This window comes from Trematomus bernacchii, unplaced genomic scaffold, assembly GCF_902827165.1.
Source record: "Trematomus bernacchii unplaced genomic scaffold, fTreBer1.1, whole genome shotgun sequence".
Classification (NCBI taxonomy): Eukaryota; Metazoa; Chordata; class Actinopteri; order Perciformes; family Nototheniidae; genus Trematomus; species Trematomus bernacchii.
The window spans coordinates 867,346-1,003,793 of record NW_022987542.1 but is presented as its reverse complement, the minus strand read 5'-3'; the positions used below and the strand labels follow the sequence as shown (position 1 = coordinate 1,003,793).

Sequence of the window (136,448 nt, the reverse complement as noted above, 5' to 3'; positions counted from 1 at the left end):
ATGACAGTTCTCAGTGTTCTTCATGATGGAAACTGTCTCTGTGATAATGACAGTTCTCCAGTGTTCCTTCATGATGGAAACTGTTCTCTCCAGTGATAATGGCAGTTCTCCAGTGTTCCTTCATGATGGAAACTGTTCTCTCCTGTGATAATGACAGTTCTCCAGTGTTCCTTCACGATGGAAACTGTTCTCTCCAGTGATAATGACAGTTCTCCAGTGTTCCTTCATGATGGAAACTGTTCTCTCCTGTGATAATGACAGTTCTCCAGTGTTCCTTCATGATGGAAACTGTTCTCTCCTGTGATAATGACAGTTCTCCAGTGTTCCTTCATGATGGAAACTGTTCTCTCCAGTGATAATGGCAGTTCTCCAGTGTTCCTTCATGATGGAAACTGTTCTCTCCTGTGATAATGACAGTTCTCCGATCTGCATGTGGTTGTGTGTGTGCATGTATATCCTCTGTGTTTGTGCATGTATATCCTCCCCTGTGTGTGTAATGTGTGTAAACACAACAGAGTGGGGAAAGAAATTTCCCTGTAAGGGATTAATAAAGTGTGTCTTCTTCTTCTTCTTCTTCTTAATGACAGTTCTCCAGTGTTCCTTCCTGATGGAAACTGTTCTCTCCAGTGATAATGACAGTTCTCCAGTGTTCCTTCCTGATGGAAACTGTTCTCTCCTGTGATAATGACAGTTCTCCAGTGTTCCTTCCTGATGGAAACTGTTCTTTCCTATGATAATGACAGTTCTCCAGTGTTCCTTCATGATGGAAACTGTTCTCTCCAGTGATAATGACAGTTCTCCAGTGTTCCTTCATGATGGAAACTGTTCTCTCCAGTGATAATGACAGTTCTCTAGTGTTCCTTCATGATGGAAACTGTTCTCTCCAGTGATAAGGACAGTTCTCGTGTTCCTTCATGATGGAAACTGTTTCTCTCCAGTGATAATGACAGTTCTCCAGTGTTCCTTCAGATGGAAACTGTTCTCTCCAGTGATAATGACAGTTCTCCAGTGTTCCTTCCTGATGGAAACTGTTCTCTCCAGTGATAATGACAGTTCTCCAGTGTTCCTTCATGATGGAAACTGTTCTCTCCAGTGATAATGACAGTTCTCCAGTGTTCCTTCATGATGGAAACTGTTCTCTCCAGTGATAATGACAGTTCTCCAGTGTTCCTTCATGATGGAAACTGTTCTCTCATCCTGATAATGACAGTTCTCCAGTGTTCCTTCATGATGGAAAACTGTTCTCCCTCAATCAGTGTTATATTTCCTGGAGTTATATCCAGTTTCCTTCATGATGGAAACTGTTCTCTCCAGTGATAATGACAGTTCTCCAGTGTTCCTTCATGATGGAAACGGTTCTCTCCTGTGATAATGACAGTTCCAGTGTTCCTTCATGATGGAAACTGTTCTCTCCTGTGATAATGACAGTTCTCCAGTGTTCCTTCATGATGGAAACTGTTCTCTCCAGTGATAATGACAGTTCTCCAGGTTCCTTCATGATGGAAAACTGTTCTCTCCTGTGATAATGACAGTTCTCCAGTGTTCCTTCATGATGGAAACTGTTCTCTCCAGTGATAATGACAGTTCTCCAGTGTTCCTCATGATGGAAACTGTTCTCTCCAGTGCTTAATGACAGTTCTCCAGTGTTCCTTCATGATGGAAATGTTCTCTCCTGTGATAATGACAGTTCCCCAGGTTCCTCCTGATGGAAACTGTTCTCTCTGTGATAATGGACAGTTCTCCAGGTTCCTTCATGATGGAAACTGTTCTCTCCTGTGGATAATGGCAGTTCTCCAGTGTTCCTTCATGATGGAAAACTGTTCTCTCCAGTGATAATGACAGTTCTCCAGTGTTCCTTTCCTGATGGAAACTGTTCTCTCCAGTGATAATGACAGTTCTCCAGTGTTCCTTCATGATGGAAAACTGTTCTTCCTGTGATAATGACAGTTCCTCAGTGTTCCTTCATGATGGAACTGTCTCTCCTGTGATAAAGACAGTTCTCCAGTGTTCCTTCATGATTGGAAACTGTTCTCTCCTGTGATATTGACAGTTCTCCAGGTTCCTTCATGATGGAAACTGTTCTCCTCCTGTGATATTGACAGTTCTCCAGTGTTCCTTCATGATGGAAACTGTTCTCTCCTGTGATAATGACAGTTCTCCAGTGTTCCTTCATGATGGAAACTGTTCTCTCCTGTGATAAATGACAGTTTCCAGGTTCCTTCATGATGGAAACTGTTCTCTCCAGTGATATTTGACAGTCTCCAGTGTCTTCCTGATGGAAACTGTCCTCTCCAGTGATAAGACAGTCTCCAGTGTTCCTTCCTGATGGAAACTGTTCTCTCCTGAGATAATGACAGTTCTCTAGTGTTCCTTCATGATGGAAACTGTTCTCTCCAGTGATAATGACAGTTCTCCAGTGTTCCTTCCTGATGGAAACTGTTCTCTCCTGTGATAATGACAGTTCTCCAGTGTTCCTTCCTGATGGAAACTGTTCTCTCCAGTGATAATGGCAGTTCTCTAGTGTTCCTTCCTGATGGAAACTGTTCTCTCCTGTGATAATGACAGTTCTCTAGTGTTCCTTCCTGATGGAAACTGTTCTCTCCTGTGATAATGGCAGTTCTCTAGTGTTCCTTCCTGATGGAAACTGTTCTCTCCTGTGATAATGACAGTTCTCTAGTGTTCCTTCCTGATGGAAACTGTTCTCTCCTGTGATAATGACAGTTCTCCAGTGTTCCTTCCTGATGGAAACTGTTCTCTCCAGTGATAATGACAGTTCTCCTCGGTGTGTTCCTCCGGCAGGTCGAGCCAGGTGTGTTCGCTGGACTCATGCAGCTCAGGTGTGCTCAGAGGACAGAAACTCGGGGGGGAAACCCTCGAGTCCCGACAGCATCAACTCCCCAGAACAGTGAGTGCAAAGAACATTCACTTCATAGCCTGGTGATGGAGGAAACACTCAGTCTACAATAACATACAATCAATATAAGTCATTTTATTTTCAGGATAAAGGTTATGCCAGGGTACGTGTTACACATTCAAGGAAATACGCTTTGAGGTTGCAAACTGGAAAACAACTATTTACGATTTAAATTTAAATATACAAATGAACCTAAAAAACGCATGACAATAAATACATGAAATGATACGATAAACTACAGTGTGCTTACAGCTTACCTCCGGGTCGGCCTGCAAAAATAGGTCATCCCTGCACCATTCTATTCTGAATGGATGTTAGACACATATCCTTTGCAGATGTTTAGTATTTTAGTGTGATTTGTAGTTTTAACAGTTGTGTGGTGTCTCCTGTCAGTGTGCAGCGGCGTCTCTCCGTTCAGCTGCCGATCCTCCATCTCTCCTACCTGCCGGGCGGCGTCAGCGCCAGCAGCTCCAGCACCTTCCAGCAGGACCACTTCCTGTTCCCCTGAAGACCACTTCCTGTTCTCCTGAAGACCCCTTCCTGTTCTCCTGAAGACCACTTCCTGTTCCCCTAAAGACCACTTCCTGTTCTCCTGAAGACCCCTTCCTGTTCTCCTGATGCCACAGCATTGTTCGACCAATCAGGTGGCAGCTGGGACTGACTGCTCCTGTTTCTATTTTTATATTTATCATATATGGAAATGCATATAGTATTTTATATATAGGATTAAAAACAATGATACATTGAAAGGCTTTGTATTTTACTCCATCAAAGTGAGTCTGATTGATAAGTTGGTTTGTAATAAACAATGAAACAGAAGACAGACGTTTATGAAGGTGAAAACACATCAACATTTCAAAAACACACACAAAATGTTTTTAAGGCAAAAGAGAAAACATGACATTTCAGAAAATAATATAATATTTAAACACTAAAACAGCATTTATTGTAGTTTCAGCTTCAAGGCCACTATAACAATGATTCCTGTTTAATGACCTGAGGAACAAATCCCCAGACAGACAACAAACAAACGGATGGACATTTTAAATCACGTGTGAAGTTGAGCTGCTCTCAGGATCAACATCTGGTCGATTCAGGGGATTTCTAGTATTATGAAATCCACGTCAACATGATCTTTGAGCCGCAGTCAGTCAACAAGCCGAGGCCGCAGCAGAACTCACCGCCAGAAATGTAAATGTGTCTTAAAAACTTTACATCAATTCATCCATTTAGTGCAAACTATTAAAAATGACTTACATAAAGTTGCATGTCGTCAGCATAAGGATTATGTGTGTACTTCTGAAGGACAAGATAACACTACAAAAAGCAGTTGTAATTATAAAAATGAATCGAGAGTGTTGCTGTTATTTTTGGTTATCCATTCACTTTAGAGGCATGTACGTTCTCTCCAAGAATTGAAGGAAACAGGGCGAGAGTGACTGATATACTACGGAGGCCCTGAAGGGACATTGTTGGGCCAACGGGTTAGTTCTCATTAAAGTTACCAGTGCCCAAAGGAGGAAGTGGGCCACCATTTAATTGCAGACTGTTCTGTTAAAGTGTGGAAATGACAGGAAATACATTGAGTTATATTTCAAAGTCAGGGCAGCAGAGCCTTTTGCACACCGCCTTAATGTTTACTTTCCTTAGATCTGCTAAAGAGCGAGCTCAGGCTGCTACAGTTAACCACACACACACCTGTTCACACACCTCTACACACCTCTACACACACCTCTACACGCATATAGCATAGGTCTCAGATATATACAAATATATAAAAAAACATGTCTATGAAGTGTTTTGCTCAAAATACCAAACAGATCATGCATTCTAGCCATGCCTCATCCCCCTCTATTTCAGCCCTGGATCTGGATCAGCTCCGTTGTTCCCCCGTTTTTAGAGATGTGGGTACGGAGGAAAAGAGAGGGGGTTTTATTTCCTGACACTTTGTGAGTCTCCTGACACACCGGGGACACACCGGGGACACACCGGGGACACACCGGGGACACATGTTGATGTAGAAAAGACATAAAAAAGTGCATTTTGCATAATAGGAGACCTTTTAAGGATCTGCAGCTAACGTCTTGTTGCCTGATAACACAGACACTCAGAGGTAATGGAGTCCTTGCCTCCATGGGTCAGTGCTGTTTTGGAAAAGAGAGACGTACACGATATTAAGCAGGTGGTCATAATGTTAGAACTGATCGGTGTATGTCCTTCACTTTGCACTAAACCTGCATGTACAGAATCCTCTCCAAGAAGAGTGGTGAAATCCTGGTTTTTACTGTCAGCAGTTTGGAAATAACTCGCCTCCATCCAAGTCAAATGTTGATGTTGGAGGAATATCAGCGGGACTTTCCAGAAAGCGTGATCAGAGCCGACAGGAGGAGAGGCAGGAGGAGAGGCAGGAGGAGAGGCAGGGGGAGAGGGAGGAGGAGAGGCAGGAGGAGAGGGAGGAGGAGAGGCAGGAGGAGAGGGAGGAGGAGAGGCAGGAGGGTATATAACCTCCTGAATGTGTCCTGAGATTATAATCCAACATGTCTTCCTGCATCACGCTCCTCTGCGCTCTGCTGCTGCTGCTGGGGCTTTCTGTGGAGGCTTCCTCTGGAGGGGGTGAGGTCTACTGTTACTACAAGATCTGAGTACTTATACTGTTACTACAAGATCTGAGTACTTCTACTGTCACTACAAGATCTGAGTACTTCTACTGTTACTAGAAGATCTGAGTACTTCTACTGTTACTAGAAGATCTGAGTACTTCTACTGTTACTCTAGAGATCTGAGTACTTCTACTGTTACTACAATATCTGAGTACTTACTACTGTTACCTACAAGATCGGATTACTTCTACTGTTACTCTAGAGATCTGAGTACTTCTACTGTTACTCTAGAGATCTGAGTACTTCTACTGTTACTCTAGAGATCTGAGTACTTCTACTGTTACTCTAGAGATCTGAGTACTTCTACTGTTACTCTAGAGATCTGAGTACTTCTACTGTTACTACAATATCTGAGTACTTATACTGTTACTACAAAATCGGATTACTTCTACTGTTACTCTAGAGATCTGAGTACTTCTACTGTTACTCTAGAGATCTGAGTACTTCTACTGTTACTCTAGAGATCTGAGTACTTCTACTGTTACTCTAGAGATCTGAGTACTTCTACTGTTACTCTACTACCAGATCTGAAATCTGAGTACATGCCATCTGAGTAGTTCTACTTTGAATCAAGTACAAGATCTGAGTACTTCTACTTTTACTCTAGTACCAGACCTGAGTACTTCTACTTTTACTCTAGTACCAGATCTGAGTACTTCTACTTTTACTCAAGAACAAGATCTGAGTACTTCTACCTGGATAAAGGTGTCTCTATTTTACTTGTATTTGACTTGCACTATTGTATCTGTGTTATTGTGTTGCTCTGTTGGAGGAGCCTGTGACCTCAGATCTTCATTGTCATATCTATACTAGAGATGGGTGAGTCCTGATTCATCCGGATCATTAACCCGGATCCTAGTAATGAGCTGGTCGTGACGAGTCTCCCCTCTCCATTAACCCGAGTCCTTTGAGTCCTACACCTGGTGACGTACACATTAAAACTATAAATTGCGTCACTCACTGATCTCATTATAACATGTAAAATCACATGACAACGTACCCCAGTCCATCTGCCTAGGCTTTAGCAAGTAGGATAGCTGCCAGAAGTGATCGTTTGGCTCAGGGGACGCGGATCAGTGAAACTTCCTGCAGACTCGTGCAGACTCAGAGCCGTAACCGTAGCAGATCTAGAGATCCAGAGATCCAGAGATCCAGAGATCCAGAGATCCAGAGATCCAGAGATCCAGGCAGACTCATCATGCACGAGTCAACAGGAGACTCAGATTCGCAAATCCTGACTCACTGAATCAAGGGAACTTCCTTCACTTCCTGCAGACTCGTGGGGACTCAGAGCCGTAACCGTATAGCAGATCCAGAGATCCAGACTCGTCATGCACGAGCATATCCGCGGGAAGTCATTTTACTTAGGGGGTGCGGCCAAAGTGGGGAGAGATTTCAACAGTAACATGAAGTTTTTCAAATGTACACCATTCGCCAACAGGGGGTGTTGCAGCTACTTCCCGCGGCTATGTGCACGAGTCAACAGCAGACTCAGATTCGCAAATCCTGACTCACTGTGCAAAACACAGCAGACTCGTGCGGACTCAGAGCCGTAACCGTATAGCAGCAGATCCAGAGATCCTGAGATCCAGACTCGTCGTCATGCACGAGTCAACAGCAGACTCAGATTCGCAAAATCGCAAAATAACCCTTTTTGTTTGTGATCAACATTTTTTTATTAAAGCAAAAGACACCACTTTACACAAATATAACACATACAAACACCAGTACTGCAATGATTAAGCAGTCCATGAGAAAAGAGGGGGGGTGGGCATATGATTAGATCTACATGACTCATGACTCGAAGGACTCGTATGATCCGGATCTCTTCAATGACTGACTCAGCAGACCGTACAAGGACTCGGATTTGCCATCTCATATCTGCACTGTAGCTATATGTACACATGACAATAAACGCCTTGAAACTTGAAACTCTAAAGAACGAGCTTTGTTTTAAAGATGAACGCTGATGTGTTTCAGGCGGCACGACCTCCCACAGCTACGACCTCTCGGGGTCAGAGCTCCGGCGCATCTACAACTCCCCGGTGTTCATGGCGGAGCGTCTGAAGAGGCCCCTGGACGGACAGTCTGTGCGGATCGGGCCCCTCAGCCACTCTGGAGTCAGGTCAGAACCCCTTCTTCACACCCCTCATTACAGACAGCAGACTGGTTATTTAATCCAAGGGAATCCACTCCTAACGAGTCGAGCTAGAGATGGAGATTATTAGCAGAGTGACATTTTAAAATACATGTTAAATGAGCAACAACAACACATTTGAACCTTTTATGATATGGTGATGATAACCCCCCCCCCCTGTTTTCAGTATTTCTTTTTCATTTAAACGTACTTTAATTTATGTTCTTTAATTTCTTTGATTTCTTTAATTTCTTTATTTAATTTCTTTATTTAATTTTATTTAATTTTATTTAATTTTATTTAATTTAATTTTTATTTTATTTTATTTATTTTATTTATTTTATTTATTTTATTTTATTTATTTTATTTATTTTATTTATTTTATTTATTTTATTTATTTTATTTATTACTTAACTTTATTTCATTTATAATGAACTGAACTTAACATAAGTGTTAGGGTTCATTTATGACTTTTTCTATTTTAATTTAATTACATTTAATGAATCTTAATTATTTTTCTCTTGCTGGCTGAGCTTGCCGCGCTGCGTGATGAATAATTAACATGAATGTATAATAATGGTCTCTCCTGTGTGTCTCAGAGTGACGCTGGCGGATGGCTCCCAGTGGCTCGTCCATAAGGGAGGAAACTACGGCGTCTCCTCCAACACCGTGGTGGTCGCCGCCCGGCACATGAGCCCCGCCTGGCAGGTACATTTTAGCCTTTGCAGACCATTTACATGCACTAACACCTATAGTATTTGTATTATCTTTTCAATTTACACACGGCATCTATTTCACGTCTGTCCTCCTGGAGAGGGATCCTCCTCTGTTGCTCCTCCAGGTTTCTGGAGTGTTTCCTTGTTCGATGTGAGGGTCAGAGGACAGAGGGGGTCGTACTGTCAGAGAGGGCAAAAGTACACAGATCCTTTACTCAAGTAAAAGTATAGATACTCGTGTTTAAAAATACTCTGGTAAAAGTAGAAGTACTGACTAAACTTCTTTACTCAAGTCAAAGTAAAGAGGGCTTTGAAATGTACTTCAGTAAAAAGTACCCATAACTAGCAGCTGTTTTAAAGAGTACCTGACCTCCCTTTATATTAATAGAACAATAATGTCATTGTTAGCTAATGAATGTTTCCATGCTGAACAACGGCAACATGACAACGTTTTCATTGGTCCCTCTTCTTTAGAGAAGACCAGGAAATGATGGATACACGGATCGTGTTCAAATCAATAGGCACGCAATGACTCTAAATAATAATGATCACGCCACCAAACACACATTCAAACTAAAGGAACCAGCCTGTTTGGGAAATGTGAGAAGTAGAAAGTACAGGTATTTGTGTTCAAAATGTAAGAAGTAGAAAGTACAGGTATTTGAGTTCAACATGTAAGAAGTAGAAAGTACAGGTATTTGGGTTCAACATGTGAGAAGTAGAAAGTACAGGTATTTGGGTTCAACATGTAAGAAGTAGAAAGTACAGGTATTTGGGTTCAACATGTAAGAAGTAGAAAGTACAGGTATTTGGGTTCAACATGTAAGAAGTAGAAAGTACAGGTATTTGTGTTCAAAGTGTAAGAAGTAGAAAGTACAGGTATTTGTGTTCAACATGTAAGAAGTAGAAAGTACAGGTATTTGTGTTCAAAATGTAAGAAGTAGAAAGTACAGGTATTTGGGTTCAACATGTAAGAAGTAGAAAGTACAGGTATTTGTGTTCAACATGTAAGAAGTAGAAAGTACAGGTATTTGTGTTCAACATGTAAGAAGTAGAAAGTACAGGTATTTGTGTTCAACATGTAAGATGTAGAAAGTACAGGTATTTGTGTTCAACATGTAAGAAGTAGAAAGTACAGGTATTTGGGTTCAACATGTAAGAAGTACAAAGTACAGGTATTTGTGTTCAAAGTGTAAGAAGTACAAAGTACAGGTATTTGTGTTCAACATGTAAGAAGTAGAAAGTTCAGGTATTTGGGTTCAACATGTAAGAAGTAGAAAGTACAGGTATTTGTGTTCAACATGTAAGAAGTAGAAAGTACAGGTATTTGGGTTCAACATGTAAGAAGTAGAAAGTACAGGTATTTGTGTTCAACATGTAAGAAGTAGAAAGTACAGGTATTTGTGTTCAACATGTAAGAAGTAGAAAGTACAGGTATTTGTGTTCAACATGTAAGAAGTAGAAAGTACAGGTATTTGTGTTCAACATGTAAGAAGTAGAAAGTACAGGTATTTGTGTTCAACATGTAAGAAGTAGAAAGTACAGGTATTTGTGTTCAACATGTAAGAAGTAGAAGTACAGGTATTTGTGTTCAAAATGTAAGAAGTAGAAAGTACAGGTATTTGGGTTCAACATGTAAGAAGTAGAAAGTACAGGTATTTGTGTTCAACATGTAAGAAGTAGAAAGTACAGGTATTTGGGTTCAACATGTAAGAAGTAGAAAGTACAGGTATTTGTGTTCAACATGTAAGAAGTAGAAAGTACAGGTATTTGTGTTCAACATGTAAGAAGTAGAAAGTACAGGTATTTGGGTTCAAAATGTAAGAAGTAGAAAGTACAGGTATTTGTGTTCAACATGTAAGAAGTCAAAGTAAAAAGTCGTCAGAAAAATAAGTCGTGGAGTAAAGTACTGATACCAGAAGCATGTACTTAAGTACAGTAACAAAGTATTTGTACTCCACTATTTCCCACCTCTGCGTATTGTCGTATTGATATTCTGTACAAACTTTAAAGGGGACCTATCATGCAAAATTCACTTTTTGATGTATTTATACATAACTACGTGTCCCCGGTGTGTCAGGGAACTCACGCAGCGTCAGAAAATAAAACCCTCTCTCTTTTCCTCCGTACCCAAATCTCTAAAAACGGGGGAACAACGGACCTGATCCAGATTTGCGTCCGATATGACGTAATATCTGAAATGTGGACCCACGGCCCTATCAGAAACGTTGCTATCAGAAACAATGCCCGACTGTTTTGGACGTAATATGGTCTATGTTTACATTAGTATCGCTAACACTCAGAGCTAACCTGTACTGGAGAGCATGTGTGTGAAGAAGCAGGAAATAAAAAGGAACTCACCTTGTGGTATAACCGGCAAGAGAGAAAGCCTTTGAGCTCCATACTGTTTCAGAAACAATCCTTGATAATCCATGATATGGCGTTTCATCACGGCAGTATCTGCCGGTAGAATCTCCCGCATGAGCAGGCATAAGCTCCGCCCCTCTTTTTTATCATTTATTTTTTTAAAGCTTTATACCCAAAATCAGCACTTTTGAAACAGGAAGTGAAATAGAGGGATATGAGGCATGGCTAGAATGATCTGTTTGGTATTTTCAGCAAAACACTTCATAGACATGTTTTTTATATATTTTTATATATCTGAGACCTATGCTATTGCCTAAACATAGCATGATAGGTGACCTTTACTGAGACAGATGTAACATTTGTGATATTGGGCTATATCAATAAACATTGATTGATTGACTGACTGATTGATTGATTGATTGATTGATTGATTGATTGAATACAGGACGGGAACACAATATGGCCTCTTTAAAGTATTTGCCTGTTTTTCCAGGTCGTTCGGACGCTGGATTTCCGGGGGACGAAGAAAGTCGCTGACTTCGTGGCGGTTGGCGGCACCGACTACAGCCTCTTCTTCGATAACTGTCACCTGGCATCTCGGAGGATGATGGGACAGTAATAAAGAGATCCATAATTTGTCACCCTGCCCTTGACTTCCATTATTTTATTTCACACCCACCTTGTTCTCATTTCTGCTTTGCTCTCGGCTCTTTAACGAGTGTTTTAAATGAACGGGTCTTTTGTGGCGATGCTTTTAGTGTTTGGTGTAAAGCTCTTTCAAGTTGCTGATACACACTTTAATAAACACGCCTCTGATGAACGGATAATTAAAGGGAGACTCCAAAAGGTTCTCATGTGATTGTTTTTCCACCAGGGGGCGACGTGTACTGCTAGATTTCAGAGTGCTGCTGCAAAGACTTTATGATCTAGAAGAAACTGGAGATGAATAGAGGCACTTCAGAATACTCTATCCCAAGAACATGTGGGTTTCATATTCATACAAACATATGAAATAAAAATAATAATGCCAATTGAAAAGATAAAAGAAAAATGTGCATTAAAAGATCCAATAAAATCAAAAATGTGTTTAAACATAAGAAATACAAATATAATTGTGCATTAAAAAGAGAAAATAAAAGTACAAATATTCATTTAAACAAATATACTTAGAAATTAAAGTAATGTGCATTAGGAAGATGAAATAGAATATTCGAACAAGTTTTTGAGACTCTTTGAAACTGCATTTCTTTGTAATCTGTGCAGTGACGTGTTCCTGATCTCTGCGGGAAACAACAGACAGTCTGTCCTGCAGAGACGTCGAGTGTGTGATGAGTGTGTGATGAGTGTGATGAGTGTGATGAGTGTGTGTTGAGTGTGTGATGAGTGTGTGATGAGTGATGAGTGTGTGAGTGTGTATTGAGTGTGTGATGAGTGTGTGATGAGTGTGTGAGTGTGTGTTGAGTGTGTGATGAGTGTGTGATGAGTGTGAGAGTGTGATGAGTGTGTGATGAGTGTGATGAGTGTGTGAGTGTGATGAGTGTGATGAGTGTGTGAGTGTGTATTGAGTGTGTGTGTGTGTGCTGCCGTGTGTTCGTGTGTGTTGAGTGTGTGATGAGTGTGTGAGTGTGTGTTGAGTGTGTTTTGCGTGTGTCTTGAGTTGTGCTTGTGTGTGCTGCGTGTGTGCGTGTGTGGGTTGCGTGTGTGCTGCGTGTGTGCTGCGTGGCGTGTGCTGCTGTGTGCTGCGTGTGCTGCGTGTGTGCGTGTGCTGTGTTGTTGCTGCGTGTGTGCGTGTGGTTGGCCGTGTGTGGCTTCGTGTGTGCTGCTTGTGCTGCGTGTGTGTTAAAGCGTGTTTGGCGGCTTGGTTGCGTGGTGTGATGAGTGTGTGAGGAGTGTGTGATGAGTGTGATGAGTGTGTGTTGAGTGTGTGAGGAGTGTGTGAGGGGTGTGATGAGTGTGTGATGAGTGTGTGATGTTCAGGAGCAGAGGATCATTATATCACACTGAGAGGTTTCTGTTTATTACGTAAACACGTTACATAATTCACCAGAGCTTTGTGACTGAAAGGTCCCCTAATAAACTCTCCTTCATCAATATATTATAGGTCTCAGAGAACCACGGCACTCTGGAGAAAAGTATAAGGTTGGAGAAGTCGTTATTTAATTTAATCTGGCTTCGTATGATTAAAAGCAACACGATCATCGACCCGACGCAGTCCCCCGTTGTTGTTGTTGTTGTTGTGAGCGCCGTTGGGGAGCAAATCAGCGATGTAAACGGTGACGTCATGACGCAGCAGCGGCAGCTGGGCGGTGTGAACAGAGCAGGAGCAGAAAAGGGAAACCGGAGCTGAACCAGAAAAGCTCTAGCTAGGAGCTAGAAAGGGAAAAGCGCTGGTGTGAAAGCCGCATGATTGGCTGAAACACCAAACAGATCATTGCAGCATTACCCATAATCCCCTCTGTTTCAGCCCTGTTTCCAAAGTGCTGATTCGCTGTCTGTTACTTTAGATGAAAATAAGGAGCCCCTCCCCACACCCCTCTGAGGGAGATTTGGTTACAAAGAACTCAATGGTGCTCTAGGAGGAGATTCAGGTGATAAGGTGGGGGGGGGGTTACCTTGGTTGCTGATTGGCTAATGGTTACACAAGACAACACATCGTTATGACATCATCAAGTGGCCAAAATCTGATCAGCTCATTTTCAGACAGGTTTTTATAGAAATGGATCAAAAAGAGAGAGAATCTTTGTTCCTGAAACTTTCAGAGTCTCTTTACACAGAGGGGACACATGTTGATGAAGAAGAGACATGAAGAAGAGGGGACACATGTTGATGAAGAAGAGACATGAAGAAGAGGGGACACATGTTGATGAAGAAGAGACATGAAGAAGAGGGGACACATGTTGATGAAGAAGAGACATGAAGAAGAGGGGACACATGTTGATGAAGAAGAGACATGAAGAAGAGGGGACACATGTTGATGAAGAAGAGACATGAAGAAGAGGGGACACATGTTGTTGAAGAAGAGACATGGAGAAGAGGGGACACATGTTGATGAAGAAGAGACATGAAGAAGAGGGGACACATGGTGATGAAGAAGAGACATGAAGAAGAGGGGACACATGTTGATGTAGAAGAGACATGAAGAAGAGGGGACACATGTTGATGTAGAAGAGACATGAAGAAGAGGGGACACATGGTGATGAAGAAGAGACATGAAGAAGAGGGGACACATGTTATGGAAGAAGAGACATGAAGAAGAGGGGACACATGTTGATGTAAGAGACATGAAGAAGAGGGGACACATGTTGATGTAGAAGAGACATGAAGAAGAGGGGACACATGTTGATGAAGAAGAGACATGAAGAAGAGGGGACACATGTTGATGAGAAGAGACATGAAGAAGAGGGGACACATGTTGATGAAGAGACATGAAGAAGAGGGGACACATGTTGATGTAGAAGAGACATGAAGAAGAGGGGACACATGTTGATGAAGAAGAGACATGAAGAAGAGGGGACACATGTTGATGTAGAAGAGACATGAAGAAGAGGGGACACATGTTGATGAAGAGACATGAAGAAGAGGGGACACATGTTGATGTAGAAGAGACATGAAGAAGAGGGGACACATGTTGATGTAGAAGAGACATGAAGAAGAGGGGACACATGTTGATGTAGAAGAGACATGAAGAAGAGGGGACACATGTTGATGAGAAGAGACATGAAGAAGAGGGGACACATGTTGATGTAGAAGAGACATGAAGAAGAGGGGACACATGTTGATGAGAAGAGACATGAAGAAGAGGGGACACATGTTGATGTAGAAGAGACATGAAGAAGAGGGGACACATGTTGATGTAGAAGAGAGACATGAAGAAGAGGGGACACATGTTGATGTAGAAGAGACATGAAGAAGAGGGACACATGTTGATGTAAAGAGACATGAAGAAGAGGGGACACATGTTGATGTAGAAGAGACATGAAGAAGAGGGGACACATGTTGATGTAGAAGAGACATGAAGAGAGGGGACACATGTTGATGTAGAAGAGACATGAAGAAGAGGGGACACATGTTGATGTAGAAGAGACATGAAGAAGAGGGGACACATGTTGATGAAGAAGAGACATGAAGAAGAGGGACACATGTTGATGTAGAAGAGACATGAAGAAGAGGGGACACATGTTGATGTAGAAGAGACATGAAGAAGAGGGGACACATGTTGATGTAGAAGAGACATGAAGAAGAGGGGACACATGTTGATGTAGAAGAGACATGAAGAAGAGGGGACACATGTTGATGTAGAAGAGACATGAAGAAGAGGGGACACATGTTGATGTAGAAGAGACATGAAGAAGAGGGGACACATGTTGATGTAGAAGAGACATGAAGAAGAGGGGACACATGTTGATGTAGAAGAGACATGAAGAAGAGGGGACACATGTTGATGTAGAAGAGACATGAAGAGAGGGGACACATGTTGATGTAGAAGAGACATGAAGAAGAGGGGACACATGTTGATGTAGAAGAGACATGAAGAAGAGGGGACACATGTTGATGTAGAAGAGACATGAAGAAGAGGGGACACATGTTGATGTAGAAGAGACATGAGAAGAGGGGACACATGCTGATGTAGAAGAGACATGAAGAAGAGGGGACATGTTGATGTAGAAGAGACATGAAGAAGAGGGGACACATGTTGATGTAGAAGAGACATGAAGAAGAGGGGACACATGTTGATGTAGAAGAGACATGAAGAAGAGGGACACATGTTGATGTAGAAGAGACATGAAGAAGAGGGGACACATGTTGATGTAGAAGAGACATGAAGAAGAGGGGACACATGTTGATGTAGAAGAGACATGAAGAAGAGGGGACACATGTTGATGTAGAAGAGACATGAAGAAGAGGGGACACATGTTGATGAAGAAGAGACATGAAGAAGAGGGGACACATGTTGATGTAGAAGAGACATGAAGAAGAGGGGACACATGTTGATGTAGAAGAGACATGAAGAAGAGGGGACACATGTTGATGTAGAAGAGACATGAAGAAGAGGGGACACATGTTGATGTAGAAGAGACATGAAGAAGAGGGGACACATGTTGATGTAGAAGAGACATGAAGAAGAGGGGACACATGTTGATGAAGAAGAGACATGAGGAAATAGATTTAGCATAATAGGTGACCTTTAAATAACCCACATAGAGACAAATGAAAGACAGTTCCTCTCTGATGAAATGTATTTTCTGTAAACATTTCATTTCTCTTTGGTTTTACTTTGCAGCCGTGTGGTGTCTCTCTGCTCTCAGCTCATGTTGTCTCTCTGAAGTTGTTCTGCTTGTCTTCTGATAGACTTTCCCACAAACACATTCACACTTCAAACGATATAATCTGTAATATGTAATAACAAGCACAGATCAGTTTGTTTCAGAAATAATCCTTTATGCACTTCACAGTCCAACCGTTTCTCCACAAAGCCTCAGTGATCAGGATTATCAAATGCAACACAAATAAAGAAGGAAGCAGCTTTCAGAGAAATACATATACTGAGAAAAGTGAATCATCTTTATGGCAAATCTTTCGGTCACTTTGTTTACCAGTGCATCTTTTCTGTTTTATATTTAATAGCTAAGGTTTTGTAGCCAGGAAGCCCATAAGGAAGTGCCACAAACTGCAGTTCATCTATTGGCCAGTAGGAGCAGGCTGCAGAAAGGAGCAGTTTCCATAGACCCCCATGTTAACATGCCCAACTTTACAGCAGAAATAAACACGTTTCTACCCCTGGATGCAATAAAACTTATTCTGGATATAGTTAGATTCCACCTTCATGATTATGGATTGGGGAGTGAATTGTTTTATAACGCACCCCTTTTAGTTATATTAGGTCTTAAAGTTGTTGCATACATTAGGGCGTGGTCACTTTGATGGACTGCTGCTTCTAGCTTTCTGTCCCTCTGCTAGCTCCGTTAGCTCTGTTAGCTCCAGGGTGCTACAGGGGCTCGGCTGCGAGGCTGATCCGGGGAACACAACTTGAACTCGGAAGTGTTTGTTGTGTTGGTGCCTGGTGGAGTATTCTTCACTTAAATATCGGACTTATCTTATCCCGCCTCGGCTCCGCCTCTTTGCCCTTATTTGGAGCAGGCGGGAGTTAGACTCTGACGTCACTGTGGCTTCTCAGCAACTATGCAGAAACCTATGGGTGACGTCACGGACCCTACGTCCATTTATACATACAGTCTATGGTAAAAACTTGACTCCACTGGTTTCAGTTTGGCCCTGCAGGGACATTATGACGTCCAGTATTTCAGATGAGTCGAGGTCTGAGTAAAGAGGAAATGAATTGCTCTCCTGCAGATTCTGAGGAAACCCCCACAGCAGGTGGAAGATTTCATTTATTTAAATTGTATTTATTTGTATTTTAAAACGAAGCAAATCCCTTATGAAATCAAACGCACTAGATTTATGTGCAGCAACATTATGAACTGCAGTATTTAAATTGTATTTTATTCAATTATATTTAATGTAATTTAGCTTTACTTGCTTTTTTAATTTTATTTATCTATTTAAATAGATATTTTTTTGCAGACATGGCACTTCTTTCAGCACATTAAACAAAATACAGAACCGTTTTTAAAGGAAACAAAAATCCCCATCTCCCCCACCCTACCCATTTTATTATAATTTATTTAATTTAATTCTAAAAGAACGGTGCATTGTTGTAGTATTCTATTAAAGAGGAAGTGCATTGTTCTCCTGCTGATTCTGGCGAAGCGCCACAGCAGGCGGGGGGGGGGTGGGGGCTGGTGTCCCCTCTTTGCATCCCATAATGAGCGAGGTCAGCCCGTGCGTCACAGTTTCTGCTCGGTGGGTCAGCAGGAACGCAGAGCGAGGACGAGGACGAGGGGGGGGACGTCACTCCTGCACACTGTGACCGTGAAAAACGCTCAAAACAAACTCAAGATTTTTCAGATATTTTTTATTTGCAAAATGTAAAAAACGATGAGTCCGTCTCTCGGGAAACACACGAGCCTGTTTCTCCTCCAACAGACTGACTTCTGCTTTCTATGTTGGAGCTTTTTGAAAGAGCTCTTGTTGTTGAAATGTGCCGTGGACGTAAAGCTGCCTTGTGTTTGTTTACTAAAACTATTACTAACTCCACATATTGACATGTACATGGACTTTGTTTTTGATTATACATGTTGCGTTGTTTGGAGGAGCTCAGGTCAGAAGAGTTTCATTGCCATTTCTAAACTGGAGCTTATGTTCATATGACAATAAAACCTTTGAATCTTTGAATAGAATATTCTCTGTTTGTGTTGCCCTGTTTACAGACTGCAGAGTTACCGCTTTGTTTTGATCTCTCTCTAAAAAGGTTAGAAAAGCGTCAAAATAACTCTAATTTCACAGGAAGACTAGGGCTAGAGGAATGGGAGAATCTGATTTGAGATATTTCCAAATCTCTGGAACAAACTCTCAGAAACCTGCCGTTCGGCTGAGACTCCGACTGCTTTGAAATCCAGGCTGAAGACTTTGCTTTTTGCTTTTAACTGAACTATTCACATCTCACATCTCACACTGCACTGTACCTTTCATGTATTCACGATTTAATGGTTTTATGCTCTTAATGTCTTTATATGTATGTATTTCAACAAGGACCATGCATACACATACATTCATCTCAGAAAAGAGAAGAGATGAATGATGCATTTGTCTTTCACTTTTCTAAAGCCCTTTGAATGCCTCGTGTTGAAAGGTGCTCTATAAATAAAGTGGCCTTGTGTGTCAGAGGGTCTGAAACAGCGGTCCGGTGACAGTTTGAAGCACCTGTGAGGTCTTTTTCAGATCCTGTTTTCTGCGTGGGTGTTTCCCCCCCAGCGTCTCCCTCTTCCTCTTTGCCTCGCCTCAGTGTTTCAGGATGAGAGGGAGCGTGGTGTCGCTGCGAGCCGCGGGCTTTCCCTCTCAGAGAAACCATCCTCTCCACTCTCACTTCCTGCCTCAGAGGTCTCTCAGGGTCTGGTAGCTTCTCTTCTTCTGAGATCTCAGCAGAGGCGTCTGGGTGTCCACGTCTCGACAGAAGACGCTCGTCCCCCCGCGGCGCAGACGAGCTTGAGTCCAGCCGTACAGAAGACAGTTGAGGAAACCCTGAGAGGGCGAGCTGAAGGCCTGAGGACGGAGGACACATTTCACACAAAGAGACACAAGAAGTCCACAAAGAAATGCCTAATATGAGTCTAGATGCCAGAACTTTGAACATATGTTGAGGACCCCAAAGTTATATGATAGAAATGTAGAGTAGGGTCTCCAGCACATAGAAACTGCCGGATGCTAAGCTGCAGATGTTGGGACATTTACATAATTAGCTTCATTATCATATGCTAAAAGAAATGGCTCGGCTGATTTGGACAATTTTGGAGGTCATTGAGGATGTCCCCCAAAAGAGACACAACACCAATAAAGACACACAATGAGCCCCAAAAGACACACAATGAGCCCCAAAAGACACACAGATAAATGTTTCCAGGTCTACAGAGTGCTGTTTTCCACTTTGACCCTGTGACCTCCGACTGACCTCAGAGATGTAGAGGACGACCCGGACGACCCCCTGACCGGCTGCAGGACTCACCATCCGGACACACACCAGACACACCGCTGAGGACACACACACACACACACACACACACACACACACACACACACACACACACACACACACACACACACACACACACACACACACACACACACACACACACACACACACACACACAACACACACACACACACACACACACACACACACACACACACACACACACACACACACACACACACACACACACACACACGGTCAGACCTGGCATATCTGTCTGATATCGAGTCAGAATATGTCTTTAAAGTTGATATAAGACCTAATAACTTAATAAGTTAATAAATGTTTGTGGTAATGTCACCAGCTAACTGTTCTGATTCTGGGTTTGTGTTTAAAGTTTCCAGTTTGATTTTGAAAGGTATTTTCCGTCTTGTCTGGTTTTACTTCCTGTGCCTGGTTGTCTCGTTGTGTTCACCTGTTCCCCCCCCCCCCCCCCCCAGCTGTGTGATTAGTCTCATGTGTATTTAGGTCTGTCTTCCCTTATATTCTGTGTTTATGCTACTGTGTTCTTCTTCTCCACTACAGTTCAGAGGTACATGGTGTACTTCTACTCCACTACATGTATGTAATACCTTTAGTTACTTCACAGATGTGGATGAATGATGTGAAATATAATCAAGTGTTAAATCAGACTTTAGTTCCACCTGGAGTAAATCCACAAGCTACCCTGCAGTATACAAAGTCATTCAAACTAGCTGCACCTTTACCAGCTTTGAGAACACTTTCATGATCAATCATTATAAAACATATCATATATATTATTCTGAAATGGACCAATCTGCACAATGACTACTTTTACTGTCGCTACTTTCACTATATTTTGATGAGAATACTTTTCTACTTTCACTTGAGGAACATTTTGAATGCAGGACTTTTACTGTAACAGAGTATTTCGTGCAGGAACGAGTCCTAAAACCAGGAAGTGAGTCAACATTTCACCACTTCCTGTTCCCTCGTCTCAAAGCCAATGGGATCTCTCCATAGGATTTAGGAAGATAGCTGTAAATAAGGTCTGTGGATGAGACGCATTGAAGAGACGGATCACGTTTTGTTCTAGGACATTAAATCCATCAGCAGTGACCCCACTGGTGATTTCTGAAGAGTTGACGTGTCTGAAAAACGATGGTTGTTACCAGTGACGTGCGGTGAGGTTCATGGCTGGTGAGGCACTGAGTCAGATTTACAAATATTATATATTGACCTTAATCGAAATATTCTGTTATTTTCAAAAGCTTTTTTAGTCTGATGCTTCGATTCATTTTAAACAGACCGTTCAACAAAAGGATACCCACAATCTAAATATTGGATTGTTCTCTCTTAGTAAGATCCCATTTTCATTACAAATGTGGTCTTACCTTGACTTGAAGATGAAGTCCATGCTATCCTTCTGGACAACAATCTCTATTACTGTTTTGTAAAAGTCCTCCTTATCTTCCTGTAGTTTCAAAAGTCTAGTTTGTTGTTACGTCTACCGTCTCTGCGTAGAATAACAGTAGCAACAAGAACCTGTGGGCTCACGTGCGCCCCCTTCAGTGCGGCAGAGGTTATGGCTGCCTCTCCTGGTGCTTTCTCAGTGCCGTTGAGACCAGCGAGCCTAAATATCATATATACGTGAAATAAGTTATTTAGAGACTATGGATGGCGAGGATAAATGTAATAAAGGGATCTACATACATTACATTGGTGACCTACAGTGAGATGGTAACAGGCATGCGCTTAGGGCCCGCTTTCCAGCCAGTTTCTGTGGGGTGACGCATTCTGAGGTGAGGCAGAGCTCATCTGTGCCTCACCTCACCCCACAGAAACTGGCTGGAGCGCGCTCACAAAATAAGTGGCCGCGCTACATTAGTGCCCGTGCTCCAGCAAGTTACTGTGGGCTTACGAGAGGCAGAGCACGCCCCTGCCTCACTTGTCATCGCTCCCGTAGCGGAGCTCGGCAAATTTGCTGATTTTGACTATAAAAAGCGATTAGAATCATACAGAAATCACACTTACACAAGATCAGTGGAGACATTTTATTATTATTACTATTTCGTTTTTCTTTAGTTGTTTTTGCGTTACATTGGAGTATGACAGGTGAGGCTCTGCCTCCCCTGCCTCCACTGACTGCACGTCGCTTGTTGTTACCAAGTGGCTGAATAGGACTACAGAAGTCGAGGTCGTTGTACGTCATTACGCTGAACACGTAAACACTCCTCTAAGTTAGTTTGCCCTGTTCTGCTTGAAAGCAAGTACCTGCCTCCTGCAAAGTGTTCAAACAAACGCTTCAACTCGTTCCATTTAGAATCTGTATGTTTGAATATGGATCTTAAGTTGGTGTGACGTTGCAGTCGTGCTGCTGGACTCGCCTGTAGTTCCTTTATAGCATAACGTTAGCATTTTGCTTCTGGACATTAGATTTATGATTAGAACATTATGAAAGTAGACATGTGGAGATTATCCGGCTGAACAAAACGTGCATTTATCAAACAGGTTCCTTTTCCACAGACCTTATTTTTCCAAAATCCTATGGAGAGATCCCGTTACTTTTTTGTCGAGGGAACCCTGACAGCTTACTTCAGGGTCGGCCTACAAAAATACGTCATCCCTGCACCGCTCTATTGGGAAAAGTATCTTTGGGCCCAGTGACGCCACGGACTGATACGGAGGTTGAGGTACCGCCGTTTGGCCACTAGGAATATTCTCCTCAGAGTCCAGAGCACTTCCTGGGGGTCTCACCTGGCCCCCAGCAGAGCAGGAACACCAGGGGGAACAGCAGCATGCGCCGCTCCATCAGGTGGACGCACGCCCTCTGCTGGTTACCTAGGTAACCTGCAGAGGTCACCACGCGCCGGTAGAGACGCCGGGACTTCGGCACCAGCACCTGCAGAGAGGAACGAGACGAGAGCTATTTCATGTGGAGACTAAACCTCTCTTAGTCCATCCTCAGAAAAATGGTTGGTCATGGAAACATTTATTAGTCTTTTTTAGTAGAATATCTGCTGGTTTCTTCTTCACTGGGAGGACTTGATGTCCTATAAATCACAACATGTATTAAAGGTCCCCTATTATACTGTTTCTCATCAATATATCACAGGTCTCAGATATATACAGAGCCTGTCTCTGATTGGCTGAAACACCAAACAGATCATTGCAGCATTAGCCATAATCCCCTCTGTTTCAGCCCTGTTTCCAAAGTGCTGATTCTCTGTCTGTTACTTTAGATGAAAATAAGGAGCCCCTCCCCACGCCCCTCTGAGAGAGATTTGGTTACAAAGAACTCAATGGTGCTCTAGGAGGAGATTCAGGTGATAAGGTGGGGGGGGGGGGGGGGGGTTACCTTGGTTGCTGATTGGCTAATGGTTACACAAGACAAAACATCGTTATGACATCATAAAGTGGCCAAAATCTGATCAGCTCATTTTCAGACAGGTTTTTAATAGAAATGGATCAAAAAGAGAGAGAATCTTTGTTCCTGAAACTTTCAGAGTCTCTTTACACAGAGGGGACACATGTTGATGAAGAAGAGACATGAAGAAGAGGGGACACATGTTGATGAAGAAGAGACATGAAGAAGAGGGGACACATGTTGATGAAGAAGAGACATGAAGAAGAGGGGACACATGTTGATGAAGAAGAGACATGAAGAAGAGGGACACATGTTGATGAAGAAGAGACATGAAGAAGAGGGGACAACATGTTGATGAAGATAGACATGAAAAGAGGGACATCATGTTGATGTAGAAGACATGAAGAGAGGGGACACATGTTTGATGAAGAAGAGACGTGAAGAAGAGGGGACACATGTTGATGTAGAAGAGACATGAAGAAGAGGGGACACATGTTGATGAAGAAGAGACATTGAAGAAGAGGGGACACATGTTGATGTAGAAGAGACATGAAGAAGAGGGGACACATGTTGATGAAAAGAAGAGGACATGAAGAAAGAGGGGACACATGTTGATGAAGAAGAGACATGAAGAAGAGGGGGACACATGTTGATGAAGAAGAGACGTGAAGAAGAGGGGGACACATGTTGATGAAGAAGAGACATGAAGAAGAGGGGACACATGTTGATGAAGAAGAGACATGAAGAAGAGGGGACACATGTTGATGAAGAAGAGACATGAAGAAGAGGGGACACATGTTAGATGAAGAAGAGACATGAAGAAGAGGGGACACATGTTGATGAAGAAGAGACATGAAGAAGAGGGGACACATGTTGATGAAGAAGAGACATGAAGAAGAGGGGACACATGTTGATGAAGAAGAGACATGAAGAAGAGGGGACACATGTTGATGAAGAAGAGACATGAAGAAGAGGGGACACATGTTGATGAAGAAGAGACATGAAGAAGAGGGGACACATGTTGATGAAGAAGAGGGGACACATGTTGATGAAGAAGAGACATGAAGAAGAGGGGACACATGTTGATGAAGAAGAGACATGAAGAAGAGGGGACACATGTTGATGAAGAAGAGACATGAAGAAGAGGGGACACATGTTAATGAAGAAGAGACATGAAGAAGAGGGGACACATGTTGATGAAGAAGAGACATGAAGAAGAGGGGACACGTGTTGATGAATAAGAGGAGACACATGTTGATGAAGAAGAAACATGAAGAAGAGGGGACACATGTTGATGAAGAAGAGACATGAAGAAGAGGGGACACATGTTGATGAAGAAGAGACATGAAGAAGAGGGGACACATGTTGATGAAGAAAGACATGAAGAAGAGGGGACACATGTTGATGAAGAAGAGACATGAAGAAGAGGGGACACATGTTGATGAAGAAGAGGGGACACATGTTGATGAAGAAGAGACATGAAGAAGAGGGGACACATGTTGATGAAGAAGAGACATGAAGAAGAGGGGACACATGTTGATGAAGAAGAGACATGAAGAAGAGGGGACACATGTTGATGAAGAAGAGACATGAAGAAGAGGGGGACACATGTTGATGAAGAAGAGACATGAAGAAGAGGGGAGACATGTTGATGTAGAAGAGACATGAAGAAGAGGGGACACATGTTGATGTAGAAGAGACGTGAAGAAGAGGGACACATGTTGATGTAGAAGAGACATGAAGAAGAGGGGACACATGTTGATGAAGAAGAGACATGAAGAAGAGGGGACACATGTTGATGTAGAAGAGACATGAAGAAGAGGGGACACATGTTGATGAAGAAGAGACATGAAGAAGAGGGGACACATGTTGATGTAGAAGAGACATGAAGAAGAGGGGACACGTGTTGATGAAGAAGAGACATGAAGAAGAGGGGACACATGTTGATGAAGAAGAGACATGAAGAGAGGGGACACATGTTGATGAAGAAGAGGGGACACATGTTGATGAAGATGAGACATGAAGAAGAGGGGACACATGTTGATGAAGAAGAGACATGAAGAAGAGGGGACACATGTTGATGAAGAAGAGACATGAAGAAGAGGGGACACATGTTGATGAAGAAGAGACATGAAGAAGAGGGGACACATGTTGATGTAGAAGAGACATGAAGAAGAGGGACACATGTTGATGAAGAAGAGACATGAAGAAGAGGGGACACATGTTGATGTAGAAGAGACATGAAGAAGAGGGGACACATGTTGATGAAGAAGAGACATGAAGAAGAGGGGACACATGTTGATGTAGAAGAGACATGAAGAAGAGGGGACACATGTTGATGAAGAAGAGACATGAAGAAGAGGGGACACATGTTGATGAAGAAGAGGGGACACATGTTGATGAAGAAGAGACATGAAGAAGAGGGGACACATGTTGATGTAGAAGAGACATGAAGAAGAGGGGACACATGTTGATGAAGAAGAGACATGAAGAAGAGGGGAGACATGTTGATGTAGAAGAGACATGAAGAAGAGGGGACACATGTTGATGTAGAAGAGACATGAAGAAGAGGGGACACATGTTGATGTAGAAGAGACATGAAGAAGAGGGGACACATGTTGATGAAGAAGAGACATGAAGAAGAGGGGACACATGTTGATGTAGAAGAGACATGAAGAAGAGGGGACACATGTTGATGTAGAAGAGACATGAAGAAGAGGGGACACATGTTGATGTAGAAGAGACATGAAGAAGAGGGGAGACATGTTGATGTAGAAGAGACATGAAGAAGAGGGGACACATGTTGATGAAGAAGAGACATGAAGAAGAGGGGACACATGTTGATGTAGAAGAGACATGAAGAAGAGGGGACACATGTTGATGTAGAAGAGACATGAAGAAGAGGGGACACATGTTGATGTAGAAGAGACATGAAGAAGAGGGGACACATGTTGATGAAGAAGAGACATGAAGAAGAGGGGACACATGTTGATGTAGAAGAGACATGAAGAAGAGGGGACACATGTTGATGTAGAAGAGACATGAAGAAGAGGGGACACATGTTGATGTAGAAGAGACATGAAGAAGAGGGGACACATGTTGATGTAGAAGAGACATGAAGAAGAGGGGACACATGTTGATGAAGAAGAGACATGAAGAAGAGGGGACACATGTTGATGTAGAAGAGACATGAAGAAGAGGGGACACATGTTGATGTAGAAGAGACATGAAGAAGAGGGGACACATGTTGATGTAGAAGAGACATGAAGAAGAGGGGACACATGTTGATGAAGAAGAGACATGAAGAAGAGGGGAGACATGTTGATGTAGAAGAGACATGAAGAAGAGGGGACACATGTTGATGTAGAAGAGACATGAAGAAGAGGGGACACATGTTGATGAAGAAGAGACATGAAGAAGAGGGGACACATGTTGATGTAGAAGAGACATGAAGAAGAGGGGACACATGTTGATGTAGAAGAGACATGAAGAAGAGGGGACACATGTTGATGAAGAAGAGACATGAAGAAGAGGGGACACATGTTGATGTAGAAGAGACATGAAGAAGAGGGGACACATGTTGATGAAGAAGAGACATGAAGAAGAGGGGACACATGTTGATGTAGAAGAGACATGAAGAAGAGGGGACACATGTTGATGAAGAAGAGACATGAAGAAGAGGGGACACATGTTGATGAAGAAGAGACATGAAGAAGAGGGGACACATGTTGATGAAGAAGAGGGGACACATGTTGATGAAGAACAGACATGAAGAAGAGGGGACACATGTTTGATGAAGAAGAGACATGAAGAAGAGGGGACACATGTTGATGAAGAAGAGACATGAAGAAGAGGGGGACACATGTTGATGTAGAAGAGACGTGAAGAAGAGGGGACACATGTTGATGTAGAAGAGACATGAAGAAGAGGGGACACATGTTGATGAAGAAGAGGGGACACATGTTGATGAAGAAGAGACATGAAGAAGAGGGGACACATGTTGATGTAGAAGAGACATGAAGAAGAGGGGACACATGTTGATGAAGAAGAGGGGACACATGTTGATGAAGAAGAGACATGAAGAAGAGGGGACACATGTTGATGTAGAAGAGACATGAAGAAGAGGGGACACATGTTGATGTAGAAGAGACATGAAGAAGAGGGGACACATGTTGATGAAGAAGAGACATGAAGAAGAGGGGAGACATGTTGATGTAGAAGAGACATGAAGAAGAGGGGACACATGTTGATGTAGAAGAGACATGAAGAAGAGGGGACACATGTTGATGAAGAAGAGACATGAAGAAGAGGGGACACATGTTGATGAAGAAGAGACATGAAGAAGAGGGGACGCATGTTGATGAAGAAGAGGGGACACATGTTGATGAAGAAGAGACATGAAGAAGAGGGGACACATGTTGATGTAGAAGAGACATGAAGAAGAGGGGACACATGTTGATGTAGAAGGACATGAAGAAGAGGGGACACATGTTTGATGTAGAAGAGACATGAAGAAGAGGGGGACACATGTTGATGAAGAAGAGACATGAAGAAGAGGGGAGACATGTTGATGTAGAAGAGACATGAAGAAGAGGGGACACATGTTGATGTAGAAGAGACATGAAGAAGAGGGGACACATGTTGATGAAGAAGAGACATGAAGAAGAGGGGACACATGTTGATGAAGAAGAGACATGAAGAAGAGGGGACACATGTTGATGTAGAAGAGACATGAAGAAGAGGGGGACACATGTTGATGAAGAAGAGACATGAAGAAAGAGGGGGACACATGTTGATGTAGAAAGAGACATGAAGACGAGGGGACACATGTTGATGAAGAAGAGGACATGAAGAAGAGGGGAGACATGTTTGATGTAGAAGAGACATGAAGAAGAGGGGACACATGTTGATGTAGAAGAGACATGAAGAAGAGGGGACACATGTTGATGTAGAAGAGACATGAAGAAGAGGGGACACATGTTGATGAAGAAGAGACATGAAGAAGAGGGGAGACATGTTGATGTAGAAGAGACATGAAGAAGAGGGGACACATGTTGATGTAGAAGAGAGACATGAAGAAGAGGGGACACATGTTGATGTAGAAGAGACATGAAGAAGAGGGGACACATGTTGATGAAGAAGAGACATGAAGAAGAGGGGACACATGTTGATGTAGAAGAGACATGAAGAAGAGGGGAACACATGTTGATGTAGAAGAGACATGAAGAAGAGGGGGACACATGTTGATGTAGAAGAGACATGAAGAAGAGGGGACACATGTTGATGAAGAAGAGACATGAAGAAGAGGGGACACATGTTGATGAAGAAGAGACATGAAGAAGAGGGGACAACATGTTGATGTAGAAGAGACATGAAGAAGAGGGGACACATGTTGATGAAGAAGAGACATGGAGAAGAGGGGACACATGTTGATGAAGAAGAGACATGAAGAAGAGGGGACACATGTTGATGAAGAAGAGACATGAAGAAGAGGGGACACATGTTGATGAAGAAGAGACATGAAGAAGAGGGGACACATGTTGATGAAGAAGAGGGGACACATGTTGATGAAGAAGAGACATGAAGAAGAGGGGACACATGTTGATGTAGAGGAGACATGAAGAAGAGGGGACACATGTTGATGAAGAAGAGACATGAAGAAGAGGGGGACACATGTTGATGAAGAAGAGACATGAAGAAGAGGGGGACACATGTTGATGAGAAGAGACATGAAGAAGAGGGGACACATGTTGATGTAGAGGAGACATGAAGAAGAGGGGACACATGTTGATGAAGTAGAGACATGAAGAAGAGGGGACACATGTTGATGAAGAAGAGACATGAAGAAGAGGGGACACATGTGATGAAGAAGAGACATGAAGAAGAGGGGACACATGTTGATGTAGAAGAGACATGAAGAAGAGGGGACACATGTTGATGAAGAAGAGACATGAAGAAGAGGGGACACATGTTGATGTAGAAGAGACATGAAGAAGAGGGGACACATGTTGATGAAGAAGAGACATGAAGAAGAGGGGACACATGTTGATGTAGAAGAGACATGAAGAAGAGGGGACACATGTTGATGAAGAAGAGACATGAAGAAGAGGGGAGACATGTTGATGTAGAAGAGACATGAAGAAGAGGGGACACATGTTGATGAAGAAGAGACATGAAGAAGAGGGGACACATGTTGATGTAGAAGAGACATGAAGAAGAGGGGACACATGTTGATGTAGAAGAGACATGAAGAAGAGGGGGACACATGTTGATGTAGAAGAGACATGAAGAAGAGGGGACACATGTTGATGAAGAAGAGACATGAAGAAGAGGGGACACATGTTGATGAAGAAGAGACATGAAGAAGTGGATTTTGCACAATAGGTGACCTTTAATAATATCAAGTACTCTGACTATTTTAAATAAATAATTGTGTTTTAAAGCTTAGCCCTCAGGTGCGTTCACTCACTATGATGCTGAGCAGGGTGAGGACGAAGGAGGCGAGGAAGAGCGCGCTGCGGTAGGTGTGCAGCAGACGGCAGGCTCTGATTGGCTGCTGCTCTGAGGTGACGAACAGCGCTCCGGTGTGCATCAGAAGACACCTGTACAGGTACGGGTCACAGCGAGGGTCAAATCCAGAGGTGGGAAGTAGTGGAGTACAAATACTTTGTTACTGTACTGAAGTACATTTTTTCTGGTCTCAGTACTTTACTCCACTACTTACTTTTTACTTTGACTTCTTACATTTTGAACCCAAATACCTGTACTTTCTACTTCTTACATGTTGAACCCAAATACCTGTACTTTCTACTTCTTACATGTTGAACACACATACCTGTACTTTCTACTTCTTACATGTTGAACCCAAATACCTGTACTTTCTACTTCTTACATGTTGAACACACATACCTGTACTTTCTACTTCTTACATGTTGAACACACATACCTGTACTTTCTACTTCTTACATGTTGAACACACATACCTGTACTTTCTACTTCTTACATGTTGAACCCAAATACCTGTACTTTCTACTTCTTACATGTTGAACACACATACCTGTACTTTTCCTACTTCTTACATGTTGAACACACATACCTGTTACTTTCTACTTCTTACATGTTGAACCCAAATCACCTGTACTTTCTACTTCTTACATGTTGAACCCAAATACCTGTACTTTCTACTTTCTCACATGTTGAACCCAATAACATGTACTTTCTACTTCTTACATGTTGAACACAAATACCTGTACTTTCTACTTCTTACATGTTGAACCCAAATACCTGTACTTTCTACTTCTTACATGTTGAACCCAAATACCTGTACTTTCTACCTTCTACATGTTGAACACAAATACCTGTACTTTCTACTTCTTACATGTTGTTGAACACAAATACCTGACTTTTCTACTTCTTACATGTTGACACACAAATACCTGTACTTTCTACTTCTTACATGTTGAACACAACTACCATTCAAAGCCACTACCTTCTTACTTTTACTTTGAGTTAAGAAGTTTAGTCAGCACTTCTACTTTTTACCAGAGTATTTTAAACACGAGTATCTGTACTTCTACTTGAGTAAAGGATGTGTGTACATTGTGCCCTCTCTGGTCAAATCAAACACACTGAACATTTTTAAAGAAAGCAAACTTCACACACTTTCTTAATAATCGTCTCTGACCTGTAGGGCTCGGTGAAGTTGGTTTCACATTGGCTGAGGGATCCTTTGTATGAACACAGGCGTCATCAGCAGCACAGGAGACAGCCTGAGAGACATTTAGATCACAGTCACCTATTAACGCACATTCATCTTTATGAAAGGGTCAGGGTTATAGGCATCACACCTCAGCTGTACTCACCCTGACAGCACCGCAGTGATCTTACCAGCAGTGCTCACTCTGTTGGAAAACTGCACAAAAAGACGGGAAAATTATTAATAGAAAATACTTTTAAATTCACAGAAGAATATTAGAACTGGGCAGAGTGTCTTTGCATTAAAGGAATATTTGTAAATGATTGGTAACATGCTTTCTTGGATTTCAGAAGCGTGTGTAAACATTATTTTCTAATATTTTCCATACATTTTATGGGACATTCGGATATTTCTCACATTCATTTCAGTTCTTTTTTCAGGCTACATATTTTGGGATATTTTTCACAGATTTTTTATATATATATTTTGATTTAACTCACAAATGTTTCCGTCTGCTTTCAGATATTTATTTTACATTTTTTATTTATATGTTTCGTATATTTCTCGCAATTATTTTCAAATGTTTCCCTCATAATACATTTTTTGGATGTCGAATTTAGCTTAAGCATTTCTCAACACGTAAAGAAATCTCACAAATATAAAAAAATAACCTGGAGATGTGTGGCTTCCGCTGGACAGGAAGTGAGGGTAACCCTGGTGATACAATGCAGTGTGTAGGAGGTGCTCTGTGCAGAGTGTACTTGCTATCCCACAGACTATTAAACACCTGAGCTCTGTAAAGTGCCCCGATAAACATTCATCTGTTTGTCATCTTGCAATCTACTTATTTATATAAATAGTTATCATCGCAATAAACCGTATTTAATTTAATTTCCTATTCTGTTCTTGTACATATCATATTCTATTGACATGTATATAGACTATTTCTTATTTTGTATTTTATTATATATGTTGCCTTGTTGGAGGAGCTCAGGTCAGAAGAATTTCATTGCCATTTCTAAAGTGTAGCTCATGAGCATCTGAGAATAAAACCTTTGAATCCTGAATGTTGTGCCGCCCTACCTGCACGTATCCGTCCCTGCAGCTGTCGTGCTGCTCTCTGATCCCTCGGTACAGGTTGAACACGTAGTTGAGCGTGTAGAAGAAGGACGCCATGTACAGAACCTGCCAGAACAACAACAGGGTGAAGTTGGTGGGTCAAAGCACGGCGCAGGTACACACACACACACACACACACACACACACACACACACACACACACACACACACACACACACACACACACACACACACACACACACACACACACACACACACACAACACACACACACACACACACACACACACACACACACACACACACACACACACAACACACACACACACACACACACACACACACACACACACACACACACACACACACACACACACACACACACACACACACACACACACACACAGAGATGAAGCACCCGCAGAACAACACATGTAGGTCAGGAATGCTGCTCTCCCCTTCCTGTCTCCGTTCAACAGACTCTGGACACTTACTCTCTAATAACTGTTTTAGTGAGAATTATAAATGTACAGTAGGGTCTCCAGCTCATAGAAACTGCCGGATGCTAACCTGCAGATGTTGGGACATTTACACAATTAGTACAAGTTGTGTTAATGAAAATAACGGCATTATAGCCTCTGTAAATGACCGTTTTGAGTGTTTGTCGGGGTTATTCAGGATGCTGAATCCATTTCTGACATTTCCAGGATCAAACATGACAGTTTTAACCAGAAAGAGATCATATCTGTTCTCTCAGTGGACTGATTCTGACTACCATGAGTGGAGTTGTGACCATTGGATATAGAGAGACCAAAATGAACATTATTACCTCTACTGTGGACACTTTATCTTCAAATAAATAAGCAATCTGTCCAATCCAAATTTAATTTTCCTCTTCATTTGTATTTGTTCCGTTCATGGTATACAAAACTTAATGTATAACAATTGTTAACAAAACATGTCTCTGTAAACACACCATTGACCGAAAAGGAGCAGGGAGAAGAAAATAATCTTATATGACCGGCCCCTTTCTAAAAATAAATACATCGAAATAGACGGTCTGTCCTTCATATTTCTTTTCTCAGCCAAACACAACAGCATCTCAGGATAATCAGAGAAACAGAAAACATACTTATTTCCCACTTGACAGTTAACGGAAACAAGAAACAAAACAACACAAAAACAACAACACCAAAACACCACATGTAGGAAAAGTCAAATGATCCAGAGTCCCCTAAAGCTTGGCCTCTTTCTGACAAAAAAAAACTGCCAATATCTGATCTTGAAAATGTCAGAAATGGATTCAATAACCTCCAAAAACTACTACAAAATGTTCCAAATCAGCCATTTTTCAACTATTGTCTCCATTAACGCTAATTAATGCAACTTATACTAATCGTTCAAATGTCCCAGCGTCTGCAGGTTAGCATCCGGCAGTTTCTATGAGCTGGAGACCCTACTTTACATGTATATCATAACACTTTTGGGGTCCTCAACATCTCAGGGTTCACAACAGGACTCTGTGAACTGAAGACAGACTAATATGCGGAAAGCAGCTAGAACATGGACATGGATTTGGACACGTTCGGAGTGGTTTTTGAGATGTTTGAGGGTGTTGAATCAACTTTCAGGATGAAATGTGAGAACTGCAGGTTTTGCTGATGAAGCAGAAAGTTTTGTTGGATTTTTAGTTGTTTTTCTACATCAGTTGAAGGAGGAAGTTGAGATTTTCCCCATGTGATGTGTTTCTGTAGTGGATGCACAGCCCGTGCCGCTTAGTGTTCCTTATTTCAGTTGTTTTTTGAGGAAACGTATAAAGGTTGAGAGAAAAAAGGAAACCCCACAATATCTGGAATAAATTCAGATATTTCACTGTTTGAGACTGAAACGAGACTGTGTGTGTGTGTGTGTGTGTGTGTGTGTGTGTGTGTGTGTGTGTGTGTGTGTGTGTGTGTGTGTGTGTGTGTGTGTGTGTGTAGTACCTGCGCCACAGTGTGCAGGTGGTAGCAGAGTGTGTGTGCGCTGTAGTTTCTGGAGTAGAGCGACGCACCGATGATCCAGCAGAGAGCGAGCAGCAGGTCGGAGACACTGAGCAGGAGGAGAGGCTGCAGCTGAGAAGTATTAAAGTACAAGTACACAAGTATTAGCAGCAAAATATACGTAAAGTGTCTCTACTTTAAAGAGTCCTCTCCTGCTGATGTTCAGGTGTATATCAGTATTTAGTGTCTCTACTTTAAAGAGTCCTCTCCTGCTGATGTTCAGGTGTATATCAGTATGTAGTGTCTCTACTTTAAAGAGTCCTCTGCTGCTGATGTTCAGGTGTATATCAGTATGTAGTGTCTCTACTTTAAAGAGTCCTCTCCTGCTGATGTTCAGGTGTATATCAGTATGTAGTATCTCTACTTTAAAGAGTCCTCTCCTGCTGATGTTCAGGTGTATATCAGTATGTAGTGTCTCTACTTTAAAGAGTCCTCTCCTGCTGATGTTCAGGTGTATATCAGTATGTAGTGTCTCTACTTTAAAGAGTCCTCTCCTGCTGATGTTCAGGTGTATATCAGTATGTAGTGTCTCTACTTTAAAGAGTCCTCTTCTGCTGATGTTCAGGTGTATATCAGTGTGTAGTGTCTCTACTTTAAAGAGTCCTCTCCTGCTGATGTTCAGGTGTATATCAGTATGTAGTGTCTCTACTTTAAAGAGTCCTCTGCTGCTGATGTTCAGGTGTATATCAGTATGTAGTGTCTCTACTTTAAAGAGTCCTCTCCTGCTGATGTTCAGGTGTATATCAGTATGTAGTGTCTCTACTTTAAAGAGTCCTCTCCTGCTGATGTTCAGGTGTATATCAGTATGTAGTGTCTCTACTTTAAAGAGTCCTCTCCTGCTGATGTTCAGGTGTATATCAGTATGTAGTGTCTCTACTTTAAAGAGTCCTCTCCTGCTGATGTTCAGGTGTATATCAGTATGTAGTGTCTCTACTTTAAAGAGTCCTCTCCTGCTGATGTTCAGGTGTATATCAGTATGTAGTGTCTCTACTTTAAAGAGTCCTCTCCTGCTGATGTTCAGGTGTATATCAGTGTGTAGTGTCTCTACTTTAAAGAGTCCTCTCCTGCTGATGTTCAGGTGTATATCAGTATGTAGTGTCTCTACTTTAAAGAGTCCTCTGCTGCTGATGTTCAGGTGTATATCAGTATGTAGTGTCTCTACTTTAAAGAGTCCTCTCCTGCTGATGTTCAGGTGTATATCAGTATGTAGTGTCTCTACTTTAAAGAGTCCTCTCCTGCTGATGTTCAGGTGTATATCAGTATGTAGTGTCTCTACTTTAAAGAGTCCTCTCCTGCTGATGTTCAGGTGTATATCAGTATGTAGTATCTCTACTTTAAAGAGTCCTCTCCTGCTGATGTTCAGGTGTATATCAGTATGTAGTGTCTCTACTTTAAAGAGTTCTCTCCTGCTGATGTTCAGGTGTATATCAGTATGTAGTGTCTCTACTTTAAAGAGTCCTCTCCTGCTGATGTTCAGGTGTATATCAGTATGTAGTGTCTCTACTTTAAAGAGTCCTCTCCTGCTGATGTTCAGGTGTATATCAGTATGCTAGTGTCTCTACTTTAAAGAGTCCTCTCCTGCTGATGTTCAGGTGTATATCAGTATAGTAGTGTCTCTACTTTAAAGAGTCCTCTCCTGCTGATGTTCAGGTGTATATCAGTATGTAGTGTCTCTACTTTAAAGAGTCCTCTCCTGCTGATGTTCAGGTGTATATCAGTATGTAGTGTCTCTACTTTAAAGAGTCCTCTCCTGCTGATGTTCAGGTGTATATCAGTATGCAGTGTCTCTACTTTAAAGAGTCCTCTCCTGATGATGTTCAGGTGTATATCAGTATATAGTGTCTCTACTTTAAAGAGTCCTCTCCTGCTGATGTTCAGGTGTATATCAGTATGTAGTGTCTCTACTTTAAAGAGTCCTCTCCTGCTGATGTTCAGGTGTATATCAGTATGTAGTGTCTCTATGCTTTAATGCTGCAGCACCTCCTTGTTAGAAATAAGAGTGAATGTGATTCTGACCTCGGTCCGGCGGCTGAGTCTCTCCAGCATCACAGAGACGATGATGGATCCTGAGCCCAGAACACTGCAGGTATAAACACACAGTCATCTTGATGATGAAGCTGAACAACTGTCTCTGTCTCTGTTGTTAGTCGTCTCATAACTGTAAGTGTGTCAGTATATCTGAAATGACTAGGTTAGCTACGTTAGCTAGCTAGCTTACAGCAGATCTGCAGTAACATCAGAAGGAGTCATGTGACCACATTGTTAAAATTAGAACATAAAACATTTCAGGTAAGTTTACAACAACAGAGACAGTTGTTCAGCTTTATGATCCTGAACGTCACCAAGCGCCCCATCCCAGGTGTGCGCGTCACTCTTTAGTGTCCCCTGGTCTCCCAGCTGTGTGCGTCACTCTTTAGTGTCCCCTGGTCTCCCAGCTGTGTGCGTCACTCTTTAGTGTCCCCTGGTCTCCCAGCTGTGTGCGTCACTCTTTAGTGTCCCCTGGTCTCCCAGCTGTGTGCGTCACTCTTTAGTGTCCCCCTGGTCTTCCCAGCTGTGTGCGTCACTCTTTAGTGTCCCCTGGTCTCCCAGCTGTGTGCGTCACTCTTTAGTGTCCCCTGGTCTCCAGCTGTGTGCGTCACTCTTTAGTGTCCCCTGGTCTCCCAGCTGTGTGCGTCACTCTTTAGTGTCCCCTGGTCTCCCAGCTGTGTGCGTCACTCTTTAGTGTCCCCTGGTCTCCCAGCTGTGTCCTCCTTATATCTCCTAATTGATTAATTGAACTTCACATGGAATTGAAATGGAAGACACGAGGAGAATGAAGTTCCCACCTGAGCAGAGCCACGGTGAGCTGGATCCAGCGCACCGCCTCGTACGCCTGCACACAGAAACACACGTCAACATGCAGCCAGAGAACAAAGCAGAAAGTCAAATATGAGGAAGTTTAGTTCAATTACGTCTTTTTACTACAAGGAAAACACTCTTTTATCAGTTCCTCTGCAGCAGGTTTACCATCAAGGTTGTTTTTTATAGAAGTGATGTGAAAGTTAACAATGATCCATTTCCAAAAACACAATTAAATAAATACAATATTCTGTATGAGCACTTCCGCTTTGAGGTGTTTCAAGTACATGTTGTATTTACTTTCCCACTCACTACATTACATTATTACATTTAAATTCAAACAATAAGATTAACTGGGTAAATAGTTTTACATTTTGTAAAATAAGCTTTATTACATTTCAGAAACTGCTATTATACCATTTTTCAGATATTTCTCACATGTTTAGTAGATTTTAGTTCGGCATTATTTTGACTTTCACAGATTTGATGAAGATTTTTTAGATTGATTTATTTCTTCGCACATTTTTCAGGTTCCTTTTGGATATTCTTTGATATCTTTCACTTCATTTCTTCACAGATTTGTTATATATTTTAAATGTTTTAATGTTTTAACATATTTTTTAAAGGGAGCTTTTGGATATTTATTTTACATATTTCTATTTATATTCAATTATTTGAAAAAGTGGTACCGAAGTAATACTTACACTATCCTTCAAAATATATATGAATGCTGATAATTTAGCAAAAAAGCTAAATATCTCATTTCTATTTCTTCCACCACAGACTTTAAAGTTCAATAATAAATACTCCTGACTCAGAAATGTGTTCTAGCTCTTCCTATGAGTTTAAATACTGTTCAGTAAACATCAGCATTAATCCTGATGGCTCACCTGGGTCCAGTCCTGAGCGGCCGTGGTGTTTTCCAGGCTGCTGCTTGAGAAGTCTTCCCGCAGCCTCTCTGGAGACGACATCTGAAGCTGTCAGAAGCATTTAAAGATATTGAAATGTTGATGTGAGAGAGCAGCCCTGAGACTGAGAAACAGAGAGCGGGCTGCCTTTATACTCTAGCTCCTGGAGGGGGCGGGGCTTATCCACACAGACTCCTCCCACTTCAACACAGAGGACACGAGACATATTTACTTACTCTAAGCGGTTGACCAATCACAACAAAGCCGGCCAGCTAACCAATCAGAGCAGACTGGGCTCTGGTTTCAGACAGAGGGTGAAAAGAGGTGCTGCAGTAGAGACACGACATACTGATATACACCTGAACATCAGCAGGAGAGGACTCTTTAAAGTAGAGACACTACATACTGATATACACCTGAACAGCAGCAGGAGAGGACTCTTTAAAGTAGAGACACTACATACTGATATACACCTGAACATCAGCAGGAGAGGACTCTTTAAAGTAGAGACACTACATACTGATATACACCTGAACATCAGCAGGAGAGGACTCTTTAAAGTAGAGACACTACATACTGATATACACTGAACATCAGCAGGAGAGGACTCTTTAAAGTAGAGACACTACATACTGATATACACCTGAACATCAGCAGGAGAGGACTCTTTAAAGTAGAGACACTACATACTGATATACACCTGAACATCAGCGAGGAGAGGACTCTTAAAGTAGAGACACTACATACTGATATACACCTGAACATCCAGCAGGAGAGGACTCTTTAAAGTAGAGACACTACATACTGATATACACCTGAACATCAGCAGGAGAGGACTCTTTAAAGTAGAGACACTACATAGGAGAGGACTCTTTAAGAATATTGAACCTGAAACATCAGCAGGAGAGGACTCTTTAAAGTAGAGACCTACATACTGATATACACCTGAACATCAGCAGGAGAGGACTCTTTAAAGTAAAAACACTACATACTGATATACACCTGAACATCAGCAGGAGAGGACTCTTTAAAGTAGAGACACTACATACTGATATACACCTGAACATCAGCAGGAGAGGACTCTTTAAAGTAGAGCACTACATACTGATATACACCTGAACATCAGCAGGAGAGGACTCTTTAAAGTAGAGACACTACATACTGATATACACCTGAACATCAGCAGGAGAGGACTCTTTAAAGTAGAGACACTACATACTGATATACACCTGAACATCAGCAGGAGAGGACTCTTTAAAGTAGAGAAACTACATACTGATATACACCTGAACATCAGCAGGAGAGGACTCTTTAAAGTAGAGACACTACATACTGATATACACCTGAACATCAGCAGGAGAGGACTCTTTAAAGTAGAGAAACTACATATTGATATACACCTGAACATCAGCAGGAGAGGACTCTTTAAAGTAGAGACACTACACACTGATATACACCTGAACATCAGCAGGAGAGGACTCTTTAAAGTAGAGATACACCTGAACATCAGCAGGATAAGGCGGCTTCAAGTCCTTTCTACATTTGTAGTAACTACAAACAATTCTCAAACTAATAACTTGCTAAATGAAGCTGCATTATTAAAATGTAAAGAAATAGAGAAACAAAGTTCTCTTGCAGAACTGAGAAAGCTAGGTTCAGAATCCTGTCTGCTGGCGCCCCCTGCTGCTCTGGATGAGAAACTATTAAATAATATCAAGAGCGTCACAGAAATAAAACCCAGGAACCTGAGGCTGGGTTTTATATCTTATCACGATAAACTAAAGCTACTCATTATTATGATTATTTTGAATTGGTCGTTTTGCCTTTTTAATTAAAAAGCAATTCAGTTTTACAAACACAAATAACACCAAATACTAACATTTTATAAACAGGAATATATTATTAAGTATCATTCTTTTTATTTTACAACAATTAAATCAATCGTCTAATTGTTTCTGATCGTCTTTGAACGTACAAATATTCTGTATTCAAATGTGTCAAGAAAATCTCTGTTAAAAAGTGAAAGGTAAATAAATGTATGGATGAACTGCAGAGGTGTGAAGTAACTAAGTACATTTACTCAAGTACTGTACTTAAATACAATTTTAAGGTACATGCTTGAGTATTTCCATTTTATGCTACTGTGTACTTTTACTCCACTACAGTTCAGAGGTACATGGTGTACTTTTACTCCACTACATGTATCTAATACCTTTAGTAACTTCACAGATGTGGATGAATGATGTGAAATATAACCAAGTGTTAAATCAGACTTTAGTTCCACCTGGAGTAAATCCACAAGCTACCCTGCAGTATACAAAGTCATTCAAACTAGCTGCACCTTTACCAGCTTTGAGAACACTTTCATGATCAATCATTATAAAACATATCATATATATTATTCTGAAATGGACCAATCTGCACAATGACTACTTTTACTGTCGCTACTTTTCACTATATTTTGATGAGAATACTTTTATACTTTTACTTGAGGAACATTTTGAATGCAGTACTTTTACTGTAACAGAGTATTCCTACACTCTAGTACTTCTACTTTTACTCAAGTACAAGATCTGAGTACTTCTAGTTTTACTCAAGCACAAGATCTGAGTACTTCTACTTTTACTCAAATACAAGATCTGAGTACTTCTACTTTTACTCAAGTACAAGATCAGAGTACTTCTACTTTTACTCAAATACAAGATCTGAGTACTTCTACTTTTACTCAAGTACAAGATCTGAGTACTTCTACTTTTACTCAAGTACAATATCTGAGTACTTCTACTTTTACTCAAGTACAAGATCTGAGTACTTCTACTTTTACTCAAGTACAAGATCTGAGTACTTCTACTTTTACTCAAGTACAATATCTGAGTACTTCTACTTGTACTCAAGTACAAGATCTGAGTACTTCTACTTTTAATCAAGTACAAGATCTGAGTACTTCTACTTTTACTCAAGTACAAGATCTGAGTACTTCTACTTTTACTCAAGTACAATATCTGAGTACTTCTACTTTTACTCAAGTACAATATCTGAGTACTTCTACTTTTACTCAAGTACAAGATCTGAGTACTTCTACTTTTACTCAAGTACAAGATGTGAGTACTTCTACTTTTACTCAAGTACAAGATCTGAGTACTTCTACTTTTACTCAAGTACAAGACCTGAGTACTTCTACTTTTACTCAAGTACAAGATCTGAGTACTTCTACTTTTACTCAAGTACAAGATCTGAGTACTTCTACTTTTACTCAAGTACAAGATCTGAGTACTTCTACTTTTTACTCAAGTAACAATATCTGAGTACTTCTACTTTACTGAAGTACAATATCTGAGTACTTCTACTTTACTGAAGTACAAGATCTGAGTACTTCTACTTTTTACTCAAGTACAAGATCTGAGTACTTCTACTTGTTTCCTCTGAAGTACAAGATCTGAGTACTTTACTCCTATTTAGCTCTATAGTACAAATCTGAGTACTTCTACTTTTACTCAAGTACAATATCTGAGTACTTCTACTTTCTGAAGTACAATATCTGAGTACTTCTACTTTTACTCAAGTACAAGATCTGAGTACTCTACTTTTACTCAAGTTACAAGATCTGAGTACTTTACTTTTACTCAAGTACAAGATCTGAGTACTTCTACTTTTCTGAAGTACAAGATCTGAGTACTTCTACTTTTACTCAAGTACAAGATCTGAGTACTTCTACTTTACTCAAGTACAAGATCTGAGTACTTCTACTTTTACTCAAGTACAATAGTCTGAGTAACGTCTACTTTACTGAAGTACAAATCTGAGTACTTCTACTTTTACTAAGTACAAGATCTGAGGTACTTCTACTTTTTACTCAAGTACAAGATCTGAAGTACTTCTACTTTTCTGAAGTACAAGATCTGAGTACTTCTACTTTTACTCAAGTACAAGACTGTAGTACTTCTACTTTTACTCAAGTACAAGATCTGAGTACTTCTACTTTTCTGAAGTACAAGATCTGAGTACTTCTACTTTTACTCAAGTACAAGATCTGAGTACTTCTACTTTTACTCAAGTACAAGATCTGAGTACTTCTACTTTTACTCAAGTACAATATCTGAGTACTTCTACTTTTACTCAAGTACAATATCTGAGTACTTCTACTTTTACTCAAGTACAAGATCTGAGTACTTCTACTTTTACTCAAGTACAATATCTGAGTACTTCTACTTTTACTCAAGTACAAGATCTGAGTACTTCTACTTTTACTCAAGTACAATATCTGAGTACTTCTACTTTACTGAAGTACAAGATCTGAGTACTTCTACTTTACTGAAGTACAAGATCTGAGTACTTCTACTTTTACTCAAGTACAAGATCTGAGTACTTCTACTTTTACTCAAGTACAAGATCTGAGTACTTCTACTTTACTGAAGTACAAGATCTGAGTACTTCTACTTTTACTGAAGTACAATATCTGAGTACTTCTACTTTACTGAAGTACAAGACCTGAGTACTTCTACTTTTACTGAAGTACAAGATCTGAGTACTTCTACCACCTCTGATCAAGTGTTCAGAAAGCATGAGAAGGTGATCAGATGGCAATCAATCAACAAAGTCTTGAAATCAATTGACTTTTACTCTATTGCAAAAACATACAGACGTGTTTGCGGACGTCAGGAAAATCCATCGAAGTCCTATACTTGCATAGTTTGTGCAAACACTAACCCACTAAACCTTTTAATCGTATAGTTTCAATAGAAATGTTTAGTTTTTAAGGGTAACATGGACATTAAATAGTATCTACTGCTTATCACCGCAGTAACATGTCCTGCATCGTCCCACACACACATAACAATACGCGACAACACGTATAAATAAAGTTCCTCCTGTATTCACTGTCCGTGACCTTTGCTCTAAACACATCTGAACCATCATTAATGTCTGCCGTCACTGGGAGTGGTCTGCTGAGATGCACTAATTTAAGCAGAAACAGCTGATTTCAGCACAATCACGTCCCTTTTCTGATGGTGCATGGAACAATGGAAACCACACACACACACACACACACACACACACACACACACACACACACACACACACACACACACACACACACACACACACACACACACACACACACACACACACACACACGCAGTGGGAAGTGTTTGGCTGCAGATTTTGGACTGGACTACCTGATTGGCTCGTGCTTAGACTTCCTCAGAAATGCAATAGAACTGTTGAATAATGCCAAAGGGACGACATGAAGAGATGATGCCAGAGAAAAGGATTTATTCAGATGATGTCATTATCTGGTCGTAAACAAAGGAGTCCAATGGAGGCGTTTCAGGCCGGGGTTGGGGGGGGGGGGAATTCCCTCTGAATTCATGATTGTGTATACCGTAAATAGATAGGAATGTGTGGGAATATTGTATACAGATCTTGTTCTTGAGTAAAAGTAGAAGTACACAGATCTTGTACATGAGTGCAAGTAGAAGTACTCAGATCTAGTACTTGAGTGAAAGTAGAAGTACTCAGCTCTTGTACTTGAGTAAAAGTAGAAGTACTCAGCTCTTGTACTTGAGTAAAAGCAGAAGTACTCAGCTCTTGTACTTGAGTAAAAGTAGAAGTACTCAGATCTAGTACTTGAGTGAAAGTAGAAATACTCAGATCTAGTACTTGAGTGAAAGTAGAAGTACTCAGCTCTTGTACTTGAGTAAAAGTAGAAGTACTGTACTCAGATCTAGTACTTGAGTGAAAGTAGAAGTACTCAGCTCTTGTACTTGAGTAAAAGTAGAAGTACTCAGATCTTGTACTTGAGTAAAAGTAGAAGTACCAGAGTGTAGGAATACTCTGTTACAGTAGAAAAGTATGATCATCAAAATATAGTTAAAGTAGCGACAGAAAGTATAGTCGTTGTGCAGATTGGTCCATTTCAGAATAATATATAGTGTGTTCCTAGGAATAGTTAGAGAAATTAATGATGATACTGTAATTAGGCTTTAAAAACACTGTGATCTTTCGGAAGTGGAGAAATGAATGTAAAGTTTCTGTACTAATGCGTTTAAAAAATTCAAAAAGGGACTTCCTGACAGGTTTCTATTTTGCATAATATGACAATCAAGCCTTTGAAACTTGAATCAAAACGTATTTCTCTCTTACTGTAAATCATTTCCCCAGAAATATAGCCTCTCTACAGGGCTGTATTTGAGCCTTTGCAAACCGTTTACATGCACTAAAACCTATAGAACACACTACTGGAGAGGGAACACCGGAACAAAGGCAGCTTATAGGGGCTCTGTAAGTAAAACAAACATTAATGTATTCTTCTATTTTAAACTTGTCTTATCGTTTTGAAGCTTTTCTTTAAAGGTGTTGAAATGTCTGATTTTAAAATGTGCTTTGCGTCTTAAAGGTGGGGTAGGTAAGTTTGAGAAACCGGCTCGAGATACACTTGTTGTTATATTCCATGGAATGCTCTTAACATCCCGATAGCAATGAATATCTGAAGTGCTTTGACAAAAAATCCATAAATAAATATCATCTGTGGAAGCCGTAGTACTGTAAAAAGCACGATCAATCATCTGAGCCGGCCCGGCTAAAATAACTGGATGGCCTACCTGCCTGTCAGCCTTCCATCTGTGCACAGACTTATCTCGTGCCCTCATTGGTCATGTGCGCGTTCGTGTGTGTTGGAGGAGGGGCTCTGTAAGGAAGTGGCAGATTTGTTCCGGCTGTGTATTTTCAAATTCCAGCGTACTCGAGCTGGTTTCTCCAAAATTACCTACCCCACCTTTAATGCTATTAATGTTTTATATGAATAAACGTGCCATGCTTTTCCCAAACTTAAGATACAATATCGCTTTTTCAGAGAGTCCTGATTGTCCTCATATCACGTCCTGTGTCTTTCTAAACCACTTTATGTTGGCTTATATAGAAATATCAGGAGGACTGATGTAATGAGGGGATTTTATATTAATAGCATACTAAAATAATGAACTACAGAACCCTTAGAAACATAATAGGGCCCCTCTAACAGAGAAATGATCCCCACCCTGCCCTCTGCAGAGAGACTTGGCAGAAGTATTACTTTCTTAGTGAGAACTGTGGGAAATGTTCCCTGAAATTCACTGGAAATCTGTCTAATTCTCTGCTGGCCCCAGACTCTGAATAAATATCACCAAAACACAGCATGCATGTTTTACTTCTTCTCTATAACCAGTAATTACCTTCGGGTGTTCTCCATCGAAACCACAACATCTGCAAGCAACAGCGTCTGAGGGCGTCTTAAGATTTAACTTGTTTAGCCCTGAGCCTGTTTTTCAGGTCTCAGGCTCGAAAATGCCATTCCCAGAACAAATGACCATATCTTCCCTTCTAAAAGGGTTAAATTAATAATCTTTTTTCTCAAAGTAATGATAAACCTGTGAGTTGGATGTAGAAAAGTCAGAATCAATATAGATGTTTTTTATTTTAAAGAAAATTCAGATTGAACATAATAAAAAACTGTAAATTATAGTGTCCGTCCAAAAAATCTTTTTTTTGACATCTCTTTTTGACGGTTAGAGCCAATAGAATCGAAGGGGAATCTCCACATACACACACGTTACCATTGAGAAATGAGAGCTATGCGCATGCAGTTTTGCATGAGAGCGAACCTAGCTCTCGCTCTGACATCTGGAAACGGAAAAGCAGGTTTATTGCTTATGGATTATCAGAAATCATTTCAAAGGGACACAGACACATTGGATTAACCTTCAGCAGCAGCGTGTTTAGCCAGCTACCTAGCGCCACATGTTTTGATGTCTGTTCTTGTTCATATCTTCGCGAGTTCTTATCATAGAGTGATGATGTATGCACCTATCGATTCTGTGTCATCTCACGATGCTAGTCGATATGTTGACAAATCAATTCACATTCATTCAGTCTTTGCAAAGTCAGTCTCGAGATCTCATGTCCTATAGTAGTGCACTTTGATATTCTACCAGCTGGAGTTTTTAATCAGTGACATTGTTGTGTTGATGTCAAACAATGCAACAAAGTTTTTCCCGTGTTCGCAGCACAATTTTCTTCAGAACAAACAAATCATCAATACACTTCATTAATGTACTGCCCCTAGGAAACACAAAGCCTGACAAATGTTCTTGCAAGGCATCCCTAAGTGAACCTGCAGTCATCGGCCTTTTTAATTAATTATTTGAATTAATTAATAATAATAATAATAGTCCTTTTTATTAATTTGTTTACCCTTAGAAGTGAACATATCTCATAATGTTACATCAGGATGTTAAACTAAGTGTAAGCCAAATCAATCATACCAAACCATTTTACAGTACCAGGTACTGAAGTAGATCAGTATTACTGTATCACATTTAACTGGTGATTGAACCAACAAAGCCTCTTTGTTTACGACATGCAAACCACTAACACATTTTTCCAAGTTCAGCATCAGCCTTCGTTACTCTAAAATTACGTTTTAAATAGGAATATTAGAAATGGAACAAATATTCAATCTTCAGAAATGTCCTCAATAAATCTCTATCTAGTGAATAGCCAACATATTTAAAAAAATGTCAGATATTTAAAAAATAAGCCTAAATACTCCTTTACTATCAAAGTCTAAAGCTAGACCTAAGGTGAACAGTTTTTTTGTAATAGACAATTTAATTCTAAAAAACAAAACTGGACTTGTGTTTTTTTTTATTATTTGTACTTCAAAATACATTAGTAAATACTTTGTAAAGTTATTCACAATATAACTAACCCTTTCTAGGATATCAAATCCGTTCATCTTTAACCAGACACTATTTCCCTATTTACTTTCAGTTCATTATAACAATGGTATAACAACCACACGTTTTACCCATAGCTAGTTTATATTTCAAGATTATTCTGTGTGATAAAATAATCAGATGTCTTGTATGCTAAAATAAAGGATATTAATAGTATTAATCTTTTCAGTATTCTAGACCATCGTTAAACAAGCAGCCTTTCTTAAACACTAAGCATAATGTTCTACACCACCCTCTGGAAAACTCTTGCACAGTTATGCTGTAAATCATTGCATCATTTCTTCAGAGTCTGACCAGTCTGAGACAAGCCTGTCTCAAGATCTTGTCATAATGAGAACAGTCAGTGATTCGTTGTCCTCTGCAGCTGTAGTCAGTGGCAGGGTCCCCAAAAAGCTAGAACCGGCCCTGGTCAGTGGGCTCAAGGAAACTCTTGGATCAATGTGTTACAATCAGCAGACACACGTTGTCCTCTGGACAGTTAGAAATCCCCAAAAACTGGCAGTTCCTCTTCACACCACTGTTGCCTTGACAACAAGGGTTCATGTCCATCACAAGCAAAATGTCAAACCTCCTCAGAGATGCGTTCTTTGCACACTTCTTCTGTTTCTGTAGTGAGCAACATTTCACCAACACACTGATTCAGAGTACAACCCAAAGGGTGGCCCCATAACTATCAGTGCTGCTGGTAATCACAGCCAATCAGCTACTAGAGAAACACTCAATTTAAATCTCTCCCCCAACGGCGGTTACAAAATGGCTGAGTGTCCATATGGTCAGGAATGCTGAAACATGTGAATGTTAAAACAAACTAATGGTGGTAGTTTACCCAGATTCTTTACTTCATCAAAAGTAGTAAAACTACATTGTAAAATCTCTTTAGTCTAGTTGAGGTCCTGCTTTTAAATCCTAGTCAGGAAAAGAACATAAACATCATCTTTAAAATCTTCTTAAATTTGAAACCAAAAAGGTCTTCCTTCTCCACCATGATCCATTTCAACATCAAAGTCCATAAACTGATTGATTTATCTTTAAAAACATGAGGAATGACAGTTCTCATAAAACACTATTCTCCTTTACTTCAGTTCTAAGTCAATGAGCAAAACAAGGAAACCCTCCTTAACCACTATAGACTCATCTTTTATCTACTTGCTTATTCTGTTCATTTTCAAATTGTTTATCTAAGTTGTGTTACAAGCATGGTTAGGTTAACAGAATACAAAACATCAAGTAACTGTATTCAATCCGCGCTATATTTGAAAACCCAAGTAATCTGATTACAGTTAATGAATATATTTTTGGAACACTTAAAGGAATTATTGGTGGAAAAGTTTCCTCACAAAATGTAATCTTCATTACTAAAGCTAAAACCTAAAGAAATCATCACGGAACAGTTTTCTTTCCTTATCACTCAATTGTTTCAATAAAAACAAAAAAGCATCTCAACATCTCAACACTTTATTCCATCTAAGCATGAATGTTTATGACAGACACGCCATATATTCCAAGAATAAATATCTCTGGGCCTAAAGAACAATCCAGTAATCCAAAACGGTCTTTAATGATATCAATTGTGAACTTTCTTAACATTAATTGTAAATTCAACGTATGTTCTCTGATAGAACAAAGATAGGATAGTTGCAGCTGAAACTGGTTAATAGCAATTTTCTGTTAACCTAGATAAGCATGTTGTTCTTATATCTAGTAATATATATATATTTATATTTTATTTTATGTTACTCATAAAACAGTAAACCATAGGAACATTTTCCAGAATAGTAGTTAACTTTATATAACATTTACTCTCTCTAGACTCTTCAAAACATCTTAATTCTCCTGTCTCTCTCTTTCCTCACTGCGCCCTGCAGCTGTTCCTGTCCACAAGCTGCTCTCATCAATCACACTTGACCTCTTTGTTATCCAACATTGAGAGGGCTTGAGCAAGCATCGTACAGCACCTCTGTCATGCTTAAACATTAACAGCTTCCTTCTGACTGACAAATTTATAAAAACTTCCTGCTTATTACTTACTACTCTTTCCTTCATAAACTTAAAATATACAATTGTGGTGAATCGTTTGCGTTTTCAGTTTCCTATCTACTTTAAACAACCATCAAATGAGAGTCATTATTGTATGATAAATACAACCTCCTGAATAATATTACAATATATATTTCTTACAGTGTGTTTGTTATTTCATGTTTAACAATTCTCCTCTTTCTATGTCTTATACTAGGTGGACAAATCCACTATTATATTTAATTTGAATAAAACCTTAACCTTAATGTACTTCATATACTCAGTAAACCTCTTTTTACTTTCCCTTAACGTTACTGTATGTAATTAAGTTCCTTTGAAATATAATTAAGTACAATTCTTAGTCAAATGACAAATACCATGAAATTCACAATGCAATGCAATGGTAACAATCAGTTCCCAAAGACTATGTTTAAATAGCAACAAATCATTGTTTCTTATTTATTTCAATATATCTACTACTTCAAATCACACATTGATCTATTAATTTTCAATGTATTCACTCCAACTTCAGATCACTCGTTGATCTTTCACTCCTTGTTTTAAACAGAGAAACACAATGCAGCCTTCTTTCAGGCATCAGAGAAAAGAACAAGCAGACACACTCCGGGCTGCTGCTCTCACAGCCAACAATTAGAGCATCTCCTCTTTTACTAGAATGGGGGAGAAGGGGGAAGATACTTTCACAGACAAAGACAGACCACACCCCGGCTGGAGCTCTCAGCCTTTTCAGGAGAAGGGGGGACATATTTCAAACTGCAGCTTCTTTGACCAATAAGAAATTAAAAACAACAAACTATGGTATACCAAAACATTTAGCGCTTTATTACTGAGTCTCTAACTCATTACGGCCTGACAAAACATTGGTTTCCTCCACTTTTGTATTTAGTGAATTCACAGAGTCGCGAGCAGAGCTTTTTATATTTTGAACCCCCTCGACTCAGATCGGGCTTATTAATCTCTAATTACCGAACGGGACCGGAACAGGCATGACCCTCCACCCTGTTTTTGTGCACTTGGCTCGCAAAGCAAATGTGTATTCCTCAGCCAATACATCTCTGAACCTTAAGACAAATCATCAGGATCTTCTCAGGCAGAATTCAAGACTACGAGCAAATACAGTGATTCCTCCAGCATAACATGTCCTTACGGCTAGCAAAGATCATATCCCCTCAGTCAACCTTAAGCTTCTCAGGCAGACTACGAGCAGAATACAGTGATCTCTCCAGTATCAACATTTATCAACATAAAACAAAACAAACAACCATCAAACAGAACAAACAATCAACAGATCTCAACCATAACCGTGCAAATATCTCAAATCCACTCCTCTGCTTTTTCTTTTTAACCAATACAACTTCAAAAGTCATTTCATTCCAAATACGTTTTGCTTACTGTGAGTTGGTATTCTTCTGTGGAAGTCTCAAGTCTGGTTTCTCAATTCCTTGAGATTTTACCCCAGCCGTCTCAGGGCTGCCTGGCCAAGGGAGTTGAGACCCCCAGAGAAGGAACACAGCAACCTCCAGCATCGGCAATCTCGGTAGGACCTCCAAAATGTTGTGGCGATCCAGCACTCACACAACAGGAAAGAATGAAACAGAGAGGAATCAATGAAACACAAACACAGAAATAGTTGAGATGAATCATTATTATTTAGTTGCGCACCACCAAACAACAATGGGGAAACATTACCTTGCTTCAACAGCAACCAATCGCAGAAATGCTCCCGCGAATATTCAGAAACACAGGACACTTATAGGTTTCCTAAATGACACACGAACATGTTCCCTAATCATGTTTAACACACACACATTGTCAGGTCTCCTAAACTTGGACGCACCAACATCAGAGCAACATGTAAGTTCCAGATGTCACACACCAACATCCTTATCGTTTCTTAGCTAATGCATGCTGGATATGAACCACTAACTAACAAGACTGTATTATATCTGAGGAAGACCTCTCTTGGAGTTCCTCTGACCTTTGCCAATTTACTTAACATGGGTACATCTGCTGTTAATTGCAAAGACCATTGATAATTAGCAAAGAGACTCATGGGCCTCTTCCAATATCTGGAAACTGTAATTAAAGTATAGTTATATTGAGAAGGTCCAAGACTTGACATAACACACACACACACACACACACACACACACACACACACACACACACACAATAATAATATAGTAAAGTATTTTTATAGGCTAATACTTTTGTACTTTTACTCAGGCAAGATGGTATGTGGGACAAACTGCGGTATGTAGGGAACACAGGGATTCCCTCTGCAGACCATGTACATGCACATAGACCTCACTAATGGAGAGGGAACAGCACAGAAAGGGGCTGATATAACAAACAAACACCATTCTTGGCGTTCAGATCCCTTTCTCATGTGTACTTGGTTGACCTATGGGAGTGATACCATTTGAAAAGAATCCCTGGAGCAGAACATTCATGGGAGAGAGACTGATGGTTTGAATTAAGACAACAAATGTGAAATGTACTTTCTTAAAGTTATTGATCTCCTGAGACCAGTGTGGTTGTGTTGCTCTGTGCTGACGTTGCTTGTTTGTTGCCTGGAAACACGCAATACAATTCAACCCTTGTATGACTCGCGCATGCATGCACGTGCACGGTGTGGAGAAAGATATGGACACAAGATGTGTGCAAATGTATTTAGTTTCCTATCCATGTGGGCATGATTTAAGTAGGGGGGGGACCTATCCTCCTCTAGGGGGGTCCGGGGGGCATGCTCCCCCGGGAAGATTTTTTTTTAAATGTTGAAGTTAAAAGCATCAATCTGGTGCACTTTGAGAGCAACATGAAGAGATCTATGGAAACATCTCTCAACACCCATATGAAACAGAACTGGAAGGATATTTCACAAATCACTCTCCTTTCAAACTGTATTCTTGTTTATTAATAACAACTTTGTTTTACTGTCATATAGTATTTTATACCTGTTTACTTTATTCTCTTATTTTTGTATAACTATAATGATCATATAAAGATGTGCCTTTACCTCACTGGTTGGAGAAAACGCTTCTTATATTCGTTAGCATAGCTAGCTAACCAGATGCTAATAACAACAAAGTTATTGACTGTATGATCAGTATGACAGATGAACAGATCGCCACCGTGTGTTTATAAATTACCTCGAGGGCCGTACCAAATGGTCTCGCGGGCCGGAGGTTCCCCGCCCCTGATTTAGCTAAAGAAAAATAATGATTTTTTTCCAAACTCACACTCAATGGCCTTGGCTCATTTTCTGTGAAGAACATATATCAGAACACATTTCCGATGACCACCCACTGTACCCCCCCCCCCAACACATTTATATTACATACAGGTGGTTTGGGTTTGTGGAAATTGTAAGTCCTGTGCACCTGTCTGGGCTGTGTGTGTGTGTGTGTGTGTGTGTGTGTGTGTGTGTGTGTGTGTGTGTGTGTGTGTGTGTGTGTGTGTGTGTTTTTAAAGAGTTAATTGTTTTAGAACATCTGAAAATATAAAAAAATGTTATCAGTCAAATTCATCTTTAGAAAAATAAAGATTTCAATGTGCTGATGAGCTGTTCTCTATGTGGCAGGGTGCCGATGGGAGAAGAGGCTATGTGGGGGAGAAGGTAGGAGAGCGAGATTAACGATATACAGCTACATGCAGCCAACTACGTGAGTTTGAACTGTGTGTGTGTGTGTGTGTGTGTGTGTGTGTGTGTGTGTGTGTGTGTGTGTGTGTTGTGTGTGTGTGTGTGTGTGTGTGTGTGTGTGTGTGTGTGTGTGTGTTGTGTGTGTGTGTGTGTGTGCATCATGTCTTGCGGGATCTAAAGAAATCCCCACTCTATCCCAGCTGCAAATTTGGGGCGAGACACAAGTTTGAGTTCTCATCACAGCTGATCAAGATGGCCAAAAGATGATTTTGGAAGAGAGAGAACCATTTGATGATGATGTAGAGGAAGAGGAAGAGGCTTCAGAATGTGAGGATCACATTTCTGAGAAGTCTGAGTCTGACAGAGACTTTGAAGAAGAGGATGAGATTGAGCATCAGCTAGTTACAAAGAAAAGACGAGCCACAGGACCAGCCGGTCAGCGGGCAAAACAACAAGTAGCACTTTAATTCATGAATGTGATCTAACAAATGTAAAAGGGCAAATATGAACCATATGCTGTTTATATTGCTTTTGTAATTGGGATGAAGTAAACATCCGTTGAGTATTTTAACATGAAATAGTTTGATTGTGTTGAATTGAAGCCCAAAAAGGCAGCGGGTCACCTGACCCACGAACACTGCAGAGTAACAACATGAACACCACACGGGTTAGACCTGCATTCATTATTATTAGAGAAAAATAAAACAGATAAAACCCAGAAACTGCTTTCCTTGGAAATGTCCTCGTGTCCCGAGGGAGACAAAGTTCATCTTTCACAGGATGCTTCCTCCTCTTCTTCATCTTCCTCTTCCTCCTCCTCCTCCTCCTCCTCCTCTCCCTCCTGCAGCCCCTAAAAGACGGAGGACATCTGCTTGTGTTCAGAGGGAGCAGGAGGAGCGGCACGTCTGTAAGTAACTTTTGTCAGTTTGTTGAGTTAAATGTAACTCTTCTGACTCACCTTTTAGATCTGCTTTACCCTGATTAAGGATGTCTTTCAACTTGCTGTTTTATTTATATTTTGAGATGTTTACATTTTAGAATTGTTTATTTCTACTCTTTTAATTTCTACTTATGTGCAATGCCTTGTTTTTTGATGCTGCTGCGATGCAAGCATTTCCTAATTTGCGATCAATAAAATACTTCTTATCTTATCTTCAGGTGTCATTACTGTAAGGGAAGGGATCATTGAAGGATGTTGAGCATTGTGTGTGACTGCATGGCACGGCAGCACACATATTATGATCCTGCATACTTCTTCATCTTATTCCTTATCTTCCACTTTAAAGTTAGACGTGCTACTTATCGTATTTTCTAAGAGACTCACCCAAATCGCAAAAAGCTGCAAACATTGCCCCCATAGGAACGAATGGGAAATCGACGTGAACAGAGCTAAAAATCATCCAACTTTGAGGTGATACTGCTTCGTCATACTTTAATGTAGAAAAAAGATCCAAAGTTTAAACTGCTCTCCAGACTCTCAACTTTATTGGACTTAAAGGTTCTTTTGACAGATGGAACAGTTTTCCTAAAATCCCAGTTTAAGTTTTGTGAATTTTTCAGAGTGTTTCAGATTCTATAATGGCTGTGTATGTGACGGAATGTTCAGAGTGATGACATCATCACTTAGAGTGTAGAGGGCTTTAAAATCTACTGGAAAAAAGATCTTAAACCTGCTCTAAATCCCAGAATATTCACTCTTTTCACGTGATTTTAGATGATTTCAGTAGCAACGTTAGTCAGCGTTCTCTCGATGCCTTCATTATATCAAAATTACTTACAAATCTGGCCCAAAAGTGCCCTTGAGTGACAAAAACTCGCCCATTGACGCCCATGTTAGATCCCTGCAAAATCGTCCATATCAACTCTAAATACTGTTAAAGTTGTGATTGTTTGTGTATTTAAGTCTCACCAGACTAATCAATTTCCACTCTATTGGGATTAACGGTTGTGCTGACATGAAACCCAAAAGTAAAACTCACAAAATTACACTTTTGTAAATAGTTTTTCTCTAAATGTTTGTAATTTATCAAATTAATTATATTGTGCACTCGTTATCTTACTTTTCTTGCAACCAAATGTTGATTCTTTGTAGTGCTAATATGTTTTCATGTTAGAAATTAACTAGTGCAACGGGGAAAAAATGCCTCAACAAATCTCAAAATGCCCCTAAATTTGCGTTCGAGGACCGAAAATGTGATTTTGAAGAACAAAATATGTGTTAAACAATAACTTAATGCTACACCAACTCTTGTGTTGTGTTAAGGGTCATTGAAGATCATGCAGAACTGTAGACTAGCTTCCCTTGGGAACAACAGTATCTTTATTCTCTCATGTTAGAAGACGTTGATAAATATTGTGTGCATTTCAATCTGGTCTGATTTCACATTAAAAACAGCAGCTTGATGCACCAGTTACTGTTCTTTAAATGTTCCAAAATGCCACAACCTTTAAGACAATGGAGGCAAAAGTTGACCGCACGAAACTGACACGGAAAACCCTTGAAGTCAACATGGTACGAATATCTATGTTTGAAACGTATTAACTTTGTTTGTAATTGTATCTGATATATTAACACTTTCCCATTTTTAAATAAAGTTTCAAAGAATGTTCTACAATATTTGGTATATTCTGTTTTAGTAAGCTGGTCCAGAGCAACGTGCTGAGAGATTCAAATCCACTTGAACACATTCCTCTGTCTCACTGTTGTATAGACCATTAAGTTCTACTCAATGCAATCTCTCGTATAAAGGTTTGTTTTTTGTGTATTTCCTGGAACTTACAAAGTGTTATTTTTACATTTGAGGAGTTCATGTGAAATGTGTTATAAGTAAAAAAACATATTTTTTCCAAAGTTCTGAAATACCTCTGTTATGTTTTTGTTGTAGGAAGAGAGGCACCCACGAAGCGTCCCAACATGAAGGGAAGAACGAGAATTTTCCTCGGCGTTATCATAGCAGCGTATTTCTCTGGCATCGCTGCTCTGACGACAGGTGGGTCTTTAAACACAGGTTGGGTTTTTTAAATAAGCGATCACGTAAATGTTACTTCTAAAAGACCTTGGAAATAGAGAGGCGCAGTGATGATGTTTTTTTTGTAGTCAAGACCCAGAAGTGAGCATTGCAAGGGCTCCCTCGACATTGAATGAGTATGTGGTGTCTCTATTTTAAAGAGTCCTCTCCTGCTGATGTTCAGGTGTATATCAGTATGTAGTGTCTCTACTTTAAAGAGTCCTCTCCTGCTGATGTTCAGGTGTATATCAGTATGTAGTGTCTGTACTTTAAAGAGTCCTCTCCTGCTGATGTTCAGGTGTAGATTAGTATGTAGTGTCTCTACTTTAAAGAGTCCTCTCCTGCTGATGTTCAGGTGTATATCAGTATGTAGTGTCTCTACTTTAAAGAGTCCTCTCCTGCTGATTTTCAGGTTTATATCAGTATGTAGTGTCTCTGCTTTAAAGAGTCCTCTCCTGCTGATGTTCAGGTGTATATCAGTATGTAGTGTCTCTACTTTAAAGAGTCCTCTCCTGCTGATGTTCAGGTGTATATCAGTATGTAGTGTCTCTGCTTTAAAGAGTCCTCTCCTGCTGATGTTCAGGTTGTATATCAGTATGTAGTGTCTCTACTTTAAAGAGTCCTCTCCTGCTGATGTTCAGGTGTATATCAGTATGTAGTGTCTCTACTTTAAAGAGTCCTCTCCTGCTGGTGTTCAGGTGTATATCAGTATGTAGTTTCTCTACTTTAAAGAGTCCTCTCCTGCTGATGTTCAGGTGTATATCAGTATGTAGTGTCTCTACTTTAAAGAGTCCTCTCCTGCTGATGTTCAGGTGTATATCAGTATGTAGTGTCTCTACTTTAAAGAGTCCTCTCCTGCTGATGTTCAGGTGTATATCAGTATGTAGTGTCTCTGCTTTAAAGAGTCCTCTCCTGCTGATGGTCAGGTGTATATCAGTATGTAGTGTCTCTACTTTAAAGAGTCCTCTCCTGCTGGTGTTCAGGTGTATATCAGTATGTAGTTTCTCTACTTTAAAGAGTCCTCTCCTGCTGATGTTCAGGTGTATATCAGTATGGAGAGTCTCTACTTTAAAGAGTCCTCTCCTGCTGATGTTCAGGTGTATATCAGTATGTAGTGTCTCTACTTTAAAGAGTCCTCTCCTGCTGATGTTCAGGTGTATATCAGTATGTATTGTCTCTACTTTAAAGAGTCCTCTCCTGCTGATGTTCAGGTGTATATCAGTATGTAGTGTCTCTACTTTAAAGAGTCCTCTCCTGCTGGTGTTCAGGTGTATATCAGTATGTAGTTTCTCTACTTTAAAGAGTCCTCTCCTGCTGATGTTCAGGTGTATATCAGTATGTAGTGTCTCTACTTTAAAGAGTCCTCTCCTGCTGGTGTTCAGGTGTATATCAGTATGTAGTTCTCTACTTTAAAGAGTCCTCTCTGCTGATGTTCAGGTGTATATCAGTATGTAGTGTCTCTACTTTAAAGAGTCCTCTCCTGTGGTGTTCAGGTGTATATCAGTATGTAGGTCTCTACTTTAAAGAGTCCTCTCCTGCTGTGTTCAGGTGTATATCAGTATGTAGTGTCTCTACTTTAAAGAGTCCTCTCCTGCTGATGTTCAGGTGTATATAGTATGTAGGTCTCTACTTTAAAGAGTCCTCTCCTGCTGATGTTCAGGTGTATATCAGTATGTAGTGTCTCTACATTAAAGAGTTCTCTCCTGCTGATGTTCAGGTGTATATCAGTATGTAGTGTCTCTACTTTAAAGAGTCCTCTCCTGCTGATGTTCAGGTGTATATTACTATGTATTGTCTCTACTTTAAAGAGTCCTCTCCTGCTGATGTTCATGTGTATATCAGTATGTAGTGTCCTCTACTTTAAAGAGTCCTCATCCGGCTGGTGTTCAGGTGTATATCAGTATGTAGTGTCTCTACTTTAAAGAGTCCTCTCCTGCTGATGTCAGGTGTATATCAGTATGTAGTGTCTCTACTTTAAAGAGTCCTCTTCTGCTGATGTTCAGGTGTATATCAGTATGTAGTGTCTCTACTTAAAGAGTCCTCTCCTGCTGATGTTCAGGTGTATATCAGTATGTAGTGTCTCTACTTTAAAGAGTCCTCTCCTGCTGATGTTCAGGTGTATATCAGTATGTAGTGTCTCTACTTTAAAGAGTCCTCTCTGCTGATGTTCAGGTGTATATCAGTATGTAGTGCTCTACTTTAAAGAGTCCTCTCCTGCTGATGTTCAGGTGTATATCAGTATGTAGTGTCTCTACTTTAAAGAGTCCTCTCCTGCTGATGTTCAGGTGTATATCAGTATGTAGTGTCTCAACTTAAAGAGTCCTCTCCTGCTGATGTTCAGGGTAGGATTAGTATGTAGGTCTTCTACTTTTAAGAGTCCTCTCCTGCTATGTTAGGTGTATAATCAGTATGTAGTGTCTCAACTTTAAAGAGTCCTCTCCTGCTGATGTTCAGGTGTATATTCAGTATGTAGTGTCTCTACTTTAAAGAGTCCTCTCCTGCTGGTGTTCAGGTGTATATCAGTATGTAGTTTCTCTACTTTAAAGAGTCCCTCCTGCCTGGCTGTTCAGGTGTATATCAGTATGTAGTGTCTCTACTTTAAAGAGTTCTCTCCTGCTGGTGTTCAGGTGTATATCAGTATGTAGTGTCTCTACTTTAAAGAGTCCTCTCCTGCTGATGTTCAGGTGTATATCAGTATGTAGTGTCTCTACTTTAAAGAGTCCTCTCCTGCTGTGTTCAGGTGTATATCAGTATGTAGTGTCTCTACTTTAAAGAGTCCTCTCCTGCTGATGTTCAGGTGTATATCAGTATGTGTTTCTCTGGTACTGTAAATAGTCTCCTTTATATGCAACAGATCTAAGGAAAAAAAACGTTGTTTGACAAAACAAGTGTGCCTGTTAATAGTTTTGAAGCTCAATAAACAGCCAACAGTCGACCAGATTTATTTGATGTCTTCCAGACTTTGTTATCTTTAAGCTCCCATTAAGCCACTCTAAGTTTTTCTAACAGAAACCTGATCATTTGAAGCATCTGGACATGTCCCAGAATGCTTTGCAGTCAAGACATTATGCATGCTTTAGAAGGAAATGATGGAAATATAAGAGCAAACAGCTGAGGGGAAACCGGTCCCTGAAGAGGTGATGAAGTCTCTGAGGGGAGGGACCTGCATCCTGACTCACTAATGAGGATCTTTGAGAAACATAAACTCTGACCAAAAAAGGCTTCCCCTTACAGGATCAAGACTAACGGCCTCTCTGGGATAATCGAAAATATGTTCGCGATGCAGTAAATGTACTATTGATGGACACAGCATATATTTATTTGATAATAAAACTTTGTGAACAACAAATCTGCAGATAGAGAGCTGGTTAACGTTAGCTGTTAGCTGTTAGCTGTTAGCTGTTAGCTGTTAGCAGCCCTAAATAACGAAGGAACAGCTAACATTAACAGAGCTAATCAATTTATTATTATTTATTGTTTGCCTTGTAATGTCTCGGCATAAACGCCACGATGTGCATTATTTAGTCCTCTGGTAAAAAGAGGGCCATATAAAATGCTTTTGTTAAAAAACCTCTTGCAGCATGTTTTTTACCCTAACAAAGAACAGGGAAGGGAAACCCCCAAAAAGCATGATAGGGCCTCTTTAAACATTTTGTCTTCAGTTTTCATAATGATATCTGTTTAATTTTTTGTTTCCTTAAATATTTCACTTTGTTGTGTTGCTGCTGTGATGCAAGAAATGTTTCAGACTTGAGCTGTCAATAAACAGAACAAACGTTTACGTCCCCAGAGCTGAACTTTTTCTTCCCCTTGTCCAGATTGTGAAAATGCCACCGTGGCCGACATCGTCTTCCTGGTGGACGGATCCTCCAGCATCGACAAGAAGAACTTCGTGAAGGTCAAAGGTTTTCTCAGAAGTGTCATCAAGGACCTCAACATCGGCTGGAAAAAGGTTCGTATCGGCGTGGCTCAGCACAGCGATGAAACTTACGAGGTGTTTCTGCTGAAGGATCACGTGGATAAGAGATCCATGATGATCGCAGTTGAAAACATGGCCTACCAAGAAGGAGGCACAGAAACAGGCAAGGCCATCGACTTCCTCCGGACGCAGTATTTCACGGAGGAAGCCGGGAGCAGAGCCGGCCAAGGGGTGCCTCAGATTGCTGTGGTTATCACGGATGGAGACTCCACGGACGATGTGATCGCACCCGCCCAGCGCCTGAGGCAGCAGGGAGTCATCGTATTTGGCATCGGGGTGGGAGAAGCCAACCTGCAGCAGCTCGAGTCCATCGCCAACCGGCCTCCAGAGCGCTTCCTGTCCTACATCAGTAACTACGCGGCTCTGCAGACGCTGAAAGACAGTCTGCTGAAAACTGTGTGCATCTCAGTGGAGGATCAGAAGCAAGGTAAGGCAAAGGATTGAAGAAAACATCATATAATAGTCCAAATTAGGTTTTGGTATTTGAAGATGAGATCATACTGGGTTTGTTTGAAAAACAAGAAATTGATCATCATACTGTTTTTAATAAGTTTCCTGCTGTTACAATCATGCAGTCCTTTTTGGTAACAAGTTTTGAAAGTATACCTATTCCCAATAGGTCATTCAATGGCAGCCATCAAAGAGCGTGGCTAGACATGATGAATTGTGCAAAGGGGGTAATGGGAATTCATGGTGCTGTACCTGCTTGTATATGGGTACAAAATGAGAGCTTGGAAAGATTCAAAGTTAGCTTAATGTGAAAATACCTGAAAATACAAAATGTTAGTGCATATCCTACGAGATGAATGATCTTTAAGGTTGAGTTATTGGATAAACTAGCCATACACTTTGGAGTATACTGACATCTTGACTGTAATGTAAGAAAAAGTAATAATGTTGTCTCTTTTTCCAGCATTGACAGACAGGTTTGCAGATATCTTTTTCATGCTGGACGGTAGCATGGCTCCAGGAATGGTCCCGGGGGTCATATCTAACTTGGTTGAATTGATCGATCGTCTCAATGCCTCAGCGTCCACCTACCGTATTGGTTTGGCCCAGTACGGTGAAGATACCAAGGTCGAATTCTCCCTTGAGAAATTTAAAAACAAACAGAAAACCATCGAAACTGTCAAGCGTTTCCGCCTGCGCCCAAAAACCAACAAACCAGCTGACCTGGGCGGTGCCCTGATCAACGCCAACACTCACCTTTTTACCAGTGAGGCTGGGGGCCGTGCGCATCAAGGCTCCCGACAGTATCTGGTTGTTATGAGTGCAAAAGACTCCAAACGCTCCGTGTATAGGGACGCTGAATTGATCAAATCATCGGGGGTAACTCTTATAGGAATGAGTGCAGGTGCAAGTATGGAATCAATCGAATCATTTGCCAGTACTGACTATGCATATAATACTTCAAACGTGTTAATTTTGGAGGATGTCATCTTGACTGAGAAAAAGGAGAACATTACTGAAGGTGAGAATCCCAACCATCCTACTAGCAGTTTTTCACGTTTTTCAGTTAGCATCTAGAAGTGGACAGCTACAGAAAACTAGCATTATTCTGTTATTTTCAAAAGCTTTTTTTGTCTGATGTTTCGATTCATTTTAAACAGACTGTTCAACAAAAGGATACCCAAAAAATGTAGTTTCATTTAAATATTGGATTGTTCTCTCTTAGTAAAATCCCATTTTGAATACAATTGTGGTCTTACCTTGACTTGAAGATGAAGTCCATGCTGTCCTTCTGGACAACAATCTCTATTACTTTTTTGTAAAAGTCCTCCTTATCTTCCTCTAGTTTCAAAAGTCTAGTTTGTTGTTTGCGTCTACCGTCTCTGCGTGTAGAAAACAGTAGCAACAAGAACCTGTGGGCTCACGTGCGCCCCCTTCAGTGCGGCAGAGGTTATGGCTGCCTCTCCTGGTGCTTTCTCATTGCCGTCGTATGATGAGACCAGCGAGCCTAAATATCATATATACGTGAAATAAGTTATTTAGAGACTATGGATGGCGAGGATAAATGTAATAAAGGGATCTACAAACATTACATTGGTGACCTACAGTGAGATGGGAACAGGCATGCGCTTAGTGCTCGCTTTCCAGCCAGTTTCTGTGGGGTGACGCATCTGAGGTGAGGCAGATCTCATCTCTGCCTCACCTTACCCCACAGAAACTGGCTGGAGCGCGGGCACAAAATAAGTGCTCGCACTAAATTAGTGCCCGCGCTCCAGCCAGTTTATGTGGTGTTACGTGTCCCTGCCTCACTTCTCATCGCTCCCATGTAGTTGTAGCGGAGCTCGGCAAATTTACAGATTTTGACAATAAAAAGCGATTGGAATCATACATAAATCACATTTACAACACAGATCAGTGGAGACATTTTATTATTATTATTATTTATTATTTTGTATTTGTTCGTTACATTGGAGAATGACAGGTGAGGCTCTGCTACGTCGCTGGTTACAAGTATACCTGTAATAAAGTCCCTTTGTAGCAGATGACTCAAATTACCCTCCTTTCACAGATTGCAAAGGAGCAAAGGTGGCAGACATTGTGTTCATCGTTGACGAGTCGGGAAGCATTGGAAATGAAAACTTTCGGCTCATGCGCAAATTCCTGCACTTGATCGTGAGCAGCTTGGATGTAAGTCCGAATAGAGTCAGAGTGGGCATTGTCACGTACAACGATGTCTCCACACCACAGGTCTTCCTCAACTCATTCAACGACACGGACGAATTGCTTGAGTACATTAAGATCCTGCCTTACAATGGAGGTGGTACGAAGACTGGAGAGGCCCTGAATTTTACTCGGGAAAACGTCTTTGTTAAAGAGAAGGGCTGCAGGAAAGAAAACGGTGTCCAACAGGTGGCGGTGGTCATCACTGATGGTGAATCCCAGGATGAAGTGAGCGAAGCAGCAATTACTCTGCGTCGAGCCGGTGTTACCATTTACGCTGTAGGAATAAAAGATGCCATCGAGAGCGAACTGTTGGAAATGGCTTCACACCCTCCTGATCAGCACGTTTTTACCCGGGAAAGTTTCACCGAGCTGACGCACCTGAAGCAGACCCTGCAGAAAATCCTGTGCAAAAACATCATTGCCAAAGCAGTCCCAAGGAAAACAGAAACCAAAGAAGGTTTGAAACAGTTTTTTGTTTGTTTGTTGGAGTTGTCTTTGGGACTGGTGGAAAGTAAATAAGTAACTTAAGCTATGCACTGGACTTTACTCAAGTATTTTCATAATATTGCATTTGAGTATATGTTGATGATGGTATTTCTACACTGTGGTATAACTACTTTTACTTAGGTAAAACAATCTGTAGTTTTACAATTTCTGGTCTTACAGGAAATACCATAAACACAAAAAGTCAACTTTAAAAACTAAATTTGTATTCATGTTGTAGAGCGAATTAAATACATGTAAAGACAAAGTTAAAGGATTTGTGGATCAATAATACATTTTGACTTGACCCTCAATGAACAGTGAAAGACAGACATCTCCTAGATCTATTTGGTTTGTTTGTGCTATGGGGATTTAAAATGGTACTTTCCCCTTGAAGAGCCATCTTTTTGTATTTAATCTAACTCAAATATTTCCAAATGAATGTTCAATTTTAACCTTCCTCTTTGTTGAATATGTGAAAATAATAATGTCTTATTATTGTTTTCCCAATTTAGTTTGTGTAAAAACGGAATGAAGCAGACATCTTCTTCCTTATGGATGACTCAGGAAGCATTACATGGCAAGACTTCAAAGACATGCAGAACTTCCTCAACAAGTTTATAGAACACTTCCAAATTGGACCACAACAAGTCCGCATTGGGCTTGTGAAATATGCTGATCCCCAACTGATGAATTTGATCTGACAACCCACTCCGATACAAAGTCATTGGTGAAGGCCATCAACAGTATACATCACGCAGGAGGTGGGACGGAGACAGGAAAGCACTTTCACACTTGGGCAGACTCTTTAAGAGAGCGGGCGGACACGCGTGATCATGAAGCCCCAAAGTACCTGATTGTCCTCACAGATGGAAAGTCCACTGATGAGGTGGAGGCTCCTGCAAAAGAACTGAGGGACCATGGAATCATTATCTACGCCATTGGGGTGTGAAAGCTTTCATCCCAAAACTCAGCTAGAAGAGATTGCAGGAGACCCCAAGAGGACTATCTCCGTCAGAAATTTGATACCTTGAAATCCATCAACAATGACATCATCAGAGAAATCTGTTCTGAAGACGGTAAGAAAAAAAATCATTTTACAAATGGAGAGCAGAAGTGAGACAAGGACCTTTTTCACATATCGTACCCAGCCTTGAAACATAAACTTAGTTAACTGCATGTTAAATGTTTAACAGAAGAGGCCAGACAGAGAGGACCGAACAGTGTAGACGCTTTTCATACTTCAGAGATGGCAGCTAAAAAGAATTGTAAAAGTTACGTTTATAGATATCATTAATAACCGATCATAATAGTGATAGGTGGTAGGAAGATTGACGACTGACGCTTTTTTTTAAAGGGTTTTTAGGGTTATATTATGATTATTATTGCCTGGATGTAGGGATAAGGGAAGGTAGGGATGAAGCGATTGTGGATTTAGAGATGAGGGAAGGTAGGATGAAGCGATTGGTGGATTTTAGAGATGAGGGAAGGTAGGGATGAAGCGATTGGTGGATTTTAGAGATGAGGGAAGGTAGGGATGAAGCGGATTGGTGGGTGTGGGGATAAAAGATGAATGGTTCGAAGGGTGAAGGGATGAATGGGTTGGCTAATGATGAGGTAGAAAGGGGAATGTATGAGTGGAAGGGAGAGGGCGGGTGGGTTGAAAGAATGGAAACAACAGTGGCCGGATGTGTTGGCTGCATATTGAGGCATTGCCCAGCTCCTGAACCTAAGTTAACAAAATACCTTCTAAATGATAACCAATGAAAGTAAGAGAAGGGCAAAAAAGGAACTCCTCATTAACATTTCTGTGTTCTGTGTCGACAGCCTGCAGAGACATACAGGGCGACATCTTTTTCCTCACTGACAGCTCCGAGAGCATCGAAGAGGTTGAGTTTCAGAAAATGAAACACTTCATGAAATCTGTCATCAGCAAGTCGGCCATCGGGGAGAACAAGGTGCACGTCGGTGTCATGCAGTTCAGTTACCAGACTTACAATCTGGAGTTTCCCCTCAACCAATAACTACAGCAAAGTTAACATTTCGAAAGCAATTGATGATATGAAGCGATGAATGCAGGTACGAGCACAGGAAAGGCCATCACAGAGGTTTCAAGGTATTTCGATTGTGCCAGAGGAGGGCGTCCTGCATGAGGCAGACTCTGATAGTGATTACAGACGGCAAGGCACAAGATGAGGTCAGGGGTCCCGCTGCGAGGCTCTAGAAAAGGGAGTGGTGATCACTCCATCGGAGTGAAGAATCAACAACCGCACACCAGCTGATGGAGATCAGCGGTCATTCTGACAGGGTTTATTCTGAGAAGGACTTTGATGCGCTGAAGGACTTGGAAGCCCAGGTTTCCTCAAAGATTTGCGAGAGAGGTAAGAGCAGGTCAAGAGCAAACCACAAAAGCAACTAGGAGTAGAGCAATGGTGGAAGAAAGTGCTCAGAACCTTTACTAAATAAAGATACAAGTACAATGGTCTAAAAATACTAACTTACTAGTAAAATATCTGAATTGAGAATGTTGCTAATTAGAGTACCAAATGTTTGAGGTAAATGTACTTCAAATATCTAACGTTATCAGTATGCAATTGTCTTCTTTTCCACAGTATTATAAAATACTAATATTCAGTTTTTTATCTTCAACACATGTCATATCATGTTAACGTTGTGGTTTGTCAATGTGGAACCAATTTGATATACTGGGTACATAATTAGTACAGTACCCCCATCATATCATTCTATAACTATAAACCTCTCTTCTATACATATATTAAAGTACAACAAATACAAAAGTAGTTAAATATAACTATAGTACAACACTTGAGTATGTACTTACTGTGACATTCCACCATTGGAAGTTTATATTTCTCAATCCTTATATTCAGTCTACTCCTAAGTATTTTGTCTTGTCTACTGAAATTAATTAGATTTGAATAAAATGGGGAAAAAAAGTCATGGACATATGTGTACTGAAAATATTGAGGTGAAGCTTATTTTATGTAACCATCTTTTCTCTGAATCAGTTTGTAATTGTAAGGCATTGATTTTTTATGAGAACATAATAATTCCCAACCAATTTCTCTGCTAACTTCTCCTTTTTCCTCTTTTTTCTTTTAAACCAGAATGTAAAATGGAAACAGCCGACATTATTTTCCTGGTGGACAGCTCCAGAATATCTCAAATACAGTATGAAAGCATGCGGAAGTTTATGGCATCAATAGTGAACCAAACCAAAGTTGGCACCAGCCTGACTCGTTTCGGGCTTATTTCCTACTCAGATGAACCCCGGGACTCATTTTAAACTGAACGCCTACGACTCCAAACGTAATGTTCTTGCAGCGATACCAACTGTGAAGCCAGAAGGAGGAGGCACCTACACAGACAAAGCCTTGAGCTACTCTCTAGAGTACTTTAATGCCGAACATGGAGGCCGGGAGGTGCCTCAGATTCTCATAGTGATCACAGACGGAGCTGCGAACATACCTTCAAACCTAAAGGGTCCGGCTGATAAACTGCGAGAACACGGGGTCACCGTCATCAGTGTCGGAGTGAAAGAAGCAGATCGAAATCAGCTGTTGACCATTGCTGGCAACAACGGCAGCAGTTTCTTTGTGGACAATTTTGAGGCCCTAGAAACTCTGCACAACGATATGTCTTCTGTCCTTTGCAATGCCACAAAACCAAGGTGAGCACAAGTCAGGGCACATCTGTGGTACAGAAGTTCATGAGATTTAAAGTTTGTGCCAAAAGATCCACTAAACTCATGAAATAATTTAATACAGCAAACTCACAAAAACACATACTGTATGATACGAATTGTTTTTAGAGATCAGGAATCTAAATTAATAATTCAAGTGCTCAATATTCGAATTGTGTTCAATCAATTCCATAGTTATTTGCCCCTTCAACTTTCTTGTAGCATTATTCCTTACTGCACGTCCTTCAGCGTGATTGTAGATCTTCACAGAACTACAATAATCGTGTAATGGGTTTAAAATATTCAAAATGTTTTAAAAAAAACTCAAATAAACATAAAGCCCTTTTGGAATGATGGTTCCATAAACATTTGAATGTATAGTTTACCAGTATTTATGTTTGGTCCCTTAATGCACTTCTACAACAAATATTGGACAAAAAGTGTTGGTCTTGATTGCTTACCTAATCTAGCTCTTTAGGGTTTGGGCAAAGCAAGGGAAAGACGGAAAATGACTTTGAAGATCACAATGTGGAAGTAGATATCCTACACATTTTGTTTCTCTCGATGCTCAAAACATTTCTGCTTCAAGGAGTAAGAATCACAAAGGCAGTAAAAGCAAAGCATACCTAGTTGTTTTCCCAATGTGGTTTATTTGATTTGACCAAGCCTGAGAAACTGCTATTGATCTTTCAGATTGACAGAAAAGCTGCATCAATTCCTTATCTATCAGACTTCAAACCGTAAAAAAGGGAGTGAAGAGTTTGGTGTGGGCCAAACAAATTATGCTTTACAGTGAATTTCTTTGTACTTTTGTAAATTACATTTTATTTCGTCTATTTATATTTCCATGTCCGCCATGTTGACTTATGTCTTCCTCTTGCTTTGCTCTGTCAGGATGTAAGGGAAAGAAGGCCGACCTGATCTTCCTACTCGATCGGTCAAGCAGCATTAATTTAGAAGAGCACGACATGATAAAAAAACTTCACGGTAAGCCTAGTGAACAGCTTTATCATCAGTGAAAACTGGGTGCGTATTGGACTCGCACAGTTCAGCGATGAGCCTCAGGACGAGTTTGACCTCAACAGGTACTTCAAGAAGGAGGATTTGATCGGGCACATCCAAAACTTGAAATACACTGGTGGAAACACATTCCTCGGAAAAGCCTTGGATCACATAAGCAAATACTTTGACGACAGTCGTGGGGTCCCGAAGAATCTGGTGTTGATCTCAGATGGCGACTCGCATGATGACGTGGAGGATGCAGCTGACTATCTCAGGATACATAACATTTCGGTGTTTGCCATCGGCGTTGGCGACGTTCATGACCTGGAGCTCTTGCAGATCACTGGCACCCCGGAGAGGCTGTTGAATGTGCAGAACTTTAACGGATTGCAAGGATCAAGCAAGACTTGGTCGACATCTTATGTGATGATCCAGGTCCAGGTCCAGATCCAACCCCAACCCCACCCACACCTCACCACTGCCCCCCCTCCCACACCCCCCTCGCCCCCAAAGCAGTAAGTTGAAAAAGTGTCTCCTTGCATCTCAATAGCTGTGTTTCCATTCAAATGTTGCAAAAAGAAATGAGGTGCTGTTCTATCAACTGGTTTAGAGAGAATACAATGGGCTTAGTTTTGTCACAGTAAAGGCTACGTATTACTGTAATCTAGTAGTTAACACAATAGTAGAGGTAGAGTTTGTGTACTGGAAACAAAAGAGGTTGTCTTGGCCATTCCACATAAGACTATCTAACACCTGATCTTGCACGATTTATTTTATTTCTTAATTTATTATTGCATTATTTTTTTATTATTTAGTTTTTTATTATATGTATTGTTGTATGTCTTGTAATTGCACTGTTGAGGATCCTGCAACCTATGTTTTCCATGCATTGCAGAAGTACATCGTAGTTGTGTATATGATATGACAAAATTGCTCTTTTATTTCAGCTAGTATAAAGTGGTGTAGGTATATGTCCTAAAACCATGAAATGAGATAGCATTGTATCACTTCTGCGGTTGCCATGTTTCATGCTGTCTGGACACTAAGACATGCAGTCATGTGTTATGGGAATATCCATATCATCAAAAAACTGTTAGCGTAAAAATGTTTGCCATGATTGGGGAAGTTTTTGTCAAATATTGCTGCTTTCAGACATTCTTCATAATGCAATACCTACAAATTCACTTAAGAATATGTGAATGTAAACACAGCTTATGTATCCCACTGTATTCCTCTGTGTTTATGATTGCCTAAAGGTAAATACATGTTTCCCTTTGCTACAGACTGCAGCATCGATATCGCCATGGGATTCGATATTTCTCAGAGAACAGCAGGGGAGAAGCTGGTCAGCGGTCACACCATACCGCGTGTATATCAGTATCTAGTGTCTCTACTTTAAAGAGTCCTCTTCTGCTGATGTTCAGGTGTATATCAGTATGTAGTGTCTCTACTTTAAAGAGTCCTCTCCTGCTGATGTTCAGGTGTATATCAGTATGTAGTGTCTCTACTTTAAAGAGTCCTCTCCTGCTGATGTTCAGGTGTATATCAGTATGTAGAGTCTCTACTTTAAAGAGTCCTCTCCTGCTGATGTTCAGGTGTATATCAGTATGTAGTGTCTCTACTTTAAAGAGTCCTCTCCTGCTGATTTTCAGGTTATATCAGTATGTAGTGTCTCTGCTTTAAAGAGTCCTCTCCTGCTGATGTTCAGGTGTATATCAGTATGTAGTGTCTCTACTTTAAAGAGTCCTCTCCTGCTGATGTTCAGGTGTATATCAGTATGTAGTGTCTCTGCTTTAAAGAGTCCTCTCCTGCTGATGTTCAGGTGTATATCAGTATGTAGTGTCTCTACTTTAAAGAGTCCTCTCCTGCTGATGTTCAGGTGTATATCAGTATGTAGTGTCTCTACTTTAAAGAGTCCTCTCCTGCTGGTGTTCAGGTGTATATCAGTATGTAGTGTCTCTGCTTTAAAGAGTCCTCTCCTGCTGATGTTCAGGTGTATATCAGTATGTAGTGTCTCTACTTTAAAGAGTCCTCTCCTGCTGATGTTCAGGTGTATATCAGTATGTAGTGTCTCTACTTTAAAGAGTCCTCTCCTGCTGGTGTTCAGGTGTATATCAGCATGTAGTTTCTCTACTTTAAAGAGTCCTCTCCTGCTGATGTTCAGGTGTATATCAGTATGGAGAGTCTCTACTTTAAAGAGTCCTCTCCTGCTGATGTTCAGGTGTATATCAGTATGTAGTGTCTCTACTTTAAAGAGTCCTCTCCTGCTGATGTTCAGGTGTATATCACTATGTATTGTCTCTACTTTAAAGAGTCCTCTCCTGCTGATGTTCAGGTGTATATCAGTATGTAGTGTCTCTACTTTAAAGAGTCCTCTCCTGCTGGTGTTCAGGTGTATATCAGTATGTAGTTTCTCTACTTTAAAGAGTCCTCTCCTGCTGATGTTCAGGTGTATATCAGTATGTAGTGTATCTACTTTAAAGAGTCCTCTCCTGCTGGTGTTCAGGTGTATATCAGTATGTAGTTTCTCTACTTTAAAGAGTCCTCTCCTGCTGATGTTCAGGTGTATATCAGTATGTAGTGTCTCTACTTTAAAGAGTCCTCTCCTGCTGGTGTGCAGGTGTATATCAGTATGTAGTGTCTCTACTTTAAAGAGTCCTCTTCTGCTGATGTTCAGGTGTATATCAGTATGTAGTGTCTCTACTTTAAAGAGTCCTCTCCTGCTGATGTTTCAGGTGTATATCAGTATGTAGTGTCTCTACTTTAAAGAGTCCTCTCCTGCTGATGTTCAGGTGTATATCAGTATGTAGTGTCTCAACTTTAAAAGAGTCCTCTCCTGCTGATGTTCAGGTGTAGATTAGTATGTAGTGTCTCTACTTTAAAGAGTCCTCTCCTGCTGATGTTCAGGTGTATATCAGTATGTAGTGTCTCAACTTTAAAGAGTCCTCTCCTGCTGATGTTCAGGTGTATATCAGTATGTAGTGTCTCTACTTTAAGAGTCCTCTCCTGCTGGTGTTCAGGTGTATATCAGTATGTAGTGTCTCTACTTTAAAGAGTCCTCTCCTGCTGGTGTTCAGGTGTATATCAGTATGTAGTGTCTCTACTTTAAAGAGTCCTCTCCTGCTGGTGTTCAGGTGTATATCAGTATGTAGTTTCTCTACTTTAAAGAGTCCTCTCCTGCTGGTGTTCAGGTGTATATCAGTATGTAGTGTCTCTACTTTAAAGAGTCCTCTCCTGCTGGTGTTCAGGTGTATATCAGTATGTAGTGTCTCTACTTTAAAGAGTCCTCTCCTGCTGGTGTTCAGGTGTATATCAGTATGTAGTGTCTCTACTTTAAAGAGTCCTCTCCTGCTGGTGTTCAGGTGTATATCAGTATGTAGTTTCTCTACTTTAAAGAGTCCTCTCCTGCTGGTGTTCAGGTGTATATCAGTATGTAGTGTCTCTACTTTAAAGAGTCCTCTCCTGCTGGTGTTCAGGTGTATATCAGTATGTAGTGTCTCTACTTTAAAGAGTCCTCTCCTGCTGGTGTTCAGGTGTATATCAGTATGTAGTGTCTCTACTTTAAAGAGTCCTCTCCTGCTGGTGTTCAGGTGTATATCAGTATGTAGTGTCTCTACTTTAAAGAGTCCTCTCCTGCTGGTGTTCAGGTGTATATCAGTATGTAGTGTCTCTACTTTAAAGAGTCCTCTCCTGCTGGTGTTCAGGTGTATATCAGTATGTAGTTTCTCTACTTTAAAGAGTCCTCTCCTGCTGGTGTTCAGGTGTATATCAGTATGTAGTGTCTCTACTTTAAAGAGTCCTCTCCTGCTGGTGTTCAGGTGTATATCAGTATGTAGTGTCTCTACTTTAAAGAGTCCTCTCCTGCTGGTGTTCAGGTGTATATCAGTATGTAGTGTCTCTACTTTAAAGAGTCCTCTCCTGCTGGTGTTCAGGTGTATATCAGTATGTAGTGTCTCTACTTTAAAGAGTCCTCTCCTGCTGGTGTTCAGGTGTATATCAGTATGTAGTGTCTCTACTTTAAAGAGTCCTCTCCTGCTGATGTTCAGGTGTATATCAGTATGTGTTTCTCTGGTACTGTAAATAGTCTCCTTTATATGCAACAGATCTAAGGAAAAAAAAAACGTTGTTTGACAAAACAAGTGTGCCTGTTAATAGTTTTGAAGCTCAATAAACAGCCAACAGTCGACCAGATTTATTTGATGTCTTCCAGACTTTGTTATCTTTAAGCTCCCATTAAGCCACTCTAAGTTTTTCTAACAGAAACCTGATCATTTGAAGCATCTGGACATGTCCCAGAATGCTTTGCAGTCAAGACATTATGCATGCTTTAGACTTTCTAGGAAATGATGGAAATATATTAGAGCAAACAGCTGAGGGGAAACCGGTCCCTGAAGAGGTGATGAAGTCTCTGAGGGGAGGGACCTGCATCCTGACTCACTAATGAGGATCTTTGAGAAACATAAACTCTGACCAAAAAAGGCTTCCCCTTACAGGATCAAGACTAACGGCCTCTCTGGGATAATCGAAAATATGTTCGCGATGCAGTAAATGTACTATTGATGGACACAGCATATTATTTATTTGATAATAAAACTTTGTGAACAACAAATCTGCAGATAGAGAGCTGGTTAACGTTAGCTGTTAGCTGTTAGCTGTTAGCTGTTAGCTGTTAGCTGTTAGCAGCCCTAAATAACGAAGGAAACAGCTAACATTAACAGAGCTAAATCAATTTATTATTATTTATTGTTTGCCTTGTAATGTCTCGGCATTAAACGCCACGATGTGCATTATTTAGTCCTCTGGTAAAAAGAGGGCCATATAAAATGCTTTTGTTAAAAAACCTCTTGCAGCATGTTTTTTACCCTAACAAAGAACAGGGAAGGGAAACCCCCAAAAAGCATGATAGGGCCTCTTTAAACATTTTGTCTTCAGTTTTCATAATGATATCTGTTTAATTTTTTGTTTCCTTAAATATTTCACTTTGTTGTTGCTGCTGTGATGCAAGAAATGTTTCAGACTTGAGCTGTCAATAAACAGAACAAACGTTTACGTCCCCAGAGCTGAACTTTTTCTTCCCCTTGTCCAGATTGTGAAAATGCCACCGTGGCCGACATCGTCTTCCTGGTGGACGGATCCTCCAGCATCGACAAGAAGAACTTCGTGAAGGTCAAAGGTTTTCTCAGAAGTGTCATCAAGGACCTCAACATCGGCTGGAAAAAGGTTCGTATCGGCGTGGCTCAGCACAGCGATGAAACTTACGAGGTGTTTTCCTGCTGAAGGATCACGTGGATAAGAGATCCATGATGATCGCAGTTGAAAACATGGCCTACCAAGAAGGAGGCACAGAAACAGGCAAGGCCATCGACTTCCTCCGGACGCAGTATTTCACGGAGGAAGCCGGGAGCAGAGCCGGCCAAGGGGTGCCTCAGATTGCTGTGGTTATCACGGATGGAGACTCCACGGACGATGTGATCGCACCCCGCCCAGCGCCTGAGGCAGCAGGGAGTCATCGTATTGGCATAGGGGTGGGAGAAGCCAACCTGCAGCAGCTCGAGTCCATCGCCAACCGGCCTCCAGAGCGCTTCCTGTCCTACATCAGTAACTACGCGGCTCTGCAGACGCTGAAAGACAGTCTGCTGAAAACTGTGTGCATCTCAGTGGAGGATCAGAAGCAAGGTAAGGCAAAGGATTGAAGAAAACATCATATAATAGTCCAAATTAGGTTTTGGTATTTGAAGATGAGATCATACTGGGTTTGTTTGAAAAACAAGAAATTGATCATCATACTGTTTTTAATAAGTTTCCTGCTGTTACAATCATGCAGTCCTTTTTGGTAACAAGTTTGAAAGTATACCTATTCCCAATAGGTCATTCAATGGCAGCCATCAAAGAGCGTGGCTAGACATGATGAATTGTGCAAAGGGGGTAATGGGAATTCATGGTGCTGTACCTGCTTGTATATGGGTACAAAATGAGAGCTTGGAAAGATTCAAAGTTAGCTTAATGTGAAAATACCTGAAAATACAAATGTTAGTGCATATCCTACGAGATGAATGATCTTTAAGGTTGAGTTATTGGATAAACTAGCCATACACTTTGGAGTATACTGACATCTTGACTGTAATGTAAGAAAAAAGTAATAATGTTGTCTCTTTTCCAGCATTGACAGACAGGTTTGCAGATATCTTTTTCATGCTGGACGGTAGCATGGCTCCAGGAATGGTCCCGGGGGTCATATCTAACTTGGTTGAATTGATCGATCGTCTCAAATGCCTCAGCGTCCACCTACCGTATTGGTTTGGCCCAGTACGGTGAAGATACCAAGGTCGAATTCTCCCTTGAGAAATTTTAAAAAACAAACAGAAAACCATCGAAACTGTCAAGCGTTTCCGCCTGCGCCCAAAAACCAACAAACCAGCTGACCTGGGCGGTGCCCTGATCAACGCCAACACTCACCTTTTTACCAGTGAGGCTGGGGGCCGTGCGTCATCAAGGCTCCCGACAGTATCTGGTTGTTATGAGTGCAAAAGACTCCAAACGCTCCGTGTATAGGGACGCTGAATTGATCAAATCATCGGGGGTAACTCTTATAGGAATGAGTGCAGGTGCAAGTATGGAATCAATCGAATCATTTGCCAGTACTGACTATGCATATAATACTTCAAACGTGTTAATTTTGAGGATGTCATCTTGACTGAGAAAAAGGAGAACATTACTGAAGGTGAGAATCCCAACCATCCTACTAGCAGTTTTTCACGTTTTTCAGTTAGCATCTAGAAGTGGACAGCTACAGAAAACTAGCATTATTCTGTTATTTTCAAAAGCTTTTTTTTGTCTGATGTTTCGATTCATTTTAAACAGACTGTTCAACAAAAGGATACCCAAAAAATGTAGGTTCATTTAAATATTGGATTGTTCTCTCTTAGTAAAATCCCATTTTGAATACAATTGTGGTCTTACCTTGACTTGAAGATGAAGTCCATGCTGTCCTTCTGGGACAACAATCTCTATTACTTTTTTGTAAAAGTCCTCCTTATCTTCCTCTAGTTTCAAAAGTCTAGTTTGTTGTTTGCGTCTACTGTCTCTGTGTAGAATTACAGTAGCAACAAGAACCTGTGGGCTCACGTGCGCCCCCTTCAGTGCGGCAGAGGTTATGGCTGCCTCTCCTGGTGCTTTCTCATTGCCGTCGTATGATGAGACCAGCGAGCCTAAATATCATATATACGTGAAATAAGTTATTTAGAGACTATGGATGGCGAGGATAAATGTAATAAAGGGATCTACAAACATTACATTGGTGACCTACAGTGAGATGGGAACAGGCATGCGCTTAGTGCCCGCTTTCCAGCCAGTTTCTGTGGGGTGACGCATCTGAGGTGAGGCAGATCTCATCTCTGCCTCACCTTACCCCACAGAAACTGGCTGGAGCGCGGGCACAAAATAAGTGCTCGCACTAAATTAGTGCCCGCGCTCCAGCCAGTTTATGTGGTGTTACGTGTCCCTGCCTCACTTCTCATCGCTCCCATGTAGTTGTAGCGGAGCTCGGCAAATTTACAGATTTTGACAATAAAAAGCGATTGGAATCATACATAAATCACATTTACAACACAGATCAGTGGAGACATTTTATTATTATTATTATTATTTATTATTTTGTATTTGTTCGTTACATTGGAGAATGACAGGTGAGGCTCTGCTACGTCGCTGGTTACAAGTATACCTGTAATAAAGTCCCTTTGTAGCAGATGACTCAAATTACCCCTCCTTTCACAGATTGCAAAGGAGCAAAGGTGGCAGACATCGTGTCTTCATCGTTGACGAGTCGGGAAGCATTGGGAAATGAAAACTTTCGGCTCATGCGCAAATTCCTGCACTTGATCGTGAGCAGCTTGAGATGTAAGTCCGAATAGAGTCAGAGTGGGCATTGTCACGTACAACGATGTCTCCACACCACAGGTCTTCCTCAACTCATTCAACGACACGGACGAATTGCTTGAGTACATTAAGATCCTGCCTTACAATGGAGGTGGTACGAGACTGGAGAGGCCCTGAATTTTACTCGGGAAAACGTCTTTGTAAAGAGAAGGGCTGGCAGGAAAGAAAACGGTGTCCAACAGGTGGCGGTGGTCATCACTGATGGTGAATCCCAGGATGAAGTGAGCGAAGCAGCAATTACTCTGCTCGTCGAGCCGGTGTTAACCATTTACGCTGTAGGAACTAAAAGATGCCATCGAGAGCGAACTGTTGGAATGGCTTCACACCCTCCTTATCAGCACGTTTTACCCGGAAGTTTCAACCGAGCTGAACGCACCTGAAGCAGACCCTGCAGAAAATCCTGTGCAAAAACATCATTGCCAAAAGCCAGTCCCAAGGAAAACAGAACCAAAAGAAGGTTGAAACATTTTTTTGTTTGTTTGTTGGAGTTGTCCTTTGGGACTGGTGGAAAGTAAATAAGTAACTTAAGCTATGCACTGGACTTTTACTCAAGTATTTTCATAATATTGCATTTGAGTATATGTTGATGATGGTATTTCTACACTGTGGTATACTACTTTTACTTAGGTAAAAACATCTGTATTTTTACAATTTCTGGTCTTACAGGAAATACCATAAACACAAAAAGTCAACTTTAAAAAACTAAAATTTGTATTCATGTTGTAGAGCGAATTAAATACTGTAAAGACAAAGTTAAAGGGATTTGTGGATCAATAATACATTTGACTTGACCCTCAATGAACAGTGAAAGACAGACATCTCCATAGATCTATTTGGTTTGTTTGTGCTATGGGGATTTAAAAATGGTAACTTCCCCTTTAAGAGCCATCTTTTTGTATTTAATCTAACTCAAAATATTTCCAAATGAATGTTCAATTTTAACCTTCCTCTTGTTGAATATGTGAAAATAATAATGTCTTATTATTGTTTTCCAATTTAGTTTGTGTAAAAACGGATGAAGCAGACATCTTCTTCCTTATGGATGAATCAGGAAGCATTACATATGGCAAGACTTCAAAGACATGCAGAACTTCCTCAACAGTTTATAGAACACTATTCCAAATTGGACCACAACAAGTCCGCATTGGGCTTGTGAAATATTCTGATTCCCCACTGATGAATTTGATCTGACAAACCACTCCCGATACAAAGTCATTGGTGAAGGCCATCAACAGTATACATCACGCAGGAGGTAGGGACGGAGACAGGAAAAAGCACTTTCACACTTGGCAGACTCTTTAAGAGAGCGCGGCGACACGCGTGATCATGAAGCCCAAAGTACCTGATTGTCCTCACAGATGGAAAGTCCACTGATGAGGTGGAGGCTCCTGCAAAAGAACTGAGGGACCAGGGAATCATTATCTACCGCCATTGGGGTGAAAGATTCATCCCAAACTCAGCTAGAAGAGATTGCAGGAGACCCCAAGAGGACTATCTCCGTCAGAAATTTTGATTACCTTGAAATCCATCAACAATGACATCATCCAGAGAAATCTGTTCTGAAGACGGTAAGAAAAAAAATCATTTTTACAAATGGAGAGCAGAAGTGAGACAAGGACTTTTTCACATATCGTACCCAGCCTTGAAACATAAACTTAGTTAACTTGCATGTAAATGTTTAACAGAAGAGGCCAGACAGAGAGGACCGAACAGTGGTAGAACGCTTTTCATACTTCAGAGATGGCAGCTAAAAAGGAATTGTAAAGTTACGTTTATAGATATCATTAATAACCGATCATAATAGTGATAGGTGGTAGGAAGATTGACGACTGACGCTTTTTTTTTAAAGGGTTTTTTAGGGTTATATTATGATTATTATTGCCTGGATGTAGGGATAAGGGAAGGTAGGGATGAAGCGATTGGTGGATTTAGAGAATGAGGGAAGGTAGGAGATGAAGCGATTGGTGGTGATTTAGAGATGAGGGAAGGTAGGGATGAAGCGATTGGTGGATTTAGAGATGAGGGAAGGTAGGGATGAAGCGATTGGTGGGTGTGGGGATAAAAAGATGAATGGTTCGAAGGGTGAAGGGATGAATGGGTTTGGCTAATGATGAGGTAGAAAGGGGAATGTATGAGTGGAAGGGAGAGGGCGGGTGGGTTGAAAGAATGGAAACAACAGTGGCCGGATGTGTTGGCTGCATATTGAGGCATTGCCCAGCTCCTGAACCTAAGTTAACAAAATACCTTCTAAATGATAACCAATGAAAGTAAGAGAAGGGCAAAAAAAGGAACTCCTCATTAACATTTCTGTGTTCTGTGTCGACAGCCTGCAGAGACATACAGGGCGACATCTTTTTCCTCACTGACAGCTCCGAGAGCATCGAAGAGGTTGAGTTTCAGAAAATGAAACACTTCATGAAATCTGTCATCAGCAAGTCGGCCATCGGGGAGAACAAGGTGCACGTCGGTGTCATGCAGTTCAGTACCAGCTACAATCTGGAGTTTCCCCTCAACCAATACTACAGCAAAGTTAACATTTCGAAAGCCATTGATGATATGAAGCAGATGAATGCAGGTACGAGCACAGGAAAGGCCATCACAGAGGTTTCAAGGTATTTCGATGTGGCCAGAGGAGGGCGTCCTGGCATGAGGCAGAATCTGATAGTGATTACAGACGGCAAGGCACAAGATGAGGTCAGGGGTCCCGCTGAGGCTCTGAGGAAAAAGGGAGTGGTGATCTACTCCATCGGAGTGAAGAATCACAACCGCACCCAGCTGATGGGAGATCAGCGGTCATTCTGACAGGGTTTATTCTGAGAAGGACTTTGATGCGCTGAAGGACTTGGAAGCCCAGGTTTCCTCAAAGATTTGCGAGAGAGGTAAGAGCAGGTCAAGAGCAAACCAACAAAAGCAACTAGGAGTAGAGCAATGGTGGAAGAAGTGCTCAGAACCTTTACTTAAATAAAGATACAAGTACAATGGTCTAAAAATACTAACTTACTAGTAAAATATCTGAATTGAGAATGTTGCTTAATTAGAAGTACCAAATGTTTGAGGTAAATGTACTTCAAATATCTAACGTTATCAGTATGCAAATTGTCTCTTTTCACAGTATTATAAAATACTAATATTCAGTTTTTATCTTCAACACATGTCATATCATGTTAACGTTGTGGTTTGTCAATGTGGAACCAATTTGATATACTGGGTACATAATTAGTACAGTACCCCATCATATCATTCTATAACTATAAACCTTCTATACATATATTAAAGTACAACAAATACAAAGTAGTTAAATATAACTATAGTACAACACTTGAGTATGTACTTACTGTGACATTCCACCATTGGAAGTTTATATTTCTCAATCCTTATATTCAGTCTACTCCTAAGTATTTTGTCTTGTCTACTGAAATTAATTAGATTTGAATAAAATGGGGAAAAAAAAGTCATGGACATATGTGTACTGAAAATATTGAGGTGAAGCTTATTTTATGTAACCATCTTTTCTCTGAATCAGTTGTAATTGTAAGGCATTGATTTTTTATGAGAACATAATAATTCCCAACCAATTTCTCTGCTAACTTCTCCTTTTTCCTCTTTTTTCTTTTAAACCAGAATGTAAAATGGAAACAGCCGACATTATTTTCCTGGTGGACAGCTCCAGAATATCTCAAATACAGTATGAAAGCATGCGGAAGTTTATGGCATCAATAGTGAACCAAACCAAAGTTGGCACCAGCCTGACTCGTTTCGGGCTTATTTCCTACTCAGATGAACCCCGGACTCATTTTAAACTGAACGCCTACGACTCCAAACGTAATGTTCTTGCAGCGATACCAACTGTGAAGCCAGAAGGAGGAGGCACCTACACAGACAAAGCCTTGAGCTACTCTCTAGAGTACTTTAATGCCGAACATGGAGGCCGGGAGGTGCCTCAGATTCTCATAGTGATCACAGACGGAGCTGCGAACATACCTTCAAACCTAAAGGGTCCGGCTGATAAACTGCGAGAACACGGGGTCACCGTCATCAGTGTCGGAGTGAAAGAAGCAGATCGAAATCAGCTGTTGACCATTGCTGGCAACAACGGCAGCAGTTTCTTTGTGGACAATTTTGAGGCCCCTAGAAACTCTGCACAACGATATGTCTTCTGTCCTTTGCAATGCCACAAAACAAGGTGAGCACAAGTCAGGGCACATCTGTGGTACAGAAGTTCATGAGATTTAAAGTTTGTGCCAAAAAGATCCACTAAACTCATGAAATAATTTAATACAGCAAACTCACAAAAACACATACTGTATGATACGAATTGTTTTAGAGATCAGGAATCTAAATTAATAATTCAAGTGCTCAATATTCGAATTGTGTTCAATCAATTCCCATAGTTATTTGCCCCTTCAACTTTCTTGTAGCATTATTCCTTACTGCACGTCCTTCAGCGTGATTGTAGATCTTCACAGAACTACAATAATCGTGTAATGGGTTTAAATATTCAAAATGTTTTTAAAAAAACTCAAATAAACATAAAGCCCTTTTGGAATGATGGTTCATAAACCATTTGAATGTATAGTTTACCAGTATTTATGTTTGGGTCCCTTAATGCACTTCTACAACAAATATTGGACAAAAAAAGTGTTGGTCTTGATTGCTTACCTAATCTAGCTCTTTAGGGTTTGGGCAAAGCAAGGAAAGACGGAAAATGACTTTGAAGATCACAATGTGGAAGTAGATATCCTACACATTTTGTTTCTCTCGATGCTCAAAACATTTCTGCTTCAAGGAGTAAGAATCACAAAGGCAGTAAAAGCAAAGCATACCTAGTTGTTTTCCCAATGTGGTTTATTTGATTTGACCAAGCCTGAGAAACTGCTATTGATCTTTCAGATTGACAGAAAAGCTGCATCAATTCCTTATCTATCAGACTTCAAACCGTAAAAAAGGGAGTGAAGAGTTTGGTGTGGCCAAACAAATTATGCTTTACAGTGAATTTCTTTGTACTTTTGTAAATTACATTTTATTTTCGTCTATTTATATTTCCATGTCCGCCATGTTGACTTATGTCTTCCTCTTGCTTTGCTCTGTCAGGATGTAAGGGAAAGAAGGCCGACCTGATCTTCCTACTCGATCGGTCAAGCAGCATTAATTTAGAAGAGCACGACATGATAAAAAACTTCACGGTAAGCCTAGTGAACAGCTTTATCATCAGTGAAAACTGGGTGCGTATTGGACTCGCACAGTTCAGCGATGAGCCTCAGGACGAGTTTGACCTCAACAGGTACTTCAAGAAGGAGGATTTGATCGGGCACATCCAAAACTTGAAATACACTGGTGGAAACACATTCCTCGGAAAAGCCTTGGATCACATAAGCAAATACTTTGACGACAGTCGTGGGGTCCCGAAGAATCTGGTGTTGATCTCAGATGGCGACTCGCATGATGACGTGGAGGATGCAGCTGACTATCTCAGGATACATAACATTTCGGTGTTTGCCATCGGCGTTGGCGACGTTCATGACCTGGAGCTCTTGCAGATCACTGGCACCCCGGAGAGGCTGTTGAATGTGCAGAACTTTAACGGATTGGCAAAGATCAAGCAAGACTTGGTCGACATCTTATGTGATGATCCAGGTCCAGGTCCAGATCCAACCCCAACCCCACCCACACCTTCACCACTGCCCCCTCCCACACCCCCTCGCCCCCAAAGCAGTAAGTTGAAAAGTGTCTCCTTGCATCTCAATAGCTGTGTTTCCATTCAAATGTTGCAAAAAGAAATGAGGTGCTGTTCTATCAACTGGTTTAGAGAGAATACAATGGGCTTAGTTTTGTCACAGTAAAGGCTACGTATTACTGTAATCTAGTAGTTAACACAATAGTAGAGGTAGAGTTTGTGTACTGGAAACAAAAGAGGTTTGTCTTGGCCATTCCACATAAGACTATCTAACACCTGATCTTGCACGATTTATTTTATTTTCTTAATTTATTATTGCATTATTTTTTTATTATTTAGTTTTTTATTATATGTATTGTTGTATGTCTTGTAATTGCACTGTTGAGGATCCTGCAACCTATGTTTTCCATGCATTGCAGAAGTACATCGTAGTTGTGTATATGATATGACAAAATTGCCTCTTTTATTCAGCTAGTATAAAGTGGTGTAGGTATATGTCCTAAAACCATGAAATGAGATAGCATTGTACTCACTTCTGCGGTTGCCATGTTTCATGCTGTCTGGACACTAAGACATGCAGTCATGTGTTATGGGAATATCCATATCATCAAAAAACTGTTAGCGTAAAAATGTTTGCCATGATTGGGGAAGTTTTTGTCAAATATTGCTGCTTTCAGACATTCTTCATAATGCAATACCTACAATTCACTTAAGAATATGTGAATGTAAACACAGCTTATGTATCCCACTGTATTCCTCTGTGTTTATGATTGCCTAAAGGTAAATACATGTTTCCCTTTGCTACAGACTGCAGCATCGATATCGCCATGGGATTCGATATTTCTCAGAGAACAGCAGGGGAGAAGCTGGTCAGCGGTCACACCCATACCGCGTTGTATATCAGTATCTAGTGTCTCTACTTTAAAGAGTCCTCTTCTGCTGATGTTCAGGTGTATATCAGTATGTAGTGTCTCTACTTTAAAGAGTCCTCTCCTGCTGATGTTCAGGTGTATATCAGTATGTAGTGTCTCTACTTTAAAGAGTCCTCTCCTGCTGATGTTCAGGTGTATATCAGTATGTAGAGTCTCTACTTTAAAGAGTCCTCTCCTGCTGATGTTCAGGTGTATATCAGTATGTAGTGTCTCTACTTTTAAAGAGTCCTCTCCTGCTGATTTTCAGGTTTATATCAGTATGTAGTGTCTCTGCTTTAAAGAGTCCTCTCCTGCTGATGTTCAGGTGTATATCAGTATGTAGTGTCTCTACTTTAAAGAGTCCTCTCCTGCTGATGTTCAGGTGTATATCAGTATGTAGTGTCTCTGCTTTAAAGAGTCCTCTCCTGCTGATGTTCAGGTGTATATCAGTATGTAGTGTCTCTACTTTAAAGAGTCCTCTCCTGCTGATGTTTCAGGTGTATATCAGTATGTAGTGTCTCTACTTTAAAGAGTCCTCTCCTGCTGGTGTTCAGGTGTATATCAGTATGTAGTGTCTCTGCTTTAAAGAGTCCTCTCCTGCTGATGTTCAGGTGTATATCAGTATGTAGTGTCTCTACTTTAAAGAGTCCTCTCCTGCTGATGTTCAGGTGTATATCAGTATGTAGTGTCTCTACTTTAAAGAGTCCTCTCCTGCTGGTGTTCAGGTGTATATCAGCATGTAGTTTCTCTACTTTAAAGAGTCCTCTCCTGCTGATGTTCAGGTGTATATCAGTATGGAGAGTCTCTACTTTAAAGAGTCCTCTCCTGCTGATGTTCAGGTGTATATCAGTATGTAGTGTCTCTACTTTAAAGAGTCCTCTCCTGCTGATGTTCAGGTGTATATCACTATGTATTGTCTCTACTTAAAGAGTCCTCTCCTGCTGATGTTCAGGTGTATATCAGTATGTAGTGTCTCTACTTAAAGAGTCCTCTCCTGCTGGTGTTCAGGTGTATATCAGTATGTAGTTTCTCTACTTTAAAGAGTCCTCTCCTGCTGATGTTCAGGTGTATATCAGTATGTAGTGTATCTACTTTAAAGAGTCCTCTCCTGCTGGTGTTCAGGTGTATATCAGTATGTAGTTTCTCTACTTTAAAGAGTCCTCTCCTGCTGATGTTCAGGTGTATATCAGTATGTAGTGTCTCTACTTTAAAGAGTCCTCTCCTGCTGGTGTGCAGGTGTATATCAGTATGTAGTGTCTCTACTTTAAAGAGTCCTCTTCTGCTGATGTTCAGGTGTATATCAGTATGTAGTGTCTCTACTTTAAAGAGTCCTCTCCTGCTGATGTTCAGGTGTATATCAGTATGTAGTGTCTCTACTTTAAAGAGTCCTCTCCTGCTGATGTTCAGGTGTATATCAGTATGTAGTGTCTCAACTTTAAAGAGTCCTCTCCTGCTGATGTTCAGGTGTAGATTAGTATGTAGTGTCTCTACTTTAAAGAGTCCTCTCCTGCTGATGTTCAGGTGTATATCAGTATGTAGTGTCTCAACTTTAAAGAGTCCTCTCCTGCTGATGTTCAGGTGTATATCAGTATGTAGTGTCTCTACTTTAAAGAGTCCTCTCCTGCTGGTGTTCAGGTGTATATCAGTATGTAGTTTCTCTACTTTAAAGAGTCCTCTCCTGCTGGTGTTCAGGTGTATATCAGTATGTAGTGTCTCTACTTTAAAGAGTCCTCTCCTGCTGGTGTTCAGGTGTATATCAGTATGTAGTTTCTCTACTTTAAAGAGTCCTCTCCTGCTGGTGTTCAGGTGTATATCAGTATGTAGTGTCTCTACTTTAAAGAGTCCTCTCCTGCTGATGTTCAGGTGTATATCAGTATGTAGTGTCTCTACTTTAAAGAGTCCTCTCCTGCTGGTGTTCAGGTGTATATCAGTATGTAGTGTCTCTACTTTAAAGAGTCCTCTCCTGCTGGTGTTCAGGTGTATATCAGTATGTAGTTTCTCTACTTTAAAGAGTCCTCTCCTGCTGGTGTTCAGGTGTATATCAGTATGTAGTGTCTCTACTTTAAAGAGTCCTCTCCTGCTGGTGTTCAGGTGTATATCAGTATGTAGTGTCTCTACTTTAAAGAGTCCTCTCCTGCTGGTGTTCAGGTGTATATCAGTATGTAGTGTCTCTACTTAAAGAGTCCTCTCCCTGCTGGTGTTCAGGTGTATATCAGTATGTAGTGTCTCTACTTTAAAGAGTCCTCTCCTGCTGGTGTTCAGGTGTATATCAGTATGTAGTGTCTCTACTTTAAAGAGTCCTCTCCTGCTGGTGTTCAGGTGTATATCAGTATGTAGTTTCTCTACTTTAAAGAGTCCTCTCCTGCTGGTGTTCAGGTGTATATCAGTATGTAGTGTCTCTACTTTAAAGAGTCCTCTCCTGCTGGTGTTCAGGTGTATATCAGTATGTAGTGTCTCTACTTTAAAGAGTCCTCTCCTGCTGGTGTTCAGGTGTATATCAGTATGTAGTGTCTCTACTTTAAAGAGTCCTCTCCTGCTGGTGTTCAGGTGTATATCAGTATGTAGTGTCTCTACTTTAAAGAGTCCTCTCCTGCTGATGTTCAGGTGTATATCAGTATGTAGTGTCTCTACTTTAAAGAGTCCTCTCCTGCTGATGTTCAGGTGTATATCAGTATGTGTTTCTCTGGTACTGTAAATAGTCCTCCTTTATATGCAACAGATCTAAGGAAAAAAAAACGTTGTTTGACAAAACAAGTGTGCCTGTTAATAGTTTTGAAGCTCAATAAACAGCCAACAGTCGACCAGATTTATTTGATGTCTTCCAGACTTTGTTATCTTTAAGCTCCCATTAAGCCACTCTAAGTTTTTCTAACAGAAACCTGATCATTTGAAGCATCTGGACATGTCCCAGAATGCTTTGCAGTCAAGACATTATGCATTCTTTAGACTTTCTAGGAAATGATGGAAATATATTAGAGCAAACAGCTGAGGGGAAACCGGTCCCTGAAGAGGTGATGAAGTCTCTGAGGGGAGGGACCTGCATCCTGACTCACTAATGAGGATCTTTGAGAAACATAAACTCTGACCAAAAAAGGCTTCCCCTTACAGGATCAAGACTAACGGCCCTCTCTGGGATAATCGAAAATATGTTCGCGATGCAGTAAATGTACTATTGATGGACACAGCATATTATTTATTTGATAATAAAACTTTGTGAACAACAAATCTGCAGATAGAGAGCTGGTTAACGTTAGCTGTTAGCTGTTAGCTGTTAGCTGTTAGCTGTTAGCTGTTAGCAGCCCTAAATAACGAAGGAAACAGCTAACATTAACAGAGCTAAATCAATTTATTATTATTTATTGTTTGCCTTGTAATGTCTCGGCATTAAACGCCACGATGTGCATTATTTAGTCCTCTGGTAAAAAGAGGGCCATATAAAATGCTTTTGTTAAAAAACCTCTTGCAGCATGTTTTTTACCCTAACAAAGAACAGGGAAGGGAAACCCCCAAAAAGCATGATAGGGCCTCTTTAAAACATTTTGTCTTCAGTTTTCATAATGATATCTGTTTAATTTTTTGTTTCCTTAAATATTTCACTTTGTTGTTGCTGCTGTGATGCAAGAAATGTTTCAGACTTGAGCTGTCAATAAACAGAACAAACGTTTACGTCCCCAGAGCTGAACTTTTTCTTCCCCTTGTCCAGATTGTGAAAATGCCACCGTGGCCGACATCGTCTTCCTGGTGGACGGATCCTCCAGCATCGACAAGAAGAACTTCGTGAAGGTCAAAGGTTTTCTCAGAAGTGTCATCAAGGACCTCAACATCGGCTGGAAAAAGGTTCGTATCGGCGTGGCTCAGCACAGCGATGAAACTTACGAGGTGTTTTCTGCTGAAGGATCACGTGGATAAGAGATCCATGATGATCGCAGTTGAAAACATGGCCTACCAAGAAGGAGGCACAGAAACAGGCAAGGCCATCGACTTCCTCCGGACGCAGTATTTCACGGAGGAAGCCGGGAGCAGAGCCGGCCAAGGGGTGCCCTCAGATTGCTGTGGTTATCACGGATGGAGACTCCACGGACGATGTGATCGCACCCCGCCCCAGCGCCTGAGGCAGCAGGGAGTCATCGTATTTGGCATCGGGGTGGGAGAAGCCAACCTGCAGCAGCTCGAGTCCATCGCCAACCGGCCTCCAGAGCGCTTCCTGTCCTACAATCAGTAACTACGCGGCTCTGCAGACGCTGAAAGACAGTCTGCTGAAAACTGTGTGCATCTCAGTGGAGGATCAGAAGCAAGGTAAGGCAAAGGATTGAAGAAAACATCATATAATAGTCCAAATTAGGTTTTGGTATTTGAAGATGAGATCATACTGGGTTTGTTTGAAAAAACAAGAAATTGATCATCATACTGTTTTTAATAAGTTTCCTGCTGTTACAATCATGCAGTCCTTTTTGGTAACAAGTTTTGAAAGTATACCTATTCCCAATAGGTCATTCAATGGCAGCCATCAAAGAGCGTGGCTAGACATGATGAATTGTGCAAAGGGGGTAATGGGAATTCATGGTGCTGTACCTGCTTGTATATGGGTACAAAATGAGAGCTTGGAAAGATTCAAAGTTAGCTTAATGTGAAAATACCTGAAAATACAAAATGTTAGTGCATATCCTACGAGATGAATGATCTTTAAGGTTGAGTTATTGGATAAACTAGCCATACACTTTGGAGTATACTGACATCTTGACTGTAATGTAAGAAAAAGTAATAATGTTGTCTCTTTTTCCAGCATTGACAGACAGGTTTGCAGATATCTTTTTCATGCTGGACGGTAAGCATGGCTCCAGGAATGGTCCCGGGGGTCATATCTAACTTGGTTGAATTGATCGAATCGTCTCAATGCCTCAGCGTCCACCTACCGTATTGGTTTGGCCCAGTACGGTGAAGATACCAAGGTCGAATTCTCCCTTGAGAAATTTAAAAACAAACAGAAAACCATCGAAACTGTCAAGCGTTTCCGCCTGCGCCCAAAAACCAACAAACCAGCTGACCTGGGCGGTGCCCTGATCAACGCCAACACTCACCTTTTTACCAGTGAGGCTGGGGGCCGTGCGCATCAAGGCTCCCGACAGTATCTGGTTGTTATGAGTGCAAAAGACTCCAAACGCTCCGTGTATAGGGACGCTGAATTGATCAAATCATCGGGGGTAACTCTTATAGGAATGAGTGCAGGTGCAAGTATGGAATCAATCGAATCATTTGCCAGTACTGACTATGCATATAATACTTCAAACGTGTTAATTTTGAAGGATGTCATCTTGACTGAGAAAAAGGAGAACATTACTGAAGGTGAGAATCCCAACCATCCTACTAGCAGTTTTTCACGTTTTTCAGTTAGCATCTAGAAGTGGACAGCTACAGAAAACTAGCATTATTCTGTTATTTTCAAAAGCTTTTTTTGTCTGATGTTTCGATTCATTTTAAACAGACTGTTCAACAAAAGGATACCCAAAAAATGTAGTTTCATTTAAATATTGGATTGTTCTCTCTTAGTAAAATCCCATTTTGAATACAATTGTGGTCTTACCTTGACTTGAAGATGAAGTCCATGCTGTCCTTCTGGACAACAATCTCTATTACTTTTTTGTAAAAGTCCTCCTTATCTTCCTCTAGTTTCAAAAGTCTAGTTTGTTGTTTGCGTCTACTGTCTCTGTGTAGAATAACAGTAGCAACAAGAACCTGTGGGCTCACGTGCGCCCCCTTCAGTGCGGCAGAGGTTATGGCTGCCTCTCCTGTGCTTTCTCATTGCCGTCGTATGATGAGACCCAGCGAGCCTAAATATCATATATACGTGAAATAAGTTATTTAGAGACTATGGATGGCGAGGATAAATGTAATAAAGGGATCTACAAACATTACATTGGTGACCTACAGTGAGATGGGAACAGGCATGCGCTTAGTGCCCGCTTTCCAGCCAGTTTCTGTGGGGTGACGCATCTGAGGTGAGGCAGATCTCATCTCTGCCTCACCTTACCCCACAGAAACTGGCTGGAGCGCGGGCACAAAATAAGTGCTCGCACTAAATTAGTGCCCGCGCTCCAGCCAGTTTATGTGGTGTTACGTGTCCCTGCCTCACTTCTCATCGCTCCCATGTAGTTGTAGCGGAGCTCGGCAAATTTACAGATTTTGACAATAAAAAGCGATTGGAATCATACATAAATCACATTTACAACACAGATCAGTGGAGACATTTTATTATTATTATTATTATTTATTATTTTGTATTTGTTCGTTACATTGGAGAATGACAGGTGAGGCCTCTGCTACGTCGCTGGTTACAAGTATACCTGTAATAAAGTCCCTTTGTAGCAGATGACTCAAATTACCCCTCCTTTCACAGATTGCAAAGGAGCAAAGGTGGCAGACATCGTGTTCATCGTTGACGAGTCGGGAAGCATTGGAAATGAAAACTTTCGGCTCATGCGCAAATTCCTGCACTTGATCGTGAGCAGCTTGGATGTAAGTCCGAATAGAGTCAGAGTGGGCATTGTCACGTACAACGATGTCTCCACACCACAGGTCTTCCTCAACTCATTCAACGACACGGACCGAATTGCTTGAGTACATTAAGATCCTGCCTTACAATGGAGGTGGTACGAAGACTGGAGAGGCCCTGAATTTTACTCGGGAAAACGTCTTTGTTAAAGAGAAGGGCTGCAGGAAAGAAAACGGTGTCCAACAGGTGGCGGTGGTCATCACTGATGGTGAATCCCAGGATGAAGTGAGCGAAGCAGCAATTACTCTGCGTCGAGCCGGTGTTACCATTTACGCTGTAGGAATAAAAGATGCCATCGAGAGCGAACTGTTGGAAATGGCTTCACACCCTCCTGATCAGCACGTTTTTTACCCGGGAAAGTTTCACCGAGCTGACGCACCTGAAGCAGACCCTGCAGAAAATCCTGTGCAAAAACATCATTGCCAAAGCAGTCCCAAGGAAAACAGAAACCAAAGAAGGTTTTGAAACAGTTTTTTTGTTTGTTTGTTGGAGTTGTCTTTGGGACTGGTGGAAAGTAAATAAGTAACTTAAGCTATGCACTGGACTTTACTCAAGTATTTTCATAATATTGCATTTGAGTATATGTTGATGATGGTATTTCTACACTGTGGTATAACTACTTTTACTTAGGTAAAACAATCTGTAGTTTTACAATTTCTGGTCTTACAGGAAATACCATAAACACAAAAAGTCAACTTTAAAAACTAAATTTGTATTCATGTTGTAGAGCGAATTAAATACATGTAAAGACAAAGTTAAAGGATTTGTGGATCAATAATACATTTTGACTTGACCCTCAATGAACAGTGAAAGACAGACATCTCCTAGATCTATTTGGTTTGTTTGTGCTATGGGGATTTAAAATGGTACTTTCCCCTTGAAGAGCCATCTTTTTGTATTTAATCTAACTCAAATATTTCCAAATGAATGTTCAATTTTAACCTTCCTCTTGTTGAATATGTGAAAATAATAATGTCTTATTATTGTTTTCCAATTTAGTTTGTGTAAAAACGGATGAAGCAGACATCTTCTTCCTTATGGATGACTCAGGAAGCATTACATGGCAAGACTTCAAAGACATGCAGAACTTCCTCAACAAGTTTATAGAACACTTCCAAATTGGACCACAACAAGTCCGCATTGGGCTTGTGAAATATGCTGATTCCCCAACTGATGAATTTGATCTGACAAACCACTCCGATACAAAGTCATTGGTGAAGGCCATCAACAGTATACATCACGCAGGAGGTGGGACGGAGACAGGAAAAGCACTTTCACACTTGGGCAGACTCTTTAAGAGAGCGGCGGACACGCGTGATCATGAAGCCCCAAAGTACCTGATTGTCCTCACAGATGGAAAGTCCACTGATGAGGTGGAGGCTCCTGCAAAAGAACTGAGGGACCAGGGAATCATTATCTACGCCATTGGGGTGAAAGATTCATCCCAAACTCAGCTAGAAGAGATTGCAGGAGACCCCAAGAGGACTATCTCCGTCAGAAATTTTGATACCTTGAAATCCATCAACAATGACATCATCAGAGAAATCTGTTCTGAAGACGGTAAGAAAAAAAATCATTTTTACAAATGGAGAGCAGAAGTGAGACAAGGACTTTTTCACATATCGTACCCAGCCTTGAAACATAAACTTAGTTAACTGCATGTTAAATGTTTAACAGAAGAGGCCAGACAGAGAGGACCGAACAGTGTAGACGCTTTTCATACTTCAGAGATGGCAGCTAAAAAGAATTGTAAAAGTTACGTTTATAGATATCATTAATAACCGATCATAATAGTGATAGGTGGTAGGAAGATTGACGACTGACGCTTTTTTTTAAAGGGTTTTTAGGGTTATATTATGATTATTATTTGCCTGGATGTAGGGATAAAGGGAAGGTAGGGATGAAGCGATTGGTGGATTTAGAGATGAGGGAAGGTAGGGATGAAGCGATTGGTGGATTTAGAGATGAGGGAAGGTAGGGATGAAGCGATTGGTGGATTTAGAGATGAGGGAAGGTAGGGATGAAGCGATTGGTGGGTGTGGGGATAAAAAGATGAATGGTTCGAAGGGTGAAGGGATGAATGGGTTTGGCTAATGATGAGGTAGAAAGGGGAATGTATGAGTGGAAGGGAGAGGGCGGGTGGGTTGAAAGAATGGAAACAACAGTGGCCGGATGTGTTGGCTGCATATTGAGGCATTGCCCAGCTCCTGAACCTAAGTTAACAAATACCTTCTAAATGATAACCAATGAAAGTAAGAGAAGGGCAAAAAAAGGAACTCCTCATTAACATTTCTGTGTTCTGTGTCGACAGCCTGCAGAGACATACAGGGCGACATCTTTTCCTCACTGACAGCTCCGAGAGCATCGAAGAGGTTGAGTTTCAGAAAATGAAACACTTCATGAAATCTGTCATCAGCAAGTCGGCCATCGGGGAGAACAAGGTGCACGTCGGTGTCATGCAGTTCAGTACCAGCTACAATCTGGAGATTCCCCTCAACCAATACTACAGCAAAGTTAACATTTCGAAAGCCATTGATGATATGAAGCAGATGAATGCAGGTACGAGCACAGGAAAGGCCATCACAGAGGTTTCAAGGTATTTCGAAGTGGCCAGAGGAGGGCGTCCTGGCATGAGGCAGAATCTGATAGTGATTACAGACGGCAAGGCACAAGATGAGGTCAGGGGTCCCGCTGAGGCTCTGAGGAAAAAGGGAGTGGTGATCTACTCCATCGGAGTGAAGAATCACAACCGCACCCAGCTGATGGAGATCAGCGGTCATTCTGACAGGGTTTATTCTGAGAAGGACTTTGATGCGCTGAAGGACTTGGAAGCCCAGGTTTCCTCAAAGATTTGCGAGAGAGGTAAGAGCAGGTCAAGAGCAAACCAACAAAAGCAACTAGGAGTAGAGCAATGGTGGAAGAAGTGCTCAGAAACCTTTACTTAAATAAAGATACAAGTACAATGGTCTAAAAATACTAACTTACTAGTAAAATATCTGAATTGAGAATGTTGCTTAATTAGAAGTACCAAATGTTTGAGGTAAATGTACTTCAAATATCTAACGTTATCAGTATGCAAATTGTCTCTTTTCACAGTATTATAAAATACTAATATTCAGTTTTTATCTTCAACACATGGTCATATCATGTTAACGTTGTGGTTGTCAATGTGGAACCAATTTGATATACTGGGTACATAATTAGTACAGTACCCCATCATATCATTCTATAACTATAAACCTTCTATACATATATTAAAGTACAACAAATACAAAGTAGTTAAATATAACTATAGTACAACACTTGAGTATGTACTTACTGTGACATTCCACCATTGGAAGTTTATATTTCTCAATCCTTATATTCAGTCTACTCCTAAGTATTTTGTCTTGTCTACTGAAATTAATTAGATTTGAATAAAATGGGGAAAAAAAGTCATGGACATATGTGTACTGAAAATATTGAGGTGAAGCTTATTTTATGTAACCATCTTTTCTCTGAATCAGTTGTAATTGTAAGGCATTGATTTTTTATGAGAACATAATAATTCCCAACCAATTTCTCTGCTAACTTCTCCTTTTTCCTCTTTTTTCTTTTAAACCAGAATGTAAAATGGAAACAGCCGACATTATTTTCCTGGTGGACAGCTCCAGAATATCTCAAATACAGTATGAAAGCATGCGGAAGTTTATGGCATCAATAGTGAACCAAACCAAAGTTGGCACCAGCCTGACTCGTTTCGGGCTTATTTCCTACTCAGATGAACCCCGGACTCATTTTAAACTGAACGCCTACGACTCCAAACGTAATGTTCTTGCAGCGATACCAACTGTGAAGCCAGAAGGAGGAGGCACCTACACAGACAAAGCCTTGAGCTACTCTCTAGAGTACTTTAATGCCGAACATGGAGGCCGGGAGGTGCCTCAGATTCTCATAGTGATCACAGACGGAGCTGCGAACATACCTTCAAACCTAAAGGGTCCGGCTGATAAACTGCGAGAACACGGGGTCACCGTCATCAGTGTCGGAGTGAAAGAAGCAGATCGAAATCAGCTGTTGACCATTGCTGGCAACAACGGCAGCAGTTTCTTTGTGGACAATTTTGAGGCCCTAGAAACTCTGCACAACGATATGTCTTCTGTCCTTTGCAATGCCACAAAACAAGGTGAGCACAAGTCAGGGCACATCTGTGGTACAGAAGTTCATGAGATTTAAAGTTTGTGCCAAAAAGATCCACTAAACTCATGAAATAATTTAATACAGCAAACTCACAAAAACACATACTGTATGATACGAATTGTTTTTAGAGATCAGGAATCTAAATTAATAATTCAAGTGCTCAATATTCGAATTGTGTTCAATCAATTCCATAGTTATTTGCCCCTTCAACTTTCTTGTAGCATTATTCCTTACTGCACGTCCTTCAGCGTGATTGTAGATCTTCACAGAACTACAATAATCGTGTAATGGGTTTAAAATATTCAAAATGTTTTAAAAAAACTCAAATAAACATAAAGCCCTTTTGGAATGATGGTTCATAAACATTTGAATGTATAGTTTACCAGTATTTATGTTTGGTCCCTTAATGCACTTCTACAACAAATATTGGACAAAAAAGTGTTGGTCTTGATTGCTTACCTAATCTAGCTCTTTAGGGTTTGGGCAAAGCAAGGAAAGACGGAAAATGACTTTGAAGATCACAATGTGGAAGTAGATATCCTACACATTTTGTTTCTCTCGATGCTCAAAACATTTCTGCTTCAAGGAGTAAGAATCACAAAGGCAGTAAAAGCAAAGCATACCTAGTTGTTTTCCCAATGTGGTTTATTTGATTTGACCAAGCCTGAGAAACTGCTATTGATCTTTCAGATTGACAGAAAAGCTGCATCAATTCCTTATCTATCAGACTTCAAAACCGTAAAAAAGGGAGTGAAGAGTTTGGTGTGGCCAAACAAATTATGCTTTACAGTGAATTTCTTTGTACTTTTGTAAATTACATTTTATTTTCGTCTATTTATATTTCCATGTCCGCCATGTTGACTTATGTCTTCCTCTTGCTTTGCTCTGTCAGGATGTAAGGGAAAGAAGGCCGACCTGATCTTCCTACTCGATCGGTCAAGCAGCATTAATTTAGAAGAGCACGACATGATAAAAAACTTCACGGTAAGCCTAGTGAACAGCTTTATCATCAGTGAAAACTGGGTGCGTATTGGACTCGCACAGTTCAGCGATGAGCCTCAGGACGAGTTTGACCTCAACAGGTACTTCAAGAAGGAGGATTTGATCGGGCACATCCAAAACTTGAAATACACTGGTGGAAACACATTCCTCGGAAAAGCCTTGGATCAACATAAGCAAATACTTTGACGACAGTCGTGGGGTCCCGAAGAATCTGGTGTTGATCTCAGATGGCGACTCGCATGATGACGTGGAGGATGCAGCTGACTATCTCAGGATACATAACATTTCGGTGTTTGCCATCGGCCGTTGGCGACGTTCATGACCTGGAGCTCTTGCAGATCACTGGCACCCCGGAGAGGCTGTTGAATGTGCAGAACTTTAACGGGATTGGCAAAGATCAAGCAAGACTTGGTCGACATCTTATGTGATGATCCAGGTCCAGGTCCAGATCCAACCCCAACCCCACCCACACCTTCACCACCGCCCCCCTCCCACACCCCCTCGCCCCCAAAGCAGGTAAGTTGAAAAGTGTCTCCTTGCATCTCAATAGCTGTGTTTCCATTCAAATGTTGCAAAAAGAATGAGGTGCTGTTCTATCAACTGGTTTAGAGAGAATACAATGGGCTTAGTTTTGTCACAGTAAGGCTACGTATTACTGTAATCTAGTAGTTAACACAATAGTAGAGGTAGAGTTTGTGTACTGGAAACAAAAGAGGTTGTCTTGGCCATATCCACATAAGACTATCTAACACCTGATCTTGCACGATTTATTTTATTCTTAATTTATTATTGCATTATTTTTTTATTATTTAGTTTTTTTATTATATGTATTGTTGTATGTCTTGTAATTGCACTGTTGAGGATCCTGCAACCTATGTTTTCCATGCATTGCAGAAGTACATCGTAGTTGTGTATATGATATGACAAAATTGCTCTTTTATTTCAGCTAGTATAAAGTGGTTGTAGGTATATGTCCTAAAACCATGAAATGAGATAGCATTGTATCACTTCTGCGGTTGCCATGTTTCATGCTGTCTGGACACTAAGACATGCAGTCAGTGTTATGGGAATATCCATATCATCAAAAAACTGTTAGCGTAAAAATGTTTGCCATGATTGGGGAAGTTTTTTGTCAAATATTGCTGCTTTCAGACATTCTTCATAATGCAATACCTACAAATTCACTTAAGAATATGTGAATGTAAACACAGCTTATGTATCCCACTGTATTCCTCTGTGTTTATGATTGCCTAAAGGTAAATACATGTTTCCCTTTGCTACAGACTGCAGCATCGATATCGCCATGGGATTCGATATTTCTCAGAGAACAGCAGGGGAGAAGCTGGTCAGCGGTCACACCCATGCTCCTGAGGTTTCCTGCCGGAAATCGCCAGTTCCGTGTCTTCGGTGAAAACCCTTTGCTGCGTCGGTCCAGATCCTATACAGCCCAAGATTGCTTTCCAAGTGCTGGATAGTGACGGGCGTTCCTTGTACGACACAGACTTTGAAGCCTACAGCAAGGAAGTGGTGGACAAAGTCATGGAAGTGCAAATGTCAGGGCCTACTTACTTCAAGACGGCCATGCTGAACTCCTTCAAGCAGAGGTTCTTGGACAAGTCCAAAGCTGATGTGAAGGTGAGAGACACCTGGCAACCCTGGGAAATCTCTATTTTTTTGTTTTCATGCATTGCCTCCACCAAGAGAGATATCTTCAGTTTGTTGGTTTAGGAACTGGTGTACAGGGAAACTACAGGGTCCACTCTTTTATATGAAACTGAGGAATGGTGTATAAAACGGGACAGAACCCATTTAATTTGAATTGGATACAAATGCGAATACAAACGATATTTTTACTTTTGCTAACATTTAAAATCATGCATTTGGCTTTGGCAGATGTCTGCGTGCCTTTTAGTTTATAATGAAATGTTCAGTCTTTAGCTATGCTGCCAAAGATGTGCTAATTTGCAGTTAATACAAAGTGAAGCTGTGGCTGAGGCGAACGTCATTAGCAATACACTTATTAGTGAAGTTTTTGACCTAATGATGGTGCTTAATAAGAAGTGAAAGGAGGTAAAAAGAAGTCAAATGTTAAGGTTTTTGTAGTATAGTATGATTATATTAATTTGCAGACCTAACAGGATGAGGTGGTTCTTAAAGTGCGCTCACATTAAATATTTTATTAACATCAAACCTCGTCAATCAGGTGCTGGTGATCTTCTCAGACGGACTCGATGAAGACGTGATGAAACTGGAGCATGAAGCAGAGCTGCTGCGTCAGTCTGGTACGTGTTTAATTCTCCTCTTTATAATGTGGTTATTTGAGTCGTCCTAAAACTCTGCCGACACTTGATTTTTCACCTTTGCTCTTTAGTTTTTCTGTATTTTATTCAGCTTTTTCTTCATCCTTCTTTGTTCTTTCGTCTTTCTGGCCCTCTCACCTTTACTCGCTAAAAGAGGCTGTTAATTTAACGAGTCTTGGTTTTGGTGAACGGTTGATTTAAATTGTCTTTGATTCTATTGTATTATAAAGTAATTCATTCATGAAATAAAATGAAATAAAATGAAAAAAACGTATTTCGAAATTGTGACCCATAAACATGAAAAAGTTGAACTTGCTCCTTGGAAAAACAAACAGGTTTGGGGTTTACTAAATACAGGAAAAAGGAAAAATGTATGTGCCTCCGATTAGTATCTCAATGGGATCCCTTGAATTATGTAGTTCATCGCAATTTAACACCTGTAATTTCAAACTACCACACCCACCTGTAGAAAACACCGGGAAGAAAGTAGGTAATAAGCGAAGCCCGTATCTTGTTTGCTTCGATATCTTGCGCTCTCGGGTCTGTGGTATTTCCTAAACCCACTAAACTTACCAACTGTGGTTTTGTTTTTTGCCTGCAGGGGTCAGCGCTCTGTTCACCGTGGCCCTGGAGGGGACCCGCGACCCCGCCCAGCTGCAGATGGTGGAGTTCGGAAGAGGGTTCGAGCACAAACTCCCTCTGAGCATCGGCATGCCGAGCGTGGGCAGCACCATCCTCAAACAGATCGTGAGTCCCTCATTGTGCTGCTAACAGTAAAACCATCTTCCGACCCTCGGTCTGCTTACAGGAGCTACGTCCCGAAGAATTGTAAAGTAAAAATGTTGCTTTCTGAAGCCACACTGGAAGTTAGGGTGAAGCGTCTGCCATCATTTCCTCCCTGATCACTTTCCAACAATTCTACAGGTGTTACTCAAAAGTTCCTTCTCAATTCGGACACTTCATTGAGGACGTTGCCATGTGTAGATTCAAATGTGTATAGGTTACGTTCCCTAATAATCTAGGGGAGAAGGGAAGTAACAAAAGATAACGTAACACCACACCACGGGACGTAAGCATTTATGAAAGAGAAGATGACCTAGGATGTAGCCTTGGGGTTCTCCTAATGTAATTTGACATATTGCAGTGGTGGAAAGTACATTTACTCATATATTTGTACTTTAAAAGTCATGTAGTAACTACTTAAGTAGTAAACCTCCTTTATATATATATCCAATATATACATAAAATAAAATATAACTTTCTGTTAAAATCAGGTTATCTTATTGAGATCAACAACTATTTTGGAAAAAAACAAACAAAGAAATACAGAGAACATACTTGAAGGTTTATTTTTATGCATGCATTATATCTTTTAGGTTTTCTGTCCCATTTTCGTAAATTCTGAGAACGCCTGGAGGAAATCTCTTCAAATTTCTTCAACATCCACTTGGATTCAAGGATGAACTCATTAGAATTTAGTGGTCAATGTTCAAAGGTGCTAAACTAATTTTGAATCAGGAATTCATGCACTAAGTATGACAGTAATGTTTAAATGATAAGGTGATAACAACTTGGACATGGAGTTAAACTTCAACTTAACCGGTGGCTGGAGTCACACGAATGCGAGGGGGTAATTTTGGTTTGATGAGGGTCTTTAAATGAAATGTTCTTCTCACTGTTTCCTCCTCTGTGTCTCTGCAGGACACGTTGTCGGACAGGAAGTGCTGCAACGTCATGTGCAAATGTTTGGGATACGAAGGCATCCGTGGTTCTCGCGGCACCCTGGGGTCAAAGGTGACTGAAACACACACACCTTTAAACTTAAAAATCTCTTTTTTCATTAAGATGCTCAATTTACAGTGTAACAACAATATATATGGTATATTCCAAATACTATTTAAATGTGTGCATCAAACAAATGCACACAGGTATCATTATTAGGTTTGTAATTAACTTTTTTTTTCTACATCAATTGAAATATAACATATTACTAATAATACACCTAACTTAAATTAAGGATAAGAGAGGGATATGATTGTGGTTAATCTAATTTAATTCACTTCAAAGTAAATTTCCAAGGTCATTTTCACCATCACTTCTAGGGGAAGATTTGTATTTATTTATCCAGATGCGTTGATCTATTCTGTTTTATATTTTATTCTAAATGCCTCTCTATGTTGTTATAAACAGGGCGAGCCGGGGCTGAGGGGTCATCCGGGATTCCCGGGGGAGGAAGGCCACTCCGTAAGTGCTTTATTTTATTGTCTATTCATTCCATCCTCACACACTTGACTCCTCTTGTGAAGAAACTAACAAGACGGGGGGTTTTGGTTTTTGATTTTCATGGAGGGTTTATAGGCTGTTGCTGATCCTGAAACATTGCTATAATACACAGGAAGGATTTTAAATGTGTTTGAGGTTTACGATGTGACACAGTGTTTTCTGCAGAGTAAAGGCCCTGACACACCAGGCAGTCACCAGAGAACTCGCCGACAGTTGCGTCGGCGAGTTCTCCTGCGTCTTGGCCATGTGTCGCACTGGAACACACCGCAAAGACTTCAGCCAAGCACGTACGAACTGCGCATGCGTGAGTGGCAATAACTCTCCTTACCAGCAGGCGGCGGTAGTGTGTATTCGTCATTCAAAATAGGCAACAACCGGAAGAAAGAGAAGAAGAACAGACTGATATAAACAAACAAATAGCGTGTGCGTTCCATTTTCACTCTCGTCCATCGAAAACATGTTTTAGAATATAAAAATACATGAATGATGAAATGAGCACATAAAGTGCAGACATGCTATCAAATCACAGTTAATAAACCTGCATCTGATGATCGCAGTGTTCTGGCGGGTGTGTCGTTTATTGAGTCAGCAATGTAGTAATGTATGTAATGTAATAATGGCCACTTCTTGCTAAATGTACATTTCCATGTGATGCTTTTATCCGAGGCGACTCACAATAGGTAAATGAACAGCAGTAGACAGTATCTCATTTACTTAGACACTGTACTTAAGGACAATGTTGAGGTACTTGAGACTAATCCTGCAACTTTATACTGACAAATAAACCCATGAGATGAAAAACCGGACTTGACCAAACAAATCACGGAGCTCTCAGCAGAGGACAGCCGGGGACGCTCCCGCCGATATCAGAGATGTCCCTGCTATGTGTGGGAGGTAAGAGAGGACATTTAAGGGCTATGTTTGATGTCTTTAAGTATCACCTGCTGGGGTTTAGCTGCTGTCCTGTGCCTTCTTACATCGTTTGTTTACGTCCCTCACTTCCGTTTCGCTTCTCATTTGCTAGCTGAACAGCTGATCAGAGTGGTTTCTTGGCCCGATAGCTTGTGTCCGACACCCGGCCGATTCAACATGTTGAATCGGCCGTGTGTCGACCGTGAAAGACCAAATAAGGCGTGTCACGGCCGAGGGTTCGGGACACACCAAATTGACTTTGGGCGACAGGGCGCGCTTCGTCGCCAGACAACCGAAGACGGACGATTTCAGCCTGGTGTGTCTGGGCCTTAATGGATCCTTTTCTCGGGATGTTTCAGGGGGGGGGCGGGCCTCCTGGACCCAGCGGACCTCAGGGCCTCCAGGTCTGTCCTGGAGTCAGAGGACAGAAGGTATGAATATTATATAAATGTTGCCTTGTATTTTATTTCATCTTTTATTTTGTCAATTTTTAATCATATTTTAATTTATTTTATCTTTTATTATTTTTGTATATGTTTATTTCATTAATATCTTTTTAGGTTAATACACCCAGATGACACATTAGTACACCCCTATTTCACCTGTATTTCACACATGTTACAGTATTATTACACCCATGTTACACCCGCATTACACCATTAGTACACCTATATTACACCTATATTACACCCATGTTACACCCGCATTACACCATTAGTACACCTATATTACACCCATGTTACACCCGCATTACACCATTAGTACACCTATATTACACCCATGTTACACCCATTAGTACACCTATATTACACCCATGTTACACCCATTAGTACACCTATATTACACCCATGTTACACCCGCATTACACCATTAGTACACCTATATTACACCCATGTTACACCTGCATTACACCATTAGTACACCTATATTACACCCATGTTGCACCCGCATTACACCATTAGTACACCTATATTACACCCATGTTACACCCATTAGTACACCTATATTACACCCATGTTGCACCCGCATTACACCATTAGTACACCTATATTACACCCATGTTACACCCATTAGTACACCTATATTACACCCATGTTACACCCATTAGTACACCTATATTACACCCATGTTACACCCGCATTACACCATTAGTACACCTATATTACACCCATGTTACACCCATTAGTACACCTATATTACACCCATGTTACACCCGCATTACACCATTAGTACACCTATATTACACCCATGTTACACCCATTAGTACACCTATATTACACCCATGTTACACCCATTAGCACACCTATATTACACCCATGTTACACCCGCATTACACCATTAGTACACCTATATTACACCCATGTTGCACCCGCATTACACCATTAGTACACCTATATTACACCCATGTTGCACCCGCATTACACCATTAGTACACCTATATTACACCCATGTTACACCTGCATTACACCATTAGTACACCTATATTACACCCATGTTGCACCCGCATTACACCATTAGTACACCTATATTACACCCATGTTACACCCATTAGTACACTTATATTACACCCATGTTACACCCATTAGTACACCTATATTACACCCATGTTGCACCCGCATTACACCATTAGTACACCTATATTACACCCATGTTACACCCATTAGTACACCTATATTTACACCCATGTTACACCCATTAGTACACCTATATTACACCCATGTTACACCCGCATTACACCATTAGTACACCTATATTACACCCATGTTACACCCATTAGTACACCTATATTACACCCCATGTTACACCCGCATTACACCCATTAGTACACCTATATTACACCCATGTTACACCCATTAGTACACCTATATTACACCCATGTTACACCCATTAGTACACCTATATTACCACCCATGTCTACACCCGCATTACACCATTAGATACAACCTATATCTACACCCATGTTGCACCGCATTACACCATTAGTACACCTATATTACACCCATGTTACACCCGCATCTACACCATTAGTACACCTATATTACACCCATGTTGCACCCGCATTACACCATTAGTACACCTATATTACAACCCATGTTGCACCCGCATTACACCATTAGTACACCTATATTACACCATGTTGCACCGCATTACACCATTAGTACACCTATATTACACCCATGTTACACCCGCATTACACCCGCATTACACCATTAGTACACCTATATTACACCCATGTTGCACCCGCATTACACCATTAGTACACCTATATTACACCCATGTTGCACCCGCATTACACCATTAGTACACCTATATTACACCCATGTTACACCCGCATTACACCCGCATTACACCATTAGTACACCTATATTACACCCATGTTGCACCCGCATTACACCATTAGTACACCTATATTACACCCATGTTACACCCGCATTACACCCGCATTACACCATTAGTACACCTATATTACACCCATGTTGCACCCGCATTACACCATTAGTACACCTATATTACACCCATGTTGCACCCGCATTACACCATTAGTACACCTATATTACACCCATGTTACACCTTAATACACCTGTGTTACACACCTGTTACAGTATTATTACAGTACACCCATGTTACACCTCTATTACAAATATATAATAGTATTTTTACACCGATAATACCGGTACTACACTGTTATTACACCATTATTACACCCATATTACACTGTTACTACACCCTTGTTATACCCTTGTTATACCCTTTTTACACCTATATTACATCCATATTACACTGTTATTACACCCATTTTACACCTTAGTACACCCCCTAATACACCTGTATTACACCCTATTACACACCTGTTACAGTATTATTACACACACATAACAGTATTTTTACACCAATATCACACTGTTACTAGACCTATATTACACCCATATGACACTGTTACTATACCCACATTTACCCAATAATACACCCCTATCACAGCCATGTTAAACCATTATTACACCACTATTAGACCCCTCATTAAACCCATGTTTCACTGTAACCACACTGTTACTACACACATTTCACACATGGACAGAGCCTGTCAGATGAGTGTTTCCCAGGATACAGAAATGAAAAGGATGTGTGCGTTGTGTTTGTGTCTGCAGGGCTACCGAGGCGTCTCCGGGAACCACGTGAGTGTCTGGAGCAAAACTTTTAGAGGAGATTAAAGAAGACTTAAAACTGCATTTTCTAAAAGTGTTAGGACAAACATAAATATTTGAGTTCTGGTAGTTCATAAAGAGGAGAGCGCTGAGACGCTGGTTCTGATCCAACAGGGCGGAGACGGAGACGTCGGACTGGACGGAGTCTATGGAGAACAGGTACAGCGTCAGCAAAAAAACAAGAGTCACTGTAAATAAAGTCATCACCCAAACCGGTACCACTTTACAATAACACTACCCTTATAAAGCATTCATAAAGGGTTTATAATTAGGTTATTAATTAGGTTGTAAACACTTTATTAATCATTAAGAACCATTTATAAACCAGTTCTAACATAGTTTTCATACATCAACACAGGCTCACTATTTGGCAAGATGACTAAGCCTTATGTTGGCTACCTAGCTTACTTTGTCTTCTTCATCAGCCAGCATCCTTGGTATCTGTTGTTCACTGAGTTGATCCCCTCTTCTATCTTGATGTTTCTTGGCATCTCTTTATGACCATCTATTAATGAGTTACTAACATGTATAACTGCCAAAAGGGAGCCTTGTAAAGTGTGAAACAATTCACCATTTATTAATGAGTTACTACCATTTCTAATAAGGCTTAGCAGTACAGATAAATGTGGGCTCACTATTTGGCAAGCAGTCACAGTTGCCCTGTTTATCTCATGTCTTATAAAAGCTTATTAAGGATTTATAAAGTGTTCACAACCTAATTAATACATGAATTACAAACTATTTGTAAACCCTTTATAAGGGTAGTCTTATTGTAAAGTGGTACCCATAAACCTAATAATAAAATATGCATTATTATTATTATTGAAAAGAAATATAATAATATACTTTTGTTTATTTGGTTAATTTTTGTCAGGTTATTATTATTATTATTATTATTATTATTATTATTATTATTATTATTATTATTATTATTATTATTATTATTATTATTATTATTATTATTATTATTATTATTATTATAATGTGTGTTTGTGGTTCTGTGTCTGCAGGGACTGGCAGGATCTGATGGAGCTCAAGGAGAAAGAGGAGACTCAGGAAACCCAGTAATATATTTATATATATATATATATGATATATGATATCAGGGGTTTTTCTAGAAATATATAGTATGAGTACTGTGCCGCTGATCTTGTATATTATATATAAATTCTCTCAAGATCATGACTCCGTATACAAGATGTCTCCTGACGTAAACAACAACGTGACGTCGGAGCTCCGTAAAAACAAAGCTGTCTCTGCCGTCTGACGCTCTGATTGATTCTCAGATTTCTGGAGTCATTATACAGTTTTTGACGAACAGAAATATTGTTTTCTGGCATCACTTTAACATTTTACGGGGAAAAGCTGCATTTTGGTTTGAGGGTGCAGCGCCCCTGTTACCCGGTGCAGACAAAACCCTGATATATAGTTTTTTGTTGTGTAAATCGTATTGAATATTATAATTGATGTATGATCATTTTTGTTATATAATTATTATGAATTATTTCCACTTTTAACTTCTTTCTCTCTCAGGGTATCCCGGGCATCAGAGGTGAGGCGGGGGTGGCAGGACAGCGAGGACTGAGAGGAGATCCGGTCAGCAAACTTTTTTTTTTGTTGCTCCATTTTAAATTACAACTATTAAATATGTAAACATCAGTATATAAAATGAGTTAACTAAATTAAATTTAAAAAAGAATTGTATTATATATAAAACAATAAAGTATAAATAAATATATTAATATAGATATATTTAAATACAAATGGGAAAATTGTACTACAATGTATACAATAATAAACTACAGTGTTTATTAAATAAATACAATGAATATAATTATTAAAATATTAAATATTAGATTTAAAAATACAAATGAGGACATTATACTATAATATATACAACAATAAATATTTCGAAAATGCCCAGAGGGGAAATTGAGTTGCTTTACAGTTGCTCCATTTTACAAAAAGGTGAAATTAAATATAAAATACAAATTAAATAAATGGAAGAATTGTAGCTAATGTACTGCAATAATAAATATGTGACTAATGTGTATATATAGATTAGATTGTATACAATAGTCTGTATAATATATATGGACTGGAAAACCCCAAAAAGCACAATAGGCCCCTTTTATATCAATGAAGATGGAGCACAGCTGGAGGCTCCACTGAAGAAAACAATGCAGAGTTAATCCTCAGAGTTAGGGTTTAAAACCTTTATTTAATAATGAGTTTTTGTGGGTTTTTTTAACAGGCGGAGCCCGGCGTTGATAACACCAGCCCTGGAGCCAAAGGAAACCCTGGGAACCCCGGACCCCCGGTAAAAACATCACACACTCATTCATTTTCTGCCACTACAGGTCTCTGAAAGATAACAGCAGTAAAAGCTGGAGTTTGGTGTGGTGATGCAGCGTGGGATCATGGGAGTTGTAGTCTTTTGATTATCATTGAATATGGTTTAATCTCCAGGGTTTATCCGGAGTGGACGCAGAACCAGGCGGTGCAGGAGACGTTGGATTCAAGGTGGGATTTCTGACTTTAATACATCTATATTTTTTTAAAGAGTTAATTGTTTTAGAACATCTGAAAATATAAAAAAAATGTATCAGTCAAATTCATCTTTAGAAAAATAAAGATTTCAATGTGCTGATGAGCTGTTCTCTATGTGGCAGGGTGCCGATGGGAGAAGAGGCTATGTGGGGGAGAAGGTAGGAGAGCGAGATAACGATATACAGCTACATGCAGCCAAATACGTGAGTTTGAACTGTGTGTGTGTGTGTGTGTGTGTGTGTGTGTGTGTGTGTGTGTGTGTGTGTGTGTGTGTGTGTGTGTGTGTGTGTGTGTGTGTGTGTGTGTGTTTTTGGTGCAGGGTTCACCTGGAGGGCCTGGGGTTCGAGGAACTGAGGGCAACCCCGGTGCTTCAGGTCCACAGGTGAGTGATCCTCATTATCTGCTAACATCAAAGTTGTATTACATTGATATACACCTGGACATCAGCAGGAGAGGACTCTTTAAAGTAGAGACACTACATACTGATATACACCTGAACATCAGCAGGAGAGGACTCTTTAAAGTAGAGACACTACATACTGATATACACCTGAACATCAGCAGGAGAGGACTCTTTAAAGTAGAGACACTACATACTGATATACACATGAACATCAGCAGGAGAGGACTCTTTAAAGTAGAGACACTACATACTGATATACACCTGAACATCAGCAGGAGAGGACTCTTTAAAGTAGAGACACTACATACTGATATACACCTGAACATCAGCAGGAGAGGACTCTTTAAAGTAGAGACACTACATACTGATATACACCTGAACATCAGCAGGAGAGGACTCTTTAAAGTAGAGACACTACATACTGATATACACCTGAACATCAGCAGGAGAGGACTCTTTAAAGTAGAGACACTACATACTGATATACACCTGAACATCAGCAGGAGAGGGACTCTTTAAAGTAGAGACACTACATACTGATATACACATGAACATCAGCAGGAGAGGACTCTTTAAAGTAGAGACACTACATACTGATATACACCTGAACATCAGCAGGAGAGGACTCTTTAAAGTAGAGACACTACATACTGATATACACCTGAACATCAGCAGGAGAGGACTCTTTAAAGTAGAGACAACCACATACTGATATACACCTGAACATCAGCAGGAGAGGACTCTTTAAAGTAGAGACACTACATACTGATATACACCTGAACATCAGCAGGAGAGGACTCTTTAAAGTAGAGACACTACATACTGATATACACCTGAACATCAGCAGGAGAGGACTCTTTAAAGTAGAGACACTACATACTGATATACACCTGAACATCAGCAAGAGAGGACTCTTTAAAGTAGAGACACTACATACTGATATACACCTGAACATCAGCAGGAGAGGACTCTTTAAAGTAGAGACACCACATACTGATATACACCTGAACATCAGCAGGAGAGGACTCTTTAAAGTAGAGACTCTACATACTGATATACACCTGAACATCAGCAGGAGAGGACTCTTTAAAGTAGAGACACCACATACTGATATACACCTGAACATCAGCAGGAGAGGACTCTTTAAAGTAGAGACTCTACATACTGATATACACCTGAACATCAGCAGGAGAGGACTCTTTAAAGTAGAGACACCACATACTGATATACACCTGAACATCAGCAGGAGAGGACTCTTTAAAGTAGAGACACCACATACTGATATACACATGGTGGATGTGTGTGTGAGGGTAGGGATTTGAGGACACTACAGGAGATACAGGGGAAAACCCCAGACATCAGGCCTCTTTAAGTGTTTGGCTGCAGATGTTGGACTCGATGACCTGATTGGCTCGCACACAGACTTCCTCAGAAATTCACTAGAACTGTTGAGTAATGCCAAAAGGGAAAACATGAAGAGATGATGCCAGAGAAAATGTTTTAACGTACATTTCTGAGTGTTTTTTCTGATATTAATCACAGTTTTTGACGTCGTTGTAAACATACATTTATAAAGTACAAATCCTAGTGCAATGCAAGATATAAACATGTTTGAATGATTCTTGAATGTGCTTCTGCAGGGCCTCAGAGGCGGAGAAGGTGAACAAGGAGAGGAAGGGACCTCTGGCTCCTCCGGACCTCAGGTACTTCCTCGCTGCTCGTCTTCGCTGCAGTTCAGTGTTTCGGCACAGACTGCATTCAGTAGGTTCACACTGACCTGGACATAAAAAGGATCTCTACTGGACCATAACGTCTCGAAATGTACATTTCAGAAAAGAAATGTAGATGTGGAAGTCCAGAAATAAATACAGATAAACACAAATGAGCACAAAATAAGAGCAATATATAAAAGATTAGAATTAAAACATTTACTAAAGCATAAAGAGACAACAAGGGAACAATAATTTGCTATTTATATAACCAGTGTACACAACCGTTTCCTTAGGTCATAGGGTTTAACTGTATTCATATGATAAAGTGTATATATTTATATATATGTATGGGCGTGTTGTTTAAAGACTGAAATGTGAACCTGTGTTTTATTGCTGTTGAATTTCAAGTTTGACATCATTTGTGATTATTCAGGCTGCTGTACTATTCCAGAAAGTTATTTATGTGTTTGTCAAATTACACTTGTGTAAACTTTTATTTTGGTAGTTTCAGCACTTCCTGTTCTAAGTCAGTTGTTGTTCCTGCAGGGGGGGGCGGGACCAGCTGGAGGCCCGGGGCTATCCGGACGCCGCGGCGCTACTGGACAGAAGGTGTGTGACATCATTTCCTGTTACCTCTCTAGTGATCCAATCAGAGTTGGGGAATTGTGCACTTAAATTACACACATAGAAGGGACTAAGACACGAGGATAGGAGTCGAGGATGGGATTCGAGGATGGGAGTCGAGGATGGGAGTCGAGGATAGGAGTCGAGGATGGGAGTCGAGGATGGGAGTAGAGGATGGGAGTCGAGGATGGGAGTCGAGGAGGGGAGTCGAGGATGGGAGTCGAGGATGGGAGTAGAGGATGGGAGTCGAGGATGGGAGTCGAGGATAGGAGTCGAGGGTAGGAGTCGAGGGTAGGAGTGGAGGATGGGAGTCGAGGATAGGAGTCGAGGATGGGAGTCGAGGAGGGGAGTCGAGGATGGGAGTCGAGGATGGGAGTAGAGGATGGGAGTCGAGGAGGGGAGTCGAGGATAGGAGTAGAGGATAGGAGTCGAGGAGGGGAGTCGAGGATGGGAGTCGAGGAGGGGAGTCGAGGGTAGGAGTAGAGGATAGGAGTCGAGGAGGGGAGTCGAGGATGGGAGTCGAGGAGGGGAGTCGAGGATAGGAGTCGAGGATAGGAGTAGAGGATGGGAGTCGAGGAGGGGAGTCGAGGATAGGAGTCGAGGATAGGAGTCGAGGATAGGAGTCGAGGAGGGGAGTCGAGGATAGGAGTCGAGGATAGGAGTCGAGGATAGGAGTCGAGGATAGGAGTCGAGGAGGGGAAATGAGAGAAATGAGAAAGCTTTAATGTATTTACCATGTTTATATATGAACACATCAAGGTGTATCTCAATACAATACTTTAGCAGTCATTCATGTGATTAAATGCAGGCAGTAGAGTAGTTATAGCATCATTATTATTATACATACTATTGTGTATTTATATAAGATAAGACAAGATAAGATAAGAAGTACTTTATTGATCCCAATGTGGGAAATGTTTGCGTTGCAGCAGCATCAAAAGACAAGGCATTGGACATTAGAGAAATTAAAAGACTAGAAATAAACAATCAAAAATGTAAACATCTCAAATAGATATAAAATAGCATTAAAAAAGTAGAAAATATACATTTTGAAATACAAAAATATAATATATATGGATGAAACTGGTTGACCCAATATGCTGCTCAATAAAGATTGTTTGACAACATTCAAAACTATAATGTAGGAAGATACATTTGACTTAACAACTAACAATGGGATCTTTTATTTGAAATACTGATGTTGTCGTTGTTGTTGTTGTTGCAGGGCCAACCAGGGGAGCTGGGGGGTGAGGGGGACCCAGGGTCACCAGGACCCCAAGGACTGCCGGTGAGGCGCCAAACATCAGCCATATGGTGTAAACTGTATTTAGAGTTGAAGTGACTCCTGCCTGTGTTTCAGGGTCAGGATGGGAGAGACGGGTATGGACCTCCAGGACCAAACGGTGCAGAGGTAAAGCTCATCTTGACCACATTTCCATAAAGAATTCCATAAAACCTTTAACAGAGAACTGGACTGATGCTTATTGAGTATTATTATAAGTGTAGTGACTCTTGTGGAGTGCTCGTGTTTGTTTGGTTGAATCCATGCAACACTACAGTCTACGCATCCAATGAGAAGTCCTCAATAAAAGACTCTTTACTGCAAAAATGTAAAATCTTGCCAAGTATATTTGTCTAATTTCTAGTCAGAATATGTCGTTACATTTGATATAAGACTTAATAACTTAAGTCTTGTTTTTAGACAAGGCATCTTAAGCATCCTTTTGAGTCAAAGTCTCTTAAAAACATCTTATTTTAGAGGAACATCTCCAGCTAACATCAGGAAACAGAATCTAAGCATTTATGGCTTTTTTTGTTACAAATTCCCTGATTCTGTTCAAATATAGTTCAAAATAAGTTTCCCCAGCTAAACACAAGATGTCATTTATCTAATTATCCCATCTTTACTTCAAGAAATCTCACCAAGCCATTTTGTACTTGTTCTATTGGCAGGTTTGTTTTTATTATACATTGACTTGTTTTTGGAGCAGCATTCTTTCCAGTGTACCTAACCCTTTTCTTTGGAGGAACAGGTAACATGCTCAAGATCCTGGTGCAATTTCTAAGCAAAATTGTCAATTCGATTACCCGGGTTAACGCTGTTTCCTACAGAACAGCTGATCATAGTGACCTCACACGGGGCACCAGATGCTCTCCGAACAACAAACAGGAAGAAACATACAGAAAAACGTCCAACACTATAGTTAGACAATAACAAACATTCTAAATATCACATTGGTCAACATGCCAGCTTAGTGGACCTGGAAATGTTGAATACCCCAAAGTGTTATGATAGTAATGTATAGTAGGGTCTCCAGCTTGTAGAAACTGCTGGATGCTAACCTGCAGATGTTGGGACATTTGCACAATCACCATGAGTCGCAATCATTAGCATATGGAGGATCAACAATGGCAAACATAATCAAAATCAGTCCAGCACAAATATGAGTACAAATACTGTATGGCCATTTTCTGGTTAAAACGGCCATCTTTGATCCCGAAAACGTCATAAATGGATTCAACATCCTCAATAACCTCCCAAAACACTCTTAATGTTTTAAAATCGCCCAAGCCATTTTTCAACTATTATCTCCATTACTGCTAATTAACGCTAATGAATGCAACTTATGCTAATTGTGCAAATGTCCCAGCATCTGCAGGTTAGCATCCGGCAGTTTCTATGAGCTGGAGACCCTACTGTACATGTATATCATAACACTTTAGGGTCCTCAACATTTCAGGGTTCACAGCATTTTCTGATCACATTAACCCATTCATTATAATGATCATAACTTTTCTAGGATGCCTAGGTCTATTTTGACTGTCACATGACTCCACACAATTGTACTGGCTTATTTGATTGGGTGACTATGAGCCAATCACAGAGCGCCACATCATCTAAAGTGGCCTGTAAAGCAGAGCCACGCCCCTCTTTCACAGCCAGCATGGCAGGGGGGAGATTTTTATTTATTTTTGTTTTCATTTTAGAAATACCATTAAATGTTGGGAATCAAGTCTGGATTTACAAAAATGAAAGAAGCACATAAACCTCGCAGATATTCCTATTTGTATTATTATATTGAACACCTCTTTGCTCTGTGTTTATCAAATATAAAGGCAATAAGATAAAAACTGGTTGATGCAAACGCTCTTATCCAATCCAATGTCTTCCTACTCACCTTGTTAACTTTATGAGAGTGAAACATGTATTTGGGATGATTTCAATGTGCTGATGAGCTGTTCTCTGTGTGGCAGGCTGCCGATGGGAGAAGAGGCTATGTGGGGGAGAAGGTAGGAGAGCGAGATAACGATATACAGCTACATGCAGCCAAATACGTGAGTTTGAACTGTGTGTGTGTGTGTGTGTGTGTGTGTGTGTGTGTGTGTGTGTGTGTGTGTGTGTGTGTGTGTGTGTGTGTGTGTGTGTGTGTGTGTGTGTGTGTGTGTGTGTGTGTGTGTGTGTGTGTGTGTGTGTGTGTGTGTGTGTGTTCAGGGAGAGGACGGCCGGCAGGGAACTAAAGGGTTCAACGGGACGAGAGGGAACCGAGGGCGAGGGGTGAGAGACAACAAACCTCTTCTACATATTTATATATATACAAATACATATTGTAACAGAGGTAGAGCATTGTGCAGAAACGTATAAATATGAGGGGCCGTACAGGCCGTCATTCATACTGGTCCTCTCACGCTCATACATTCTCCTTTTACATACAGATATTTTCACTCTTACACACATATAGTATTTACACTCACACATTCATATAATGTCACTCACATATTTATACATTTTGCTCTCATGCACATTCATTCAATGTTTACATTTAATATTATAAATAATATATGCATGTCTGAAGACAATATATGTATGCAAGAGAAGAATGCATGCATGTGTGAGAGAAAGTATAGTGGAAACAGAAGGCAGGTCATTATCGCGCTGTGATTGGCTCAGAAGATTCAAATCAACATGATGGGGGAGATGAATCCGTGTATCTACGGTCCATTTGTTTTTCTTTATTAAACAGCGTTGCGTTCACAATACATACAAAACAATAAAGAAATCCTCAGGCCACCAGGCCACTTAACAGGCCAGGCCATCGGGATGGCCAGTCCGGGCCCAATCAGTAGCAGCGTTTCTCAAGTATTAGTTTGACTGCTACCAACAATACATTGAAGTACTTTTACTGTGTATTTTTTGAGAAATACTCTGTCGAAGTCCCCTCCTGAGAACCACCTGGTGGTGCTAGTGGAGCCTCGCAGCGGCCAAACCGTGCCGCGCCACACTAATTGCGCCACATAAGCTCAGTTGAGGCTCCCTCCGCAAGATGAGGCCCCACGCAGTCTGCGTGATCAGCCTGTAGGGAGGGACGGCCCTGATCAGCCTGTAGGGAGGGACGGCTCTGACCATCCTCTTAAAATACTCTGTCCAACAATATAAGTCTCATGAAGAAAGGTGTTTTAACGCTTATTCAAAAATAGAAGAGAAACATTCTTGTTCTCAGGAGGGGTCATTTACAGAGGATTACTCAAAAAATACACAGTAAAAGTACTTCATAGTGTTTGTGGGAGTAGTTTCGCTAGTACTGAGTCCAACAGTGTCAATCTCACGAAGAACTAATGGCAAAAAAAAATGTTTTCCCTCATCAAACTTAGCAGAAGTGGCTTGACTTTGTTCTAAGGAGGGGACTTTGACAACAACAAAAAACACACTAGAAGTAGGCTACTTCATTGTATTGTGGTAGTATGTGTAAGACTAGTCCAGCAGTCTCAATATCATTAAGAACTAATGGTAAAATGTTCTTTTTATCACTCATCAAAGATAGCAGAAAACATGCATTATGTACTATGGAGGGGACTCTGACAGAGGATTACTCACAAAGTACACAGTAAAAGTACTTCCTTTTATTGTTGGTAGCAGTCAAACTAGTACCGAGTCCAACAGTGTCAGTTTTATTAAGAACTTGTGGTAACAAATATTTGTAAAAACAAAATGAAGAGCAGCTGATTTGAAAAAACAAAGTGGAGAGACGGCTGAGTGACGCAGTGCAGAACCGTTGTATAGTTTACATCTCCTAACAATGTTGTCCATTTTAGACACAGGCTTATTATATTTACAGCCCTTAATAACATTCATTTTCTGGGCTCAATGTGTGTCTTGGCCGTTTTTGTTGTGATCGCTAAATTCCCCTTGTTTCCCCTTGTTTATAATTTTATCAACGTTCCAAGCACACGAGTGAATTTTTTTTGAAATCACTTCCAATTTTGACCGTTTGTTTTGGAGGTTATTGAGGATCCTGAGTCCATTTCTGACATTTCCAGGATCAACAATGGCAGTTTTAACCAGAAAGTGGTCATATCTGTTCTCTCAGTGGGCTGATTTTGGCTACCATGAGTAGAGTTGTGATCATTGGATATAGAGAGCACAAGATGAACATTATTACCTCTACTGTGGACAATTTATCTTCAATTAAATAAGCAATCTGTCCAATCCAAATGGTCCCCTAAAACCTCCAAATTGACCCAAAATAATCTAAATCAGCCCACTGAGATTACAAATATTGGCATTTTCTGGTTAAAACTGTCATTGGATTCAGCATCCTCAATAACCCCCAGAACCACTCCTAAACTGTCCAAATCTGCCAAGCAATCTTTTTAACTATTATCAACATACAGTAGGCTATAATGCCATTAGTTTGATTAACGCAACTCATGCTATTTGTTCAAATTGCCCAAGATATGCAGGTTCGCATCCGGCAGTTTCTATGAGCTGGAGACCCTACTATACATTTCTGACATAAAACTTTGGGGTACTCAACATTTCGGTTTATTCCCATTTCGCCCCCTGTCCCATGCAGCCCCAACAACAGCCTCTGATTCGTCAACAGACTTCATGCAATGCTTCATTGGATGCATCATTAGATCTATAAACTTTAACCCTAACCCTAAGACCCACGACCAAGCAAACAAGTATAATTTCTTATGTGGCCTATATGTAAAAAAGGGGCGAATTGGGAAGGGGATGGGAAAGGGGCGAAATGGGAATAATTTAGGAGTGAATTGGGAAGGGGCGAAATGATAAGACACCCAGGGTTCAACAGGACTCTATGAGACTATAGCGCTTTTCCCAGTGCTCAAAGACGCTTATTATATTACTTTATAACTTTAACAGGTTTTATTTTTGGAAGTATGACTTAATGCTGCCTGTAAGTACTATCCTCACGATGGATCCAGAGCAGAGCCAGGCAGCACAGGTCCATTTCCTGTGCTGTGTTTTCACTTCATCTGCAATTTACTTATTTTCTTTCAATATATTTAGATTTTATTTTCAGGTGAGACAATACCAAAAACATTAGAGACAACACGACAAAACGTAATAAAACCCACAAAACAAACAACAACAAAAACAGACAAACAGCAACAGTAGTACCTTATCATGTTATATTTACGCCCACAGTTATAACACTTGACCATTCTTCCTTCATGTACGGTGCAATCGGGGACCAGTCTCTAACAAATTCACCCAGAGTTCTCGCAACTAGCAGTTTATTTCTGTTTCCTTCTGATGGATCCAGGGGAGCTCAGGCGGGTCGGGAGGACCAGGAACGCCTGGAGATCCGGGACATCCAGGACACCGGGTGAGAGGAGAATCATTTCATTTTCATTCAAAACAGAAAGTCTTCCCTCTGAACCCTCGTAACGACATCATTCAATAAGAATAAGAGACTCGTATTATTCAGTTGTTCTCTCTGGTGTTATTTCACTTTTATTGAACTGAATCGGTCCATCTCTTTCTATTCGTGGTTTCCAATGGATTATTTTCAGTCCTGTTTTTGTGTTTCCAGTTATAACATTTCATTTAAGTAATACAAATAAATGATACCAGGGGTTTTTCTAGAAAGATATAATTGTCATTGTCATTGTTCTGTCATAATGTCAACTCACACAAACTCAAATAGTATTGGGTTCCTGAGCCGAGTCCTCCTGAAAACCTGACCTTCTGAAAATGTTCTGACGTTGCTGTTTCCCTCCGTCAGGGTCCCAAGGGTCCTCCAGGACTCAGAGTCAAGACTGTGAGTCAAAGTCACTTTTACTCAAGTACTGTACTTAAAATATGAGGTACTTTAACTTTACTGGAGTGTTTCCATTCTCCAGTGTCTTGTACTTGTACTTCACTTTACAGGTAAATGCAGATTTTACCAAAGCTTTAGTTTATATACTGTTCCTTCAAGTACTTGAAATACTTTTTAATGCACAATTTATACTTTTTCTATACGTTTTGAATACATTTTACTGATACACACTTTTTCTTAAGGTACTTTTAATACTTTTGACTGATACATACTTTAACTTCAGTATGGTTTGAATGCAGGACTTGTACTTGTATTGGAGTATTGATATTGTTGATTATAATGTAATATGTTGTGTTGTCAGGAGTGTCAGCTGATCTCCCTCATCAGAGACAACTGTGGTGAGCGTTTCCACATCTGTTTTAAATCACTGTTCACATACGAAGGATTAAAGGCAATCATGTGAATGTACTACGTTTGAGAGTTTCATATTACTGAATTAATTGTGTTTAATTTTTACTCAAGAATTAAGTGCAAATTGTACCGACTCATGTAAAGGCTGTTCAATTTTAACACTGTCTTTTCTCCTCATACAGAATGTCATCAAGGTACGTATGTCTTGAATTTGTCACTGTAAACAATATGGTAAGCACAATTTAAAAAAATGTATATAATTCACATTATACCTTTTACCCTCATTTTTAATGTCTGTTACCTGTGATTTTGGACAGTTGGGTAACATGACGCTGAATTATATACATTTTTTCTGCAATATTTTGGTTTTTAGAGGGTTAACCCAATCTGCCCAATCTGCCCAATCCTTGCTCAACAATGTCCATGTCTATCTATCTACCCTATCTATCTATCTATCTACCTATCTACCTACCCTATCTAACTACCCTATCAATCATCCCCGTCTCTCCTCCAGGGGCCTCTTCGTGCCCGGCCTTCCCCACGGAGCTGGTTCTGGGGCTGGACATGTCGGAGGACGTGACCCCGGTGGCCTTCGAGCGGCAGCGCTCTGCCCTGCTGTCTCTGCTGGAGGACGTCTCCGTCTCCGAGAGCAACTGTCCGGCGGGGGCCCGGGTGGCCGTGGTGGGATTCAGCGCCCACACCAAGTACCTGATCCGCTTCCAGGACTACCGGACCAAGACGCAGCTGCTGGAGCTGCTGAGGAACGTGGCCCTGGAGACAACGTCCAGCCGGCGCCAGCTGGGGGCCGCCATGCGTTTCGTGGGGCAGCACGTCTTCAAGCGTGTAAGAGCGGGGGTGATGATGAGGAAGGTGGCCATCTTCCTCTCCAGCGGGCCGTCGCAGGACGTGGAGGACATCGTCACCGCCACCATGGAGTACCGCGGCCTCAACATCGTCCCCGCCGTCATCTCGCTGAAGAACGATCCCGACGTCGCCAAGGCTCTGGAGGTGGGTCCGGCAGTAAAAGGATTTACTTGACATCACATGTAGCTGACGCTTTTATAAGATAAGATAAGATGGAAATGTATTTATCCCCTTGGGGAAATTCAGGTGTTTATGGCAGCAACAGGGTCAGAGTTAAAAACAGTATTCACACAAGGTCAAAATAAAGATTAAATAGAATACAAATTAAAATAATAATACAGCAAAAATAAAGTGATAAAGTGATAAAGTAACTATTGAAACAGGATATCACAGTAAAAAGTTGAACAAATCCAAAGCCACTTTCTGTCCAGAAACTAAATATAGAAGTTATGGATCTCTGTGATTAAAGGTACAAAATAACTCAAATTTAGCAGCAGAGGGAGATTTGATGTATTGACTTAAAACATACTAGTACGCAGAGTTGGGTGTAACGCGTTACAAAGTAACTGTAATAACATTACTTTTGTCGGTAACGGAGTAATGTAACGCGTTACTTTTATAATTCAGTAATCACACTACAGTTAGCCTACTAAGATACAGAATTACTAGATTCTCCCTTTGACAGACAAGAGGGATTTCCGCCGCAGGTTTATATTTACGTAACATTTGCGCGACTTGCGCGTCCACATGCAGTGCATAAACATGGCTGAGACAGCCATAACTTTCGAGGGGTGGAGGTATGCCCATTATTTTGAGTTCGTCTGAAGAAAGGACAGGAATGTGACGCTGAGGTGCAAACTGTGTCCAGGCCAGAAGCTTTTATCCACTGCTGCAAACACCACGTCAAACCTCAACAAGCACCTGCAAAGACAACATGCTAACGTGAAGCTAATAGCTAAGGAGGACCTCCGAATCCAGAGTGAGGATGTCGAGTAAAGTAACGAGTAAACAGCAAACACGCAAAGTTATATGATGAGGCCCTCTGTGTCCCGCGTCGACGGGGGGGGGGGGGTGCTAGTGGAGCCTCGCAGCGGCGAAAACTGTGGCACACTTGTAGGTGCGCCGCATTTGCGCTTCAGATGAGGCTCCCTCCGCAAAATGCTGCACCCTCCGCAATCTAGTAACGAGTAAAGTAACGAGTAAAGTAACGAGTAAAGTAACGCGTTACTTTATGTAGAGAGTAATGAAGTAAAGCACTATATTACTTTTTTTTTAAAGTAATAAGTAATATGTAATATATTACTTTATTTGAGTAACGACCCCATCTCTGCTAGTACCACTAATAACAATAAATCCTCCTGCCGTTATTAAATAAATGCTTGTGTTGGAGAGCATGCAGGCTGGTGTCAGCTGTCGTTGTGTTTGAGGGTTGTCAGTCCTTTGATGTAGAGCTGCTGTTTGTGATGTCAGGTGGACGACTCCGGATCCTCCATGTTCACGGTGCTGAGGAGGACCGCTGACCTGATGAAGGTCAAGAACTGTGCCATCTGTTACGGTACGTAGCCACACACACACACACACACACACACACACACACACACACACACACACACACACACACACACACACACACACACACACACACACACACACACACACACACACACACACACAAACACAGGGAATACTGTCCTTGTCTCAGATATATACAAATATATAAAAAACATGTCTATATTTGTATATATCTGAGACCTATGCTATTGCCTAAAAATAGCATGATAGGTGACCTTTAATAAACAATGTTGACTGTGTGTTCCCTCAGACCCGTGCCAGCGCTCGCAGCAGTGCTCCTTCATCCTGGACCCGCTGCCGCCTCAGGAGGCGGATGTGGACCTGGTTCTGGTTCTGGACAGCTCCAGGGAGGTGCAGGCTGACGAGTATGCCGGCATGCAGCAGCTGCTGGGCTCCGTGGTGGAGCAGCTGGCCGTGAGCCCCACCCCCCGCAGGGCCGGATCAGGGGCCCGGGTGGCCCTCATCCAGCAGAGCGGCTTCCGGGCCCCCAAGGTGGAGTTTGGGTTCGGGACCTTCCAGACCTCCGGCCAGATGAAGAGGCACCTGATGAACATGACGCAGCAGGTACACCGTCCCTGATACCAATACTATGTCAGGAGAATAAAGTGGTACGTGTTAGGCAGCAGAACAGGCGGACCCAGGTGCAGACACAGACAGTAGCCTTTGGAAAAAGGTTTATTTTCTGGGGGGAAAAAAAGCTGGGTTGATCAGAGCTGAGGGGTGTGAAGGGAAGCTGAATGGGAGGGAATCCGGTCAGAGGTTGTGGGTCTGAGCGGTCTACAGGGGCTGCAGCAGAGCAGGCAGGACTGCAGGGGAACACAAACAGAACAGGGTCAATGGAATCTCTAATATGACCTGGCTTGATGTATACGCTGACGAGCAGCTTCTACCATCTGGCAGCGTGGATGTGGCCGGGCTGAGTCTTTAAGGGCTTCAGCTGGTGGGGGGCTGCTCTGACTCCAGCACACCTGCAGACACTCAGACAGGGAGAACCACTCGAAGAGGGGCAATGATCAGCCAGGGCATTGAGTAAAACATGTAATGTAACTGTACATTTACTCGATTATTCTTCATCATTAGATTGGAGATGAAAGAGGCAGAGCTGCTGTCTAGCTAAAGATTTAAAATAATGTTTCTTCTTCCCTTCACTGTGGATGCAGGGCGGCTCCTCTGCGCTGGGCTTCACTCTGGACTCGGCCCTGACGGAGCTGCTCCTGAAGGCAGCGCAGCCCCGCAGCAGGAGGGTGGTGCTGACCCTGGTGGGAACCAGCACGGCCCCCCAGGACCGGGCCCAGCTCAGCTACGTCTCCCAGAAGGCCCAGTGTGAGGGGGTGGCGCAGTTCGTGGTGACGGTGGGCGAGCGCTACGACCGCAGGCAGGTGGAGGAGGTGGCGGGGGGGCCACTCCTGCAGCACCTCATCCACCTGGACCGACTGAAGGCCGAGGAGCAGAGCTACACCCAGCGCTTCTTCAGGGTCTTCCTCTCCGCGCTCAGCAGTGAGGACACACACTCTACACTCTACACACACTCTACACACACTCTACACACACTCTACACACACTCTACACTCTACACACACTCTACACTCTACACACACTCTACACTCTACACACACTCTACACTCTACACACACTCTACACTCTACACACACTCTACACTCTACACACACTCTACACTCTACACTCTACACACACTCTACACACACTCTACACACACTCTACGCTCTACACACACTCTACACACACTCTACACCCAGCGCTTCTTCAGGGTCTTCCTCTCCACTCTCAGCAGTGAGGACAGTGGGGGGGGGGGGGGGGGGGGGGGCACTCGCTGCAATTAAAGTTGATTTTCTTTGGTAAATGTCTCCTCGATTCAATTTGTACATTTACTAGTTTTTCATGTTGGTTTTCTAAAACCAAAGTGGTACATTAACACTTTTATTTTTAAATATTTTAATTAGAGATTAAAGTGTTATATTTACAGGATTGTTTTCAAATTTTTGCTGAGATTAAAGTGTTAATTTCACTAGATTCTTTTTTAATTTTTTAGACATAAAAGTGGTACATTTACTACATTATGTATTTTTATCAGACATTAAAGTGGTAAATATACTTAATTATTTTATTTTCTCTCTGCTCTCCACATTGAGAAAACTAACTAATTCACACTTCCAATACATTTTCTTATTAAAAGTGGACGACGAAGTGTGTGCAAAGTTGACATCTTGGTTATATAATTGTTTCAATAACAAAAGTGTTTGTGTTGTTTTTCCAGAGGGAGTGATCAAGTATTCTCCTCCGTCTCTAAGCTGCAGTGAACTGAGAGACCCAGCAGAAACACAGCAGATCAACGGGTAACTCACACTTTCAAGGTTTACACACAACTGTAAAGCTGCAGACGAGAGGAAAACTCCAGTAAAGTCAAAGTAGTTCAAAATGTACTGACTGATTTTACACAGTTTGTGTTATCAGCACAATGGCACCAAAGTGAAACACTTGTAGTCGGGCATTACGGCAGAATCACAGATGTAGAAAAAACAAAAGAAGCGTTTTTCTTCTTGTGCTGAAAGAGCTAAGGCGGCGGAGAAAGTTAAATTAAAGAAATGCAAAGAGACACCAAAAGTAAAGGGTCCGAATACTTTTTCCAACATGGCCGTCCAGTCTGGGCGAGAAGTTTGAGGATCGGACGGGAGGACGGACTGAGAGCCGTGGAGACGAGGTGATTCTCCTCGCTGGAGCTGAGAGCATAGGTAGAGACACACACACACACACACACACACACACACACACACACACACACACACACACACACACACACACACACACACACACACACACACACACACACACACACACACACACACACACACACACACACACACACACAAAGTAGCTACCTAGCTCATCTCTGGAATTGAGCTAGGTAGCTACACACATACTGCAACAATGTAAAATCTTGCCAAGTATTTTGTCTAATTTCTAGTCAGAATATGTCGTTAAACTTGATATAAGACTTAATAACTTAAGTCTTGTTTTTAGACAAGGCATCTTAAGCATCCTTTTGAGTCAAAGTCTCTTAAAAACATCTTATTTTAGAGGAACATCTCCAGCTAACATCAGGAAACAGAATCTGAGCATTTCTGGCTTTTTTCTTTACAAATTCCCTGATTCTGGTCAAATATAGTTCAACATAAGTTTCCCCAGCTAAACACAAGATGTCATTTATCTAATCATCCCATCTTTACTTCAAGAAATCTCACCAAGCCATTTTGTACTTGTTCTATTGGCAGGTTTGTTCACTTATTAAAAGAGAAAACACCTTGTTTTTATTATATATTGACTTGTTTTTGGAGCAGCACTTTTACCAGTGCAGCGCTCTGCTCAGAACAAAGTGTATAGTCTAGTTTCCAGCTTGGTGAACCAGGAAATGTTGAGGACTCCAAAGTTTTATATTAGAAATGTAGAGTAGGGTCTCCAGCTCATAGAAACTAGCATAGAAGGATGCTAACCTGCAGATGCTGGGACATTTGCACAATTAGCATAAGTTGAGTTAAAGGTAGGGTAGGTAAGTTTGAGAAACCGGCTCGAGATCGCTAGAATTTGAAAATACACAACCGGAGAAAATCTGCCACTTCCTTACAGAGCCCCTCCTCCAACACACACGAACGCGCACATGACCAATGAGGGCACGAGATAAGTTTGTGCACAGATGGAAGGCTGACAGGCAGGTAGGCCATCCAGTTATTTTAGCCGGGCCGGCTCAAATGACTGGTCGTGCTTTTTACAGTACTACAGCTTCCACAGATGATACCTTAAGATATTCATTGCTATCGGGATGTTAAGAGCATTCCATGGAATATAACAAAAAGTGTATCTCGAGCCGGTTTCTCAAACGTACCTACCCTACCTTTAATTAGCATTAATGGAGACAATAGTTGAACATGGCTTGGCTGATTTGGAACATTTTGGAGGTTACTGAGTCCATTTCTGACATTTTCAGGATCAACAATCTCAGTTTTAACCAGAAAGAGGACATATCTGTTCTCTCTGTTGGCTGATTTGAATAAATGTTGGGTCGATTTGGAAGATTTAGGGGACTCTGGATGATCTGGATTGGACAGATTGCTTATTTATTTGAAGATAAAGTGTCCACAGTAGAGATAACAATGTTCATCGTGTGCTCTCTATATCCAATGGTCCAACTCTACTCATGGTAGTCAGAATCAGTCCACAGAGAGAAAATGTCAGAAATGGATTCTGCATCCTTAAGAACCCCAATAACCACTCCAGAAATGTCAAAATCAGCCAAGCCATTTTATATTGTCCCCATGGCTATAATGCTAATTAACGCAACTAATGCTATAATCGTTCAAATGTCCCAGCATCTGCAGGTTAGCATCCGGCAGTTTCTATGAGCTGGAGACCCTACTTTACATTTATATCATAAAACTTTGGGGTACTCAACATTTCAGGGTTCACAACAGGACTACTGAAATAAACCATATTTAATTTTGTCCTAATGTACATTATTTAATTTCAGTAGACTTCTTGCACTATTTTGTATTTTTGTATTTTATTATATATGTTGCATTGTTGGAGGAGCTCAGGTCAGAAGAATTTCATTGACATTTCTACACTGTAGCTGATGTGCATATGACAATAAAACCTTTGAATCTTAAATGTGGACTCTATGAGCTGCAGACAGACTATATATTATAGTTTTTAAAGCAAAAACATGACACATTATGTATTTTCTCGTTCCTCCTCCAGACGTCTGTCTCCTCTGGAAGGACCCCGGCCCCTGTAAGGACTTCAAAGTGAAGTGGTTCTTCAACAGCAAGCAGAGGAGATGCTCTCGCTTCAAGTACGGAGGCTGCCACGGCAACGCAAACCGCTTCGACATGCAGACCGACTGTGAGAAACTGTGTGTGACGTCGGAGGAAGAGGTGAGAGGAAGAGGAAGAGGTGAGAGGAAGAGGAGAGGGAGAGCGCAGGACACGATGAAGAAATCCACCGTGACTCAGGAATATCTTTAGCCTGCTAAAAACTGCTCCAGTTCTCATCAGGATTTTGAGATTTTGTCTTCAACATTGGTGTTGCTCGAACACCTTTGGAGCTCTCTGAAAACAGTCAGAATTCAGAGACTTTCAAGGACAAAATAAGACCATTTACATGCACTCAAACCTGCCAGAGGAAGATCTTTAAATGATGTGCTGGCGCCCCCTGCTGCTGGAAGTGAGGAACCAATCAGTGTAATCTGAGTACTGTATTTAACCATTTATAAGAATAAAACCTCGAACATAAGGCTGGATTTGATACTTTATCACCATAACCTGAAACCTTCTGGATCCTCAAACTTTTGGAATAAAAGTCCTTGTCTGTTGAATGACAGATGAATGAACAATATTTCCAGGGATGGGAACTTACTAAATGTAACACGTTTCAATCACTAGTCGTCAGTAATGTAATCTAAGTAATACGATATACAAGTAATGTATCCTGATTACTTTAATATCGTGGTACTTCTGTTACTTTTGCATTACCTCAATATCAAACATGCAAATATAGACAATAGAAAAGAAATGTCAATAAGATTTACAATAAGACTTATAAAGCATTCATAAAGGGTTTATCATTAGGTTATTAATTAGGTTGTAAACAGTTTATTAATCATTAAGAACCATTTATAAACCAGTTCTAACATAGTTTTCATACATCAACACAGGCTCACCATTTGGCAAGATGACTAAGCCTTATGTTGGCTACCTAGCTTACTTTGTCTTCTTCATCAGCCAGCATCCTTGGTATCTGTTGTTCACTGAGTTGATCCCCCCCCTTCCATCTTGATGTTTCTTGGCATCTCTTTATGACCATTTATTAATGAGTTACTACCATTTCTAATAAGGCTTAGCAGTACAGATAAATGTGGGCTCACTATTTGGCAAGCAGTCACAGTTGCCCTGTTTATCTCATGTCTTATAAAAGCTTATTAATGATTTATAGGTTTGTTCACAACCTAATTAATACATTAATTACAAACTATTCGTAAACCCTTTATAAGGGTAGTCTTATTGTAAAGTGGAACCCATTGTATTGTGACAACAGAAAGGAGAAGACAACAACATCAGAAAAGAAGAAGCCAAGATATTCAGTTTAAAAGAATTGACTTTTTAAAAAAAAATGCAATTTAAAAACATGCATTTGGCAAATGAAGGCAGTACACACACTGAACAAAATAAAGATTGACTTTAATTAAGTGCATTATGTCAACAGGTTCCACATCACTGTATTAGGTTAGTTGAAAGCAATAAATTGAACCTAATATTCTGTGTTTTAACTGAATATTATTGCCTCAACTAACCTAATACAGCTATGTGAATCCTGGTAGTAAAAGCCAGTTTAAAAAAATGTAGCTTTAAAGGATAACAGTTACATTTCTTCTGTATCCTAATTACGTAGGGCCATGATATGTATCCTGTTACTCCCTAACCTGCAGCTAATGTGCATATCTGAACCAGAACCAGAACCAATGCTTGAGCCAATGGGAGGACATGTAGGGAACGGTAGGTCCAATCATTCCTTTTTCTCATTGGTTGGGGAGGATAGGACTCAAAGGGACAAAGATTTATTTCGACTTGTGGTCCAGGAAAAGCTCTTCAACATGTTTTCATTGTTACATTGTTAACGTTCCTAAACTGTGTAATCCTTTGGAGCTTCAGGCTGTCAAGGGAAACGTTTTTATTGAGACGAAGAGAGACTAAGCCTGCCAACAACTCCAGACTATTGGAAAAGAATCAGACATTTTTATCATGCCAAATAAATGATAAGTGTCGCAGAGAGATATCCACGTTAAGACTAACATAATGTAAACCATCATTACAAACAACCAGCAGTAAAAAGGTCAGCCTGCTGTCAGTGAAGAGGAGCTCGAGACACACTGAAGCTGCTTAGAGTCTGTCCAACGAGGGTCTGAACATCTGTGGCTGAGCGTCTACATCAGGGGTTCTCACAGTGAAGTGTGGTCCGTGAGCGACCCCTAGTGGTCCGTGAGTATATTGGTAACATTTCACATTTGAAATAAATAAATAATAAATCCAAAGTGTTTCTCAAATTGTTTAAAAATGACTCGTATAGGAGGCAACAGAGACACGCAGATGCTTGTAGAATCTGTAGTAGAATTGTTGATTTAATGTGTGAACGAGGCGATATAGAGGCTTTGCATATGACGTCAGCCCAACGGCCATACTGGAGTACCAAAACAGACACCGTAACACGTCAGAGCTGTTTTTTTACCGGACATATAATGGTTAACTTCTGTGCCATTGTTGGCTGCGGCAACAGAGGTGATCGAAACAGGGGGCCGAAGTCATTTTACAGGCTGCCGGCGGTTATAACACACCAGGGTGAAGCAACACATGAGCTTTCAAAGCGTCGCCGGGAAAAATGGCTCAATAGGATCGGACGGGAGGATCTCAAACCATCCAACCACAACTATACTCGCGTTTGTGGGGATCATTTCACGTCAGGTAAGTGTCGGGTTTTACATACAAACATTCAAAATGAACATATAACCCACGTACTAAGACATGTATCTTAACAAGGAAATAGGAATCCTGGAGTCTGTGTCATCGATCGACATATCAGATTGTGGAGTATCTACAAAGTAAAGTCATCCCTTGGCTCAGGTCATCTTCACACCAGTCTGTCAATCCCCTGCAGTGCTTCGTTTAACTGTGATTTAAAGTAATTCCTCCCCCTACTGGCCATTTGATTATATGTAAACAGTAAAGGCTGTACAGTCCCTGGCACCTTTTCAGAGGCTTTTGGTTTCCTCAATTATTTGTCATGTTCCAATGTCTTGACACCAGCATTTTAAATATATCTAAAGTCTGACTTCGCTTGTCAAAAGAGGTCAAATTTGTATTAATTAACAGTTCACCCAGGATATAACTGACCTACAATCTGATTTATTTGCAGGTAAACCAGTGGCACTTTTTGACAGAAATCATCCTGACTGGGCACCGTCTGTGAAATTGGGCCACGAAAGAATTACAGCACCTTCCCCTGCTACACATGCCAGGTATAAACGCGCCAGAAAAAGGTCATCCATCGCACTACTTGATCTCTACAGCATGGTATCTGATATACCATCTCTAGAAGAGCCCGCACCAGTCCTGGGAGCCACTGGGGAAGAAGAAGGACTGATTGAACCAGAGACTGGCACTGCAACTCAGACTGATTTGACTGGTGAAATGATTGACAAAATGTCATTTGAAATTAATAATGTAACAACAGAAAATGTTAACTTAAAAGAAAAGCTTGTAAAGTCCACCATTTCAGAGAGTACATTTAAGGGCGATGATGACCGTGTGCGGTTCTACACAGGACTTCCTACTTTTGCTATTCTAATGATGGTATACAATCTTGTGGAACTGCACATCAGTGTGAACGCTAAGAGTTCACTGTCTAAATTTCAACAGTTTATACTGACACTAATGAAATTAAGATTAAACCAACCCCTGCAAGAACTGGCTTATAAATTCAACACGTCCACGTCTACAGTATCCTGTGTGTTTACCTTGATTATCGACGTCATGTTCAAACGTATGAGTTTCCTTTTGAAGTGGCCATCTCGAGAGGAACTCCAACTGACAATGCCTATGGATTTCTGCACTCATTGTGGTACTAAAGTGGCTGTTATAATAGACTGCTTTGAAGTTTTCATTGACAGGCCATCAAATGTAATGGCACGGGCTCAGACTTGGTCAAACTACAAACATCACAACACCATAACATGTCTGATAGGAATCTGTCCGCAGGGTGTTATATCATTCATTTCAAGGGCATGGGGTGGCAGGTCCAGTGATAAGCATATTACAGAAAATGGTGGCTTCTTAGATAACATTTTGCCTGGTGATTTGATTTTGGCAGACCGAGGTTTCAATATAAGTGACTCAGTGGGTTTCATGTGTGCTGAGGTTAAGGTGCCTGCATTCATGAAAGGCCGGAAACAATTATCAATGAAAGATGTTATTGACACAAGGAAAATTGCTAACGTGCAAATTCATGTTGAGCGTGTCATAGGATGTGTAAGGCAGCGATATACCATTTTGGGAGGACCAATTCATATAGGTTTTTTACTTTCTAAAGATGTAGGTGGGATTACATTGATGGATAAAATAGCTGAAGTGTGCTGCGACCTGAATAATTTGTGTGATACTGTAATACCCGTTGATTGAGCCTTTACATTCTGTTACACCCCAATCAACCCATATCAGATTAAAAAATATGACATGTTTGTATTGTAATTAGTATTACATTATTGTCAATGTTGTACTTGGTCAATTAAATGTCTTGATAATCAGAGCAGTGATTTGGGGTTTGGTTGTGTAGGGGAATGTTTGAAAAAGTATTTAAGCTGTTTTCAGGCATGGAAGATTAATATGTTTTTCTCTCAAGTTTTCTATTGTCAGATTGGACACATCCCAAATTGCTTGAATGTGGTTTCAGACCTGCACTGCACACTGTAATAGTACTGGTAGAATATTTAAGCTTGGGTAAATACATACAAAAAACTATTGAAAGGGAAAAGTATTATATTTATTACAGGTTTCCAATTTACCCATTGAAAAAGGGTGAACAACAAGTACATGCTCCTTTAACTGTACGCTGCAGAGATCACCTCACATAACAGAGACAGATTAACATTGTGTCCATATTACAGTTTTTTTTCAATGCTAAAACACATTTTTTGAGAATTCTGCAAATAAAGATTGTTCAAGTCTCCAAAATATGTGCAGAAACACAAATATACTGTTGTTATACTTTTACTTTTCAAAAAGTGGAAAGTTGAATTGCAAATTGGGTGCAGAGCTGAACATTTAGAGTTTTGGATATTTGAGCTGAGGTTTTGCTCTTTCAATGTCAGTTTAAATAATGATGCTTTGTGTCATTTTAGTGTGCACAACTTTTTTTGATTGTTACACTTACATGTTCTTTATATAGATTTGATGTAAAAGAAACATGTTTAATCAAATAAATATATACACTGTCATTCAGATTGATTAGTACTTCTGTTTCTTTTGAGAGGGAACATGCTGATGACATTTGTCACAATTGTTATACCAACACATTCAAAATGAAACCAGGTAGTTTCACAATTTGTGTTATCACATCCTATCATGGGAAGCTTTTCCACTCCACGACAAAGGCACCATTTGGGTATCAGTGGTTGGGTATTGGTTGGCTGAGTCAGAGTGGCACATAGAGCGGGGTCTAGTATCAGGCAGAGAGGCCTTTTTGGTGCACTAATGGAGACTGGTGTAGTTGCACTGGAAATTCTGGTGAAGAATTGCCCACTCAACTCGAGGAGAATGACCTTCTGAAAGAATTCATGAGCTTTGGGGTATACCTTCTCCCAAAAGTCAATATCTGGGGTTATGCGTTCAAGATGAATCTTTCCATTCACCCACAGAACAAAGTCAGCATATTGAACATCACATATAAATAACTGGGTCTGCACTTGATAGAAATAGGCATGGGTCTTCTTCAGCCTGTCCTGTCCATCACGTGATTCCAGGCATGTATGGTCTGACGGTGCAGCAACACAGTAGGGGCATTTAATTTCCAAAACACCTACACCACAGCACTTGCAGGAGACAACACCATCTGGAGTAGCACCTAAATATGGAAATGTTGGCGATAACACGAGCCCAGAGTCCTGGCAAATGAAACTGTCATGTTGATTCATAATTGCAATGTAATCTTCACGTGCTGATTTCTCGTGATTACATCCCCATTCAGTAGCTGCAGTTTTAAATGTTGTGGCTTCTGGGTAACAAATAGCTTTAATCAAGCTAAGCGATGTCAAAGTCACTTTTGGGACAAAATCGGCATTGTGTGGAGCTAAGATTGTCAATATTGCACTTCCTTCCAGTAGATTTCAGTGATGCCAGGAAAAGACTGTTGCTCAGCATCTGTTGCTTTTGGAATCTCCCTCGAGTGACGTAAAAGTGGTGTTGTTGTTGTTGTTGTTGTTGTTGTTGTTGTTGTTAAATTAGCTGCATCGCCAAGGCTGTCAATTGCTTGGCTTAAACGATTCCTTCGGGTTTTAGCCGAAGTAAAGTCAATGTCAGCAACAGGGGAAGGTGTTACATCCTTCACTGATCCAGGTAGAAGCCAATACGCCTTTTCCTGGGTAACTGTCTTGGCATCACGTATCCGTATAGATGTTTCTATGTAGAAAAGGAGAGATGCAACATGGGTACATGTTGATCCCAAACCAGCCTTGCAGTTGCAGTTAGCTGTGATGACTGCACCATCCTTCTTCATCAGTACCCACGGACATGTTGGCAGCAGCCCAATACTCTGAGAATGCAATACCTGAAAAATAAAATACAAAAATATTATTGGATTGTTGACTTTTTAGAACCACCAATATTTTGGTCCAACTTTACTTTGAAATACTGATTGTTTACACAACCAGTGGGTGGTCAGCTCTTGTCATATTCCTATGCTAGGTAGCACATAACAGAAGCTGACAACCAAGAATAGGTTCACAACTTTTGTCATTGAAATATATTGCAATATATAATAAAGCTTTATTTATAAAGCCCTTTTCATAAAGCACGTGTAGCTCAAAGTGCTTTACAAAATGGCACACATCACAAGTTAAAAATAAACCACAAGAAATTCCCCTCAGATCAGATGTTAAGACCTTTACAGGTACATGCAGCATTGCAACAACATATAACATGTTAACAGGTTAAGAGACACGAGGAGGTAAAAGGTATGATAATACAAATAAATAATAAGACACAAGACTAAGTTAATTGATGCAACAATATAAAACCCTATAAAATAAAGTAAACATATAGATATAGGCAGAGATCGGGTCGTTACTAAAAAAAAGTAATATATTACATATTACATATTACTTTAAAAAAAAGTAATATATTACACTACTTCGTTACTCTCTACATAAAGTAACTTGTTACTTTACTCGTTACTTTACTCGTTACTTTACTCGTTACTTTACTCGCAGGGCCGGCCAGCCCCTCCCTACAGGCAGATCACGCAGACTGCTAAAGTTTCAAATGTTCTCTTTAGTTCAGTTTCCATTGTCGCATAAGACTGATCCAGATAGCTCTGACCATGGCTGTCCTCTGTCTCCTGCTATCTGTATTTTGCGCAATATATCTCTGAACGATGCGATGGTGATTCCACTGTGCAAATGGGCAACATTACCTCTACTATGAAGGATGCTACAAGCCTGTCCATCTCTGCTTTGGTTACCGGTAATTTGTGCTGCTTCGGAGTCGGCGGCGGCGCACTCACAACATCCTCACTCTGGGTTCGGGGGTCCGGTCCTTAGCTATTAGCTTCACCTTAGCATGTGTTCTTTGCAGGTGTTTGTTGAGGTTTGACGTGGTGTTTGCAGCAGTGGATAACAGCTTCTGGCCTGGACACAGTTTGCACCTCACCGTCACATTCCTGTCTATTCTTCGGACGAACTCAAAAATAATGGGCATACCTCCACCCCTCGAAAGTTATCGCTGACTCTGCCATGTTTATGCAGCACTGCACGTGGAGATGTGGACGAGCAAGTCGCGCAGATTACGTACATATAAACCTGCGGCGGAAACCCCTCTTGTCTGTCAGTGTGATTATGACTGATTTTATAAAAGTAACGAAGTAACGCGTGTCGGGGCAATGTTAGTAACTGTAGTGTGTTTACTGAATTATAAAAGTAACGCGTTACACTACTCCGTTACCGACAAAATATATACTTTGTAACGCGTTACACCCAACTCTGGATATAGGTACAACAAAAATAAAAGCTGGTGTTTAAAAATGTCCACTGAGTTGGCCTCTGATATTTCTTGGTAGCGTAGTGGATAAAAGCAGCCTCACCCATTTCATTTTGGGGGACTTTAGGGATATTTAAAAAGCCAGCTGAAGAGGCCCTCACGAAATATTTACTCACTTTTCCAGCTATTACAGCCACATCTCCTTGATATGCAACGCAAACGTCGCGGATCCACCCGGATGTGAACTGGTTATGTGCCTCGAGTCCTTTGTACGCTTTCATTTCCTCCATGGTGTACAATGGAATAGGCGAAAAAACCAGGTACAGTAGTTCACGATATCACAGTAGGAAAGTGAAGGCCATGAATTTATATCAGTGCTGTAATCCTTAACGGGAATCAAATAAGGGTCCACCGAACCAATCGACGCACATTTTTCTCTGTAAACGGTCTTATCCTCCGGGTTTAGTGATTCGTAGTAGCCTTTCATTTTCGCCATTTTTGAACGCTCCCGCCAGTAGAGTGGTACTCCAAGATGTCTGACGCGAAATCCCGTGACGTCATTAGGAAGCCTCTATAGAGAAGTCATGATTAGGCTGTAATGTGTTATAAACTGTTGGAGTGGTGAGCAGGCCGCTTGTTTTTGGATATGTGTGGAGTCAGGTGGTCCGTGTGTGTTTTATTGGTTAAGTGGTCCGTGGTATGAAAAAGTGTGAGAAACACTGGTCTACATAAAGATTGATGTCTCGCACATGATCAGGTATTATCATCCAGAGATATTCAGGATTCTTCCTTTGGAGACCTTGAACATCCGCAACACACTGCAGGATAATCTCATCCATGTTGAAATGTGTGGATCTGGAACAACGTGTGAGAGAGAGAGATTTAGGAAAGATAAAACTACTTTTGTTTAAACGTCACAGTGGAAGACGTCTTTAAGCTGCCCAAACCACACTATAAAGTGCTCGACCTTCATTAAATCTGCAGCTTATTGGCAGGAAGTTTAAAAAACGATTAGAACTATTGTTTCTGTGAGTGTAAGTCCATTTACTGCAAATCACAGATAACTTTCCATTACCACAAATTGTTTTTCAGAAGTGCAGTTTCTTTTATTTTCAGCTTCTATCTACGAAACTCAGTTTGCAGAGAAAATACCGATTATGTTTTCATCACGTTAGTGTTTACTTCCTGTCTGTCTCCTGCTGATTTTCCTCCACTACATGTACATGTATTTAATCCCTTTAGTTACTTCACAGATGTGGATGAATGATGTGAAATATAATCAAGTGTTAAATCAGACTTTAGTTCCACCTGGAGTAAATCCACAAGCTACCCTGCAGTATACAAAGTCCTTCAAACTAGCTGCACCTTTACCAGCTTTGAGAACACTTTCATGATCAATCATTATAAAACATATCATATATATTATTCTGAAATGGACCAATCTGCACAATGACTACTTTTACTGTCGCTACTTTCACTATATTTTGATGATAATACTTTTATACTTTTACTTGAGGAACATTTTGAATGCAGGACTTTTACTTAAACAGAGTATTCCTACACTCTGGTACTTCTACTTTTACTCAAGTACAAGATCTGAGTACTTCTACTTTAACTCAAGTACAAGATCTGAGTACTTCTACTTTTACTCAAGTACAAGATCTGAGTACTTCTACTTTTCCTCAAGTACAAGATCTGAGTACTTCTACTTTTACTCAAGTACAAGATCTGAGTACTTCTACTTTTATTCAAGTACAAGATCTGAGTACTTCTACTTTCATTAAATACAATCTCTGAGTACTTCTATATATTATAATCCGTCAGTATTCATCACAGCCAACATGTGTCTCTGGAACGTCTCTGATTGGTCGCTGCGACACCACACATACATCCCAAACAGCTGATTGGACGAGGTCCAGTTGGACAGATCTGGTCTTGTTTCTAACAGAGAGATCAGGCAGTGGATGCACTCAGCGAATTATTCAGCTTGTTATATTTTACGATCGTCTGGCGGAGGTTCATGTGAGGTCTGGACAGGACTCTGAGCATGACCACAGCGGGTTTGAGTGATTTGTCCTTTCACCTCCTGTAAAGTATCGGAAATCATTTCACTTTTTATCTGCTCCGACGTCCCGATGCTGCTTTTTATGTCTATGTTTTGCTGTGGGGATTCAGGAGTTTTGGGATTTGAATCTGAACGCATTCATGCATGACGGGTCACAATTGACCGTGGAAACAGCCATTTGATAGCAGATATAATACACGTTCTACTTCTGGTTTTAAAAGGATATAGAGCCAACCAATGGAGAGAAGCAGCCAGCATCAGTGCTTAACCTCAGAAACTAGTCATAAAAGCCATAATTGGGTTGCTAATGTCACTTTATCACCGTCATTTTATGAGTTTTCTGTTCCACAATGTTAACATGTAGTGACATGGTAGGGGGAATAAGGGATCTTACATGTCAGAAACAAATGTTCACAACAATATAAAATAAATGTTAGAGAGGGAATTATGATCTGTTTTGAAGAATACTGAGAAAACAATAACTTGTCCTTTGAGATAATTATGTATTTGTATTCTTTGAATGTCTTTGTAGTGGCCATTTTTACAATTCTCCAGGTTCCTTGGCCACTTAGTCTGCAAGGTATCTCTTTTTTTACCCAATGCAATGGCATGTAAAACGTGAACAAGGATTTATAGAGTGGTGCAGTAATGTTGTATTTCTTTAGCGGACCTTGAAATCGAAAATAAATGATAGCGTATTTTCTATAGACAGACGCATGTTTCCTTATTAGAAACTATTTAAAAAAGACACTTGCACATAGAGAGAGGCGCTTCTAAAGACGTTTATATCCCTGTCTTATCTCTGCAGGTTTCATCCTGATGTCGTGGACAATTCAATTCAAAGCTTTATTGTCATTTGTACAGCAGCTCCAGTGTAGATATGGCAATGAAACACTGAAGTCCCAGGCTCCTCCAACAGAGCAACATATATATATATAGGACAGGGATACCCAAATTATGGCCCGGGGGCCAAATGCGGCCCTCAGCCAATTAAAAAAGTATAATAGAATATGGTCCACAAATTAAACTTGTGCTTGAGATTATATTGTACTTTGTAAATATATACGTACAAATATATCACACAGTATTCATGTGTTAGGAAGCACAGTTTTTAAAGTTGAAAACATTTTCTAACACATTTAAGTTTATCCACACGACCTGGAACCACTGACTCCCAATCACATCCTCCTGCTAAAAACGCAACCTATCCTACCTCCGGGAGCCTTTCAGAGATCTGGCCTCTATACCAGGCGCCGCTGGAAGCAGGTCCAGTACATGGCGGATCTGTTCTGGCATAGGACACAAGCATACCTTCTGCTGCTCCAAGAGAGACAGAAATGGAACACAGTGAGGAAAAACATTAGCGTTGTTGGAGATGTCGTCCTGGTAGTTGACCCAACTGCTCCACGGGGGTCGTGGCCATTAGGCAGAGTACTGGAGACCAAGCCTGATGCAAGAGGTCTGACCCGTATAGTGAAGCTCCAGACGAAGACCTCTGGTATTGATAGGCCCATAGCTAAGCTGTGCCGCCTCCTGGAGAAGGAAGAATAATAGGTCTTTCTTCAACATCAATAAGGGATGCAATATATACTTTATTTTTCTAAATTCATTATTTATTGGTCGTTTTACGGCTCCCTTTATTTTTTGGTTGATTTGAGTAATTGATTCTAAGAGAACAATTAGGGGCCGGTGTGTAGGAGCCGCTTTTAAGTTGATTTTGTTTTGATTTATTTGGAACCTTTATTAATACATTTTTCTGTTTCAGTGAGAGCTCTGCTCAGGTGAAGGGGGCGGGGCTAAAACCTTAAAATGGAGGTGCGGTGTGTGACGGGGGGGGCAGCAGGCAGCAGCAATACCGTCATTGACACGCAGCCTTATGTTTAGTAAAGACGGATTATTAGGATCTGCTGTTTAAGTTTACGTTACAAAAGGGGATATTGTTTTCGTATTTTGTTTTGTTTTTGCTGGAAATAAAACGTTGAAAAGCAACCAAAACTTCCAGTGAAATTTGTACTGCGAGTCTGACACTGCTTCCCAGCCCCAAGCTCTACGTGTGGCCAAGAACAAGAACTGTTGAAGTATCGAGTTATGAGACAAACGTTTGGATTCTGGCCATTACAAGCCCTTATCTACATATCAAGCTTGAAGTAGACCATTCACATTTCCTCTTATTATAATCAATCTGATGTTTCTGTTTTAAGGAATGAGCTGCTAACAAAATAAATGAATGATGTGATTTTCTTAAAGCATTTTCAAGTATCAAGAATAATTTACCCACATTTGATTGATTTTGCTAACTTATAACTTCACTTATGAGGCAATACACCTCTAGTGTCTATTTGTCTGTATGTGGCCCTCAGTGAAAGAAGTTTGGACATCCTGATGTAGAACAAATAAAACAGATAAAATAGTGCAAGTCTTGTCGTCTGGTTGGTGGCGGTTCCAGCTCAGCGTTGGGCTGAGAAGCAGCTGCTGGACTCCTCTGAGTGTTACCTGCTGTGCTGGTGCACATTATGCCAAGAACGCTCAGCTTTACTGTATCTCAACATGTGGGAATGATCACAGGCTGGGTCCGCTGTAGCCAATGTTTTTAAGCCAGATACTGAGAATAAGATCATTATGTTTATACATGTAGTTCTTTAGGTATTGATGTCACATGATGTCATTCTGTGAAGCTTTTGGCTCAGACATCTTTTCTAACCCCCCTTCACCTTCAATAGTTTAGTTTTGGCGCTCGTGCTGGCTGGCTTTAATCCAAACTGTTATCCCCTTTATGGATCTTTGAGTTTGGTTTTATAAGTAAAGCTCAGAGAAAGCGGGAAGACGTCCAACAACAATAAAATATCCTCACATTGTTAATGAGTCATGGTGGGCAGTTTTGAGAGCTAAAGAGCTACATGGACACAGAGAGCTGTTGTGGTCAATAATACGTGTCTAAATATGTACACCTCAGAGTATCATGGTGTAAGCCATGGCCACTGAAGCCACAGGCAGAATAAGCTGAGTTCAAATAAAGTAACCTTCACAAAGGAAGTTATGTTTCTGCCTTAGTTTGTTGGTTTGTCTGTCAGGAGGATTACAAAAGATATCAATAGCTATAACTGCCGTGAACGTTTCCATCAGGAGAAACTCGCTGCAGCTTCAGAAAGGACGCAGATATTCCACAAGAAGAAACATCTTCAGCAACTTGAGGAGACATGAGCAGCGTTTACTAAAAGCTGCAGAAACCAAACGCTGAAGAAGCTCAAAACACAACGGACTGGTCTCCCAGCTGTGTGCGTCACTCTTTAGTGTCCCCTGGTCTCCCAGCTGTGTGCGTCACTCTTTAGTGTCCCCTGGTCTCCCAGCAGTGTGCGTCACTCTTTAGTGTCCCCTGGTCTCCAGCTGTGTGCGTCACTCTTTAGTGTCCCCTGGTCTCCCAGCTGTGTGCGTCACTCTTTAGTGTCCCCTTGTCTCCAGCTGTGTGCGTCACTCTTTAGTGTCCCCTGGTCTCCCAGCTGTGTGCGTCACTCTTTAGTGTCCCCTGGTCTCCCAGCTGTGTGCATCACTCTTTAGTGTCCCCTGGTCTTCAGCTGTGTGCGTCACTCTTTAGTGTCCCCTGGTCTCCCAGCTGTGTGCGTCACTCTTTAGTGTCCCCTGGTCTCCCAGCTGTGTGCGTCACTCTTTAGTGTCCCCTCGTCTCCCAGCTGTGTGCGTCACTCTTTAGTGTCCCCTTGTCTCCCAGCTGTGTGCGTCACTCTTTAGTGTCCCCTGGTCTCCCAGCTGTGTGTGTCACTCTTTAGTGTCCCCTGGTCTCCAGCTGTGTGCGTCACTCTTTAGTGTCCCCTTGTCTCCCAGCTGTGTGCGTCACTCTTTAGTGTCCCCTGGTCTCCCAGCTGTGTGCGTCACTCTTTAGTGTCCCCTGGTCTCCAGCTGTGTGCATCACTCTTTAGTGTCCCCTGGTCTCCCAGCTGTGTGCGTCACTCTTTAGTGTCCCCTTGTCTCCAGCTGTGTGCGTCACTCTTTAGTGTCCCCTGGTCTCCCAGCTGTGTGCGTCACTCTTTAGTGTCCCCTGGTCTCCCAGCTGTGTGCGTCACTCTTTAGTGTCCCCTGGTCTTCAGCTGTGTGCGTCACTCTTTAGTGTCCCCTGGTCTCCCAGCTGTGTGTGTCACTCTTTAGTGTCCTCTGGTCTCCCAGCTGTGTGCGTCACTCTTTAGTGTCCCCTGGTCTCCAGCTGTGTGCGTCACTCTTTAGTGTCCCCTGGTCTCCCAGCTGTGTGTGTCACTCTTTAGTGTCCTCTGGTCTCCCAGCTGTGTGCGTCACTCTTTAGTGTCCCCTTGTCTCCAGCTGTGTGCGTCACTCTTTAGTGTCCCCTGGTCTCCCAGCTGTGTGCGTCACTCTTTAGTGTCCCCTGGTCTCCCAGCTGTGTGCGTCACTCTTTAGTGTCCCCTGGTCTCCAGCTGTGTGCATCACTCTTTAGTGTCCCCTGGTCTCCCAGCTGTGTGCGTCACTCTTTAGTGTCCCCTTGTCTCCAGCTGTGTGCGTCACTCTTTAGTGTCCCCTGGTCTCCCAGCTGTGTGCGTCACTCTTTAGTGTCCCCTGGTCTCCCAGCTGTGTGCGTCACTCTTTAGTGTCCCCTGGTCTCTGTTGTGTTTTGAGCTTCTTGCAGCATTTTTGTTAGCAGCGTTTTTGATGTTTCTCCTAGTGGCCGTTGAAACCCGTTAGCACCTGTCGGCCACCGTACGAAGTACCTAGAACATTATGATGGTGGTATGTGATGGCCATCCCCAAGATTAGTCTCCTGGGTACTCG

The 136,448-nt window shown here is 40.9% G+C and overlaps 3 protein-coding genes across 3 annotated transcripts; 2 read left to right on the top strand and 1 right to left on the bottom strand.

The window, feature by feature from the left end:
• Positions 1 to 5,341: 5,341 nt before the first annotated feature.
• LOC117476199 lies at positions 5,342 to 11,440 on the top strand. Its single transcript, XM_034122572.1, has 4 exons — positions 5,342 to 5,527; positions 7,555 to 7,699; positions 8,311 to 8,419; positions 11,288 to 11,440. The coding sequence occupies exons 1-4, from the start codon at positions 5,452 to 5,454 to the stop codon at positions 11,411 to 11,413; spliced, it is 456 nt and encodes a 151-aa protein (XP_033978463.1). The 5' UTR covers positions 5,342 to 5,451; the 3' UTR covers positions 11,414 to 11,440.
• Positions 11,441 to 17,750: 6,310 nt separating this feature from the next.
• On the bottom strand, positions 17,751 to 37,439 carry tmem116 (transmembrane protein 116). The gene is given in 12 exon segments (XM_034122571.1): positions 17,751 to 18,954; positions 19,361 to 19,440; positions 22,160 to 22,304; positions 29,239 to 29,371; positions 30,454 to 30,497; positions 30,499 to 30,538; positions 30,632 to 30,681; positions 31,549 to 31,650; positions 33,527 to 33,655; positions 35,600 to 35,663; positions 36,409 to 36,455; positions 37,312 to 37,439. Coding segments are annotated over 12 exon segments (1,083 nt in total). The 5' UTR covers positions 37,393 to 37,439; the 3' UTR covers positions 17,751 to 18,786.
• A 15,235-nt stretch (positions 37,440 to 52,674) lies between these two features.
• col6a4a (collagen, type VI, alpha 4a) lies at positions 52,675 to 122,169 on the top strand. Its single transcript, XM_034122590.1, is given in 53 exon segments — positions 52,675 to 52,690; positions 54,669 to 54,773; positions 58,610 to 59,197; positions 59,684 to 60,241; positions 61,289 to 61,921; positions 71,718 to 71,893; positions 71,896 to 72,307; positions 72,792 to 72,833; positions 74,821 to 74,841; positions 83,949 to 83,979; positions 86,031 to 86,494; positions 87,546 to 87,748; positions 87,750 to 88,055; positions 88,057 to 88,159; positions 88,701 to 89,261; positions 90,013 to 90,033; positions 90,036 to 90,563; positions 91,306 to 91,866; positions 92,773 to 93,047; positions 93,049 to 93,191; positions 93,319 to 93,398; positions 94,139 to 94,254; positions 94,257 to 94,517; positions 95,086 to 95,164; positions 95,784 to 95,929; positions 96,884 to 96,976; positions 97,373 to 97,426; positions 98,737 to 98,808; positions 101,524 to 101,550; positions 101,695 to 101,739; positions 102,591 to 102,644; positions 103,114 to 103,176; positions 103,835 to 103,900; positions 104,050 to 104,103; positions 104,253 to 104,288; positions 104,450 to 104,512; positions 106,174 to 106,236; positions 106,792 to 106,854; positions 108,095 to 108,157; positions 108,230 to 108,280; positions 110,125 to 110,160; positions 110,363 to 110,425; positions 113,439 to 113,501; positions 113,901 to 113,936; positions 114,298 to 114,334; positions 114,530 to 114,541; positions 114,862 to 115,355; positions 116,682 to 116,766; positions 117,034 to 117,347; positions 117,944 to 118,280; positions 119,059 to 119,137; positions 119,445 to 119,533; positions 121,554 to 122,169. Coding segments are annotated over 52 exon segments (9,162 nt in total). The 5' UTR covers positions 52,675 to 52,690; positions 54,669 to 54,697; the 3' UTR covers positions 121,820 to 122,169.
• The last annotated feature ends 14,279 nt before the right edge of the window (positions 122,170 to 136,448 follow it).

What these genes read in the sequence shown, in the direction of transcription:
- LOC117476199 (XM_034122572.1), top strand. Translation starts at nt 5,452, where the DNA reads ATGTCTTCCTGCATCACGCTCCTCTGCGCTCTGCTGCTGCTGCTGGGG. An exon ending in CTCAGCCACTCTGGAGTCAG is followed by an intron (nt 7,700 to 8,310) that starts GTCAGAACCCCT and finishes TGTGTGTCTCAG; the next exon opens with AGTGACGCTGGCGGATGGCT. An exon ending in ACATGAGCCCCGCCTGGCAG is followed by an intron (nt 8,420 to 11,287) that starts GTACATTTTAGC and finishes CTGTTTTTCCAG; the next exon opens with GTCGTTCGGACGCTGGATTT.